Here is a 144,179-nt window from a genome sequence, read left to right on the forward strand (position 1 = left end):
CAGGGAAATTGCTTATGCAAGAAGGTAAACAAACAACTCAAAATAGCTTAAGGAAGTCCCTGAAACTGACCAGATTTGCTCAGCTCCACCCTCTACCCTAAACAATAAAAATAGTCTACCTCCGACTGAAGAAAGCTGAGCTGCAACAAAGACTCAGGTGAGCCCAGCTGCCTGGAAGAGTTACTGTTAAGACCAGCTGAGTACTTGAAAGAGACTTCAGTCTGTCAAGCTGTGTTCAGGCTGTGGAGGGCGTTCCAGGTTCCCAATGCTGCCACCCATGCTGGGGTAAAACTCAGTGATGGAGCTGTCTTTGAGTCACTTCTGTGCTTGTAAGCAACTCCTCACTCATATGTCTGTAAGTGACCCCAATAAAACTAATTGGTTCACCAGGTTGGACTTGGTAGACTCTGCACTTGGGTCTGCGGTGGGTTCCCTGTCTGGAGTGAGAAGACCTGTGTGGTGCATCTCCCCAGGAGAAATGCTATCACACAACAACCCTATACTAGATAAATGGTCGTAACTGTAGATAAACCTTTAAAACCCCTCCTGAAGCTAGGTCTAATGGTGCATGCCTGTGATAGCGCTCAGGAGGCTGAGGGAGGAGGGTCACAGTTCAAGGCTAGCCTGGGCTGTGTAGTTCGAGTCCTGCCTCAAGACCGTAACAAAAGTGCTTCTGTATTTGTGAATAAGATAGAGAAATTTATATTTTGGGTGATAGTGAAGCATCTTATATTTTAACTTCAGGGTGCTTAGTTTGTGGGGAGCTCTCATGTATATTTTTAGTGTTTCATGTTATGTAACTTAGCTCTTTTATCCACACATTTATGTGTGTATCAGAGTCCTTCCCTTGATCCTCTTGGTTTTGCATTGTTGGCGTGGTGCCATCGCTGCTGGTATAGTTCCACCTTTCCTGAGGCCTTCTGGAGCTCTGCCCACTAGCCTATCGGATAACCTCAACTCTTAGAACCTTCTTCAAAAGACAGTGGTTTATTTTGCCCAACCCTGGCATGTGGAAGTCTGTCGGGCCTTCACTGGAGGTTGTCCAACCCTAATGAGTGCAGCTGTGAGCTCTTCCTGCACGTGTGGACCAGGTCGTATGGTGTGTGAGCTCGCCCTGCATGTGTGATCCCAGTGATACAGTGTGTGAGCTCGCCCTGCATGTGTGATCCCAGTGGTACTGTGTGTGAGCTCCTTGTGCATGTGTGAACCAGGTGGTATGGTGTGTGCACGTTTGAAGGCTGACTTTGGCCTCTGGGGTCCTTCTCTGGTCAGATGTTTCCTCACTTTTCTGAGTATATTTATTATCTAAATATAAACATTTTAGAGGAGAAATTGTGAAATCAGTTATTGGATTTTTAATTTTTTTTTTTTTTACTGTGTATGCATGTGTAAGTTGTTATGCCATGCCGTGCACATGGTGGTTGTAGACCTCTGTGGAGTCGGGTTCTTCCTTCCATTTTTACACAGTGTCTGGGGGTTGAGCTCAGGCTCGGCGAGCTCTTTCACGCAGGGAGCCATCTCATTAAACTCACTTGGTTTTTCTAATATATAAGGTGGAAGGGAAAGAAAAAAGATGCCTAGGGATTTTTTCAAATGGTTTGTACCCACTGAAAGGTTAAAGAATGGAAACAAAGATTCAAATGTCTGAAAGGAAAAATAATACTGACACCAACAGGCTCTACCTCCTGCCTGCAAGTCCTGTAAAAGGTCTTATTCTCTTTGGTGAGGGTTACCGTTTACTATAAACAGGCTCTCACATCAAAGTCACATTAAGATTCTTTTTGTGGAGCTGGAGAGATGGCTCACAGGTTAAGAGCACTGGTTATTCTCCAGAGGTCCTGAGTTCAATTCCCAGCAACCACATGGTGGCTCACAACCATCTGTAATGAGATCTGGCGCCCTCTACTGGCCGGCAGTCATGCATGCAGGCAGAACACTATACATCATCATTATCATAACAATAAAAATAATAAATAATAAAGCTTCTTTTTGTCTTGTGGCTAAAATGAGGATTTTTGCCTTTTAGATGTAGCGAGGGGTATATAATGGTATGCCTGAGTTGCTTAAGGAGAGCTGTAACGTATGTTATAAGCGCTAATACGAAGCCTGAGCTAATGGGCCAATCAGTGTATAACTTACGGAGACCTCTGTGTGATTTTCTTTGGGGCTAAAGAGCTGTGGGACCTGGTGGGAGGACAGAAACCCCAACAAGCAGGCCCTCATGTTACAGAGAGCCCCTTTATTCAGCAGATCTGAGGGACAGTGCTGAGATGTCTGCCTTTAATCCCAGCAGAGGCAGAGGGCCAGGCCAACCAGAGCTATGTAGTGAGACCATGTCTCAGAAAAACAAAACAGGTCTATGAGTAGAAAACCTGGAATTTCAGCTGTGTTTTACTTTCTTTCACTATCTTTAAGATGACCTCTTTTACCTTCGGCACTCTGGAGCAGTGACTGGGGCGGTCAAAGGGCGGTAACAGTGTTGCTTTCTCCCTCCATGTCCTTTGATTTAATTTTTTTTTTTTTTGATTTTTCCGAGACAGGGTTTCTCTGTGGCTTTAGAGCCTGTCCTGGAACTAGCTCTTGTAGACCAGGCTGGCCTCAAACTCACAGAGATCCACCTGCCTCTGCCTCCCGAGTGCTGGGATTAAAGGTGTGCGCCACCACCGCCAGGCTCCTTCGATTTAATTTTGCTTGAATTTTTTTTCCACCAAGAATATAATATTTATTTTGATATCTATATTTACTACACCTAGTAATGAAAAGTTATGCAAATTACTAATATTTGGGGACAAACAAACATTTTTTATTTTCCTTTTACTGAGTTCCTTATTCTGGAATCGGGGACCATGTACATACATGATTGCTGGCAAGTCTCTGGTTTGGATCTGTACTGAGCAGATGATGAATTCATTGTTGTTCATAGCTTAACCTAATTGCTGACAGGACTTGGAAAGATTTTATTATATAACAAGAGCTTAAACGACATCTTTCCTTTCCATCTGTATGATAGGAGCTGGTGTCTGCAACAGCAACTTGTAAAAACCGATTTTCGTCTTGTAGTAGCAGCCATATTTAGATGATGGTATGACCTCATTGCCATCCTCAGAGCCACTGGAACATTATTTCTGTTTAAGAGCAGTCTGTATGTAACATAAAGATTGCTTGCTTTAGCCAGGCAGTGGTGGCGCACACCTTTAATCCCAACACTAGGGAGGCAGAGGCAGGTGAATCTCAGTGAGTTTGAGGCCAGCCTGGTCTACAGAGCTAGTTCTAGGATAGCCAGGACTGTTACACAGAGAAGCCCTGTCTGGAAAAAAACAAAAGCAAAAACAAAAAGCCAAAAAAAAAAAAATTACTTGTTTTTCTTTCTTTTTGAAGGTTGGGAGTAGAAGGCGTACAATCAATCAATCCCTTGGAATTTCATTGAAAATTGTAGTTGCCCCTTAAATGATAAATTTTATACATATCATGTATGTATAAAAATAGTTAAAGAACAAAAGACTGTGGAAGAGAATGGGGGGGTTGGGAGGGAAAGTTGATATATTTTCATATATTTTCATTAACTAAAAAGCAAATTACAGTCGCTGTTGGGAAGACATTTTTGACATCAGTCTCTTGCAGGGGCTATGATTCTGACAAGCCTGAGCATCCAGTGAAGGTCACAGGGGAAGGATGCTTTCTCACCACATATCCTCCAGCTTCTTTCGAGCAGGTGGCTGTGAGTGGACGGCAGCTGTGGCAGGGAACCATGGGAATGAGCGACAGTAACATTCCTCCCAGTGGTGTTGCTTTGGCTGGCTACCGACTGGCAGCACTTGTAACTTGGAAGTATGAAATGGTAAATGGGAGAAATGTCAAATAAATCCTTGAAAATTTTTTCTGTGGAAAGATATTAGTAGTAAAAATATTTAACTGTCTTTTAAAATGAAAAGTGTCCTTGGGTCGTTCAAGTTATTTTCCAAAATGCATTTTTTTTGAAAAAAGTTTAAATAGCAGACAAAATCATTACTATGTAATTAGTGCCTTTAAGGTCAAGTTTGTGTTGAGATTTTTGTTACATATACAGGTACCCCTTTATAGTATATATTTTAATATTTTCTGTTTTAATGCTTGAAGCAAAAGTTTATGTTCTGCCTGAAAATTGTTCATTAAAAAATGATTTAATCAGGGCTGGAGGAAAGGCTGGCAGCTTGAGTTTGATCCCTGGCCCCATGGGCTAGAATGAAAGAACCGACTCTTGGAGGTTGTCTCTTTACACAAGCATGGGCCGAGTGCAGGGTTTCACACACAGAGACCAACTTCAGAAATGCTTAAAAGATGACCTAATGGTATGAATAAATGATACATTCATGAGGATGAAAATTCAAATGCTACAAAATTTCTAAGTGAAAATTCTGCCTCTGTTCCTGCCACCTGGTTTTCATCCTAGTGCTAATAAAGAATCCTGTGTTGCCTTGTAGGGATTATATTTACACACATAAAATGCCACCTACTTAAAGAAGTATCTTAAAGAAGTCTGCATATTACTGTGTTTTTACTTTGATGTGTGTCTTGGAGAATGTCTTACAGAAGCCTGTTTTTATTTTTATTTATTTTTTGTTTTTTTTTTTAAAGCCTTACATTGGGAGGCTGGAGCAGCTGCTCAGCAGTTGAGTGTGTTTACTGTGCCCAGTAGTAGTGGCACACACCTTTAATCTGAGCACTTGGGAGGCAGAGGCAGGCGGATCTCTATGAGTTGGAGGCCAGCCTGGACAACTGGTGTGTTAAGTCCTTCTGTATGTGTGTTGCTTTTATTGGTTAATGAATAATACTGCTTTTGGCCAATGGCTTAACAGAGTAAAGGCAGGTGGGAAATCGAGAGAGAGAGAGAGAGAGAGAGAGAGAGAGAGAGAGAGAGAGAGAGAGAGAGAGAGAGAGAGAGAGGGAGGGAGGAGGACAGAGTCAGGGAGATGCCATGTAGCCACTACAGGAGACAGATGCCTCTGCCAGAGCCCACCAAAACTTGGCTGGTAGGCCATGACGTTGTGGTGATGCACAGATTAATGGATTAGTTTAGGATATAAGAGCTAGCTAGCAATATGCTTAAGCTCTTGGCTAGACAGTATTGTAAATAATATGGTTTCTGAGTGATTATTTAGGGTCTGGACAGCTGGGAACGAACGAGCGGCCTCTGCCAATAGACAGAAGGCGAGTTCCTGGACAGCCAGGGCTGCATAGAGAAACCCTGTCTGGAGAAAGCAAACAAACAAAAAAAGAGTGCTTACTGCTCTTGCAGAGGACTCTGGTTTGGTTCCCAGCACCCAGATAGTGGCTCACAACCATCCTTAACTCCATTTCCGGGAAATTCAAAGTCCTCTTGACCTCCGTGGGCACCAGGCTAGCACGTGGTACACATACATGTTCAAAAAAAAAACACTCATAGGTACAATAAAAATAAATCTTTAAAATACATAACATTATTTGACTTGCTATCATTTATTACAATACCATATTCCTAGTATTCTGTAAAATGGGGTGTGTGTGTGTGTGTGTGTGTGTGACTATAATAACACTGCATGGATAACCTTGCCCCTGAGTGATTTCACATACAAGCAAGTATGTCTCTGGGACATATTTCTGGAATTTGCTAGGTCAACAGTTGTGTACCTTTGAAACTTTGATAGGTGTCACGTAACTTGTCCTTGATGGGAGTTGAACCGGTGAGCACCTGTTTCCTCACGCCTTCGCTATCCTAATCACGAAGCTTCCTGACCTAACAGGAGGACGGTGGCGGCAGCATGAGTTTCTATTTCTCCCAATATGAATGAAGTTTAGTATTGATGTTTAAGAGATACACATTTCCTTTTTCTGTGAGATATCTTTTTCATTGTTTTGGTTGGTTTATTTTTTCCATCATTTTTTCCCCTTGGGGCTTAATCCCATTAATTCATAGGATCGCATCTATAGATTAGGGAAGTCAACTCAGAAAATGAATTGCTACAGTTGTGGTTTTTTTCCTAATTTATCATTATTGCCTTATAGCTGGGCTTGTGGGATTTTTTTTTCTAGGCATTAAGAAATAGATCTATCAGTCTATTTAAATAGACTGATAAATAATAAATGATAAATAATAAATCAGTCTAGATTGTTGTGTCATATAAAAGTTTTTTTTCTTTATTTGCTTTTAGGTCATAAACCCTTTTTGTACATGTGAATCTTTGATATATTGTGATTTTTTTTTTTGGCTGTGTAGAGTGTGAGATATGGATTCAACCGTTTTTGTTGTTTGTTTTTAAATGGCCACTTATCTAGTTGAGAAACTTTCCCGGTGTCATTCTTGGATCCTCCACATCACATGGATCACATTTCTGTTTGCCAAGCCCAGAGATCACAGGGCAGATGCCTGCAGAGACTCAGCAGGTTACATAAAAGGGGGAAGAGTGCCAGATAGGGAGGATAGCCAACTGGAAATGGGTGGCACACTTGGGTAAAGAGGACAGTCTCTCTGCCGCCTGTTGGCTGCTTCTTTGCACAGATGCAGTAGGCCATGGTATTGCCAGATCTTTGTGGAAAGACGCTGGAGATACACTTTTAAAAAGTAAGCTGTTGAAAATGGTAATAGCAGTTTAAAAATTTTAATACTGGCTTGGAAAAAAAAGCATCTCCAGGTCAGATTTGGCCCAGAGGAACCTTCCAATATCCTTTGCCAAGACTAAAACTTCCTACCAATGACTTTCCTATGAGAAAATATAATCGCAGTCTGATAATTTGACAGCCTCGTGTTTCATAGCTGGGGTCTGGAACTGTAGGGAAAATTAAGGACGCTCTATAAAACAGTGTATTCAGTACATGGGAATGTGGACATGGCCATTTATTAGAAGACCTTTAAATTTTTTATTATTATTGTGCATGCGTGTGCGCGCATGAGGTGGGGGCAGGGAGGGGAGCATGCCACATTTCAGACGTAGAGGAGTGGGTTATTTTCTCCTTCATGTGGGTTCCAATAGTGGAACTCAGGTGTCAGCCTTGTACCGGTGCCTTTACATCGATAGCCCAGAGGACATATTTGACACAGTGGATACTCAGATTAAAAAACAACAACAACAAAAATCTACCCTTCTTTGTGGAGACAAAATGGTGTATGTTTGGGAGAACAATGCCGAGCTACTGATTCTGGAACTGAGATTGTGGCACAAGCTGTCTTTTACAGTCCGTTCTTCCGTTCCCTTCCTCGCTGCTGGTGGCTGGGTGCTCCGCAGTTTACAGCCTCTTGGGAACAATTTGTTCAGCAACTTTGGTGGGATGAAATTTGGGCTAATGAAAGTTTCCTGAGTTCCTAGCCTCTTAGACTCAGAAAAAGCTTAGGGTCAGAGGCTCTTTTCTGGCGCTAATTAGTATGGCTGTATCGCAGGATCTAGGTTCTATAGAACCTGAAGAGGAAAAGATTTGAAGGACCTGATTAACAAAAAGACTAGATTTGAAAGTTTTATGAAGCTACCCTTTTTGATACACTTAGGTGAAACGCCTCGAACTGAAGTCATCTGGCCCCGAAACCGCTGGCTAAAACGCCCTCCAGGACCCATGTAGAGCACAGCAGACAAATGTCCTTCTCTCCCCACAACCGTGTACCGCCTCCCAGTGCTGCAGTCGCGGCTGCCCCGGAGCTGCACCGAATCAGGCTTGTCTGGCAGGACTCAGATCGGCGGAGTGTGTCTGGAACAGCCCCCACCCCGCCCGGCGGCGCACATTCCCAGGAGAGCCCGGCTACCCTCCCGGCCCCCGGGCCCCGCACCCGGCGCCTCGGCCCGCTCCGCGGCGCGCATGCTCCGTGCCGGCCTTCTCCCTAGACTCGGGAGTGCGGGCGCCGGGCCGTGGGGCCGGGCCGCGGCTGCTGGGACCCCGGGGCTCGGCGACGGCTAGCGCCGTGCACGCCGGACACGCGCGCCCGCTCGGCCCCGAGGGCCCTCTGGAGGTGACTCGGGCGGGCCCGGCCGGGCGGCGTCGGCTGCGCGGAGGGCGGGGGAGGCGATGAGGACACTGCGGGCCGCCGCTGTCCGCCCGCCGCGGCCGTAGCGGGAGTCGGGGCGGGGGCGAGGCCGCCGGGGCTCCCGGCTGCGCAGCCAGACAAAGGAGGAGGAGCCGTCCGGCCAGCCGCGGGGACAGCGGGGCGCTTCCTCGGGGCTGCGGGGCCGCCAAGCCTCGGTGAACGCCCGCCCGCCCGCCCGCCGGCGCCGCCCCCGAGCGCTCGGCCGGAGCGGCGGCCCGGGCGGGAGGCGGCGGCCCGGGCGAGGCGAGGCGAGGCAGCCCGCGCCCTGCCTGTCAGGCCACCGCGCCGGCCTCCGATGCGGAGGCGCTGCGGCCGGGGCCATGCAGCAGGCGCCGCAGCCCTACGAGTTCTTCAGCGAAGAAAACAGCCCGAAATGGCGGGGACTGCTGGTCCCGGCCCTGCGGAAGGTCAGTGCTGGGGCCGAGGGAGGTGGCGCGCGCGGGCCGGCGGGCTGGCTGGGCCGGCCGCTCGCCCGCAGAACTTGTAACGGGGAGCACGGCTCGCCCGCACCGGGTCCCCGGGCCGAGCTTTCTCTAGCCGGGCGCCGGGTGCTCAGAATTGCCTGTTGCATCCCGAAGGACGTTTGCTCAACTTTTCTTTTCTTCTTTTTGGCCTGGTCCCGGAAGGAAGGTTTTGTTATGATCATAAAACTGGATTTCATGTTGCAGGCATTTCGTCAGGCAACTTCCGCCGTTGACCAATTTGTTGTCCTCAGGCTGGATTCGGGCAAGACAAAGTCCCGCTGGTTTTTTAGTTTCAAAAACAAATGCAGTTTCGCACCGAGGAACTACTTTTAATTAAGTTCTTTGGGGTGGGGGGGGAGGGTGTTCGCCTAGGGAGGTTTGCTTGCCAAGGTTGCCCATTCGCTTGTGAGGTAGTGCTTTTCTTTTCTCTTTTCTTTCTTTTCCTTTTCCCTTTCTTTTTTCTTTTTGGTAGTATGGATGTGTGTTTCACATGTGTGAAGTGTCAGTGAGTCATAGTATTCGTTTTCCAGCTCCCGAGGTGAATCTAAAGCGCCTCTCCACTTCCTGCAGAAGTCTTACCTGAACACAGGGGGCTGCCTCACAAAATTTGGTTAGTTTCTTCACAGCTTTGATAACTTGTAGTCACCTTTCAGGGACAGTTGGGGGCAGCTCAGGCAAATCAGTCTTTTGAAGTTTGTATGCACTGCTAGGATGCACGTCTTGTACTAGTTGGTGTCAGTCTTTTCTGAAGTTAGGTAATTACACAGTGGTTTCTGTTGCTGTCGTTAAGGTTCCGACGTAAGTGTAAGTCGGACACATGGGCTCAGGGTTCGAAGTCTTGCCTCCTGAACAAGGGCTGCTCCTGAGACATTTTTCCTTTTCTGCAAAATCAACAAGAATTAAAATAAAAAATAAAAGAAAACAAGCCAACATCCTAGGCCAGCCGGAGGCTGAGCAGGGGAAGGGTGATGTCCAACAAAACAAGCTTAGTGGCTTTGAGTTTTCATTCTTGGAACCCACATAAAGGTGGTAGGGTAGAACTGGCTCCAAAAAGTTGTCCTGGCCTTCATGCAGGATTCCCATCTCCCTGTGTCTCTCTGTGTCTCCTCTCTTTCGCCCGCACACAATTTAAAGTTATAATAAACTCTAATTAGTTAAAACTCCACACTCCAGGGAGCCTCTAAGATGGCTCAGGGAGTAAAAGTGCTCTTTTGGCAAGCCGGATTACCCGAGTTCATGCCCAAAAGTTGTCCCCCCACACACACACCCACACACCACCACCACCACCAGCAGCAGCAACAGCAACCACACTTGAACAATAACTCACCATGCATTTCGAGGAACGGAAAGACACTTTAATGGTAAAAACATTACCTTGTACTTTCAGAATTTTGAATTTTCCATTAACATAATTCTCAAGAGGAGGAGTTTATTGGTTTCTTTGGGGGTGCACACCAAGTCTTGTCAATTTAAAGAACTTGGTGGAAATGGAAAGCATGTTAGGTAGTGATAATGAACTCTGTCTTGAAATAAAAGCAAAGGGGGAAATACCTAGCTAGTAATTAGCCCTTCTGCCTCACAGAATGGCAGATGCTTTTATCAGCTAGACCCGTGTTGGCATGTGATGCAAGAATATACCCATTAGTACTTTTGACAGCAAAAGGTGTCTTAGACTCTATATAATCCTTGATGCATAAATAACAAATTTAAAATTTCAGATTATGTCAGAAACCAAACCAGAAGTAACACCCAGCTCCAGTCTTCTGCTTTGGTCCCACTACTGTGTACTTATGTGTCCTGTTGGTTTCCCAGGTGCTCTGTAGGCAATACATTACTTCACAGTAATGGAAAGAAACACATCTATGAGAATTTGGTTTTCTCTGGTGAATGTTAAGAACAGTTAATACTGATTTGCTAAGTTAGCATTATGGGATTGAAGTACACACCCATAGAAAACATTTAATTTTTAGAAAAATTTTGTTGATACAGATTCATATTTTATATGGTTTAAAGTATTCTAACTTCATGTGGTCATTTAACATCCATTGAACACAAGTACTTGATACTATGCCAGATTCTAAGACTATAAAATAAATTTATTATTGTTATTATTTACTTTGGTTTTGGAGACAGAGTTTCTTTGTGTAGCCCTGGCTGTCCTAGAACTCACATTGTAGACCAGGCTGACCTTGAATCCGGATCCACCCATCTCTGCCCCCCCACACCTCCAGTGCTGGGACTAAAGGCGTCCACGACACCCAGCTCAGAGGTGAATTTTTAGAAGTAAAGTTGTTCTCTAAAGGTATTTAATATCTAAACCCAAAATTCTGTTTTGAAGGTTTGGGGTTATATAAATGAGAACTTTTGATCATTTTTCTGTAAGGAGTCTCTCTCTCTCTCTCTCTCTCTCTCTCTCTCTCTCTCTCTCTGTGTGTGTGTGTGTGTGTGTGTGTGTGTGTAAGGGGCAGTGTTGGCTCAGTTAGATTAGTCTACTTGTACATTTTGGTGAAGTCACCAAATCATTTCAGAAAGGTGAAATCATGACTGTAATTCAGAATGTAGATGAACACGTGTCAGTAATTTAAACTTATTTTTGAGAGAGGGGTGCACACAGCCTAGGTTGCCCTCAAAATTGCCAGTAGTGGCCGGGCGGTGGTGGCGCACGCCTTTAATCCCAGCACTTGGGAGGCAGAGGCAGGCGGATCTCTGCGAGTTCGAGGCCAGCCTGGTCTACAAGAGCTAGTTCCAGGACAGGCTCTAAAACTACAGTGAAACCCTGTCTCGAAAAACCAAAAAAAAAAAAAAAAAATGCTAGTAGTGGAGGGTGACCTTGAACTTCTGATGCTCCTGCTCCACTACTGGGACAGATTGCAGGGCTTCCCGCATGGTTGGGTAGGCACTTTACCCATATATCCCCAGCCGTCAGTGTTTTTATTTAAAAAGATCTAGTAAGATGTCAAAGCCATTCATATGACCATTTGGGTATTTTTAGGATCCTTACTGAAGGAATATTAAAACCATTGGGTTAGATATAAAATTAGTTAATAATCTAATTAAGAACATAAAAGAGTAAGCTTTGGCTATCCTTTCCATTAGATAGAAATTATTTGCATTTTGACGAGCCAGAATTCTATAAATTCATCCGATAGACTTGCTAAATAAACTGGTTAGTAGATAGTAAGAAAAATTTAAGTACCACACTGAAAAGTGTCTAGCACTGTTTTTGTTTTTGTTTTGGTTTTGCTTATTTACAAGTTTTGAGTAATTAAAAAAAATGAATACTGAGTGTGCACGTTTTTGTGCATATTTAGCAAAATTATCAGTGTCAACTTGAAATGAAAGGCTTGCTCATTTCTGCAGTGCTTACACTAAAATTGGAACAATTACTCTTAAAGTGTAAAAACAAAACACTGGGAGTGGTGGCGCACACCCAGCACTCGGGAGGCAGAGGCAGGAGGATCTCTGTGAGATCGAGGCCAGCCTGCTCTACAGAGCAAGTTTCAGGCCAACAAGAGCTACATAGTGAGACACTATTTCAAACAAACAGACAGACAGATAGTAAAAAAGAAGGGAGGAAGAAGTGGTGATGGTGGAGGTGGTGGTGGAGGCGGTGGCACTGGTTAGGGACATGGCTCAGCAGTTAAGAGTGCTCACTGCTCTTGCAGAGGACTTGAGTTTGGCTCCCTGCACCCACATCAGTGACTCACGTGGGCCTGTGACTCCTGCTCCAGGAGATCTGATAGCCTCTTTTGGCCTCCACAGGTACCTGCACTCATGTGCACATCCCCACCTACACACACATATACATACTTTTTCTAAATGAGAAAAGTAAAACCAACTGGAATACAGAGATTAGCATGACCCCTGTGCAAGGATGACAGCAATTTTATGATGTAGTCTCTTGAAAGAATTATACGAAAATATAAAAGTGCTGACTTCAAAAAAATAACATTGGTGGAAGGAGAGAACCAACACCTCCTGCAAGGTGTCCTCAGACCATGGCACAGACACCCCATATATAGAAAAGTTTTAAAAATGGACAAAATTCCACAGTGTTTTTTAATAAAAGCATCAAGTATTCATTTTACTGTGTAAAACACAGAGGTCAAAAAATGAATTTATAAGAAGTAATTTTGGAAGTAGAAATGAATTTTTGTTTGCTTTTTATTTTAAAAGTTTTCGGTGCTGAGACTTAACCCTTGTTCAACATATATATATATATATATGTATATATATACATATATATATATATACACATACACACACATACATATTCCTCCAGTGATCAACACTCCCAGCCCTGTCTTTACCTTTAGAAAGGAAGCTTCACCTAGGTCATTAAAAGCACACAGTTATAAGCGGACAATATGACTACTAATGGATGATATATGGATTGTTAACATTGCTGCTAAATTATGTATCATTCCTAAAAGAGCTAGGAACTTTATAAATGCCTTTGCCACACTCTCCAAGAACAGCGAAGCTATCATATTACTTGAGGGCAATAGAAGAACATGGTCCACTTGTAAATTCTGTTTATTACCTTGTGTTTAAATGCTCTTGACACTTTGTGCATGTGCTACTCGATAGTTTGTTGAGATAAATCAGCACCTTTTATATAGAAAATTTGCCTTAAGATCACTTAATCAAGGTTTTGAGTCTCTTACATTTCCTTTGATTAATATGTTTCTGTATGATTTTATCAGGCTAGCCATGGGAAAGAAAATGTCTATTGTCTTATCATCTGTGGTTTCCAATATAAGAGGGAGATAGAATTGGTTGAATTCCTGGGTCTAAGTTGATTTGAGTTAAATATTGACCTTCCCACTCTGTGACAGTTTGATCTTAGTGATGTGAGAAAATGTCTGTGTTAATTAATAGTGTGTGGTAAAATAGTATGTGGTAAGGTAAAAGGAGGTTAGGAAATGCATTTGTGGCTTGCAGAGTCTAACGTTTTGCTTCCTGCTGCTGCTTCTTGGAGTTCATTTTTAGAAGACTACACCAGATCCTTTCTCTCCAGAAAACCTGTAGGGTGACTTGAGAAAGTAGAGTTGGTGTCACTGATGTATAACAGTCCAGGAACTATCTTTGAGGGAGCTAAATTCTGGAGATTATAGGCAACTATATTCCTGAGTGCCTTCTATGTGTCAGGTGATAGTTTGATATTGAGGCTCTAGGAAGGGTCTTGCTGTCATAAAGCTTTCATTCTAAGTGGCTGTGATAAGGACATCTGAGAGACGGATTAGCAAGCAGTTATCTGAAAGAGCGTATGAATTAAAATACAGTGGAAGAAAAGATTTGCAGCAAAGGGAAGGGTAGTTAGGGGCTTGTCTTCAGAACCAGGAGAGGTTATATGTAGATCCAGTTAAGGTTTTCACCAGAGAGTAGGAAGTCCTGAAGGGTTATCATTCTTGCAGCAGAGTAATTAGATTAACCTGGCCATAATTGGGCTTTGGAAGGATTACACCTCCAGGTGAGATCCAGAAACTAGAGTCACAGGAGGTGTGAGGTAATGAAAGGGGCAAGTGAGCAAGTGACTGTAGCCCCTGCAGCTCCAGAGCCACAACCTCCACGGTGGCGCCCTGGCTCAGGCCATTCCACCACAGCCCTGTTGAAGCCCCTGAAAGGGCTGAGGAGAAGGACAGAGAGCCCCTCGTTGCTCTTCGTCAAGGCTGGCAGTGATGGAGAAAGCATAGGACACGGCCCCTTTCACAGAGGCTCTTCATGATTCTTTGGTCCAAAAGAGTTGTGTTTAATGTCACAACCATTGACCTAAAAAGGAAGCCCGTGAACCTGCAAAACTTGACTCCAGGGACCCAGCCACCATTACAACTTTTAACAATGAAATCAAGACGGATGTAAATAAGATTGAGGAATTTCTTGAAGAAGTCTTATCATCCCCCCCCTCCACTCCACCCCACCAGGTACTCAAATCTTTCACCAAAACCCTCAGTGTCAAACCCTGCTGGAATGGACATCTTTGCCAAATTCTCTGCTTATAATAAGAACTCAAGGAGAGGCTAATGGAACACTGGAGAGGGGGCTGCGGACATTGGCATAGAAGACTTGAAGCTTCCCTCATGTCCATTTCTGATGTTAGTGGATGTCAACACATCGTGAAGGTGGTGGCCAGCAAGTACCACATTTCTACAGGAATGAATACCGGAGGAATGCCTACGGTGGTGATGAGTTCACCAATACCTGCCCACTGATAAGGCAGTGGAAATTGCCTACAGCCATGTCATAAAAAAGACTTACAAAGTAAACAGCACTTTAGAGAGAGGGGCCACCGATCCCCTAAGAATACGCTGTCCTAACAGACTCTTCTCTCTTCTCTAAGGAACATGCACTTGCTCAAGACTTTGGTTTAGGTCAGACAAAGTATAGTAGTCATCTTCAATTCTCATTCTTAAGCAGTGTTCTGAGATCTTCTACCTGGCCCACCAGCTCTGCCCATCACCTCTCCTCCACTAGCTGCTCACCTGAGAGGCAGTTTGCTGTCACTCTGGAGCCCCGACTGTCACAGCCATTCACTGTGTGTAGATGGCAGTACTTGAGGGACAGTATTCAACATTTAGAATAGCTGCCATGACCTCAGTCCACCCCACACTGGCATATAATGCCTGGTTCAAGGCATATTTATGTATTAGAGGAGAGTTGTAATACTGGGTGAGGAATTTGGAAGGCTTGCTACTGTGTTGGACATACTGTTTCAGTGTATTCCGTCCTGGAGTGTCCAGAAGGGAGTTGCCTTCAGAGAAGACTGCCTTCTGTAGAGACTTGCTGGAGTTTGGTAGATACTTAACTTTGCCTAGAACACATATCCTTCCTATAAATTGTAACATTTGATACTTAACTTTGTCTAAAACATGTATCCTTCTTATAAATTGTAACATCTGATACTATGTAGAAACTGAAAGACAGAAGGCTGGAAAGTCATTCTTCAAATTACAGGAGATGGGTGTATGAGTTTCCCCCAGGGCCATTCATACATTTGCAACAGTGTTACTGCCGTCACCTAACAGACTTCTCTCTTTCCTTGCCCCCTCTTTTTTTCAATTTTCCTATGGCACTTGGGATGGAACTCCAGGCTTTGTTTGTGCAAGTCTGACAAGCTCTATGTCCCTGAGCTGCACCATGATCCACTTCTGTCAGGTGAAGCTCTTTTTGGTGGAGGGTGGTTAGCCATATATCTTCCTGTCTTTGAGCAATGCTATATATGCTGATGTTCAACTATAGCAGTCCATTGTCTTGTATGTAAAATCTACTACAGAAATTAACCCTGGTGGTGCAGCATCTACAATTTAAAAAAGAAGAAATTTAGAAACTAATAGAGATCCTATGATTTAATTTTTTTTCTTTTTTCTTTTTTTTTTTTTTTTTTTTTTTTTTTTTTTTGGTTTTTTCGAAACAGGGTTTCTCTGCAGCTTTTTTAGAGCCTGCCCTGGAACTAGCTCTTGTAGACCAGGCTGGCCTCAAACTCACAGAGATCCGCCTGCCTCTGCCTCCCGAGTTCTGGGATTAAAGGCGTGTGCCACCACTGCCCGGCTAATTTTTTTTTTTTTTAATTTTTAACTTGAAGCCTGTTCTGGATTTTCTGAAGCCACCGACTATAACAATAGACTCCACGGGAATCATTTGGAATTATTCCAAAGTAATAATGACCCAAACTGACCCAAGGGGCTCAGCCAGACTGGATGAGCATTAGGAATGCATTTTAACTTGGTGCATTTAGGTTCCTGTCAGCCATAATTTAGTAACCTTTTTCTGTTATCAGTTTAATTTTAGTATGGTATATTTGGGGCAATAATATTCCATTAAAATGTTTTATGCTGAGTATCCAAAGCATTACCTGTGTTACCACTTGACATAAATCAAATATATGTCTATTATATTAATTATGGCCCTTCTTTCAAGGGAACAGAAGTTTGATTATATCCTCTGTTAGGCTGTATATTTGACTAAGGGAGGAATTTTAATGGAACTAATGGATTTAGTATTTTTTTCATGTAGTCATGTTAAAAATTAACAACCAAGCCGGGCGGTGGTGGCGCACGCCTTTCATCCCAGCTCTCGGGAGGCAGAGGCAGGCGGATCTCTGAGTTCGAGGCCAGCCTGGTCTACAAGAGCTAGTTCCAGGACTGGCTCTAGAAACTACAGGGAAACCCTGTCTTGAAAAACCAAAAAAAAATTAACAACCAAAAATCTTTTCATAAAAATATGTGATAAAAAGTAGAAAGCTTTTTGAAATGTATGAAGTGTTCTATATTTAAAATTCACAGCTTAATGCTTAGAGGTGCAGTAACAAAGTGAGAATAACATCAAGGCAGTTCCAGCTGGTCCATGTCTTCTTTACTCTCCCTCCCTCTCTCCTCCTCTCTCAGCTGTCTGCTATGTATTCGTGGGCACACATAGAAGCCTTTAGTTTCCTTTATTAAATCACTCCTAACAAAACACTTTGTAGTTTTTTTAATCGAGCTATTAGCAGTATTTGGCAGTTGATCTCTTTTGCCTTATAAATTGTTTCAAACAAACAAACAAACAAACAAAGAAATCACTTCCAAAACTTCTAACCCTCCTGGTGTGTTTTCTCTGTCTCTGTCTGTCTGTCTGTCTGTCTTTCTTTCTTTCTTTCTTTCTTTTTTTCTTTCTTTCTTTCTTTCTTTCTTTCTCCGCCTCTCTCCTCTATAGGTCTTCTGTGTTGATATCCTACCTTCTTAACCGCATCGTTTTGACCTCTGCAGCGCCTCATAGATCATCTACATTTGCTGATTCCCAGACTACCGCAGTTTCTTCTGGTTTCATAATTCATTTCCTTGTCATCGCTCTCCTCCCATTGCCTTTTACCTTCTTCTACTTCCCTTTTCTTCCTCTTTGTATTTCAGATCAAACTGAAGTCTTTGTACAAGCTAATGTATCCTAGCCCTACATTAAAGTGTTTTTTGTTGTTGTTGTTTTGTTTTTGTTTGTTTGTTTTTTGTTTTTTGTTTTGCTTTAAGTCCCTCTCCTAAACATCAAACTTCAAAATCTTCCGTGATATTTCCACACAGATTCTGTCCCTGAAGAACTTGTTCCTTCATGTAACAGTTCCAGGTCAATAAATGGATGCTCCATTATTCTAGCCACTCAAACAAAAACTCTTGAGTTATTTTTGAATTCTCTTTTCACACTGCACAACATATGTTAGCAAGCACTTTTAGCACTATTTCAGACTGTAACTGTTTTCAGTCATCAATTCATACTTTCCCTCCTCTTCCACCTGGAGCCACGTCGCAGCTCCTGTGTCTTGGAGTATTGAAGTAGATCCTTGATGGCGCTTTCCTACTCCTAGCCCACTCAGTCTCGACTTTCTCAGTACTATAGAGACGAGATCAGGGCACTCCTGTTTAGAACTACCGTTGCTTCTCAAGAATAAAAGGCCTTGTCACGAGCACTGTAGCTCTGCAGTCTGACCCTGTGCCCCCGCCTCCATTGTCTTGTTCCTCTACCATATAGACATATAGGGTGTGCTCTCAAGACTTTTGTACTAGCTGTGTCTATTTTTAAAGATTATTGTATAAACATGGGTATTTTGTTTGTATGTATGTGTAGACACCATGTGTGCAGTGCCAGAAAGAAGCCAGAAGAGGACATTGTATCCCATGGGATTGGAGTTACAGACATTGTGAGCCACTAGATGGATGCTGAGAATTGAACTGGGTCCTCTGGAAGAGCAGCCAGTGCTCTAACCATGGAACCATCACAGCCCCTTATCTTTTCTTTTCTTTTTTTTTTTTTTTTTTTTTTTTTTTTTGGTTTTTCGAGACAGGGTTTCTCTGTAGCTTTTTTTAGAACCTTATCTTTTCTGTGGACGTCTTTTCCTCAGATAGTTGCATGACTTATCTTTTGAAATTTTATAGTCAGACATCATTTTTTTTTGAGTGAATTTACCCTGCAGTCTGTGTAAAACTGCTGCATTCTCCCTTTTTTTTCTGGACAGTCCCACATAAATGCCTACAGGCACACAGATTTTAGACAGAATTTATTTCCTTGTTAGGCAGAGCATCAGAGCCAAAGTTTCTAAAGGCCATGTCCCATTCCTAGGCACATGCTGTTCATCATAGTAGGTTTGTTTGTTAAAGTTCAACAGGAATTCACTTTGGTATTTTTTCTGTTTTGTACTGGGGATTGAACCCAGGCCTTGTGCACATAAAGCAAACAGCCTTCTACTGAGCTAAACCCCAGTCCTCTGGCTACGTCTCATCCATTTCTACACCCACTTAAGGTCTTTCCACCTGAGGAGGTTGGGCTCACCCACAGTAACCTCCCTTCAGTGGTCACCTTTTTCAGATGTGGTGTAATTTTTTTTAACATTTCTTAACTTGTGTGTGTGTAAATGTATGTCACATGAGGACGAGAGACTGTGGAGGTTGAAAGAGGGCATAGTTGTATGGAGCTGGAGTTACAGGTGGTTGAGAGCTGCCAGGGCAGAGATTCTGGGAACGGAACCATCTCTCTGCTTATAGAAATGCTCTCCCGTTGTATTGGCAGGGCCTGTTGCACTCAAATGTAAGAGACCATACAGAGTATAAATACCAGAAGATAGGGACTTTCAGATCGTCTTAGAATTCTGCTTACCATACTCACTCATTTTATGGAAAATATCTCTATGTAACCTAATTAGTAAGGCCACTGGTCATTGCCAAACCATCCAGCTTTACCATATTATCCTTTGTCAATGTCTGACTTAATATTTTAGTTCAAATGAATGCATTAATACTTGTCATGTCAGCCACCTCCTTGTGAGTGTAAACTGTAAGACAGAAAGATAATGTATGATGAAGTAAGATAATACTGTCTGAAGTATTTCTTAAAGATATCTTTGTTTTCTAAGGCCTAGCATCTCAGGAGGATGTAGTTTTTGATAGTCAAATGAATGGAAGAGAAAAAAAATACTTAAGTGAGAAGTTATCGATGTGTCTTTAATGTTACAGAATGTAAGCACATGTATATGTATTGCACTTAGCAGAGCATATCATACCATGATAGAGGGTGATTAGGAAGGGCTAGCAAAAGTGGCTTTCTTTATCCCTTGTGTGTATGCACGTTGCTTGGGAAAGAGTCCATATAGTAGTTTAGGTAGTGTGCTGATAGGTGTGGGTATTGGGTGATTAGCCTAGAAATTCTTCAACTTTGATGAAATGAAACAAATCTAATAATTACAGTATTTTCTGGTTTCACAGGGAGGAAAAAAGTCGTGTGTGTGTGTGTGTGTGTGTGTGTTGTATAGACGTGTGAAGTGCAAGTACGTGCACCCATGCATGCAGAGACCAGAGAAGGGTATAGAGCACCATTTTCAATCATGCCTCATTTTATTTCTTTGAGACACAGGGTCCCTACTGAACCTGGAGCTATGCTGTTAGTGGGTGAGGCCCTGTGGTCCTCCTATGTCTTTCCACACACTTCTAGGCTTACAGGTATATCCAGCTATGCCTGGGTTAGAACTCAGGTCTTCATTATTGAACAGTAAATGTTCTTACCACTGAGCCATTTTCCCAACCTAATACTATTTAAATTTTTTCTCTTAATTTTTTGTTAGATTTTTTGGTGTTTAATTTATTTGCTAGTGAGATTATGAAATTAATACATAAAAGATATAGAAGTTTTAAAGAGGAAAGAGCTTTTATTTGTCTTTTTATAAAATACCTATAGTTTTTTTTTGTTTTGTTTTGTTTTTCGAGACAGGGTTTCCCTGTAGTTTCTAGAGCCTGTCCTGGAACTAGCTCTTGTAGACCAGGCTGGCCTCAAACTCAGAGATCCACCTGTCTGCCTCCCAAGTGAATACCTATAGTTTTGATTTAAGTTTTATGCTTATTTTCCTTACCTTGCCAATAGTAATGAACTATAAATATCTAAGCATTGTATGTTCTGCAGAAGAACACTTAATTCATGTTCTCTGCTTCCTTGTGCTGTCTTGGCTTTATAGACTAATGGCCTGCCTTTATGGGAAGGTGCTTACAGTTTATATGGCATATACTTCATTTTGGGAATTTTTAATAACAAAAACTTTAGATTCAATTAGTAGCCTTTCTTACATATTTGATTATTTTATGGTAAGCTCTCTCCTATTATAAAACTAAATGGAATCAGATTCCTAGTCTATAATTATGTACATTTTCAATAAACCAATGTATTGAGAGAGTGTCAAGAGGGCACCCAGCTGAGAGACTGACTCTGAGAAATGACTTAATAGACGTGGGAATAGGACATGAGTAGGAAATACCTTTGTGGATGTTGTCATGGGGTAGCAGTCGCCCTGTCTTTCCCATTCCTCCCCCTTATCTCTCCTCTCCCTCTTCACATTACGCTATATATAATGAAGTAAAACCAATTTCTTTTAACCACGTTCTTAGTTTCCCCTCAATGAGTGGAGTCAAGAGTGTTATGAGTCTCTTTAGCATGTGTTTAAGGTTACTATGAAAGGGCTATGACTCTAATGACAGGCTGAGATATGGTATGAGTTTACCTGTATGTTAGGAATAAAAGATTGGGGAAATATAAGCAAACAAAGAACAACAGAGGGATCCTGATTTTATAGTGCATCTTGACTATCTACCTGGATTAGGAGAATGCTCCCTTAAATATTGTATTCTTTAATAGCTATATTGATGACAGTTGATGTATAAAAACTACATGTATTTAAAGAGTATAGTTTGATAAGTTCTTATAATGTATACATATCATTGAAAACACAATATAGTAAACACGAGCTGGGGATGGGAGCACAGACCTCTGTAGTCCTGGCTTTTAAGCTTCTGAAGCAGGAGACTCATGAATTCAAAACTAGCATGGGCCACAAAGCAAGTTCTAGTCTGGGCTAGAAGTGAGGTGAGACCTTGTTCAGGAAAAAATAAAGACAGTGTGTCTTTCAGCTCCACATTTCCTCCTGGCTGTATTTTCACTCCCTTTCCACTGCCCATACCCCAACTGTCACTGATCTGCCATCACTGTGGGCTTCATTTTCTAGAGTTTTATGCTAATGGAATCTTATACTAGAAACTTCTTTTGGAGCGGTAGCTTTACTGTCTTCACTTGGTGCAGTTACTTTGAGAGTTATTTGTGTTGAAATGCTGATAGTTTCTTACTGCTCCGCACCACTCCGGTGTGCAGATGTACTATAGTTTTGTTTATTTACCTATTGTAATTTAGGTTTAAAATCCTGGTTATTACAAATAAAATTACTGTAAGCATTTTGTGTACAAGTCTTGGATAATACCAAAGACTGTACTCTTGACAGATTCCAAGAAACCATCAAGTCACGTGAAGTGTCAATAGGCTTGTAGTCCCAGCTACTCAGGAGACTGAGGCAGGAAGACCATAAATCCGAGGCCTGTCTGGGGTCCAGGCCAGGCTGCATAGCTTAATGAGATGCTACCTTAAAACAGAATGTACAGAAAGGACTTCTGGATATAAACTCAGTGGTAGAAGGCTTGCCTAGCATGCATGAAGGCTTGGGTTCAATTCTTGGTACAATTAACCACAAGCCTGCCCTGCAAAAGAAGAAAATAAATAACTGTTTCCAGAATTTTACCTCCTACTGGCCCTTAATAATTTAGCTTTAGCCCCCAAATGTCTGTGCAGTGGTGTCTTGAGACTTTGGTTTGCATTTCCCTATGATTAGCGGTGTTGTGTATATTTCTTAAGATTTGCTAGCTCTGCAGCTTTCTCTATTATTTGTTCATAATATACCCATTTTGCTTTTCTTAGTGAATTTTGAGAATCTCTGTGTTTGGCTACAAGTCCTTTATCAGATAGGTAAACTACAGAGATTTTCTTCGAGTCTTAAATATTTTCAGTCTCTTAACACCAACTTTTTGTTTTGTTTTGTTTTGAGACAGAATCTTTATATGTAGTCCAGGCTGGTCTGGAAAATCAAGAATTTTATGAAGCATTACATATTCTTTTTTAAGACTATGCTTCTGATATGTCATACCTAAGAAATCATTGCTGAATCCAAACTAGAAAAAATGTTCTCCTCTTTTCTTTGATTTTGGTTTTATGAGGCAGTCACACTGCAGTTTAGACAGGTCTGGAAATTGTTTTGCAGTTTCAAATTTGTGAGGCTCCTGCCTCAGCCTCCTAAATGCTACAATTATTAGTGTGTACGGCCATGCTTGGCTTCTATATTTTTCTTCTAGAAGTTTTGTAGTTTTAGGGTTTGCTATTTAGACAGGTGATCTATTTGAATTAATTTTATAAATAATGCGATAATTTTGTTTACGGTATGTGTTACACATGGACAGATGGTGTCTTCTTTGCTGAAAGTCTTTCCACTTTTATAAAAATGACTTGTACATACGCATATGTGTACTTATCTTGGGTTGTCTGTTCTGTTCCTCTAGTTTTGTTGATTAGGTCAGTGCCACTCAGCTTAGATGGCTATTTATAGACATTCTTGAAATTAGGCCAGGCATGGTGATGCATGCCTGTGATTCCAGCACTCTGGAAGCTGAGGCAGGAGAGTGCTATTTTCAAGCCACCTGTTATTTAATGGAACTCTTGGTTTTGTTTTTGATAGAGTTCTCTGATAGTTTTTGCTCTATATTTCTTTTCTTTCAAAGTTGTTTATTTTATTTGAGGGTCTCTTCTGTGTAAGAACTTTGAAATCTACGTTATCAATTTCTGTTAAAAAGCGTGCTGAGATTTTACATGGAATTTTGTTGAGTTTATAGATCATTTGAAAGAAATTGATATGTTATACCGCTGAGTATTTTGATCCAAAAATAAAGTCTGTATCTTTCTTCTCGGAGGTGTGAGCGCATGCATGTGTGTATGTGTGTGGTGTTTATGTTTGTATATGTGTCTGTGTATATGCAGATGCTCATGTGAGTATGTGGGTAGAGGTCACAGATGGATACAGAGGGTCTTCTTCAGTTGCTCTCTACCTTATTTGTTACTGTTTTTTTAAGACAGGGTCTCACTATTTAGCTCTGGAATTCACTCTGTAGACTAGGCTGTCCTCTAACTCAGAGAGATCTGCCTACCTCTGCCTCCCACATTCTGGAATTAAAGACATGCACCACTATGCCCAGTTTCTACTTTATCTGTAAAGTTAGTGTCCTTTATTGGAGAAGATGGGCGATGGGGGACAGTCCTGGAGATTCGAGAGTGAGTTTAGAGCACATGGGGGCCATTCTGCTGAGAAAGGTTGCCAGTCTGTGAAGAAGTTGTTAGGGAGTGCCGCAAGGGAAGGTGGAGAGAGTTTCCAGGGCATCCTCTGAGGTGGTGGGTCTAGAAGGTGGTAGTCCCAGCGGTGCATCCTCAGCAGAGGAAGCTTGTGGCTGATATGAGACACAGCTTTCCATCCAGCTCTGCTCTGTGTGGGCTGAGACACGGGAGGCCCTGCTGAAGAACCATGTTGACCATCCAGAGAAAAGGCAGGAAGCAAATTCAGCAGGGAACACCAGCGCAGGTCCAGCTTCACCTCGCTGCATGTTTAGGATAGCTGGACTAGAGCTGGCTGCCCTGGGATCTGCTAAGCCTCCAGTAGCCACTTCAGTTCATCGGTTCTGGTCAGATGAACTCGGGGACCCCTCGCACTCTGCCTCCCCAGCACTGGGATTACAGGCTCTTGCTGTTGCCTCCAGCTTTTTACATGGGTCTGAATCCAAGTTTAGGTCTTAATACTTGCACGGCAGACACCTTACTGATTAAGCCGTATTTCTGAGTCTTCAGTCTTTCCTATCAACAATATTTCATTAAAGTTTTAATGATCTTTGAAATAAAAAAATTTTATTTAAAAAATAAACCTTAAAATTACATTTATTCATTTCGGACAAAGCAGGTGTACAGCTGCAGTTGATGTGTGGGAGGTCAGAGAAAAACTCCCAGGACCTGGCTCTTTCCTCCCTGCAGATGGGGCCGGGTGGGCAGTCAGGCTTGGCAGGAACTGCTTTACCCACTGAGCCATCTCACCCACCTTATGGTCTTTTCCTTTACGTTGTATTTTAACTCATTCATAATAGAACACTTAGAAGATTTTGTTTTGCTTTTCTTTGTTGTTTTTTAAGACAAGGTCTCCTTTAGACAGGCCTAGAACTTGCTATGTATTCAAGGCTGTCCTTGAGCCCCCATCCTGCCTGCCTTCTGGAATGTTGAAATTACAGACCCCAACACCACAAACCTCCAGGATTTTTTTTTTCTTTCTTTCTTTCTTTTTTTTTTTTTTTTTTTTTTTTTGAAACAGATTCTCACTGTGTAGCTTGGAACTCACTTTATAGATTAGGCTGGTCTTGGACTCATAAAGATCCACCTGCCTTTGCCACATGAGTACCAGATTTCTTACATAAAAAGAGAGGCCCTCAAATAATGTAAACAACTTTGAGATAAAGAAATATAGGAGAGCAAACATTATCAAGTAGCTAGCTATTAAAAAACAAAACCAAGAGTTCCATTAAATAACAAGTGGCTTGAAAATACCCCCCCACCCCAGCTTCCAGAATGCTGGGATCATAGGCATCACCACCTTACACAGCCGCTTAAGCTGATGGCTCTGATCTAACCAACAAAACCAGAGGAACAGAACAGACAACCCGGGATAAGTGCATGTATGCGTATGTACAAGTCATTTTTATAAAAGTGTAAAGACTTTTAGCAATAAGATGCCATTCATTAACAGTGATGAGATGCCCAGCTGTCGATGTGCAATAAATACATGCACCATAAACAGAATTATTGCAACTCTTATAAAATTAATTCAAATAGATCACCAGTCTAAATAGTAAACCCTAAAGCTACAAAACTTCTAGAAGAAAAACCACCAGGTCCCACCCCTGGTCTCCATTCAGGATTTAAAGGACATTTGAGCCATTTGTATTTCTGTAGAAATTTTTAATGAAGAATTTGGAATAGATGTCAGAAAGTCAGGTTTATTGCCTATATTTTTTGAAATGCAAATGTTAGTTGATCAAACAAATGCACTAACTTTTTTTGTTTATGAATATGGAAACCTGGAAAAGATAAATAGTAAAATTTCCGTATTTTGTTAAATATAATGTTAGAAATAGGTTTTTAAAAAATATTTATTTATCTATTATGAATACAATATTCTGTCTGTGTGTATGACTGCAGGCCAGAAGAGGGCACCAGACCCCATTACAGATGATTGTGAGCCACCATGTGGTTGCTGGGAATTGAACTCAGGACCTTTGGAAGAGCAGGCAATGCTCTTAACCTCTGAGCCATCTCTCCAGCCCTAGAAATAGGTTTTTAAATAAATACTTAAGTGTGTCTACATGTATGTTATGGTTGCTCTACTCACAGTGTATGGAGAAGGAAATACCTTGTGGCATTGAAAATGTAACTGCAATACAGGTCTTACTTAATATTCTACTGTTAAGAACTGAAAATAATTTTTATCCTTCTTTCTGAAAAATTGATGTTTGTTTGTTCTGATATGGTCATTTTTGTTTATTGTCTCTTAGTTTTTAAGGTAGTAAATAAATCCTATGGAAGTACAAACATAGGTTATCTTCCACTGCATTCTTGATTTTTTTTTTTTGAGAGCATTTAGGACGATTTTAACATTGCATGTTTATTTTTATGACTTCTCTTATTTGAGGAGATCAAGTGTCTTTGGAGTGGTATGGCCATAGACTGTTTTCTTACCTGAAATGAAGACGTTGGCACAAGAAACCAGATGCTTAGTTCTAGAGTTGCTTTGCAGGGTGTTTACCGTATTCATAGTCACAGAGAACATGGACTCCAGCTAGGCTTATCTTAGCCTAGCTTTCCGTGTACCTACAGTCTGGAAAGATGCTCTGGAGTGGCCTTATGGTGTCTACTGCACTAGCCGTGGGAGTGTTTTTGTAGAAATAGGATTTCTTATGGTCACTGAGACGGCGTTTGCTGCCAAGCCTGGTGCTGAGTGCAAACCTTGAACTAATGTGGTGGAAGAAAAGAATTTGATTTTCTCGGGTTGTCCTCTGACCTCCACATATGCCATGGCATGTGTGTGTATGCACACATGCACATATGTACATAAATAAATGGAAAAAAGGGTCTTTATACCAAGAATATAGTGGACATGTACAGTGTAGATGTTACAAGGTTTCCTCTCATCAGGTGAAGGGAGTGTGTAGCACAAATAATAAAAACCCAGAGACAGAAACGGGTTAAAGATGAAGATCAGAGAAGCAGGAGCAGTCAGTCACTATAGAGACCTTTTACCTCTACCAATGCCCAGACTGAAGGGACAATCTCCAGACTGCCTGGACTGTACTGTGTCTCCACCAAACCTCAGACTCCACACTCTAGTGAGTTCCTGTCTCTTCCCCAGTTTATATTCCTCTCTGCACCCAGCCAAATCACTCCTATCTCCACTTCCCTAGTGCTGGGATTAAAGGTGTGTGACTCCCAAACACTGGGATTAAAGAGGTGAGCCAACACCCTGGATCTGTTTCTGGATCGATCTTGTGTAGCCCAAGGTGGCCTTGAACTTGCAGAGATCCATCTGCCTCTGTCTCCTGAGTCCTGGGATTAAAGGTGTGCACCACCATACCTGACCTTTAGTGGCTTAGCTTGGCACTTTGATCTTCAAGCAAGCTTTATTAAAATACAAATAAAATATCACTACGGATGTGTGAGAGGAAATATTTTCCCCCAAACCTCTGCCATGTGTACCTTCCTGCCTTCCTTCCACATGGCTGTATATTGGTTTTGATTGAGTTAATATTCATCCTTATATTATTATGACTCATTGTGTTATTTATATTAAAGCACTTTTTCTTTTTGCTTTTAATGGCACTAATAATTATCTAGTGGCACTAGTAATTATCTTGATTTCTTGTTTGCATAGTTTTCTATGAACTGAATCTCAAGCTCAGGATATCTGCCAGTTGTCTCAAGATTCTCCAGAAATTTTAGTTCCGCTAAGTATGCTCTTGATGTCATCTGTTGAGACAGTTCTTCAGAGTCTTTTGACATGCTTCTGTCTGCACTGGTGACCCTGATACCTATTGTATGACTCTGTCATATAATTTAATTTAATCCTGAGCACCCTTTTAGCCTTTCTTCTATATTGATTTTTTTACCCATGGTTTTCTCATTCTTGATTTTAGTTTTGTCTTAATGTTGTATACATCAAAGTCTTAATGAGGAGTGGTATGTGGGATATCTGTATATATACATACATATATACACATACATACGAACATACATACATACTTATACACACATACATACATATATACATATATCCTTGTTATGTCATGTCTCAGGATGCCTTTATTTTTACCATCATATTTGATTGATAACTTGTTGGGCTTAGATACAAAAGCATTGCTGTCAAGCTTCTGATCTTAACTGTCTGGAACTAGTAAAAATGCTTCATGTACATAATCCACTCCCTCTCAATTGTGCAATCTATTCTCTGTCTCCAATATTCTATCATTTAAATTTTATTCATTGAATTGGATACTAGGGATATTAATTAAAAATATTTTAGTGGTAATTTATCTCCTTGATTTATCTCAGTTAAATCATCTCAGCTTGCCAGATGATTCTTTTAACTTTGACACAAACTGGAAAGCACATAAAGGATGAGCACACCAATTAGAGAACGTGGGTATTTAATTGCCACTCAGGTAGTGGCACATTGCCATCATTTGTATGAATAAAATACTCCAGAAGATACTGCCTCTTAGTAGTCTTCCCTTTCCCATGTGTTCCTAAGTAGTGGTTTAGCTTTGTCTTTTTACTCTTTAATGTAATACCTTTATTTAATGAGACAGGATCTCACTATGAAGTCCTTTGTACATGCTACATATAGAACTCCCTATGTATGTAGTGAGGAGGCAAGCAGGCCTGCTTTTCATCCCGTCCGGATCCCACACGGCTAGCTTTACACCCGAAATAACAACACACAAATTGTATTCATTTAAACACTGCCTGGCCTATTAGTTTCAGCCTCTTACTGGCTAATTCTCACATCTTGCTTTAACCCATATCTAGTAATCTGCGTAGCACCATGAAGTGGTGGCTTACCAGGAAAGATTCAGCATGTCTGACTTGGTGGCTGGCTTCATGGCATCTGTCTCACTGCCTTCTCCCTCCCAGCATTCTGTTCTGTCTTCCCCGCCTACGTTCTGACCTATCAGGCCAAGCAGTTTCCTTTATTAATTAACCAATGAAAGCAACAGCTAGATAGAAGACCCACCTACATCATTTCCCCTTTTTCTGTTTAAACAAAAAAGAAAGGCTTTCACTTTAACATAGTAAAATTACATATAACAAAACAGTTATCAGGCAAGAATTACAGTTACAATATTTATATCTACTTTATCTTTTATCATAACTAAGGAAAACTGTATCTATTTATTCTTCAACTCCATCAAAGACTCCAGAAGGACACAATATTACCTAGGTGAACAAGAAGTAAGCAACTTCCAAAACTCTAGAAATGACTGAGACATCTCGCTACTTGGACAGTCACCCAAAGTTCCTCTGTACTGTTGGGGCATCCATAGTATCCAGCAGTGATGGAGGACTCTCATTGGTTAATAAAGAAACTGCCGTGGCTTTTTGATAGGGCAGGATTTAGGTGGGTGGAGTAGACAGAACAGGATGCTGGGAGTGAGGCAGATGCCTCGGGCGATCGCCATGCCTCTCCTCAGTGAGACAGATGCGATGAAACTCCGGCCCAAGATGGACGTACGCTAGAATCTTCCCGGTAAGGTCCCATGCACAGCAGTAGATGGCCAACACAAACGAACTCAGTGACATTTCTGGAGAGAAATGGCTGGGTAGAGAGAGGAATATAAGGTGGAAGGAGACAAGATTCAGTCTGAAGATTCATAGAGCCAGCATTCAGTCTGAGGATTTGTGGAGACAGGATCGTGCTTTTGGTCTGAGGTAGAGGTAAGAGGTAGTAGCTGGCTGTTCTGCTTCTCCGATCTTCAGCATTAACCCCTATATCTGAGTCTGAGTTTTTATTATTAAGACCAATTAGAATTTGTGCTACAAACTATGATTTTACTATATAGTATTCCTATAGATGTCTTTTTACAAATAAAAATTTTCCATTAAATTAAGGAAACACTTTGAAAAGTTTTATCATGAATGCGTGCTGGGTTTGTTTTCAGATGCTTTTTCTACATCTGTTGGCATGGATACAAGTTTTCTGTTAATATGTTAACATGATGAATTATATTACTTGATTATTCCAGCATTAAACCAACTTTTGTTACCTAGGAGAAACCAAACTTGTTTGTAGTGTTGGGTACCTCTGTGCTTGTGTGTGTGTAGTGGAATTTAACTGGCTGATATTTTATTTTGATTTTCTGAGTTTTTGGGTGAAAATGGCATATGGCATATCATTTTGGTCTTTTGTTTATATCTAAGCTAATCTTAAAATAGGTCTGTCAGTCTTTTTCTGTTTACTGAGTGAGTTTGCTTAAGATAGTTGTATTTCTTCTTTGTCAGTGATGCCAACTATAGTGGACTATAGTCTCAACAAATTTTAAAACCTGAGGTCATCGAGATTTTGTGTTGTGTTCTTTTATGCTTCTTGATATCAAACTGAGAGCCTTTACTGTACCAGGCAAGCACTCTGTCAATGAGCTAGAACCGCAGACCTAACAAATATGTTAGACCCAATGCAGGACATCTTTACAGCGCATGTGTAACCCAGGACTGACAGTACACCTCTGCAGATCCTGGCATGGAGGAGGCAAGCCACTCTAGGCTACATGGGAATACTTAGCCTAAAAAATCCCTTATGTTTATGAATTCTGGATTCTAAAGTATATTAGAAATTAGTGATTACTTTGATTATGAAAATTTATTAAAAGTCTTAGTTTTCACAAAGGTAGATTTTTATAGACAGTGTGTATGTGAGAGAAGATGAGAAACAGCGACGAGGGGGCTGTCTCAGGAAACCAGCACAGCAGAGCACAGCTGAAGTGCAGAATCCAGATATGGGAGAAACAGGAAGTCAGGAGTTGGTCCTTGACAAGATTAGTAAAGTCAGTAGCTCTCTGAGATATTGATCAAAGATGAAGACACAAATATTAATGTAGGAGTGAAAGAAGGAGCTTCACCGCCAATCCCACAGACTTAGAGGGTAGGAGAGGAAAAAATACATTGTTTTATGCCTTGATAATTTTCAGGAGTGGTATACTCTGTGTAAGGGAAAATTTCATGCTAAACTTTGATAACCAAATTATCTCATTCTGATTTCTTTGTGGAAAGGCTTTCCAGTTACTGAACCAGTTTTCAGAAATAATTGTGAGGCTATTTAAGGTTTTTGTTATGTTCCGTGTGTCGATAGTACTGACATCCTTTTTAGTGCTTGGCATAAAAAGTGAGAGCACTGCTCAGTGCTTCTCAACAGCTGTGTGCAGTATTCAGGTGTAACTGTTACTGTGCTTCTTATATCCAGTCACACTGGAGTATTAGGGTAAATTACCAGGTTCTAGCTTTAGAAAAAAAAATTGTAAGAGCTCAAAGAAATTGTAACTGAGTAGTGGCAGTTAGGGGCACATGAATACTGAGCATGCCCTACTTCAGACTGTCTCTAGTAGGGGTTTTCAGAAGTATCTCTGTCTATTACTGGGACTCAGGACCTAGTTTTCACAATCTTCTAGTAGATATTTTAGGTAGATTAAAGATAGCTATGATTCCTATAAAATATTATGTATAATATTTTTATTAGCTTTTTGGGATCCTAGTCTGTTTGGATGCACACCTTCCTAGGCCTGGATGGAGGGGGGAGGGCCTTAGACGTCCCACAGGGCAGGGTACCCTGTTCTCTCTTAGGACTGGAGAAGGAGAGGGGAGGGGAAGTGAGGAAGTAGGAGGGAAATGGGAAGAGGTGGAAATTTTGAATGGTATTATTTATAAAGCAAAAAAATGGTTAAGATAAAAAAGAAACATAAAAAATATTTTAGGGAGTATGCTTTGTCATGTGTGTGTGGGGGGATGTTTGAGTGACTGCATGAGTATGTATATTTTTGTGGGTGCATGTATTGGTGTGGGTATGTCTTGGGTGCATGTGTGTGCATGTGGAGGCCAGAGGTCAGCCTTAGGCATCAATCCTCACCTTGCTTTTTGAGGCAGGATCTCTCTCTGGTCTGACACTCACCACGTAGACTAGGCTGATTGGCCAGCTCAAGTGACCTAAGCAGTGTCACCTACCCCGTGCTGTGATTACAGGCATGTACCATCATGCCCAGCTTTTACTTGGGTTGTGGGGATGGAACTTACTGTCTTATATATGCAAGATAAGCACTTGGTTGACAGCTGTCTTCCCAGCATTGAAAACATTTCTTTTTGGATAGTGGGAAGTAGAGGGTCCATTGACTTTTTATAGATTCTCAGAATTTAAAAATGTTTAAAAAAACAGTTAAGAAAAAGGAGCACAGACCAACAAATAGTGTTTTTTATTTAAATTTTTTAAAAAAAATTTATGTGTATCATGCTTGCAGTGCCCACGGAGGTCAGATGAGGACATATGGGTCCCCTGAGTCTGGAGTTATAGGCAGTTGTGAGTGGCCATGCGGGTGCTGGGAATCTACTGTTGTCTTCTGCTAGAGCAGCAGGTAGTCTTCATTGCTCAGCCATCTCTCAAGCTACCCTTACATTTTTGGCATTAAAAATATTTATGTTGGTATATAACCATTTTAGTAAAGTAGTAACTACATGTAGGTTTCTCATTGAATTTGCTTATTTCATATTAATTTGCCAGTGCCTTAACTGAGAATTTCTCTTTTCAAGGTTCAGGAACAAGTACATCCCACCCTCTCAGCTAATGAAGAGTCCCTTTATTATATTGAAGAACTGATTTTTCAGCTGCTTAATAAGTTATGCATGGCTCAACCAAGGACTGTTCAAGATGTAGAGGTAAAATTATGTCATTTCATAAAGAACCCATGAAATTAATTTCTGCATCTTTGTCATTCTAAATTTCTGTGGAAACTAAAATCACTGAAATTACATGTGATATATGCTCAGTTCATTTCAAGAAATATAAAGGAAAGTTGCTAGGTGGAGGGTGGCACACACCTTTAATCCCAGCACTTGGGAGGCAAAGGCAGGCAGATCTTTGTGAGTTCAAAGCCAGTGTAGTCTACAAAGTGAATTCCAGGCTAGCCAGGGCTACACAGAGAAACCCTGTTCCGTTCCCCTGTCCCCCCACAAAAAAAATTTTTGAAAGAAAATATGTGTGGATAAATGGAGGGGAAAACCTTGCAACTCGTCTCTTATGACAGGCAAAAATTAACTAAAGAGGTCATAACCTCACACATAAAAATAAATTATGAAGTTTGTAGGAGAAAATGCTAAAAAATAGTATCATAATTTGCAGTTAAGCAAATACTGTTTTAGCAATGACTGAAAACACAGTGACAAAGATTAAAGTTAAGAAAATAAAAAGGTATTAACCAGGTTGCCTATAATCTCAACACTCACAGGCTGGGAGCAGAGAATCTCTAATTTGAGGTTAGCCTGAACTTTACATACAAAATGTTACAAGTCACAGACTAGGGGAAAAAAAACCCCTATCTTTAATCCCAGTACTCAGGAGGTAGAGGTAGGCAGATCTCTGTGAGTTACAGGACAGCCAGGGCTACAAAGAGAAACTCTGTCTCAAAAAAACCAAACCAAAACAACAACAACAAAAAAACCTATCTTCCTCCCCAGATTTGCAAAATTCTTGAATAGAAACTCAAAAAGAAAAATATTCTAATTGTCTATAAGCACTCAAAAAATTGCTAAAGCTCAGAGGTCACCTAAAAATAGGAATTCAAATCATAATGAACTTTAACAGTCACCAAAAGTCAAAAACTAAGAAGGGGGCTGTTATACTACATACAGGCAAATATGAAAACTACCTAGAATTTTATGTTACAAGTGGGAGTATAAATGCTATAACAACTATGCAAAATTGTGTGGCAGTTTCTACCAAAGTTACTTCTAACATATGGCCCAGTAGTTGTACCCTTAGCTATGGAGAATAAAGGTACATCTTCATAAATGATACACACACAGCCAAGCAGTTTGATTTAAACAAGCAGTAATAGCTAACAGTTACAAAGAGCTCAACTTCCTATCCATAATAAAATGTGTGCATTGGCTACTTTTTCATAACTATCATCAGAATACCTGTGAGAGGATAGCTTAAAGGACGAAAGATTTATTTCAGCTCACAGTTTCAGACGATTCAGTACATAACTGTTTGGGACCTTGTGTTGGAGCGGGTCATGGTAGTGGGAATGGAGCAGGGAAAAAGAAGTCTTCCCTCCTCACAGTAGACAGACAGAGTATGGGGTGACTGGGGAACCAGGGATAAGCTTCGAAAGCATATGTCCAGTTTTTGACCTACTTTCTCCAGCTTGCCCTACTTTCTAGAGCTCACAGATCCTCCCAAAATAACAACAACCATTTCAACACACGAGTATATAAAGCATATTTCATGTTCAAACCATAACTTTCCCCCTGGCCCAAAGGTTCATTGCCATCTCATAATATAAAATGCTTCTTGTCTCTCCAGAGGTTCCAAGGTTCTTAACAGTTCTAACATTGTTTGTAAGCTTAAATTCAAAGTTTTCAGTAAGATCAAAGAAATTTTAGTTGTGACCCTCAGTAAAATCAAAAAGAAAATTACTTCCAATATGCAGTGGCACAGGGTGAACAGGCCCATTCCAAAGGGGGAAGAGGGGTGCAGAAAAGCATGATAGGACCAAAGTAAGACTGAATCAGCAGTAGCTATGCTTAGTACATGTCCGGCTTCCAGAGTGTGGTAAGTACATGTGAGGTCCAACAGGCTTGGGGCAGCTCCACTCCTGTGGCCTTGCCATTTATAGCTGATGAGACTTTTTCTCTGAAGCCTACCTCAGTCTATATTCCACATACCTGGTATCTTCAACATCCTGGTATCTCCATTGCAACTTAGACTTTCTTACAGCTTCACACATAGCCTTCTCAGGGGCCTCCTGCAGGAATCCTAACCCTATCACACATTGCTTACTTTGAAATCTGGGTGGAAGCCTGTATGACCCTCATCACTTTTGTATTTGCATGCCTGCAAAGCCAGTACTGTGTGTACAAGACCATGGTCTGCCACAGGCTTGAGCTATAGCCAGGTTGTGTAAGGGCACAGCAGCAGCAGCCTGTGGGTGTCTGAGCAACTGAAGCTGAAAAGCACTTTCCCAGATGACTGTGTAGGGCACCTGGTGGCTCAAAGCCAAGTCTTTTAAATGAGTGAAAACCTCTCTACCCTGATCCTGCAGTGGGGAGCTTCTGGCCAGGTCCCTACATGCCTTTATGACATCTTTCCCATTACTCTGGTGCAAAGGACTTGGTTTCTTTTCTTTCTTTCTTTTTTAATTTATTCGATTTTTAAAAAAATACCAATCCAAGTTCCCACTCCCTCCCCTCCTCTCATTCCCTCTATACACCCTCCCATCCCACCCCCCATCCAGTTCTCAGAGAGGCTAAGGCACATTGCCTTGTAGAAGGTCCAAGGCCCTCCCTACTTATCTGGGCTGAGCAAGGTATGCATCCAAAGAGAATGGGATCCCAAAAAGCCAGTACATGCAGTAGGGATAAATCCTGATGTCACTGCTAGTGGCTCCTCAGTCTGCCCCAGCCATGCAACTGTCAATCCCATTCAGAGGAACTAGTTTGGTCCTATGCTTGTTCCTTCCCAGTCTGACTAGAGTTGGTGAGCTCCCGTTAGCTCAGGTAGACAGTCTCATTGGGTGAACCCAGCATGGTCTTGACCATCTTGCTCATATTTACACTCCTCCCACTCTTCAACTGGACTTTGGGAGCTCAGTCCAGTGCTCATATGTGGGTCTCTGCTCTGCCTCTGCCTCTATCAGTTGCTGAATGAAGGCTCTATGGTGATATTTAAGATAATCATCAGTCTGACTACAGGGCAAATCAAGATTGGGCTCCCTCTCCTCTATTGCTCAGAGTCCTAGGTGGGGTCATCCTTTTGGATTCCTGGGAATTTCTCTAGAGACAGGTTTCTGCTAACCCTGTAATGGCTCCCTCAATCAAGATCCTTGCTCTCATCTCTGTCCTTCCTCCATCTCAACCATCCCATTCCCTCAAGTTCTCCTCTCCCCTCCCTCCTCCCCTCCTCCTTCTCCTACCTTACCCTCTCCCCCCACCCCCAGGCAGTCTGTTCATATGTTACACAGACAGTCTGTTCACATGCTACACAGTGTTCACATGCTACACAGTCTGTTCACATGCTACACAGACAGTCTGTTCACATGCTACACAGTCTGTTCACATGCTATACAGACAGTCTGTTCACATGCTACACAGTCTGTTCACATGTTATACAGTCTGTTTACATGCTACACAGTCTATTGAACTATTCTGTCCACTGCTTGCATGATAAACTTAAAAAATTCATGTGACAAAATTATATGATAGAATCTCGATTTTCCTGTTGACAATCTTTATTTTGTTACAGGGTCTCACTGTGTAACTTGGACTGGCCTCAACTGACTGTGCAACCCAGGCTCGCTTTGAACTCGTAGTCTTCCTGTCTCTACCTTCTCAGTGCTGGGATTATAGGTTTTCCACCATGGCTAGGGACTTTTTTAAAAAAAATATTTATTATATATACAATATTCTCTCTGTGTGTATGTCTGCAGGCCAGAAGAGGGCACCAGACCTCATTCAGATGGTTGTGAGCCACCATGTGGTTGCTAGGAATTGAACTCAGGACCTTTGGAAGAGCAGGCAATGCTCTTAACCACTGAGCCATCTCTCCAGCTCGGCTAGGGACTTTTTTTAAAAAACAAAAAGGGTTTTCTTCTTTTCAGGGAGCAGAAGATACTAACTATACCCTGCTGTCTTCTGTATTAAAGAGACTGATCGATTGAGTTTTATATGAGTTTCCTATTTATAAACACTAATGCTGATTCTGAATGTCCCCTGTGTAATCCGAACAGGAACGAGTCCAAAAGACTTTTCCTCACCCTATTGATAAATGGGCGATTGCTGATGCACAGTCTGCCATCGAGAAACGTAAACGAAGAAATCCTCTTTTACTACCTGTGGACAAAATACATCCTTCCTTGAAGGTAATAAAAGTTTAGACATTGGGGGAATTCTTCATAATAAATAATATTTTAAATTATATGTATATAAAACACATATATAATATATATTAATAATCTGTATATGTATTATATACATCATAATATGTGTATAAAATAAAAACAGGGAGTAGGGGTGTATATAAGTGATATGCTTTGCGTGAGTGATACCCTGGGTTGAATCTCTAGCATGCTGTCCACCCACCCCCAAAGAGAAGAATGAAATAAAAATAAATGTACCCTAATGAAATCCATGGCTCATATTTCCTCCCCCACACACAGTTAATAGTAATAATACATTGTGGCATTTTGTGGTATCTTCCAGTGACCACTACACTACTACCTCCTGTTAATTCCAGTGTAGTAGACCTTGATTCTCAAAGTGTTGTAATAACAAAAGGGTCTGAGTGTTTTTAAATTGTCCTGTATACTTTGGAAAAGGACACTAGAGAATAATCTATAGAATATGCTTGGTGTATGTAGATTTGAAGACTTTTTAGTAGAAGTTTCAATAACCCCTCATTCTAGTTTGTTTTCTCTTACTGTGATAAACACCACAACCAAAAACAACTTGAGGAGAAAAGAATTTATTTCAGATTATGCTTTATAGTCCATCGCTGAAGGAAGCCAAGGCAGAGCTTCAAACAGAAGCTGTGGCAGAATGCTGTACTGGCCTTTTCTCCACAGCTCCCTCAACTTGCGTTTGTTGTTGTTTTACTGTAACCCAGGGTCACTCATTAGTCAAGAAAATGCTCCAGCGCCATTGTCCTTTTGGGAGGACCTTGGTCTTAACATAGAGTAGGGAACCCCGATGGCTCCTTGGCCTGGAGAGAGAGGGAGGGGGGGTATTGGTGGAGGGGAGGGGAGGGAAGGGGGAGGAAGAAGGGAGGAGATGTAAATTTCTAAATATAAAAAAATAAACCATTAAAAAAAGAGAAAATGCTCCATAGAGCTGCCTGCAGGTAGAGGTGACACCTCCCTCCCTGACAATGACACTCTCCTGGAAGAGGCTACAGTGATTAAAATATAATGTTTTTGATGGTTTTAAAGCAGAGTTCTTACAGAAAGATGTTATTTGTCACAGGGGTTTCAATCAGCTGTTAAGAAGCTGTCAGTAAAATTTAGCTAAACATTTTTTATTTTTCTGGTCTTTTGTTTGTATAGTATGTTTTCTGATTTTGTATTTTTATGTTTTTTTGTGCATTTCATGCCTTTAAAGTTCTGTTTTTAAAATTTGTTTTGTTTTATTTTACTGTTTGTTTTCTAAACAGAAAGAGAAAGGAGACTTGGTGTTAGATGGGTTGTTAGGACCTGGGAGGAGATGAGGGAGAGGAAACAATGATCAGAATATATTCTATGAAAAAAAATTCAGTTAAAAAATATAGGTCAAGATTTGCTATTAGAATCACCTGCTATTGTTTGATGAAATATAAGACTTGTTAGATTATATATATTTTGACAAGATCTATAATACTAGGATCACCTGTTAATTTTATATTCTATAGCAGCATTTATCAACCTTCCTAATACTGTAACCTTTAATACAGTTTGTCATGTTGGTGACCGCCAACCATAAAATTATTTCATTGTTAGTGCATAACTGTAATTTTACTAGTTATGAATCATAATGTAAGTCTATGTTTTCCATTGATCTTAGGAGACCCCAAAGGGGTCACAACTGCAGATTGAGAACCACTGTTCTATGGTACCCAGATACTGAGATATTCTGCTTTTAAAATTTTGTTTATGGACTGGGTGGTGGTGGTACAGGCTTTATCCCAGCACTCAGGAGGCAGAGGCAGGCAGATCTCTGAGTTTGAGACCAACCTGATCTACAGCGTGAGTTCCAGAACAGCCAGGGCAACACCAGGAAACCGTGTCTCAAAAAATGGTTTATGAGCAAAAGTGATAGATAGGAATTTTTTTTCTTTCAGTGCTAAAGCTTAAATTCAGGGCCTTGCCCTTCACCAACAAGCCACGCAGCTCTGAAGTAGGAGTGTTAAGTATTTAACTGATACTTGGCAGGGCTTTTGTTTTGGAACTGAATTATTTTTTTTTAACAGGAAGTTTTGGGGTACAAAGTGGACTACCATGTGTCCCTCTACATTGTGGCTGTATTGGAGTATATCTCAGCAGATATTTTGAAATTGGCTGGTAATTATGTTTTTAATATCCGGCATTATGAAATATCTCAGCAAGACATTAAAGTCTCAATGTGTGCAGATAAGGTAAGTGTTAAAGAGTATTAAAGCTTAAAGTGAATACTAATAACTATATGACATTTGCTTTACTCTTGTTAAATTAATTTTAATGAAGTTTCTTTTTTAAGTTTATGAAGACATGTTAAATTCACACATTTAAGCTGGCATATCAAATATAAGCTGATAATAGGAATACTTCTTCCTGCAGTACAAATAGTCTCTTTCATAGTAGGAGGGGTCAGAACCAGCGTTCTGCACATTGCCTAATGGATGCTTTGCCACCGAGCTGCACCTTCCGTATCTGTACCTTTATTCATTTCATTTATTCAGGATGCTTTTTTAAGAACAGAGATTGTTTTTACATTTATTTGTCTCTCCCTGTGAGTATGTGTATGTGCACGCACATGTGCATACATGTGGAGATTGGTGGACAACTTTCAGGTATCCTGCCTCTCCTTCTACCATGGGGCTTGGGGATTGAATTTAGGTTTTCAGGTACATGCTTTTACCTGCTCAGTCATCTCACTAGCCCTGCTTGTTTTGGAGACAGGATTTCACTAAGTAGCCTGGTCTGGCCTTGAACTCACTCTGTAGCTCAGACAAGCTTTAAATTCATGATCCTCCTGATTATACTCTGAAGTGCTAGGGTTATCAGCATGTCTAACCACATTGGGGTTCAGATTTTTTGTTTGTGATGGGATTAGGTTTTTGTTTTTTGTTTTAAAACCATAGTCTCAGAAAAATATAGAGCTCAATAAAAACCAATAAAAAGAAAAACCCTCGTCTTACTATGTAACCCCAGCTGGCCTAAAACTTGCTTCGTAGACCAGGCTGACCTTGAATTCCTAGATGTTTTCTTGCCTCTGCCTCCCAAGTATTGGGATTAAAGGGGTGTGCCTTCATACCAGGTAATATATTAATACATTTTATATTTCCTGATACTGGAAAACAGAAAATATTAGCTTTGCAAAGCATGGTATTTCCAGAGTTCAGCATCTGTGGCAAGGGAGTGAGTTCTCTTCTTCCATCAAGAATCTTTACATACAGGGAGGGACAAAATCCACCCAAATCAGTTGAAGAAAATTAGTTTTAGATAGTGTTTATTTTATTAAGTTTTTTTTCATTGCCTTATAATAACAGGGTTTTGCTGTGTAACTCAGGCTGGCCTTGAACTTGCCTAGAATGGAGATGCTCCTGCCCCTTGTGTGCTGGAATTCTAGGCATGAGCCACCACACACTCCTGAGATTTGAATTTTTAAAAGGAGAGTAGACAGAGTTGTTTCTAGTATATTAAATGTAAGTAATTGTGAAGAACATGGTTTGGTATCTCAGGGCAGATACTGAAGAAACAACTTATGAGAAGTTACTGCCCTCTGGTCGTTCCTTTCTGGATCATAGTTCCTTTCTTCTTGTTCATAGGTACCACTTGAGGGAAAATTCAGTCTCCCGTTTCCTCCTTTCCTCCCTTTTTTCTTTTTTCTTTTTTTATATTTCTCACCTCTAATTCAGCATTGCTTGAAGGACCTGTCCTGAACACAGAATGTACGAATTATGAATAAGATAGCAATCCTGTATTAAAAGGAACATGTGTTAGTGTGAAATGAAAATATTATAAACAAATAACTGAATACAATGTGATTTAAATATTATACCAGTAAATCAGTGTGTGGTGGAGAAAGCAATCAGCTGTGTCAGAGTCTAGGAGGACTTAACAGAGACGATTGTTGAAGCTGGCGCCTCTGGCCTAGTGCGTGCAGTGGTCGTCAGCTTTGACTGACAGTAGAAACTCTAGGAAGTTTTAGCGCATATTGGTGTTTGCAGAGGTTTAACTGGCCTAAGTTAGACTTCCAAACCACATAATTTTTTGACAATACTACTTCTTTAAGCTGTAGTTGAGATCTGTTATTCTGTAATCTAATTTAAAAACTGATTTTTCACTTGCATTTCATTTTGTCATTTTTATTTTGATTTCTAAAATCATAATTAGATACTTTTTGTTTCTCTGAAAGTGACTTAAAGCAGATAGAAAAGCTGGGAGTACAGTGTCTGGGAGTACAGGGCTCCATTGCATCCCGAGTCATCTGAGAGTCAGCCACCCGCATAGGATGCTCTACCAACAAGAACAGTAGTAAGACGGTCGGAATCCAGCTCCAGTATTGGCACGCCCACGCAGCGTGCTGTCGTTCCTGTGGTGTCCTTGCAGCAAGATGATTTAGTCCAGAGCCGTACGTTATTTTTGTAGTTATCATTGCTCTTTTCTTGACCTTTTATGACTGTGGCTCTGGAGAACTACGAGTCAGTTGTCACTCACTCGTCCTTAGTTTAGAGCTTTTGCCTAGAATCCAGATATAGTCTTCAGTAGGAGCTCATAGAAGCACACCATGTTCTCATTGACACACAACAGTTTCGGCGCGATTCATTAGTGATGCTGTTGTCTACCAATCTTCTCTTTCAGTCACTGTTTTTCTTTTTGTAATTAACAAATGTTTTGTGAAATATTTTGAGACTCTCTTATTCCTTATCACTCTTTAAGTTTGTTCGTTCATTTAAATGTGGATTTCCAGGTTCTTACTTTACTCAGTGGGTCATAATTAGTTATTTAGATGTTCGAATTATACAACATTTGATCAGGTCAGGTGGAAGCTCCAACTTGACTTTATTTCTGTCATTTTTTGGAACAATTTCTTTGTTTATTTTTAAGTATAAATTGACAGTTGTGAGTTTACACTGCAAGAGTTACCTTGTGGCTGTGATTTATAAATACAGTGTGGAATAAACTTATATATTATCTATCAGCTCAAATATATATATATATATATATATATATATATATATATATTTGTGGTGAGAACTTTGAAATTTATTCTCTTAGCAACTTCAAAATCTACAGTAATTGTTATTTAATGTAATGCCTGCATTAGATATAATCTTTTTCTTCTGTCTAACTGAGACTTTCTATCTTTTGGCCCTCATCTCTCATTTCTCTCCTCAGGTTCTGAACCAACATTCTGTCTTTGCTTCTGTAAACATGATTATTTTAAATATGTAATTGTTGTCTTTCAGGAGTACTCTGCTTCAGCAGTAGGCAGTCTAGGTTCATCTTGTTCAATATGACTCTTTCCAAGCCTACAATTAGTTGTTTCTCCAAACAAAAGTAATAACAACAGCCAAAACTTTAGGTCCTTTGTAGTAGAGAATGGTATTTATAAACCCAAGATGTGGCTAGAGGAGCTCATTGCTGTTGGAGGCACAACGTCTCTCTCATGGTGCCACCACCATCCCCGTCTCTCAGTCTGTAATCCAGTCGTTAAGATGGCACTTTAGCCTTCCCTTTTCATATTTGTCATTGAAGAATCTGGCTCTGTTTTTCTTAATGTATCTTCTCGCGTGTTATCAGTCCCTCCTCTCCCTCTACTCTACTCTACTCTACTCTACTCTACTCTACTCTACTCTACTCTACTCTACTCTCCCTCTACTCTACTCTACTCTACTCTCCCTCTACTCTACTCTACTCTACTCTACTCTACTCTCCCTCTACTCTCCCTCTACTCTACTCTACTCTACTCTACTCTACTCTACTCTCCCTCTACTCTACTCTACTCTACTCTACTCTCCCTCTACTCTACTCTACTCTACTCTACTCTACTCTACTCTCCCTCTACTCTACTCTCCCTCTACTCTACTCTACTCTACTCTCCCTCTACTCTACTCTACTCTACTCTACTCTACTCTACTCTACTCTCCCTCTACTCTACTCTCCCTCTACTCTACTCTACTCTACTCTCCCTCTCCTCTCCTCTACTCTACTCTACTCTACTCTACTCTACTCTCCCCTACTCTACTCTACTCTACTCTACTCTACTCTCCCTCTACTCTACTCTACTCTACTCTCCCTCTACTCTACTCTACTCTGCTCTGCTCTGCTCTGCTCCGCTCTACTCTACTCTACTCTACTCTACTCTACTCTACTCTCCCTCTACTCTACTCTACTCTACTCTACTCTACTCTACTCTACTCTACTCTCCCTCTACTCTACTCTCCCTCTACTCTACTCTACTCTCCCTCTACTCTACTCTACTCTACTCTACTCTACTCTGCTCTGCTCTGCTCCGCTCTACTCCACTCTACTCTACTCTCCCTCTACTCTACTCTACTCTACTCTACTCTACTCTACTCTACTCTCCCTCTACTCTACTCTACTCTACTCTACTCTACTCTCCCTCTACTCTACTCTACTCTACTCTACTCTACTCTACTCTACTCTACTCTCCCTCTACTCTATTCTACTCTACTCTACTCTACTCTACTCTACTCTACTCTGCTCTACTCTGCTCTACTCCGCTCTACTCCACTCTACTCTACTCTCCCTCTACTCTACTCTACTCTACTCTACTCTGCTCTGCTCTACTCCGCTCTACTCTACTCTACTCTACTCTCCCTCTACTCTACTCTACTCTGCTCTACTCCGCTCTACTCTACTCTACTCTACTCTACTCTACTCTACTCTACTCTACTCTACTCCGCTCTTCTCTACTCTGCTCTGCTCTACTCTGCTCTACTCTACTCTACTCTCCCTCTACTCTGCTCTACTCTACTCTCCCTCTACTCTACTCTACTCTACCCTACTCTACTCTACTCTACTCTACTCTACTCTCCCTCTACTCTACTCTACTCTGCTCTGCTCTGCTCTGCTCTGCTCGGCTCTACTCTTCTCTACTCTTCTCTACTCTACCCTACTCTACTCTACTCTCCCTCTACTCTCTCGGTCACGTTCTCCAGCAGCAGGCTGTTGCCTTACCCACCCACCTGCCTTGTACCTTCTTTTTTTTCTTAAGATTTATAAACTAATTGTATTTATGTGTACATGTGAGTTTATGAGCACCAAGTGCATGTAGTGTCCATAGAGGCCAGGTGGCATTGGATCCTCTGGAACTAGAGTTACAGCCTGTTGTGAACTCCCTGATGTGAGTGCTGGGAACTCCGCCTCCACCCATTCTTAGAGTGCTCTGGGCTCAGCATCCTGAACTGAACCACCCAAAGCTTTTCACCCTCTAGCTTGTAGGGATTCCTGTTGGAGGAGACCATTTACCAGGATAGTCACATGGGGATTAGAAGATTAAGTAAAGAGAACAAAGACGCAAGTGAAAATAATAAAACAGAAAACATGGATAGTATCTGGAGGGAGTTCCAGTGAATACTGAAAGTGCCTGCATTTAATTTATATTTGCTTAAGTACCTGAACCCCCAAAGGCAGGAATAAGATAAAAAACTGCGTTTACATGATATAAGGAAATGAACAGAGCAGTTGAAGGATTGCAGGCCAGTTAAACATTCTGTTGCCAAAACAAGACAAGTAGCTCTCACACCCTAGACTAAAACATTCTGTAGGCAAACCTCTCCCTGGGTTGAATCCATAGTTTTCTCCTTATGGGAATAGGAACCTAGTTGGATCCCTTTGTTTGATGTAGAAACAGATCTACTTCTTAATACCTGAAATACCAGCTCTGGATATTAGCCATACCTGTTATTTGAACTGTTGACAATAACCTTGAAGGAACAGAAGTTTGTCCCAACTCTCTGACCTTTACTCAAGGTGGAATGGACCCACACCTGTGGATCCTGTCAGATTCCTACTTTATTGTCTTGTGAGGTCTGTCCTTTTCAGTGGCTTTGCTCTAGGACAGTGATCTTATACTCTGTAAAGATTTGTCACTCATATTAGTTTAATAAAATGCTGATTGGCCAGTACCCAGGCTGGAAGTATAAGTGGAGCAAACCAGACGGAGAATTCTGGGAAGAGGAAAGGCAGAGAGTCTGTCACTGTCCAGACACAGAAGTAAGGTGAGAATGTCTTACTGAGAAAAAGTACCAAGCCATATGATTAAACATAGATAAGAATTATGGGTTAATTTAAGTTGTTATAATAATAATAATAATAATAATAATAATAATAACCTTGAGCTAATAGGCCAAACAGTTCATAATTAATATAAGCTTCTGTGGGTTTCTTTGGGACTGAATGGCTGTGGGACCAGAAACTTCTGTCAACAGACCTTAGAAAGACTATGCAAGATACTGTGACTCTTGACCCTGAGTCTTCTCTTCAGCTCCTGTACTGACTTTTAAAATAAAGACAATTATCTAGAGTTGGCTCGACCAACACTGACTGTAATGGAATGGCCATTTCATTCTTTTTAAGTGTCCCTGTCACCCTGTTCCTTACTGAGTTTGCAGACATCTGAGCCACTGAGGACGTTTGTAACTGAGGCACTCTTCTGCTTTTGATTTCTTCAACTCATACTATAGATTTCAAAAATTGTAATTGTAAGCTTAATTCAAATTTAACTGCAGAAAATTTCATATTGGTTTTGAAGTTATCACCCATCAAGATATTTTAAAAACCTAATCCTGTCATTCATTTTAGATACCTTTTGGTAGTACATATAAGTTTGAGAAACTTTGTTTTAGTTGAAATTGCTCAATAAAAGTATCTTAAAAGAGCAATATAAGAAATAAAATTTTAAACAAATTGGAGACCTCCTTCTAGGTTAAAATGCCCCACTTTTCTTCTGCTTACCTCTTATCCAATTCAGCATCAACAAATATGTAAAGAGCTAGCCCCAAACTGGTCATAGTTGCTATATACCTGTAATCTTAGCACTTAGCGGGCGTAGGCAGGAGGATTGCTGCAAGTGTGAGGACAGCCTGGTGTCCATAGTGAACTCTCAGCTGATTCCAGGTTGCACACTGACACTGTTTCAGAACGACAAAGCAGCAGCAATCTCCCCAGAACCCACAGAAGCTAGATGATAACTATTGCAGCCTCTCCTGCAGCCGCTGTTTCACCTGGCAGCATACAGAAACAGCCTTACACAAACGGGCATGGACTACGTTCCAGTAAAACTGCAGGAAAATAGACAGTGGGCAGGATTTGGCATGTGTACTGTAGTTTGCTGATCCTTAATTCAGACTTCCTTTTCACAGTCTCCTGTTTGTCACAAGAGACAGTCATGTGCTCAGCTAAAATGCAGATGACTGTGTTCATGGTTCCAGTTATGAGTGAGTTAATGAGCGTGTGTGACATGGTGTGCTCTTCATAAATCTAAACTTGTTTCTAGAAATCCCTGTTTCAGGAGCTCATATATCATGTTTAATAACTATTTGAGAAACTAATTTCTAGAGATGTTTAATTTTCTAGACAAAAACACAAAAACATTTTTATATTTAAAAATAAAAGCAATATTTGACCATTACAAAGTGTGCTCACACATCACAGATTACTGAGAACAATCACATCACAGTGAAGAACTCAGCTTCAATCATATCTGTGACTACTGAGCAAAGTAGTATTTAAACATATGCCAAAGGAGATTGCAGTTTAAGGTGGGGGAGAAGGAGGGCAGAGTGCTTTTCTGAAGAAGTTTAATTTGTCAGGCCTATTCTTGATAGGAATAGGGTGCCTTATTCTTGCATGGTAATATCTCATTTGTTTCCAAACCTATCTCTGTCTACCTGTCTATCTATCACCAGTTGGTCTATCCTTTGTCTATGTATTTATCTACTATTTGTTTGTTTATTGGCACACACTAAGGAAGTTCTGTAGCATTGGGTCACATCCCTGACCCTTTTCACTTTATTTTGATACAAGGTCTTACGGAAATTCCCAAGTTACCTTCAAGTTTGCAGTCCCCTGCCTCAGCCTTCTGAGTAGCTGAGTTTGTCATCACACTGAGCTTGGCTCTGTTTGCTTATCCTTGGTTTGAACACAGCCCCCAGAATGTTTGTACTGTGCTGTTGTTCAGTTCCCTCAGTCATTTAGCGCTTCAGAATCCTTTCCCACTCCAGCGTGTAACCATTCATATATGGACAAACCCTTTAAGCAGATGCTATTTTTGTGCATGGTTTTCAATCCTTAGACAGTTCTGTCTATAAAGAAAACATGAACAGAAATTTCAGTATAAATTGGGCAATTCTGTGGAGAAGATAGGAGATTAGTAGTAGACAGTGGGGAGTCAGAATCTGGAGAGCTGTGTAAAGTTTTCATTTGCATTAAGTGATGGAAAGATGGGTGGGGGTTTGTAGCAGGCTTTCTTAGACTGTGAGCCCCCAAATCATGACACGGAGACTTCTTATTAGTTATGAGCACTCAGCTGTGGCTATGCTTGTTTATAGCTAGCTCCTATAACTTAATTTAACCCGTTTCTCATTATCTACATTCTGCCTCAGGGCTTTGCCTTTGTTTTATTCTGTATGTCCTGTTTTTCCTGCTTCTTCCATGTCTGTCTGTCTGGCAGCTGCCTGGCTGGCTGGTCTCGGGCATCGCTCTCTTTTTCTTTCTTTTTCCTCGAGACTAGAGTCCTTCTCTTACTTGTTCTCTCTGCCTGCCATTCCTGCCTATTTCTTCTCTGCCTAGCTCTCGACTCTTCAGCTTTTTATTAAACCAGTCAGGTGCCTTAGGCAGGCAAAGCAACACATCTTTACATCCTTAAACAAATGTAACACACCTGTACATAGTTAAAGTAATATTCTGTAACATAAACAAATGCAACACATCTCTGCATAGTTAAAGTAATATTCCACAACAGGGATTGAATATTAGAGAAAGGGAGTCTAGACAGAAATACAGGGCACTGACTGGAAAAAGAAGGGTTTCTGAGTTGAGAGGGTTTGAGGAGTGATACAGGATATGTTGGCATGGTGATAGGTTGAGGGCACTTAGACATTTTACAGATCTAAAAATCTCACATAAAAATCTAGATTCCAGACTTTGTTCATAAAGAAAATACCTGTTATTGAGCAGTCTACTTTTATTTTAGGTGTATATATCTTGCAGTTTGCCCTGATTTTTATCATTTCTTATATATCACTACGCATGCTGGACCCCTTTAGCATTTGAATTTAGGAGTTTGGTATTGTACTAGCTTAGTCTTTCTCTCACTTTCTGGTGGCCAGGACACAGAGGAAGGTGTGGAGTCCAGTTCCCACTTCTGCCACGTTATACCAGTGATTTTATTCCCACAAGACGCCACCTTGCAAAGGTCCCATACTTCCCAAAAGTTTCATGGCTTTTGGGGGTTTTTGATGTGTATGAATGTTTAGCCTGCAAGTATATAAGTGCATGTAGTGTCCACAAGGCCAGAACAGAGGCCAGCACCCTTGAACTGGTGTTCAAGTAGCAAGCTGCTACATGGGTACTGGGAACCAAACCTGGGTACTCTACAGAAGTAAGCCTTTATCACTGAGCCATCTCCTCCCAGGCAGAGGAAGTTGTTGTTTGTTTTATTTCATTTTATTTTTTGAGACAGGGTTTCTCTGTGTAACAGCCTTAGCTATCCTGGAATTCACTTTGTAGACCAGGCTGGCCTTGAATTTAAAGCCTGCCTCTGCCTCCCAAGTGCTGGCTGTAAAGGCATAAAGGTAGAGAATGATCAGCTGTTCTGAACTAGTGAAACTGGACATGGATATTCATGCTTTTAATCCCAGAACTTAGGAATTTGAGGTAAAACAATCTCAAGTTTGAGGGTAACCTGGGCTAGGTATCAATACTTTATCTCACTTTATCTCAGAAAAACACACCAAAAAAGTATTAGAACAAACAAGAATAAAGGCTTATCACTAGATCTGAGAGAGTAGGAAGGAACTGGTGAGCTTGCTAATGAATGAATTAGAGGTAATGAGCACAGGTCATACTGGAAAGATTGCTTGTGGAGAAGGGAGTTTGCTCTCTCTCTCTTTCTCTCTCTCTCTCTCTCTCTCTCTCTCTCTCTCTCTCTCTCTCTCTCTCTCTCTCTCTCTCTCTCTCTCTGGAAAGTAGTGTTATTTAATGGCGAGCGCGTAGGTTTCATAGAACCAGGAATGACAAGAACGATTATGAGGTTAGGAGAGCAGGTCGTGGTTAAATTGTGATTTGGCCTTATCCTAAAGAAATTGAGATCTTATGCAGAAGACAGCAAATCCAATATCATCTCTATATAAGGCATGAAATAAGTTTATTTTAGGAATGTAATTTTTTTAAAATATTTTTATTTATTTATTTATTATGTATACAATATTCTGTCTGTGTGTATGTCTGCAGGCCAGAAGAGGGCACCAGACCCCTTTACAGATGGTTGTGAGCCACCATGTGGTTGCTGGGAATTGAACTCAGGACCTTTGGAAGAGCAGGCAATGCTCTTAACCTCTGAGCCATCTCTCCAGCCCAGGAATGTAATTTTTTAAAAGACTTGTGGTGGACACCTTAAATTGTGAGACTTGTATGCCATTATAAGATATGGTGACTGTTTATTTAAACCATAGAAGTGACTGACCATAGTGACTTACGCCTGCCATCGCAAAACTTAGGAAACTGAGACACAAGTTCAAGGCCAGTCTTGGCTCCATAGTGAGTTCCAGGTCAACCTGAACTACCATGTAGTCCTTGTCTAAAAACAAAAAGAAAATGCCAGGCATAGTGGTACACACCTTTAGTCCCAGCTCTTAGAATCAGAGGCAGGCAAATCTCTTTGAGTCTGTGGCCAGCCCGGTCTACAGCAGGGAAAGAAAATAATCAAAAAAGAAAAAAGAAAAGAAAGAAAGAAAAAGAGAAAGAAACCTACAGTTTTTAGCTGGAGTTCCTAGAACTGCCCTGGGTTTTGTTGTTTACTGTGAGGCAGTAATTCACTGTGTAACCTAGATGAGCCTGCAACTCCTGATCCTCCTGCCTCTGTATCCTGAATTCCCTGGAACTGGAATGCATCTTGATCATTTGCACCTCCAACTCCCCAAAGGAACCCCGACTCCTCCCTCCCATTCCTTCAGGCATCCCCAGTGTGTCCTCCTCTCCTACTCACATCTTTCCTAAACTCTTTTTTTTAAAATTAATTGTGTGTGTGTGTGTGTGTGTGTGTGCACGCACACACCTCCATCAGTCCGTGTGCACCACCTATGTACAGGTACCCACAGAGGCTCAAGGGCATCGGATCCTCTGGAGCTGCTATTACAGGTGGTATGAGCTGCTTGATGTTCTTGATGGGAAATCTACTAAGACTTCTGCAGAAACAGTAGACATTTTTAACCATTGAGCCATTTTACGGCCTTTCCTTAACTATTTTTTTTTTGTTTGTTTTGTTTTCAAGAAAAAGAGTTTCTGTGTGTAACAGCCTTGGCTGTCCTGAAACTCATGCTGTAGACCAGACTGGCCTCAAACTCAGAAACCCACCTGCCTCTGCCTTCTGAGTACTAGGTTTAAGGGCGTGCACCACCCACCTGTGCCTGGTTTCCTGAACTCTTTAACAGTTTTGAACATATAATTAACTAGGTCCAAATTAAAAAACAGTATTAAAATATATAGTCATCTTATACCCATTGCTTTTGATTTATGAATAGTTCTTGCCTTTTGGCTGACACTTGCACACTAAGTACACAAATGTACATACAAATACACATACACAAAGCAATAATGACAAGAAAATGTTTGTTTAGTACAGATATGATTTTCATAGAAAAATCTTTCTGATGCAAAGTTGCATGAGAGCACTGTGCTTTAGAAAGCTTCATACTGCCATAGGTCACCCGCCTTTACACTGGCACTTCATTTTTCCTTCAGTTCTGCCCAGGTGCATGCTGCCATTCATTGCAGCATGGATGCTGGGTACCAGTTACTTGCTAGACATCATCTCTCCTTCTATTCGTTGTGTTTTACATATAAAGAATATGACTTTCTTAAGAAAAATACTTATCTATAATTATAGTTGTCTAGGTAGCGGAACTGTGATTTTTTTTTCCTAAAAGCACCCTCTTTTTGCTCTTATATATGACTGTGTATATATGGATATGTATATGATGTATGTACATATCACATACATGTGTATTCCAGAAGCATTAATTTTACTTTATCCAGCTTAGCATCATCTCATCTGACTTTCCCCTAAATTTTCTAATGTAAATTTGTGTGTGTAAGATACAGTTCTTACTGCTTAATAGCGTTTTAATTTCTATACTTTGAAACAGTTTTACAAAAGGAAAGTAACTGTACATTCCTGATTTGTGCTTCCCAGGTTTTGATGGACATGTTTGATCAGGATGATGATATAGGTTTGATTTCTCTCTGTGAAGATGAACCTAGTTCTTCCGGCGAGCTAAACTACTATGACCTTGTCAGAACTGAAATTGCAGAAGAGAGGCAGTACCTCCGGGAGCTGAATATGATCATCAAAGTGTTCCGGGAAGCCTTCCTTTCTGACCGGAAGCTGTTCAGGCCTTCTGTAAGTACTCTGGTGCACACCCGCAGCAAATAGCCATTGTTAGTATCTTATTCACCTCACTAGAATAGAAGTGTTTTTCTCATAGTTCTGAGTTTAAAACCATCTGAATTGTTATATTGGTGTAAGTGCAGTGATAGCAGAGTCAGGTGGAGGGATTTTCATTGGAACGATGACATTTTCTGCTGCACAGTAACAGACTTAGCCAGCTGTCCTAAGAATAGTGGAGAATGGTCCAGATGTGCGCTCCTTCCCTTGTGATGAGCGCGGTAGGGCTACAGCTTCAACAGTGGACATGGTGAATCACTGTCTCAAAGTTGTTGTTGTTCTTTTTTGACACAGGTTCTCATTATGTAACTCTGGCTGGCCTGTGACTCACAGAGATCCACCTACCTCTGCCTCAAAAGTGCTGGGATCAAAGGTGCGCGCCGCCGAGCGCAGCTGATAGTGGGAGTTTTGTTTTATTTTAAGTTTAAAAATTATTTGTGTGTGAGTGTTTTGTCTGCATGTGTGTCTGTGCACACATGTATGCCTGGTGACAATGGAGGAAAAAAAGAGGACATTGGATCTGCTGGAACTGCAGTTACGTACGGTTGTGTACAGTTGTGAGCCACCCTGTGAGTGCTGGGGTTGAACCTGGTCCTCCAGAAGAGCAGTTGGTGCTCCTAATCCCTGGGCCGTCTGTCCAGCCCCAGCAGCAGGAAGTTTAAAAGAGAACATTTTATAAGAATCCCAAGTAAAGAATCAAAAACAGTGGTATCGCCAGGCAGTGGTGGCGCACGCCTTTCATCACAGCACTCAGCAGGCAGAGGCAGGTGGATCTCTATGAGTTCTAGGCCAGCCTGGTCTACAAGAGCTAGTTCCAGGACAGACTCCAAAGCTACAGAGAAACTCTGTCTCACCCCCCCCCCCCAAAAAAAAACCAGTGGTATCCTGATTGCATACAGGACGAGGATGGGTCGAGGGCCTGCCTGGTTCAGAGTGACTTGGGCCTCTTCTCTCTCTATAGCATAAAGTCAGTCTTTCAGGTGAACCTCATGCCATAGCCCAGAATTCAGGATACAGAGGCAGGAGGATCAGGAGTTGCAGGCTCATCTAGGTTACACAGTGAATTGCTGCCTCAAGTAAACAACAAAACCCAGGGCAGTTCAGGAACTCCAGCTAAAAACTGTAGGTTTCTTTCTCTTTTTCTTTCTTTCTTTTTTTAAATTTTCTTTCCTTTAGCAATGGTGCATTTTTCTCTAAGTATGTTTGACCTATATTTTAAAAAAGTATTTAATCTTAAGCTTCCCTATCATATGCCTCCTGTTCCCCACTGCAATAACTTCTAAAAACAAACAGGTACAGTGCTCAGGTCTGGCTCTCTGAATGCTTCAGAACTGATAGCTTTTATTCTTTCCTCGAAGAATGATCAAATGATAATTCAAAGTGTTTTAATTGACCTTGACTTGTTTCTTTTGCATACATTTTTAGTTTAATAATGTTGCTAATCCTTTCTGGATATGCTGGAATGTATTCAGGATTTTTTTTAAATTCAGTTTTGTTTGATCATCTCAGAAGTAACATATATAGAGCAGACATCACTGTTTCTACTTTCCTGGTGTAAAATAGTTATGAATTAGTCAAATCCAATACAGCCGTCGGGCTTGGATTTGAGTTCTTTTCTACTACATTATAAACTGGTTTTCCGTGACAATATTAGGAATAAAAGCAGCAAACACTATTGGTTAATGTTCTCTTCTGTGTCGTTCCTGTGCCCCACCAGTGTTCACTCCTGAGGAATTAACTTGTCTCTTTTCACTGAATTAATGTAGATTCGATAGGCAATCTCTGTTATACTGAAGGTTGGTTAGAAGTAAGGATTCCTTTTATCCCTCCCTCTCGTTTCTGCTGTAAATGTTTTTCCCATGTAGACTACACTCTAAAGTTTTGAGTTAAAGACCATCAAAGAATTTCTTGGCAAATTTTAGAAAAGTAATAAATGAATCAAGGTTGATTCCAGTTACAAGATGTGTGGCCATGAGCAAATTCCCTGACTCGTTGGTGCTTCTGTTCTCATTTGTGAGACAGGGATGCTGTGGGTGCCAGTCTGATAAGGCCGCATGAAGCTGGGAGTGCAGACCAATGCTAAGAACACTGCCTTGTGGTCCTTAGCAGCACCTAATCAGCAAATAAATAGATTTTAAGAGCAAGCCCATGTCAAAGGCTTACGATGTTGTGTGAAACATACTCAGTGTCAGAGCTTAGTTGTCATTTGCATCTTAGGCCATGGCCTTTCATCTTGCGTGTTATAAAAGAAAAAACTGATTTTGTTCTTTAACCTTTAATCTCTCACTCATAAACCTTTATGATATGCATGTCTCCTCTGACCCTCTTACACACGAAGTAGTTCTTCAATGGATAACCTCAAACCTGATGTTACCTTGCTAGACATGGTGTCACAGCTGAAGGATTCAGCTATATTATATATATTATACCCAACAGGCTATAATAACTGAAGTTCCTAAGGCTCCCTCCTTGAGTTTGGTTAATTTGCTGGGGTGGCTCATAGGACTATTTAAGTTAACCAGTTTATTATAAGGAATATTACATGGGATACAAAGTATACAGCAATGAGGGAAAGAAAGGGTCAAGTCTGAGGGTCACGGCTTCCGTGCTCTACCTGGGAAGCCATGCTCCGTGTGTCCACAACTCAGAAGCTCATCGGCCTTGTTCACAAGTCTTTGTAGAGCTTGGACTCCATTCTCCTCCCCTACTCCAGAAAAGTCAGTGAGCAGAGGGAACATGCCCTCCCTCCAATCCTCACCCTTGTTATCACAGACTCAGGAGTGAGCAGACACTCAGGGAAGTCCACTGTTTTATGAGTTGCATCAGAAGAACCAGGACAAAAGCCAAACATTCGCATTATGTAACACAAGTAGTAGAGCCAGGATTCAGCGTGCAGGTGGATAATGTTCCGTAGCCGATTATATTCCCATTGCAAGATACTAGGATAGTCGTTCTGTAGCCTGGATGGTAAATAATGTTATCTGTTTGTGTCTCCAGTGCTCATGATTTAATCTAAATATGACAATAATTCAAGCATGGCCGTTTAATGACATCTTTAGTTCCTTCTAAAATTTGAAACATGACCAATAAATTGAACAATTAAATTGCATCTTCATTAAGAATCATTTTTCATCCTGATCCTAGCTGTTGTCCTTAGCTTGCTCTTTAAGACCTTCATTCTTTCAGCATCTTAACGAATTTCAACTTATAGTGATGTCTATGAGATTTGAGGATTATAAATTCAAGCTATCTAGAATTTATATATTCTGATATATCTACTGTCTCCAATCTAAGAGATTCTTAAAATTTCCTTTGCATTCATGATTGATTTTTACAGTCTTAGAATATACTTTAATGAATTAGGTGAAAATACATCTTTAACATTTATCTTGTGTGTGTGTGTGTGTCTGTCTGTGTGTGTGTGTGTGCACGCGCGCGCGCGCACTCACAGATGGAGGTCAGAAGACAGCCTGTGGAAATAGAGTTTCTTTCCTTCACTGTGTATGTCCTGGGAATGAATCTCAGGTGATTATGCTCAATGGCAATCACCAGCCGAGCCATCTTACTACCCCCTTCCTTTTGAGACAGTTTCTCTCAGAGAACCTGGAGCTCATTTATTCTGCTGGGTTGGCTGGCCGGCCAGTGAGTGACCAGCACACCTGGCTTTCAAGTGGTGCCAGGATCTGAACTCGGGTCTACATACACTCACCAGCTCAGCCATCTCTTCGGTCCATTTTTGTTTCATATAGTAGTGTGTAGCATGATTCTCAGCCTTATATGCCTTAACCTTTTTTTTTTATTTTTTAGGAAATTGAAAAGATTTTCAGTAACATTTCAGATATACATGAATTGACTGTGAAACTTTTAGGTTTAATTGAAGATACAGTAGAAATGACAGATGAAAGTAGTCCTCATCCATTAGCTGGTAGCTGTTTTGAAGATTTAGCAGAGGTAAGTCTACAAAACCACTTCAGACTATCATTTAAGTCCTAGAAACTATGTTAAGAGAAGGCCCTTCAGACTTATATAAGATACTCAAGATTCAGTTGTGTTGCTTAAAGCTTTAGCAGGTCTTCTTGTTTGCAGCTTTGAACTCATCTCTTGGGTGGCTAGGGTGCAGGAGTGTGCCCATGCCCAGCTACTGAGGCTTCCTTTAATATATGTACTATTGTTGACATTTATTGTGAAAACTTACATACTTAAGGAATGACATGTAGGAATACTGTATACTAAGAATAGTTTTGAGGTGAAGGAAATAACCTGTTGATAATCATTCTTTAACTTTTGCGGGTTTTAGACTTAATTTTCAAAAAAAATCAAAGGGGTTGTATTATTTTTTCCAAAGTCAAACTCGTTTTGTTCTTTTAAATGATTTTAAAATAATGTCTTTTTGTAAAAGTGTAAATATAGAGATGGCCACTATAACTTATAACATTTATCCTTTTAAAATTATTTTATGTGTATGGGTGTTTTATCTGCATGTATGTCTGTGCACCAGATGCATGCATGCAGTACTCAAGGAGGCCAGAAGAGGGCATTGGGTCCCCTGGAACTAGAGTTACAGACAGTTGTAAACTGCCATGTGGGTGCTGAGACTTGAACCCAGGTATTCTGGAAGAGCAATCAATGTTCTTAACTACAAGCCATCTCTCCAACCCTTTACATTTATCCTAATATAAATATTCTTTGTGTTTTATAAAGCTATGTGTATATTTACAAGAATAACATTCTCCCATTTTATGTTTTTTCATTCTATCATATTTTCCATGTTAGTAAATATCCTCAATCATATATTTTAAGTATAAAAATATAAATATATAAGACTGGCAATATGGCTAAGCAGGCTGAGGTGCTTGCCACCAAGCCTGACCACCTGTTCAATTCCTCAGACCAACCTTGTGGGGAGAAAGAACTGTTTTTTGCATGTTTTCTTGTGGCCTCCACATGCTCACAGAGACACACAGAGAAATGACATTTTACATAGTATAAATGTATTATTATTTGTATATTGCTATACATGAGTGTATATATACTGTTCTTATATTTCCTCTTTTAAAAATATGTGGGTATCTGCATACTCACTGGCCTGTGAGTCTTCAAAAGTGTTGCTTTCAGATTCCATGTACAAAAATCACCTACTTCCAGCCGGGTGGTGGTGGCGCACGCCTTTAATCCCAGCACTTGGGAGGCAGAGGCAGGCAGATCTCTGAGTTCGAGGCCAGCCTGGTCTACAAGAGCTAGTTCCAGGACAGGCTCTAGAAACTACAGGGAAACCCTGTCTCAAAAAAAAAAAAAAATCACCTACTTCCATGAACTCTACCTTATCTTCTGAAAATAGTTACTTTTCTTAGGTCCGTTTTGTTACTAAGCATCAGTTTGTATTTGTTTCTGTTTTGGGGATACAGAATCCTGCTGTATATCCCATTCTAGCCTCGAACTTTCAGTCTTCCTGGGTAAGCCTGATACAGGCCTGAGCTGGAGGTCCTAGCTCAACCTTTGTTCTTAGTAAAATATATTAATTTTGATACTAATTTATGGTTTCCTTAACTTTCCACACCCTTAAAGGTACTTTGCTTCTAAAATGCTTTCTTGTTCTTATTTTTAAATTTGAATATACAAGAAAACAACATTTGACATTTTCACAACTTCTTAATTACATTTATTTATTTGTATGCATGTGTGTTTGTGCATGTGTGCATACATGTATGTGTGTATGCATGTGGAGGTCAGAGAACAATTTGCAAGAGTTGGTTCTCTCTTTTCTATCCTATGGGTCCCAGGAATCAGTTAAGTCATTATACTTGGTGACAAGTGCTTTTGCCTGCTGAGCCATCCCACCAGCCCATTTTAATTATTTTTAAATGTGTAATTCAGTAATTAGTATAGTGCGTATAACTCAATTTTTACTATTATTTGATCATAACTACTGTATAGTTCCAAAACTAATTTATCATCCCAAATAGAAACTACCCAATAATCAATAATAACATCCTCTGCCCTTACTTCCTACACCTAACTCTTGGTAACCACTCATCTCCTTCCATCTCTGTAGATTTGCCTATATTTATAAGTGAGTTCATATATTTGTCTTTTTCTGGCTGATTATTTTACTTAGCATAATACCATGAAGTTCATCTGTGCTAGTGAATAGTTGAGTGGTGTTTTGACACAGCTCCACCTAGTTAGAACATCACTCACCTGCAGACCTGAAGTCAGTATATCCTGAAATCCATCACTTGGAGCCTGTACTAATTAACTTGGATTTTAAGAACATTTAGGATTTTTAGACTAGAAATGCTTAACTAGTAAAGTCTATGTAAATATTCCAAAACCCAAAAACCTCTAAAATCTGAAACACTTCTGTATTTTAGGCATTTTTGAGAAGGAATGCACAGCCTGTATCATGTTCTGTTTGCCCACTCATTTGCTGATGGACGTTTGGAGAATTCTGTCCAGTGCTATGGTGTAGAATTCTGTCCAGTGCTATTGTGTAGAATTCTGTCCAGTGCTATGGTGTAGAATTCTGTCCAGTGCTATGGTGTAGAATTCTGTCCAGTGCTATGATGTAGAATACTGTCCAGTGCTATGGTGTAGAATTCTGTCCAGTGCTATGGTGTAGAATTCTGTCCAGTGCTATGGTGTAGAATACTGTCCAGTGCTGTGGTGTAGAATACTGTCCAGTGCTGTGGTGTAGAATACTGTCCAGTGCTATGGTGTAGAATACTATCCAGTGCTGTGGTGTAGAATACTGTCCAGTGCTATGAAGTAGAATACTGTCCAGTGCTATGGCATTTTCTGTTACTGGGATGAGATACTGAAGTATGAGAATACTGGATCATGTGGTAAATATGTTTTAATTTTTAAAGACAAATTGATTTTCATGGGCTGTGCTATTTTAACATTCCTCGCAGTGGACAGTTCTGCTTTCTTAGCATTTACCTAGCTAAACAAAAATCCTTATTGCTTTTCTTTCTTTAAAACATACATTTATTATGTCTGTGTGTGAGCACCTGCATGTGTGTCAGTGCACCACATGTCAGGGACCAGCCTCTTGGCAGGGTAGGGGCTTGGTGATCTAGAATACGAAGATGCAGAAACATAATAAAACAGAAACCAGAGAATAGTACTGGAGGGAGTTCCAGTGAATACTGAAATCACCCACGTTTAATTTTCCGTACACTTTTATACCCCAATGCCACAGCGGGGAAGACAAAAGACTTCTCTAGCAGGACACAGAGGACAACTAGGACAGTTGTTTGCTTCAACACTTTGTCATTAGCATTCTGTGGTTTAGGTGGTGAACCCACCCTAGATCAAGTATTCTGAAGGCAGCCACTCCCAAGATCAAATCTCCTATTTCAAAAGAAGGAGCAGAAGTTGCTTGAATTCTCTGACCTTTGATCAGGGTGGAGTAGATCTAGCTGTACTGGCCATCTTAATGTCAAAAGAACCAAGTAACCACATCCTTATTCAGGATGTGTAGTCCTCATCTTCATTAACAATTGAGAGACTTCAAACTCTCTGACCTTCAGACAAGGTGGAAATAGGCTCACATTTTTGGGCTTCTACAACCACATGTGTACCTCAGGAGTCCTGAAGAGGGTGTACGATCCCTTGAAACTGGAGTTACAGACGGTTGTAAGCTGCCTTGTCGGTGCAAAGAACTGAACTCTGGTCCTCTGGAAGAGCAGCCAGTGCTCTTAACCACTGAGTTGTCTCTCCAGTCCCATATTTTGTATTCTGAAGGTACAAAAGGGAAATAAATCTGAATTACCAATCATCCTCAGATAACTGGAATTTTTATAAATATGAAATTAGTTTAGGCAATTTCTGTGTTTACTATATATTTGCTCTTCTAATTTTGGGAACTTGAGTAGGTAAAACAAAGGTATTGATTTTGCTTTCTTTAAGAGTATCATTTAGTAAATTCATTTCAACCTAGGTAAGTTTGCATTTATAGTTTTCTTATACAAAGAAATGTACTTTAAATTTTGTAGGGATAAAATATACGTCTTAGAAGTTGGATGCCATAAAGCCAGCCGTTTAGTTTAAGGCCTGTTGCTGTACAGCTGCTGTCTAAGGGCCGTATCCCTTGTGACCATAACTATTGTTTTCCCTGAAAGTGGAGAACCAAAGGTGATAAGACGTAGTTAGAAACATGAATGAAATATTGTTGTTAGATAATACAATATGTTCCATATTAGCATAAATATATATTTTCCTTAAACTTAACACTTAGCATTATTTTTAAATATAGGAGCAAGCGTTTGATCCCTATGAAACGTTATCACAGGACATTCTTTCGCCAGAGTTTAATGACCTCTTCAGTAAGTTGATGGCCAGACCTGCAGTTGTTCTACATTTTCAGGTAAACTTGAATTCAGTGTTGTTACTATTTTATCATCTTTCTAAAGAAAGTGGAAAAATCTCTCATTAGTCCTTCTAATCCATTTTGTGTGTGTGTGTGTGTGTGTGTGTGTGTGTGTGTGTGTGAACACAACTTCAGTTATTGTTCTTAGGTTCTGTCCACCTTTTTATTTGAGACAACCTCCTACTGGCCTGGAATATGTCAAGTAGTTTAGGTTGATTGTCCAGCAAATCTAAGGATCTGCCTTTCCACCCTCCATCCCCAAGCACTGACACCACCTTCAGTACAGTCTCCCCTCAGCACTGGGACACCCCAGCATGGGGGCTGTAGGCACAGGCCACTCTGCACAGCTTTTTCACACGAGTGCCGGTGGTCTAAGTCCTGCTGCTTCCAAGAACAGCGGCTGTGTTGAATTATTTCATTCAGCTCCTAATGTGCATCATGCTTGCTTAGTTACCATGGGCTCTGGAGGTTCTACATCAGGGAGGTAGAGATGAATCTGGAAAGCTATTTTGGTATCTCTAAGAGAAATATTTGGGGAAATCAATAACTCAGAATAATTTCATATATAACAATACTTATTTATTTTATCAGTTGTACAGTTTAAAGGAAGTTAAAGAGATGGCTCAGCCTCAAGAGTGCTTGCTGCTCTTGGAGAAAACTGGAGTTCACTTACAGGCACCACATCAGGTGACTCAGAACTGCTGGTAACTCCAGCTCCAGGGGATTTGACAGTCCCTCTTCTGGACTCTGGGAACCCCCACACATGTGCACACACACATATGCACACAAACACACACATATGTGCATACACACATGTACACACACATATACACACAGAAAAATCTTTTTTTTTGAGACAAAGTTCTCTGTAGCCCTGGCTGCCCTTGCTCTATAGAACAGGCTGCCCTCAAACTCAGATCCAACTACCTCTGCCTCCCAAGTGCTGGGAATAAAGATGTGGGCCACCACCACCTGGCTAAAGATTTTTTTTTAGATAAATACCTTAAAAAGGGTATAAATATTTCTTAGGTAAAATAAAAATACATAGACTGAGATAGAATTACACCTTTATTCTGTCAACATTTACAACAAAAATTTGCTGGTATTGATGGTGTTTGACTGCTTATTAGTTATGGCCTGTCTGCTAGGTAAATACTCTGCTGCTAAGCTTAGTCCATAGTCTTTTCTGTTCCTGTGTTTGAGACAGGGTATTACTGCATTGCACAGCACAGGCTGGTCTCAGATTTGTGTTCTTTCTGTCTTGATCTCCTGAGAGCCAGGGTTACAGGTGTATACAACCACACCTGGCTCAAATCTAACATTTAAAACTGAATGTACTATCTTCTCCCTGCATATTTAATGTGAATTCTCTTCCTGAACTTATAGTGCACAACTCTCAGAAATATGTCAATATAGAATACAAATTTCATTTAATTCTCAAAAGTTTGCTTCAAAGTGGGATTTTTTTTTTAAAAAAATTGTTGCTCATATAAACAAACAAAAAAAAAACCCTGAAGAACATTGATTGGTTAGCCTGCATCTAAGAACTTGGCATAATAATTACACACACTAAGAACATAGTTTTGGGTTTGTTTTTTGTTTTTTGTTTTTTTAGGAAGCCTGAGCTGTGTTTGTAGCTTGGTGGTAGAGCACTTAACATGACATGGGAAAGCCCCGATTCAATTCCCAGGCCAAACAAAAGAAAGAACCAATAAAAAGGCGGGTGCTGGGATTGAGACTCAGAGGCTTCTTTTCAGGTGGAAGAACAGCAACCTTTATTTTGTCCTGAGCTAAAGCCTTTTATACCTCTACTGCTTCTGTGGAAAACCACCAGCCAGAAAGAACACAAACATCCTTGTCAATTACAGACCACAAGGAAGTTCTGCTGTCGGTCAGGGGGAGTAAGGGCAGCTAGATCACAACAAAAAATCAGGAATTCTTTTCTGTGAGATTAGAACCTATAGACTCTGGGGGTGGGGCGAGGGCACCAGGGGTCACACCCAGTGCCTGTGCACACTAAGAACCTATAGACTCTGGGGGTGGGGCGAGGGCACCAGGGGTCAAACCCAGTGCCTGTGCACATTAAGCAAACATTCTACATCCTAGTCCCTGGGATCTGATTTTGTAAGCTATTTCTCCAGCTATCCATGAAGTAAAAGAGTTGGATAAGATCATTTTTAGACAAAAGTCACTTGTATTATATTAACTTTAAAGTACCATTCAGTGAAGTAATGCATCATTAAAAAGAAAACAAAATCCATCTATCTTTAGAAACTGTACAGTGAAAAGTCAGGTTTGGTGATTAAAATGCCTGTTTTCTCAGCACATAGGAGGCTGAGGCAGGAGGATTGATAAAAGTTTTTGACCAATGTGGGCTACATAATGAGGCCTTGTCTTTAAAACAGCAGAAAACAAAAAGCAACTGAGAACTACAGTGTAATTTAAGAAAGTGACCTCAGGGCTGGGGATGTAGCTCAGTGGCAGAACAGTTACATCAGGTGCAGGCCCTGGATTCAATTAGCACACACACACAAAAGAACTTTTAAAAAAGAGCTTTGGAGTTAGAACTTATGTTTTGGGTCAACTAATAATTGTGTTACCTATCTCTGATGGTCAGTTTGCTGATCTTTACAGGGGAGATAAAAATAATGTGCACAGCCGGGCTTGGTGGCACATACCTTTAGTCCCAGCAGAGAAAGAGAGATCTCAGTGAGTTCAAGGCCAGGCTAGTCTATAGAGTGAGTTTCAGGATAGCCAGAACTATATAGAAAGACCCTGTATCAAAGAAAAAAAAGGTACACACCTTCTGATTATGAAGCAAACTAAGAGATGTGAAATGGCTCGGTGGGTAAAGGCTCTTGCTGCAATCCTGGCAACCCGAGTATAATCCCCTGGACCCACGGGGTGGAAAGAGAGAGCTCTCTCCCTCACGTTGTCCTTTCACCTCGACATGCATGCTATGGCAAGTGCAGCATACACATAAACATAATGGATGAGAATCTATGTAGAGCACTATAGTGTTTAGCACATTACACATTCAGCAAGTGTTAGCTTATGTTACTATTAGTCAGATCCTCCTACTGAGCATTAGCAGTCCAGAGTTTTAGGATGCACTTAAGTAGTCACTGCACTGCAAATTAATAAACTAGACGGTCTTTGTAGACTAGCTTTAAAGTGGTGCATTGGTTCTAGCAAGAACTTCTAAGCTGACTAATTCAGATCAGTAAGTAGCTTGATGCTGTGCTAGTCTGTCATGCAACTGTAACAGAAAATATCAACTGGGCAGCTAAACAGATGGAGCTGGGCTTCCAGACTCACGATGTTGGCGGATTCATGGTCTGATGAGGGTTTCTCCTTTGTTTGTGGGGAGGCCCATCTCACTAGCTGTGTTTCAGATGGTGGAAGGGGCCAGCACACTGCTTAGGCCTTATCAGGTTATCAGCCCCCTTCTTGAAGGTGTGTCCCTACATCCTAACTGCAAACCTAGTGCATGGGTTAGGTTTCTGCCTGAGGCTCTGGAGTGCAGGAACACCCAGACCACCCAGCAAATGCTAGAACTTACTCTCCTCAGGCTCCCTGACAACACTCTTGATACAGCTGTCCATTTTGTAAGCAGAACTAGCTTTGCCAGTTGACTTAGACACCAAATATTCTTCACAAATAAGCTAAACCTGAAATTTATTTATTCACTGGGGAATTTTTAAAAAAACATTTGTAGTGTACAACTTCCTTAAAAACATTCTTTGTAACTATTTGAGCTTACTTCCTTTTCCTAGTGAATGGCTGTTGTTTCTTTTTAAAGATAGGTTCTAGATCTGTAGCCCAGAATGCGTGTACTGTGCAGCCATTCTTCCTTGGCCTCTCACCGCGACTAGCCTGTCTTAGAGTTTAAATATCTAGGAAGTGATGGTGTGCGCCTTTAATCCCAACACTTGGGAGGCAGAGGCAGGCCTCTCTGAGTTTAAGGCCAGCCTGGGCTGCAGAATGAATTCCAAGACAGGCAGGGCTACACCATGAAACTCTGTCTTTAAAGAAAAGAAAAAAGAAGAGTTTAAATAAATTTAAAATTTTTCTTTATGGTATGTGGGAAACCTGGATCTTGAGGAAAAGCTGTAGACAACATTACAAAGTCCCTTCACCATCTAACATGAAGAAATGTGTGTACTTATCAGTAATGTGCTGGGGGATAGGCTGTCTCCCTTAGGCACAGCTGCTGTGTCCCTGGTCTCAGAGCTACGCTGTGTCTTTTTACTTTCAGTCCATTGCTGATGGCTTTAAGGAGGCTGTTCGTTACGTCCTGCCACGTCTTATGCTGGTGCCAGTGTATCATTGTTGGCATTACTTCGAGTTATTAAAGGTAAGACAAAAGCTTCCTCTAACAAAGTCATTAGATTTATAAATCCTAAAACCAAAATTTCTATCTGATTATATTAATCCTAATATTTTTTTCTCATAAAAATGTAGTATCCTAGGGCTAGGGATGGAATTCAGTGGTAGAATCCTTGCCCATCATGTGAAGCCCTGGGCTGATCCCTAACCAGCCAGCAATCACAAGAACCCAGAAGGATACATGCTAACATTTCCAACTTCTGTCCCAAGGTCTTGGAAAAAACCATGGATTTACTCCTCGTCACACTTTCTTCATGTGTAGACAGATAAAAGAAGTCTATTCTTGTGTCAGTTTGTAACATGGACTCTCAAAATATCAGCCTTAATGGAAGAGTGTTTGCTTTTTAAAACTAATTTTTGGAGATACACTCACTGTACCAATCTTTGAAAAAAACTTAGTTTTAATTTTAGAATTATTACAGAATATCTTTTATTATATGACTATTTCTTATATTTAAACAATGTACCTTGATTAAATTCATACATCCTCCTCCTCCCATCCCCCCAGGCACTCCCAGCACTTCCCTCTCCCCTTTTCATGTCCTCTCTTTTGTTTTGAGCACACAGAGTACAGTTATTTCTGCCTGTTGGAATGCTGACCTATCTTATAGAAGCGATAACTTTATCTATAACATTGTTCAAAGTTTTCATCTAGTTTTAACTTATTTTTATTTTTATTTTCTCTGTATAAGTGGGGTTTTTGCATGTATGTATATATGCCACATGTGTGTTTAGTGCCTGGGAGACTAGAAGAGGGCATAAGATCCCTGGGACTGGAGTTCCAGATGGTCATGTGGGAACTGGCTAGGAACTGAACCTAGGTCTTCTACAAGCAAATGCTCTTAATGTCTGAGCCATCTCTCTAGCCTGAGAAAATCACTTTGAAGTCCTCATGGAGATGATGTTCTTCATCTCTTAGTATATATACCAAGCACGCACAATTGTGTATGTGCATGCATCAGAAAGAGATGGAGGGAGAGGATAAATGAAAGCATGAGCAAATTGGTTTTCTTTTTGTTATAGACAAGATTTCATGTAGCCCAGCCTGGCCTTGAACTCATTGTGTAGCTGAGGATATCCTTGAAGTCCTGATCTTTCTGCCTTAACCACCAAAGGGCTGAGATTCCCAGCATGTTCTGTCTATATACATAGCATAAATAACTCTCTGTTTTAATTTTCTGACTAGCCCCTAATTTTGGTCACATTGGCTAAGGGGACTTTAGTGATGAAGTGACTTTCAGGTGAGCCGAGCTGTCACAATCCAAGTCATCTTGTCTTAGGTGCACAGTGGTAATGAAGGCAGCCCTGCGGTCATCCAGCCAGGCTGGAGAGGAGGGCGTTAAAATGTCAGCAGCCATGGAGGACAGCTGTGAAGTAATGATAGGACTGCTGAAGTTTCACCTCTTGGTTTGGTGGGTTTTTTTTTGTTTGTTTTGTTTTTGTTTTTTGAGACAAGGTTTCTCTGTGTAACAGCCCTGGCTGTCCTGGAACTCGCTGTGTAGACCATGCTGGCCTTGGGCTCAGAGAGATCCACCTGCCTCTGCTTCCCAAGTACTTTATGTATCAATTAGTCTCCAAGGATGAAACTAATGTCATCTATTTGTGCACAAAAAATGATGAAATCACTTAGTGGATAATGAGATACCATAAAAATGTATTCTTGATGTACATGTTCACTAGAAATTATCAAGTAAATTCTTGGATAGATGTCTAAAAGACACTGTAGAGTTAGTCTAACTATTATCCCGGTATTATTAACTGTGGGGTCAATGGACAAACTAAACAAGCAATTGCCCCAATAGTAGAGGATCCTAAAGGCAGGCATAGAGCAATCAAGCAGAAAGCTGATTCACTTGAAGAGCAATAAAGAAAAATTAGGAAAGAAAATTTTATTGAGTAAGTTACGTTGGGATATATTTGCAAAAGGAAAACAGTGGAAATAGGCAGAAATGCTTACGTGCTGTCTGGAGTTGGGGGAATCGGTAGCACCAAGGGAGAGAATGAGAATTGCCAGCCAAGCTCCATCTTTCTCTCTGCTGTCTGAGGCCCTGACATGAGCAGAAAGCTCTTCATGGTGAGGGCTCTAAAGCTTCAGGAATGACAACATGCAGGAACCACTGTCTATTGATGAAGCTACCAGCTCAGGGTCTTTAGTTTTAATTAACCCACAACAGCAGTCAGAACAAATAGGAACATGGAATGGAAAGTCAGTCACCAAAAGGGGATGCTTCAAACCACAAAAGGTCTAAATGACTCACAAAAAAAGGTTCTTCAAAGGCCAGTAACTGTACTTTCAAGTTCATTAGTAATCAGGAAACGCAAAAAACCTACAATCATAATCTGTGCATCAGATGACCTATTTGAAAGCCTGAAAACAAGCAGAAAAGGCAAAATGAGATAATATATATTCTGGTAGTAGTGTAAACTATACAGCCAGCTTTGGAAAGTAGTGTGGCATCACTAAATTTGAAGATGTGTACACTAAGACAGTTTACCTATGAGTACATACTTGGTGGTTCTCAACCTATGGGTCTCACCCCCTTGGGGTCACATATCAGATATTTACACTATGATTCATAACAGTAGAAAAATTATGAGGTACAATGGAATGTACAATTTTATGGTTGGGGTCACCTCAGCATGTGAAACTGTATTAAGGTGTTGCACAGTTGGGAAGGTTGAGAACAGTGCATGCAGACACATACCGAGAGCTGTGTGAAGGGGAAGGTGTGCCATTAACCTGACAACCGGAGTTTGGTCCCAGGACCCAATGGAGACGGAAAGAGCTGACTCCTACAAGTTGCCTTTGCCCTCCACACGTATGTGGCACTCCCACATCCATATGTGCACACAGAATAAGTAAACATCTGTCATCTGTGATTTCAGGCAGCAAAACACTGCCAACCAGGAAAGGATAAACTGCAGAATATTAGTAACAGCAGAGGAAACCCTGTGGCACACTGTCAGTGACGCCTAGGAACACAGCCGTGAGAGATGATAGGATTACTGTACATACCAGCTCTAAATCCAGTTTCCAGTAGACACTCATCTTTGGTTACTGTGGATTTTCCTAAGGATTATATAGACTGACTATTTTCCATGTTATCGTTAGTCATTTCTGCACCTTCTTTAGAAAAAAAATGTCTATTTACATCCTTTGTTCATTTTTTAGTCAGGTTGTTTTTGTGGTAAGAGTTCTGTATATATTACCAACCCCCAAACAGATCTGTTTTCAAACATTTTCTATCAGTGTGTGTGTGACATTTTTATGATATTATTTTAACTCAGCTCTATTTCCTGATAAGCTCCACTGCATTTTAAGCTTGCTTCTCAAGAACCCTAAGGACGCAGGGGAGATTGTCGATTCAAGAGTGTTGCATGCTTTTAGGGGCAGGAAGCAGTCTGAGAGAAGCATCTGTTTCATGATATACCCAGACTAGTGAACATAATAGAAATATTATCTTCAATTTATTTTCAAAATTAGGTTTATGATAAAGCCGAGGTGGAAAACTACATAATGATAAATTACAGCATGCCATCTGTGGTTCTCTATCTTCAACACGTTGGGGGCATTACCAAACCACTTGTTTTGCAGAGATAAATTTTAGTGTAGTGTGGAGCTGCAGGCGGCTTCCCACCGCCCAGCTCCCAGCCACAAATTGTATTCTTTTTTTTTTTTTTTTTTTTTTTTTGCTTTTTCGAGACAGGGTTTCCCTGTAGTTTCTAGAGCCTGTCCTGGAGCTAGCTCTTGTAGACCAGGCTGGCCTCGAACTCAGAGATCCGCCTGCCTCTGCCTCCCGAGTGCTGGGATTAAAGGCGTGCGCCACCACCGCCCGGCGAAATTGTATTCTTTTAAACACTGCCTGGCCCATTATTTTCAGCCTCTTATTCACATAATGACTAACCCATATCTAATAATATATGTAACACCATGAGCGGTGTCTTACCGGGAAGTTTCTAGCGTATGTCCATCTTGGGCTGGAGCTTCATCGCATCTCTCTCCCTGAGGAGAGGCATGGTGGTCTATCTCACTTAGGAGAGGCGTGGCATCTGACTGAGCCATCTACCTCACTTCCTTCTTCCTGTTCTGTCTACTCCACCCACCTAAGGGCTGGCCAAGGCAGTTTCTTTATTAAAGCAGAAGACCTTCCCATATCATTTCTCCTTTTTCTGTTTAAACAAAAAAGGCTTTAACTTTAACAGCAGAATTACATATAACAAAACAGTTATCAAGTAAGAATTACAGTTACAATATTTATATCTATTTTATCTTTTATCATAACAAAGGAAAACAACTATAACTATCTATTCTTCAACTCTATCAAAGACTCCAGACGGATATAATATTACCTAGGTGAATAAGAAGTAAGCTACTTCCAAAACTCTAGAAATCACAGAGACATCTTGCTACCTGGACAGTCACCCAAAGTTCTTTTGTGCTGTTGGGGCATCCATCTTCGGCCTTCAGGCCCAAAGTACCCAGCAGACTTTTCCATGAAGCAGGAAATTTCAAAGGCAGTTCAGTCACTATCTGCTGTGTCCTGTAGAATGTCTCACAGACTCTTTCTTGAATCAGGAACCCCGAAAGATCATCTCATCTCCAGGCAAGTTCAGCGGTCCTCTCTTTGAGGGTTCTCTGTGTCCAGTTTATGTAATAGTCCAGGCAAGAGCAGTTTCTTGCCCAAATGGCTATCAAACTCCATAAGGAGCCTCTTCAATGCCCATCTTCCTCTTGAAGTAGATTGGTGCTGCCAGGAGCAGACATGTCTCATTGTCATGAAAAATCTAAGTTATTAAAACATTTAAAATGCAATATTCTGTAGTCTTTGGAAGATATGAAGAATGCCTATTTAACTTAAATATATCTATATATATCTAGAAAATCTAACTAACATGACTATAAGCTTTACTATTATCAATGACTATCCATTAACAACCTATATTTCTTAATTATACATTACATTTTTTAAATGAACTACACAATCACAATACCTTAATCAGTATCAAAAATACATATACATATAACAAAATTGACCTTAAATCTCTATCAATAAAGCAAAATCTATACCAATGCAAATTATTCATATCTATATCATATCCCCCTTTAAATGTAAAAGAACATTTATAAACAATATTTGGGAACATGGGCGCAGTTATTTCTCTCCAAACTGCTTCCTGCTGAATGGGGGCGCTGTTAATCAGATCTTTCATGGTGTAACCTGTGTGCCAGGTTCATCTCAGTCATCAGCTGAGCGAAGTAATTTTTTGAGGGTGTTCATAGCAACCTTTCAGGAGGGCGTGGTCTATCATACCATATTGGGATAGAAGCAATCCACAGTGTCTCATTTTCTGTAAAAACAAAAGAAGAATCTCTTTTCCAAAGTATTATATCCTTAGATCCAAATTCTGAAGTCAAGGTATTTTCAAAATATCTATCTTGGATTAGTTCAGCAGCATTTATAAACAAATATCTTTTAGCATCTGTTGCTTCTTCCTCAGCATTCAGACAATTCAAAGAGAGCATAATAGCATACAATATCAAGATTCTCTGTATATTTTCCATCTTTGTGCGGCTTTATTTTAACCTCTACTTCTTTTATTTTTACTTTTACTTTTTGAGACAGGTTCTCTGTATATCTTTGTCCTGGAATAACTCTGTAAAACAGGCTGTCCTTGAACTCAGAGGTCTACTTGCCTCAACCTCCCCAGTGCTGGGATTAAAGGTGTATGCTACAACACCTTGAACTCACAGAGATCTCTGCCCGTCTCTGCCTCCCGGACATTGGGATTAAAGGTGTGTGCTACCACACCTTGAAGTCACAGAGGTCAATCTACCTCTGCCTCCCAAGTGTTGGGATTAAAGGTGTGTACCACTACAACAAACTACTTCCTTTTTTTATTTTTATTTTTATATTTTTTACTTTTAAAAACTTTAACCTTTAGCCTGCATATATTTTTAACACATTGTAAACCATTTAGACGTTTTCTTCAACTTTGAGTCTTTCTTTTACTGTATATCTCTCTTTTTCTTTTTCTGACCATATGAACCTTTAAATTACTGAGCAATATGGGTAGGATTCAAGCCGCAGCTTTGCCAGCTAGATCCATCCCATTCCTTAGGTTTCCAGCCTCATGACAGAGGTACTTGCTAGAGCCATTTTTATTACCACAACTTTGTGGTGTTTCAAGGTCCCTGCCAGCAAGCAAGCTGCAACAGTGTTAAACAACAATCAGAAGCTCCATAGTCAGGACCGCCTGCTTGAAAGAGTCAGAGCGTTTACCCTGGCAGGATGACCCAGAAAGCCAGCATTTTAAAACAGCACAACTTTTTTCCTGCTACAGCTGAAAACTGAAAAGCTTTTCATCAACACCATTTAAGTGTTTTGTGGCAGGACCTCTTAATGAGCTGCAGGGTTTTGCAGCTGAAGCTGAGTCAGGAAGCCTCTCTTAGATGAGAGCGCTTGCTCAGACCCGAGAAATTGCTGTTATCAAGAAAACATGCTTTACTCTAGTCTTTCCCAAGCTTTCTCAGGCTTTCTGTGGATTCAGTTATCCACGTCTGTAGTGTGGAGCTGCGGGCGGCTTCCCACCGCCCGGCTCCCAGCCACCGGCTAGCTTTACCCGAAATAACAATACACAAATTGTATTCTTTCAAACACTGCCTGGCCCATTATTTTCAGCCTCTTATTCACATCTTGACTAACCCATATCTAATAATATATGTAACACCATGAGCGGTGTCTTACCGGGAAGTTTCTAGTGTACGTCCATCTTGGGCTGGAGCTTCATCGCATCTCTCTCCCTGAGGAGAGGCATGGCAGTCTGTCTAACTCAGGAGAGGAGTGGCATCTGACTGAGCCATCTACCTCACTTCCTTCTTCCTGTTCTGTCTACTCCACCCACCTAAGGGCTGGCCAAGGCAGTTTCTTTATTAAAGCAGAAGACCCTCCCATATCATTTTAGGGTTTTTAACTTTTATTTTTTGAATATAGGTGCTTTTGCCTGTGTCTATGTCTGTGTACCATGAGTTTGCCTTGTGCCCACAGGTACCATAAGAAGCTGTTGGATCCCCTGGGGCTGAGTTACAGACAGTTGTGACCTGCCACATGTGGGTGCTGGGAATTGAGCCTGAGGCCTATGGAAGAGCAGTTAGTGCTCTCAATGGCTGAGCCATCTCTCCAGCCCCAATTTTAGGTACTTTTAGTAGTTTTTTTAAGACTATGTTTTAGATTTTTTTCTTAAGATATACTTCAGTCTTTATGCAAAAGTTCACTTCTCAATTTATAAACAACTTTATAATTACTATAGTCAAATAAAAATTTATGTATGCCCTTTTTTTAAAAAAAAATTTGGGTTTTCAAGACAGGGTTTCTCTTTGTATCCCTGACTGTCCTGAAACTCAGTCTGTAGAACATTCTGTCCTCAAACTCAGACATCTGCCTGCCTCTGCCTCCCAAGTGCTGGGGTTCAGGTGTGCACCAGAACGCTGGCATATATGTCCTTTATTATAGGTGATACTTAGTTATGTTTCTGTGTGATAAGACACTGATCAAAAACACCTTGGGAAGGAAGGGGTTTGTTTTATTCTGCATTTCCAAGTAGCAGTTCCACAACTAAGGGAATCAGGCAGGTACTTAAGGCAGAAACTGAAGTAGAGGCCATGGAGGAACACTGCTTACTCGATTATCCCCGTGGCTTGCTCAGTCTGCTTTCTTATAGCACCCAGGATTACCTGCTCAGACACGCACCACACACAGTGAGATGGTCTGGGCCCTGCCATGTCAGTCATTAATCAAGAAAATGTCCCGCAGACTTGCCTACAGGTCCAATCTGAAGGAGGCATCTTCTCAGTTTAAGTTCCCTCTTCCCAGATAACTCATTTCAGATACGATATTTTTGATTGTTTGTTGGGTTTTTTTGAAACAGAGTGTGTGTGTGTGTGTGTGTGTGTGTGTGTGTGTGTGTGTGTGTGTGTGTGTGTAGCCCTGTAGACCAGACTTGCCTTGAACTCAGAGATTCTCCTGAGTGCTGGAATTAAAGGTGTGTACTATCACTGCCTGACTCCTTTCAGATATGATTTATTCAAAGTCAAATAACAGTCTTTTAGTCCTTGAACATTTCCTTGAAATTTATCAGCAGAATAAAAATTCTCTTCAAGAGGTCTATAAAGTTTAATATTAAGATACATTATTAATAACTTAGTGAGAGTCATTAAGAAAGGTTAGCCAGTATTGAGTTTCTTTAGGAAATAATTTTTACCTTTCACCCTAGAACCCAGATGAACTCCTTCCACTTGGATTCAGTAGTTACCATGGCGTGCAGCCTTTGCTGAGCTGCAGCTGTGCAGGTGTCTGCATTTGTGGGACGAGGAGCAGAGCTGGAGATCAGAGACTGGCCCTTGCTAGGCGAATGCTCGATCCTGAGCTGTATCCCAGTCACTCACTGTGTGTGTTCAGTGAAAGGAGTTTTGTTTGTTTTTTAACTGATCACCAAATTTAGGCACAGAGCAGTGTTTTGCACAGCTCAGTCTGCTCTCATTGTAGAGAGGCAGAGGGCACTTGAGGTGAGAGCTCCTGGTTTTAGCTTTGCTGCTCATATAGACAAATGACCTAACTTTTCTGCACATACCTTGTCTGACCTATGTACATATGTTATGATACTTCATATCTCGTTGAGTTGTAATAAAGACTAAATAAACAAAGGTCATGCACAGAGAACTAAAAAGTATTCAGTTATTTGTGTATAAACACAAAAGATTTGAGTATTACACACACACAATCCTGATTACTTTTGACAACTGCCTGTTGGGTACTAACCATATTATACTAAAAATGGACAAAAAGGTGTATCTCTATTGTTTAAGGGCTTTATTATAATTTAATAAAGAATTTGGGTATCAAAGAAGTAATTAGAATAAATGTTTAATAATCCATTCATATGTTGATAAGCATAAAGAATATAATACATATATATTTACACAATGAATTTTTACTCAGCTATGAATAAAAATTAAATCATGACATTTGCAGGAAAATAGAATTGGAAATTAATTATTATCTCAAGTGAAATAGCCCAGACTTGTACCATGTTCTCTCTCACATGTCAGTGTTGGATTTTAATTTTTATATATGTAGGAACAAGGCATGGGTGTAAGTCATAAAAGTGGCTCCTGAAAAGGGAAGAAGGTCTTAACGTAGGGAGAACAGAAGGAGAAATAGATGGCAAAGAATGCATGTGGCATGAAAGCAGAAGGCAGCGACTTGACTAGGAAGGAGACTGGCAGGAGGGAAGCACAGGCACAGGGGGGCAGTGAGCGAAGAGGAAGAGCAAGAGCAAAGTGTGTGTGAAAATGCCATACTGGAACTTAGCACTTTGATTCTACTTTAAAACTAAGAACAAACTTTCCAAAATGCAGTAGGCATGTAGGATAACTGGTATAGAAGTAACCAGCTTTGCCTGGGAAGTCAGAAAAATTCTTAGAGGGTTGGCTGTATAGGAGCTTATCTATCTGGTCTGTTATTACATGGAAGAATCATGTAAACCAATACCGAGGAACTCTGCAGATGAAGAGGAACAATAAACTTGACAACTTAACGCAGCACTTACTAGATCCTGTAATAGAGAAAACGTTCCTCAAAGGACATTGCTGAGACAGTTTGTAAAACAGCTGTATTCTAGATGAATAGAGCCTTTTGTTGTTTGTTTGTTGAGACTGGGTCCCATGTAGTCCAGGCTGGTCTGCTGTGTAGATGAAAATGACCGTGAACTCCCAGTCCTTCTACCCCCACTTCCCAAGTGCTAGGATTACAGGTGTGTGCTACCACACGGTTAATGCTGTGCTGGGCCATGGTACATGCTAGACAAGCACTCTACCAATGAGCTATATCCATAATCTAGGATCATAGAGCTTTATTGTTATAAAATTTTGTGAATTTGATCTGAACTATGTTCTGATTCCACAAAAGAACATTCTTAATCTGAGATGTACTGCTGAAATACTAACAGTGTGAAGGACACCGCTTTGGTCTACAAGAGCTAGCTCCAGGACAGGCTCTAAAGCTGCAGAGAAACCCTGTCTCGAAAAAACCAAAAAAAAAAAAATCTTTCAATTTCCCAAGATTGAATGATTATTTTAGAAATATACACATTCTATAGAAATAAACGCTTATCTCATACCCATAGTTCTGTGCATTTGAGACTAGAGAAGTGTTATTGTCCTACCCCACAAATTGACAGCCTTAGGTCATAGCAGTCAGGCTTCCCAAAGGGGACCTTCCAGAAAGATAAGATGTTTTCTCAGCTCTTATTTCCCACTTTTTGTAGCATGAACCAGTAGTCTATCTAAGAGGTGTGTGTGTGTGTGTGTGTGTGTACACATATGTATGTACAAATACATACATGTTAGAGAGTTAGGAAGCAATCTGCCATCAAGCTCACAGTTGTTGACAGTCATATGATTAGCTACAAGAATAACAATTTGTCAACATTACTGACAAAAAAATCCTTGTGACTACTTACGTGAGTAACATTTTATTCCATTTATGGTGGACACCCCACTGTAGGTATTGACAAGGTAAATCAGTGAGTTACAGAGCCACAAAGAAATCATCTAGGATTGAGGAATTAGACCATGGTGGAAGAAGAGAACTGACTCCCACGGTTGTCCTCCACTTTGAGAGTGATTTGCGATATAAGGATATTCCGGAAATACTTCAAAGCCATTCAGCAGTGGTTTCCCCTTCTCTGTGAGGAGAGGCATGGGTAGGGTTGGGGGATGGTACGCACCCAAAAGAATATGGATGGGGCAAAATGTTAGAATTAGAAACTTGAGTATTCAGAAATTTTTTGTTATTTTTGCAGCTGTTCTATACATTTAACATTGCTTGCAAATTAACAATAAAAGAGGGAAGGTATTATTTGAAAAGCAACTTCAACATTAAGAAGCATTTTGTGGTGTATTGGAGGCCAAGTTCACTGGTTGGGTGAGGAGGCCAGGGCGCAGCACAGAAAGCTACAGAAACATGGAAGAGTTTGACACATATGCAGCTGGTTCACCACAGTGGTTTCTGTGCCTACTCAACAGGTGTGGAATGCATCCTTTCAAATCCTATAGAGAAGCAGCGTGGACCTCCATCAATCTGACACTTAGGTCTCACTCTTAGCTATGCATGTGCCTCAGTAGTCAAAGACTTACCTAGACATGCAAAGCTCTGGGTTCCATCCCCAATGCCACAGACAGTCTCTCCGTTTATCTTAGTGCTGAAAATCAAAGAAATAGTTAGCAAGTTATTGAACTGAGATTGTATCATGTAACCAGGAAACTCTAACTCTCCTGACTTTTTTTTTGTCTGCTTGACAAACTTGTAATTATTGTATGACTGTTTAAAGACAACATGTGAATTTGCTTGAATAGAATTAAAGAGAGGGGAAATTTAGTAGTTTTATAACTGAATTTAGGGTAGTTCCAAGTTTGGTAGAATTTCACAGCTGCTGATAATTGAAGAATTTAATAAAAATAAAAAACCTATAGTAGACATTTCATGCCATCAACGTTCTTATTTAAGATAAATATATATGAGAGAGGGGGGTGGGAATCTCACTATGCAGGCCAGGCTGGTCTTGAACTCACAGCAATCTGCCTGTGTTTGCCTCCCGCATGCGGGGATTAAAGGTAGGTACCACTACACCAGCTACTAAGATATTTTAATGTAGAGCTTATAGGACTCTTTTTATAAGAAATCTTTTTAAATTTTCACTTATTATGTATGTGTTTTGCCTCTATATATGTCTGTGTACCATGTAAGTATATTGTCTACAAAACAAAAAGAAGGTGTTGAGTCCCCTGGAACTGGAGTTACAGATGGTTGTGAGCTGCCATTGGGTTCTAGGAACCAAACCTCGGTCCTCCAGCGAGTGCTCTTAACCACTGGGCCCTCTCCTCTCCTAAGCCTGAGAAGTCTTTTATGTAGACAAAGTAAATAACTTTTATTATGTGGTTACTTAAAATTCAGAATAACAAAACCCGATCCTTTTTCAAACTTTAGGTTGTGTATTTTATTTTGCTCATTATCTTTTCGGTGTTGATTTAGTAATCTAGAGACTAGGACACTACTTCTAATATCGTAATTTAAACTACTTTCATTGTTAATCTTTTGGTGGCAAGATTTTTTTTAGATACCATTGGGAAAATCCGATGTCTGTATTCCAAGTAGGGGATAGTTTATAGGACACAATTGAAAGGTTTGGGGCCAGATCTATAGCAACATTCAAATAGTTACCTTTGAACTCCTTGAAATACGAGGAGAGCCTTTCTTGAAATAGGAAAAGACTTTCTGGTTAAGATTGTGAAATAAATTTGAGTGTGAAAATTTCTTTGAAGTCCTAATTTTCTCATAGTTGTTACTTAAATATATATTTATATACTTTCCATATATAATATCTATGTAATACTTGGATCTCTATCAAAAAAGTTTAAAATATTGGCATATAATCTAATATAACTTTATTATAAAGTATTTTTTCTTTTTGAGAGAAAGTTTTTTCTTCTGAGTGAAATATAAAAAAATTTTCAGCAGATGAAATAACACCAAAATTTGAAGAATTAAAAAATAACTTGTAAAACTTTAATTCTAAGGATAATTAAAATTTAAAATATTAACTTTAGTGATTTCTTGATACTAGAGTGGTTGACTTTAATGTTATAAAAATATCCTCTTGCGGATGATCTGGTTTCAGTTGCCAGTACCCATGTGATGGCTCACGTCCATCTGTGGCTTCAGTTCCAGGGCACCTGATGTCCCCTTCTGGTCTCTGTGGGCACCAGGCACACATGGTGTGTAGATATACATATAAACAAAACAGCCATGTACATAAAATAATTTAAAAATTAAAGTGTATCAATAAAACCTTTGTTTGCTTACATGAAACTTAATATACATTAAAGTGTTAAAATTTATCTTTCTTTGTATAACAAGTATATGTAAACTTTTTGAAATTACCAGAACATAAGTATTTAACTGTTAAAGAGCATGTAATAATTTTAGGAGTTGATCTTATTTTCTGCCTTCATATTAGTAAATTAAAGTAGCTTTCAATGTTTTTAAATCATGGGTATATAGTGTTGAGTTAGGGTGTGGGCGCCATGGAGCATATGCAGAAAACAAGCTTCATAGAGTTGGTTCCCTCCTTCCCCTTTACGTGGGTTCTGGAGACTGAGCTCATCTTCTGGTTTGTGCAACAAGCACTTTAAACACAGAACCATCTTGCTGACCCTGAAAATAACTTAAGCATCACGCTTTACACACTTTAAATCGTGTTGTGTGCTGGAAGTATGATGGTGTATGTAATTATACAAAGTTACAGCTGTCTTTATTAAGCACTTTAGTCTTCTTACTGTGTCCAAATATCTGACAAGGAGCAGCGTGGGTGAGGAATGGGTTACTCTGGCTTACAGTTGAAGGACACAGCATCCTCAATCCTTCTGTGGGTCAACAGCCTTTCCCAAACTGCGCTGCCAACTTGAACTTAGTGTCCAAACATTAACCTGTGGGAGACATTGCATATTCAAGCTAGTGCATTAATACATTTAAGTTTTAAATACGTGTTGCTGCTTTAACTACAATGACGTTGAGAATAAAACCAAGCAATGTAATTTTATCTTTTTCCTCCTTAGCAGTTGAAAGCATGTAGTGAAGAACAGGAAGACAGAGAGTGTTTGAATCAGGCTATCACTGCTCTCATGAATCTCCAGGGCAGCATGGACAGAATTTACAAGCAGCATTCACCTAGACGCCGACCAGGGTAATCTGAGATTATTCCAAATATGAATGTTTATGTTTCCCTCATTGTGTGTGGCGCTCACTTTCCCCAAGTATGGTTTAACTGCATTTTTTAAAGATTTGTTTGTTTATTTGTTTGTGCGTGCATGCATGCAGTATCCTGCCTGTAGGCCAGAAGAGAGCACCAGATCTCAGTACAGATGGTTGTGAGCCACCACGTGGTTGCTGGGAATTGAACCCAGGACCTCTGGAAGAGCAGTCAGTGCTCTTAACCGCTGAGCCATCTCTCCAGCCCCTTAACTGCATTTTTAAGTTATGTTTGTCCTTTTTTGGTTTGTTTTAGTCAGGAAATTGCAAGATTACCATTGTTATACTGTAGGACATATTTGTTCATTGAAATATATGTTTAATGAAATTTTATGTTGCTTTTTGCAAGCAGTGTGGAATTTTTTCCCCTATAATTTTGGTTCTTATGGCTCTAGAAATGTAGTACTTTGACAGTAGTGAACTTGGATCATTTGGTATTCAGGGGCAGGGCTAGAAGAAAATAATTGTTAGCAATATAGTTTAATATTTGGTTATTTAAGCTTTTTTATGCTGGGTATTCAGACTCAGGGCTTTTTAATGCCAAGCATGTACTCAGTCATTTAACTAGACCCTCAACTCAGCGTAATACTTTTGTTATTTGATTTGGTATTACATAATTATTGTAATTTAATAAGCCAAATTTATCGTTATTATTATTTTTTAGGGACCCTGTTTGCCTTTTTTACAATCGTCAATTAAGAAGCAAGCATCTGGCTATTAAAAAAATGAATGAAATTCAGAAAAACATAGATGGGTGGGAAGGCAAAGATATTGGACAGTGCTGTAATGAATTCATAATGGAGGGGCCATTGACCAGAATTGGTGCTAAACATGAAAGACATATTTTCCTCTTTGATGGCTTGATGATCAGCTGTAAACCTAATCATTGCCAGACCCGACTTCCCGGCTGTAGTAATGCAGAATACAGGTTAAAAGAGAAGTTTGTCATGAGGAAAATTCAAATCTGTGATAAAGAAGATACTTGTGAATGCAAACATGCTTTTGAATTAGTTTCCAAAGATGAAAACAGTGTAATATTTGCTGCTAAGTCAGCAGAAGAGAAGAATAATTGGATGGCAGCCCTCATCTCCCTCCACTACCGAAGTACTCTGGACAGAATGCTGGACTCTGTGCTGCTGAAGGAGGAGAACGAGCAGCCGCTAAGGCTGCCAAGTCCAGACGTGTATCGCTTTGTGGTAAAGGACTCTGAGGAAAACATTGTTTTTGAAGACAACTTGCAAAGTAGAAGTGGAATCCCCATTATTAAAGGAGGAACTGTGGTGAAATTAATTGAAAGATTAACATATCATATGTATGCAGGTATGTGAGACTAGGTTAACATATATGTATGCAGGTGTGTGAGACTAGATTAACATATCATATGTATGCAGGTATGTGAGACTAGGTTAACATATGCAGGTATGTGAGACTAAGTTAACATCATATGTGTGCAGGTATGTGAGACTAGGTTAACATATCATGTGTGCAGGTATGTGAGACTAGGTTAACATATCATGTGTGCAGGTATGTGAGACTAGGTTAACATACATGTATGCAGGTATGTGAGACTAAGTTAACATATGTGTGCAGGTATGTGAGACTAGGTTAACATATATGTATGCAGGTGTGTGAGACTAGATTAACATATCATATGTATGCAGGTATGTGAGACTAGGTTAACGTATGCAGGTATGTGAGACTAAGTTAACATCATATGTGTGCAGGTATGTGAGACTAGGTTAACATGTGTGCAGGTATGTGAGACTAGGTTAACATATCATGTGTGCAGGTATGTGAGACTAGGTTAACATACATGTATGCAGTTATGTGAGACTAAGTTAACATATGTGTGCAGGTATGTGAGACTAGGCTAACATATCATGTGTGCAGGTGAGACTAGGTTAATATATCATATGTGTGCAGGTATGTGAGACTAGGTTACCATACATGTATGTAGGTATGTGAGATTAAGTTAACATATCATATGTGTGCAGGTGAGACTAGGCTAACATATCATATGTGTGCAGGTGAGACTAGGCTAACATATCATATGTGTGCAGGTGAGACTAGGCTAACATATCATATGTGTGCAGGCATGTGAGACTAGCAAGTGCTTGCCTAGAGTCTGGGACCTGAGACAGAAAAACACATCAGAGTTGATGGATGGGAGTGGAGTGCCCTCCCAAATAAATAAAGAAAAATCAAAAGGACTAAATAATTCATTAAATGTTTCTAAAATGTGTCCTTAATTTCAGTGACAATAAGTGCTCATAAAATGTTTATTTGTGAAATTAAAATTGGAAACAGTTCTTATTCTCATTTATCAAGAAATGGTTTAGGCCCAGTCACTTGGGAAGTAGAGTGGAGACAGAAAGATAAGGCATTCGAGGTCATCCTTGGCTACACAGCAGTTTTTGAAGCCAGCCTGGGTTACAAGAGACCGTGTCTTTATAAGGAGGAAGGAGGGAGGGAAGGTGAGAGAGAGAAATATTGCATCTGTCAGGAAAAAAGTGGAAACAAAAAGGAAAGAAAGAAAACTGTGGTACTTAGAGTTAATTAAAGTGGATAAATTAAACATGAAATCTATTCTTTGCTCTGCTTTTTCAGATCCCAATTTCGTTCGTACTTTTCTTACTACATATCGTTCATTTTGTAAACCACAGGAATTGCTAAGTTTGCTGATAGAACGGTAAGAAAGACATATCTCACACACGTTAACGTTTTGTACTTTGCAGAGGTCCTAGCAACACCCTGTAGTTCTTGAACGCAGCTTGTGTTGTACCAGCAACACTGCTGTTCTCTTCAGCAGGCGTCCTGCGCCTCGCCAGGGAGGCGCTCCAGCGAGCAAGGGGGTTTTAAGTGGGAGACAGAAAAAACAAGCTTCAGCGCTGAAAATTGTATTTCAGTAAAGTTAATTTTGTTTCTTACAGATGTTTATTTACCTTTTACTTTTGCAATAGACTTGTTATAAAAAATATATACAAGGTTAAATAGAAGAGTATAAGCCCTTTTATCCATCATTTAACTTCAGTAATCATTGACATACCTCATTATTTCCTACAGATTTAGCCATCCTACCCCCAGGATTATTTTGAAGTAGATTCTAGACCAAGATTTTATCTAAATATTTCTATATGTATCTCTAAAAGATAATGATTATTATTTTTAAAAATCATGTATTATTGAGCCTAAAAATCAACAGATCCTACATTGCTAGTATCTAAATATTAAGATTTAGGCTGAAATTTTTACTGTATTTTTAAATTGCATTTTAAATGCTTTGTAGTTGAAAATATAAAATGTTGACCTTTTCTGTGCTTATCAGTGCTACCTATAACACTTTTTTAAAAATAAGAATAAAAATACAGGGACAGGAAAGACGGCTCAGTGGTTAAGAGCAGTAGCTGCTTTTCCTGAGGATCCTTGTTTGGTTCCCAGCACCCGCATGACCTATATAACTCCAACTCCGATGGCTCTGGTCTCCATGGGCACCTGCGCACGAGCGCGCGCACACACACACACACACTCCCTTATGCACACGGTTATGAACACACACAGAGGTATGTACAAATAGTAATAATAAAAATAAATTCTTACAAAAAGAATACAAACCTTGGTACCAAACAGCGAAAGATTTCTTATGTGCAGGCTTCCCTTGGGGTGAGTGATGCAGTAATTGTGCTTCCTACATAATGATGGAAGAAGGATTGCTTAGCCAAAACCTCTTCCTGATGTATCCAAGTCTCTCTCATTTATATATGAACACATTTTTCTTCTTTTGATTTTATTCTTAGGTTTGAAATTCCGGAACCAGAACCTACTGAGGCAGACAAATTGGCACTAGAGAAAGGCGAGCAACCCATCAGTGCAGATCTGAAAAGATTTCGCAAGGAATACGTCCAACCTGTGCAACTCAGGTTTGACCTGAATATTACAGCTTTAAAATACTTTATTATATAGTTCATACACAACAAGTTCTTAGCTCTTAGTTCAAATCCTTCTGTCCTTAACTTATTTCAGCCAGGTTTCCCTCTTTCTCTTTAAAGGTAATTTTTTAAATAACCCAATGTAGTTTAATTATTTAAATATATTGCACTGTTTATATCATGTGTATGTCCTTGACAGGACATATGTTTATACACTGAGATGCCTATATGCTCTTTTTATTTTTTGTCTGTACTGTGGTGTGCATGCATGTGTGTATGCATGTTCACATGTGTATGGCACACATATGTATACAGGTTCATGTGCATACAGAGCCCCAAAGCCAACATCCAGTGTGTCTTTCTTGATTACTATCTGCTTTATTTATTGAGACAAGCTAGTGTAGCTAGCTAACTTTCCCAGGTCTTCTCCAATGTCTTCACGACAGAAGAATCTGTTGTGGCTGTAGGTAGCCCCATATAAACTTATCTACTCTAGCCTTTTTCCCGGTTTTTTCTTCCACATCCCACTATGCTAGTGTAGTGATTGTGTTTGCTTTCACAGCTGTACCTCCTTCCCTCCTCAAAATATATAGACATTGGATACTTTAAGAAATCCTTGTAGGAGTGAATGTATATTTACTATACATTGCTAGGTACTTACTGTATGCCAGCCATTACCCATTAGTGCTTTATCTTTTCTATATTATTTTTGCAACACCATTTTTGTAGTGCTAGGGATGTATATAATTTTATGCATACTTCATATATAAGAAAATTAAAACTGAGCAAGATAAAGTAATTTGAAATAGATTTTATAAAGAGAGTGGCAAGATAGGGTTAAAATCCATACCTGACTTCCTTAGCCAGCATATTTTTTTTCTACTAAGCATTGAAAATTTGAAATTCATTTGACTAGTCCCAATAGCCCAAATGAGAACCAAAGTAACTACTTCTTTCCATTGCAAACCCTTTATTGTACGGATAGAAGACCTCTTCTCTGTGACCACCATGTTCTTGGATGCTGTTGATCAGTAGATTGCAGCTTCAGAACTGAGTTTGTTGATTATTTATTTTACACAGTAATTGCCACAAATAAATGCAGTCTCAGGTAATGGCAATGCCAATGGCTGTCTGATCCTAACATGGCTTTCCTTATAGAAGTTGAACTTATTTACCAATCAAAAATAGAGAAGTAATTAAATTTTCTCTAAGAGCTTTAATACATTTGGTCTAATCTACAGTCAAATTAAGTCTTCTTATATGAGGCATACATTTATGAAATTGTTATTTGGAGGAAGAAAATGATCTTAGACTCAGTCATGTTGATTTATTGTGTTCTGGCTTTATATTTATACAGTATTACAAGTATAAAAATAACTGACTGCTATAATCTTATGGTACCACAATACTGTAATTCCGCTGGTAAAAAGGGATATATGGAAGTTATATGTTACTCTACTTAGGATGTTTCAGTGGCTTACAAAATACACACCTTTTTAATAATTTCAGGAGTAGCAGGGCCAGATATCACAGGTGCTCAGAAAGCTGAGTCAGGGAGATCAAGGTTGGTCTGGGATACAGAGCAAGTTCAAGACCAATCTAAGAAATTAGGTAAGACCCCTTCTCAAATAAAGCATAAAGACATGGCTGGGGACAATGTGTAGTGGTAGGTTACTTGCCTAACATGCTTAAGGCCTTGGTCCAATCTCAATAAATATTCAGGAATAGTAGAGATTAGATTGGAGTAGTTAAGGAAGACATCTTAAGCGAGGTAAAATTTAAGATTCCCCTGGAAGAATGTGTCAGATTTAGCTACACAGAAACATGGTTGTGCATACTAAGGAATATGGGAAATCGTGCAAAGGCAAACTTGAGACTGATGTGCAGAAGAAATAGCCATGGGAATTGGTGTCAGAGGACAAAGAGAGTGGAGTGAGATCAAGTGTGAGTCAAGAGGCCTGACATACACCAGCTGCTGAGCCTGTGAGGATTTTGGTAAAATGAAAGGTGGTTTTTCAACATTTTCCTTTTTTTTAATGGTTTTTTGAGATGGGTTTCTCTGTCTAACAGTCCTGCTGTCCTAGAACTCACTCTGTAGACCAGACTGGCCTCAAACTCAGAGAGATCTGCCTGCCTCCCCAGTGCTGGGATTAAAGGCGTGCGCCACAAGCCAAGCAAGATGCAGGCATATTTTTACCGCGCCTCAGAAAGATGCTCTGCGCCCTTCTAATAGAGCTGTGTCCATGCCCAAAGGCACTATTCTGATTCCCCCCTCCATAAACTAGTTTTATCTTTTAATTACATTTAAGTAGGTCTTTATTATTTTCATTTCAGTCCTCTTAATTAAAATGCTTTTGAGAATGATCCATGTTGTTTCTATCAGTAGTTTTAAAAATTATTGCTATGACCTTATTATGAATTGTAACTCTTTGACTTAGTGCAAACAAATGGCTCAGCATGACTAGATGGAAACATAGGTATATGTTCAGCTATAAAGGAAACGGCCAGAACTTTTCTGACATAGGAAGATTGTTGTGAGTTCCAGTGTCCATACCCCCACCGTGTTTGTGGAGGGCCTGTTTTACGCCTCAACTGTATTTCTGAGTATATAGTTTCCCACTGTGCTTTGTTTCCCTTCGTGATTTATTATAAGAACTTTTGCTTCTTTCTGGTTATTCATACTCGTAGTACAGAATCTGTTTAGAACGTCTCGTCTGTTTTACTAAGTTGTCAATCTTTTATTTTTTTAATGGAGGTATAGGGGTGAACTGAGAAGGTTGCAGTCTCTACTATATTTTTTCAGGAAAAAATATTTTGTAAAAGGGGGGAGGAGGAGGGAAGGAGATGGAAATTTTTAAATATAAAAAAAAATAAACCATGAAAAAAAAAATATTTTCTTCCACTTAATGGCTAGCCCATTAGTTTTCTTACTGATGTTTTGATAAGCTGAAACTTTTAGTTTTGATAAGATCAGATGGTGAGACGTTCTTTCCTCTAACAGCTTCAGAACTGTAACGCTGTTGGAGGAAATGGAGCTGCTTGAATTGATCTAAGCTTATGCTTAGATCCAGCAGTTATTGATCTAAGCTTATGCTAGGAGCCAGCAGTTGTGTGATCTCTTGATGCACCCCTGAGCTGCTGCACTGACCAGCCCTCAGTAATGTGAAGTTGTTCCATACAAACAGCATGACACGAGGACTGGAGAGATGGCTCAGTGGTTAAGAGCATTGCCTGCTCTTCCAAAGGTCCTGAGTTCAATTCCTAACAACCACATGGTGGCTCACAGCCATCTGTAATGAGGTCTGGTGCCCTCTTCTGGCCTGCAGGCAGACACGCAGACAGAATATTGTGTATATAATTAATAAATAAATATTTAAAAAAACAACAAAAAAACACAGCATGACACACGCTGAGAGTAGCCCATCCTGTTGTGAGGGAAGTAAAGGGCCTACCTAGAAATGATCATTTTTGAAGTAATGAAATAAAAAATTGCTAATGCAATTAATTTATATTACAGTATATCTGTGGTAGTGAGTGGAAATTGCATCTGTATAGAGTATTAAATCTGTATACTTGCAATATCGTAAGTAAATGTATTGTGATATTACAAAACAAATGTTCTCTCCAAAGTAGTATTTTTGTCTTTGGAAATCAACAACGAGGTTACAGACTTATTTGTAGCTTACAAAGAAATGATAGCGGTTGAATTTAAAATCAAACATAGTAAGTGATAAGTTTTCCATTCTATGTGAAAATGCATCAAAATTTATATTTCAAAAATGATTTTCAGGGGCCTGGGAAAGGGTTAAGTCCACAAAGTGCTCGCCATGCAAGCATGAGGGCCTGAGTCCAATCTCCAGCACCCAGGTTAAGATCTGAGTATGATGGTGTGAGCCTGCAATTGTAGCCCTGACAGGGGTGGGGACAGTAGGGGCTTGGAAACATGCCAGCCAGCTTAACTTATTGGTGAGCCCCGGGTCCAGTGAGAGAGCCTGTCTCTGATGACGACAACAATAATGACCATGACATAAAGGAGTGATTGAAAAAGACACATGATGTTGACTTCTCTCTCACACACACACACACAAATGCTTTTTCTGTTTAAGAACTTAATATATCTTGTACTATGGAGCATGATTCTTTTATATATGAATAAAGAAAATGTTCTTTTTTTTAATAGGAATGGGTAATAAAGAACAGAAATGAGGTTTTATACTTTACAGCATCTTTAAAGTATCAGTTTACTGCACAGTCTGAAAACTGCCCTTTCTTATATTTTTGAATATTGAGTATATATTGGAGGTTTGTTTATGTCTTTGCATATGGAATTCACTTCATAATAGAGAAATGAAAGAAGCTTAACTGAGCACTTAGTTTCACTAAATGTTTCTTTCCATTTTATCAGGATCTTAAATGTCTTTCGCCACTGGGTTGAACATCATTTTTATGACTTTGAAAGAGACCTGGAATTGCTTGAAAGACTAGAATCCTTCATTTCAAGTGTAAGAGGTATATTATTGAAAGGCTTGATTGAATCTTGTGTCGTACATGAGTGTACTTTAGAAATAAACTACTTATCACATTTAGAAAACTGAAATCATCCTGCTGTCTCCTCTGAAAAATCTGATGTTTTCAGCGTCATCTGAAATCATAGAACCTTGTCTTCTCAAGTGTCTGTTGTCTTCTGGTTCTGCCCTGTCAATGTTGGAGACGGAGCACAAGCCCTGCTGAATACATTCACTAGGCCAGTCCTTGCCCTACACTCAGCAATCTCCTCAGCTGCCTTGGCAACATTTTGAGGATACTTCTTGTAGAGAAGTCAAAGACCTTTAAAATAAATTTAGTATATTTAGGGGCTAACTTACTGTTGTTTCAGAGGACTCAAGTGCTGTCCTCACCACCCCATCATGCTGCCTATGGTCGCCTAAACTCCAGCTCCAGGCTGTCTGTCAGATGTCCTCTTCCGGCCTCTGAACACTCATGGTGTATATATTCTCTCTCTCTCTCTCTCTCTCTCTCTCTCTCTCTCTCTCTCTCTCTCTCTCTCTCTCTCTCTCTCTCTCTCTCTCATACTCATAAAAATTATCTTAAATAATTGAACATTTTATGTCACCTCAAGGTTCCATCCCTTCAACTAAATAAAATATGATTAAATTTTTCTCCTATTCTTCTTAATCTTGTTCTTTAATTTGGACCATTAACGTTGAAAAATAGTATTTATTTCTGGAAAAGTATTACAGGAAATCCCTCTGCACTAGAAAGATAAGTGTTTCCTACTTGAAGTTACAGAATCACAACCTATCATATGAAACTCTGGGACTTGATAATTAAACATATAGATGTTACCAAAATGTGGATTATTAAATAAAGCACAAATTTGTTTTAACTAACAGTATACGGCATTGCCTAAAAATAACATAGCAAGCCTAACTTTCTCCATGTCCTGTTTGTTGTTCCTTTCAAAAAAGCGGGAAGCCAGTGTTCTCACCCACAGCTTCAAAGGTTTCAGTCTGTGCTTGGCTGGCTCCATGGTTTGGGGTTGTGATTTGAAGCAGAGGCTGTAATAATGAAGCTATTCGCCTCATAGCAGCTAGAAAGCTAAGAGCTTACTTGTTCTTTAAGGAAAATTTTATTTAAAATAGAGATTGTATTCCTTTGTCCAACTGTGAGATAGCAAAAGTAGTTTTATTGTGTGTTTGTCTCTTAAAATTGTTCTTAATACTAGATTAAGTTTAAATTTTATTTGTATTAATTTATTTGTTTAATTTTATGTGTATGAATGACTTTGCCTGCATGTGTGTCTGAGCACATTCATTCCTGATACCTGTGGTCATCAGAAGAGTGCATTGGACCCCTGAAACTGAACTTATGATCATGATCTGCCATGTGGGGCTGAGAACCAGGCCTGTATCCTCTGCAAGAGCAACCAGTGCTCCTAACTGCCCAGCCATCTCTCCAGACCTTCATTTTATATTTTTGAGAAAGGGTCTCGTGGATCCCAGGCTAGATTTGAACTCATTAATGTAGGAAAGCATGATTTTGGACTCTTGTTCCTCTTCCACCTTCTGCTTGCTGGGGATAAATTATATCAAAGCTATTAATGGAAACAGTAAATTTTTCATAATCTAAACTTTAAAATGTATATATTAGATTTATTTATTTAGAGAGAGTATGTGTGTGTAAATGTCATACATTCTTTCCTGTACAAATTATATTTCAGAATAACCAAATGTTTCATGAGGGATAGTTGAGTTTTGAATAGAAGTAGTTTGCCTAATAATTGAAGACATAATGTTATATCACCTTCTACAGTGCTAGTAAAATAATAAATCTATAGGAGAGAGCGATGGCTCAGTGACTAAGAGTGCTTATTGCTCTTGCAAAGGACCCTCACACGGGCTCCTAACTGCGTGCAACCAGCTCAAGGGGAAGCAGACATCCTCTTGTCTCCAAGGGCACCTGTGCATACACACACACACACACACACACACACACACACTCATATTAAAAATTTTTAAATGGATTAGTGATTTAGAATTAGTAAATATCTCAAAAAGAGAAAAAAAGCAGACACCTTACGTTGGAATTAGATTAGTGTCTATATCTCAGGGATAGATAAGCATGGCAAATGATGCCAGAGGTATGAAATTGCAAAAATATAAACTTGGAAAAATCCCACAGAATAAATGGCATAGGATAAATAATTTAGTTTCTTCAGCAAATAAATTGTAAGTATTTTGAGTAATAAAAGGGGAACCTGTGTATTAAGGAAAATTATATATGTATTGACTAAATGTCATGTTTGTATCCTTTGTAAATTTTAATTTTATTTATTTATGTACATGGATGTTTTGCCTACATAAAATGTATGTGTATCATGGAGGCAAGAAGAGGGCATTGGATCCCCTAGAACTGCAGTTACAGCCTGTTGTAGGTGCTTGGTACTGAGCTCGGCCACTGGAAGGTCAGCTGGTGCTCTTAACCGTTGAGCCTTATCTCCAGCCCCTTATGTCGTTTTAAAAACAAGTCAACTATATGAAAACATTTGGGCGGTGGTGCATGCCTTTAATCCCAGCACTCGGGATGCAGAGGCAGGCAGATCTCCATGAGTTCGAGGCCAGCCTGGTCTACAAGATAGTTCCAGGATAGGCACCAAAAATTCTAGAGAAACCCTGTCTCGAAAATCAAAAAAAAAAAAAAAAAAAGAAAGAAAGAAAGAAAGAAAGAAAGAAAAAGAAAAGAAAACATTTGAGAGTTAAATTTGAATACTAGCAAAATATTTGAAGATATCCAGCTATTGCTTTGCTGGGTGTGGTGGCAATATCAGCGTTTAGGAAATGGAAGCCCAGGGGGTGAGAGTCTGCGGCCTCTGTTTAGACTACACAGTGGGAGTCTGTCTGAAGAAAGGTTCTGGGGACCAGTGTTTCTATGTAGCAGTGGTGCTGTGATTACTGTGAAGTTTCTACGGTCACACGCTTGAAAACAAGTGAAGTGCTGACTGTCTGTCGGTGTTGAAGCCAGGTGGTCACGTCAAGGGCGTTTCTCTTGTTTTCCCAGGGAAGGCTATGAAGAAATGGGTAGAGTCCATTGCTAAAATAATCAAGAGGAAAAAGCAAGCTCAGGCAAATGGAATAAGCCATAATATTACCTTTGAAAGTCCACCTCCACCAATCGAATGGCATATAAGTAGACCAGGCCAGTTTGAGACATTTGACCTTATGACACTTCATCCAATAGAAATTGCACGGCAGTTGACACTTTTGGAGTCTGATCTCTACAGGTAGGTAATGTTAATTTCTTGCTTTATTTCAAGAACTTCAGGTATGCGTCTTACCTGTTTACAGAATATTTTGCTAATTATACATGAGTATTTAAGAGTGGGCCAGCAGAGTGAGAAGAGAAAACTGGTCCCTCCAAGTTGTCTTCTGACCTCCACACACGTGTTTGTGCACACGCACCCCCACACACCCTAAATAATTGTTAAAAAAAAAAAAAAGAAAGAAGAAGAATTCTTCTGTTTTTGTTTTGAGACAGGCTTTTACAATGTAGTACTGACTAAGCCTCGATTAGAGGTTGCAGTCCCTAATGACAAGGTGATGACTAACTCCACAGAACAGTGGCTGCTTCCGAGGCAGCCCCACTCCTGATGTGCCCTAGAATGCTTTAGTCCGAGACAGCGCCGTCAGTCAGTGTGGGTGTTAGGTTGTTGGCTGACCAGTGAGTGGATAGTGTGTTGTGACGCAAGCCTTTCTTTACAACCCAGGCTCCAGCGACTGCCTAGACTGTGTAGGAACCTACCATGCTCACGTCATAGCCTTTTGGGTCCAGAAGCCCCTCATTTGTATCCAGCTGGGTGTGGTGGTATAAGCCTGTCAGCTTAGCAGTCACGAGGTAGACAGCAGGAGGATCCAGAGTTCAAAGCCAGCTTTAGCATATAGCAAGTTTAGGGCCAACCTGAGCTACATGAAGCCTTGTCTGAAAAAATAGAGTAAACAAAACAATACAAAAATTCTGGAGAAGTTATTCTTCCTCATCAGGAGATTTTTTTATTAATAATTAATTAATTAATATTTTGTAATGGGTAGTTTGTGTGGATGTCTGCATCAAGTTGCATTGCCTAGTGTTTCCGGGTATTGGATCCGCTGGGACTCAAGTTACAGACACTTGTGAGTCACCATGTGGGTGCTGGGAATGGAACCCTGGTCTTCTGGAAAAATAGCCCGTGCTTTTAGCAGCCTTTTTTTTTAATGGATTGCACTGGGAAAAAGCAAGGCTATAAATGTTACTACTCTGGAGACTGTAGGAAAGAACAAGAGATAAACTGTCTTCATTAGAATTGGTGTCTGTGCTTTGTGCTGGTTGTGGCATTCAGAATCTTACCTCTAACATGCCACCAAGTGTTTATAAACATCTGACTAAGAATACTATGCTATATTTTAAGTAATGTGGAATTCGATTAGTGTTCAAAATAGTTTTGTATTGTGATTTGTGACAGGTAAATATAAACTTGTTACTTTAGGCAGCAAAGCAAATAGTACTGAATAAAATTTTTCCTCATGATTGAGTGTGAGATCAGTTTTAAAAATGATATGGATATCATTGTTTTAAAGTATGTAACTCCTTGTAGACATGCATGTGGCTATTTTGTGGAATAGAAATGCTAAGTGGTCTGTGATCTGTTTGATAGAAGAAAGGTAACATACAGACATTGATACTGTGGGTAAATTTCTGGTGAATAAAGTTCTGAGTAAGAAAAGTTATTCTGAAAAAACCAGATATGTTGGCAGATGCCTACAATCCCAGCACTTGGAAGACTGGAAGGAGAAAAGGCAAAAGTTCAAGGCTTTGTTCTAATACAGAGAGAATCCAAGGCTATCCTTGACTATATGAGTCTTTGTCTCAAGAAAGCAATAAATACACTCCAAAAACTGTTAGCAGGTACCCGTTTATCTTCAAGTCTACTGACCAAAAGTTTTTAAATATTGAAAATTAGAGGACATTGATGGCAATGACATTGGCCAGTTTTTAAATTATACAGTTCTGACTCATTAATGGTTATGTCTTCTCTTCTAGTTTTTATTAGTTATTTCAAGCATTCCAAAAATATAGATAATAATGAATGTTCATGGACAATAAAATTATTATTTTAGATAAGATTGAAATTCTTTTAATATTTATTTATTTATTATATATACAATATTCTGTCTGTGTGTATGCCTGCTGGCCAGAAGAGGGCACCAGACCTTATTACAGATGGTTGTGAGCCACCATGTGGTTGCTAGGAATTGAACTCAGGACCTTTGGAAGAGCAGGCAATGCTCTTATCCTCTGAGCCATCTCTCCAGCTCCCAAGATTGAAATTCTTACAATTTTCCCTAATTACACTATTCTCCTTTCCTTCCAAAATATTATTATTACCCAGGACTTGATATTTATTCTCCCTGTTTGTCTTTATAGTTTGGGTGTCTGTGTGATAGCCCTAAGTAATACGTAGCATTATCTTGCATATCTTAAGCCACATATATTTATAATACCACTCTGTGCCAAGTTGTTTTATTTAGATTATTTTTGATATTTGTTCAAGTTGATATTGAGTTCAATTTACTTACTTTAGCCACTGTGTAATATTTCATTATGACTATTCTCTGGTTTCTCTAGTTCTTGATAGGGAGCTTCTAGGCAGGTTGGGGGTTTTCACTTTTATAAACAATGTCACTGAGCATTCTTGTAAATGCATTCCCACTACTGTGTAAGTTTATCCTAGAGGCTGAGTTGCTTTCTCAGTGTGTGTGTCTTCAGTGCTGTGAGATGTTACCAAGTTGTCAAGTGGTTGGTGAACCACCTTCACCTCCGTACCAGCACTGGAGGCGTTCTGCTTTCTACTTCACCTCTGGTGTTCTCATCAGACTCCTATTAGTTTGACAGGTATAAAATGGGATTTTATTGTAGGTTTAGGACCCCTCCCCGCCCCAAGTGATAAAGCATTTTTTCGTGTTTATGACTGAGTCTATTTCTTTGTGACTTGACTTGCACATACATTTCTCAGTTTATGCTGTGGAAACATTTAGATAACCTGACGCTAGTCTTTTGTAGGGTGAGTTGTGTTGATTTTTGATGTTTTACAGGAAAGTCCAACCATCTGAACTTGTAGGGAGTGTCTGGACCAAAGAAGATAAAGAAATAAACTCTCCAAATTTATTAAAAATGATTCGCCATACAACAAACCTCACTCTCTGGTTTGAAAAGTAAGTTTTTATTTACTCTGTCTTATTGCACCTTAGTAGTCATAATTTTAAGACATTTAAGATAAAACTCTGGCTTTACAAAGAAGTTTCTTGTTTTCCAACTGAGGTGAAAAAATTTTTCTAAGGCACAAATATTTTGTTGTTGTTAGATGCATTGTGGAAGCAGAAAATTTTGAAGAGCGGGTGGCAGTGCTCAGTAGAATAATAGAAATTCTGCAAGTGTTTCAAGATTTGAATAATTTCAATGGCGTGTTGGAAATAGTCAGTGCAGTCAATTCGGTATCAGTATACAGGCTAGACCACACGTTTGAGGTAAGTTTTAACTTGAATGTATTATCTTTTGGATAAGGCAGGTAATTTTAATGTAAGAGAATACTTCTACCTATTTCTAAGCAAATATTTTTAAAAATCTGCCCTTTCCCTGTAACTACAGAGGTAGAATTATTAAAGTATGTATCAGCATATACTGACAAGTATGGACTCTTTTTCAGTGGCACATTGGTAGTCTCATAAATGGCAAAAAAATTTAAGTATATATTCACTATGCAAATACTTCTTAGTTACTTTTAATGTATAGTCAAAAAACTGAAAACCCTTTCTGAAACCTAAGATTGTTTTATTTTAAATTATGAAGTAATGTTTAATTTTTTAGAAAGTTAGGGAGGTACGGAAGTATATGGATATTTTGTGTCTTTTAATTTAAAAATGAGCATCATATTCTATGTACAAATTTATGACATGCGTCTTATTTTTGTAAATGTTCTGTTTATTAGTTTGTTTCTCAAAACAGTGTTTTTTTAGTGACTAAATAGTTATTCTTGCGAATGAATTATAATTTAGTCTGTCATTCTATTTGGAAACAACTAAGTTATTTCTGATTTTCATTTTTTGGATATATAATTTATCATGGACTGTTCATTCATTCATTCACATGTCTCTGTGAAGCCCTGATTCTTTCTGTAGAATCAGTTTGTAGAAGTCCTGGGTCATCTTCAGACTTTTGGTACTTTTGCTAATGAATTTGCTATCAAGAAATGATATACACCCTGGACATTACTATATTAAACTCTTACAGATTTCATGAGCCAAAAATAAAAGTTCTAATCTTTTTGCATTTTAATATTGTGAGGTTAATATTGTTAATGTATTTATTAACCACCTTCATTTTTTCTTTATGATCTATCTGGTCATGTCCTCTCATTTTTCCATGTGGGTATTGTATTTTACTTATCTCTGTGAACTTTCTTTATGTTAAATACATTTAAACAGACTATCTATAGGCCCCTAGTTTCTGTATTAAAATCTCCTCACTGGGGGTTCTTCCTTTGTTTTTGTGTCTACAAAGGTTTCTCCCAAATGAGGTGAAGAAGGTAGGAGCTCAAGGGTTTTTATCATGATGTTGCCTTTAGAAACATGGGTTCTTAGCATCACTCTGGAAATCAGTCTAGCATTGTGTGTTAAAACTAAAAACAGTCATACTTTTAGATTAGAGCCATAGAGAACAAATGCAGTTCTCAGGTACTTCAGACCATCACGTCCCCCGGATATAGATACAGTGACGCTAGCGTTGCTCCCTGAGCGCCCGTCAGCTGCGGCATGACCAGATGTGTTGTCCTGCACCTGTAGGAGGGACTGCTGGTGGCTCAGCTGAAGGTTGACAGTGAATAGGGTCTTTGCATATTCCCCTGGGAGAATATTTGTGTTATTTTTGAGAAAAAATAAGAAAACTTCAGAATGACTATAATTCTACTTTAATATAACAAATCTAAACCTCTAAGTAGATTTGTGCAAATATTGAGAACATTGTGGTTGTCAGGGATATGGATGAGTAGTGGAGCACTTGCTCAGCCTCTGTAAGATCCTGGGTTTGAGCCGTAAGAAAGGGAGAGAGAGATTCATTTGAATTCCTAACATTGGTCCTTTTAGTAGAAAGGGAAAAAAATACTTAGTTTTTTTTCAATTGATGTGTTTTCAACTTAAATGTGTTTATCTGCTAATGATAGTAACCCAACCCAGTCCACATACATTAATGATTTTAATTCTGGGGGGCTGGCGAGATGACGCAATGGGTAAGAACACTAACTGCTCTTCCACAGGACTTGCTTTGATTCCTAGTACCCACATGGAGGACCTTAACCGTCTGTAACTCTAGCCCTAGGATGTCTGAAACTCTCTTCTGACCTGGTGCACAGGTCATGTGCAAAAAATAAGAACATCTGGTGCACAGATGTGTGCAAAAATTAAGAACAAATAAATCTTTAAAAAAAATAGTGAAAAAATAGTGTTTTAATCCTGATTTTGTAAAACTGAAATTGTGTTCATTTTAGAGGTTAAATATTAAGGGTTTAATATTAGGCAACAATATTATAAAAGCATATATAATATATAAGGAATAACAGCATCAGACATCTGTGTACCTGACACCCAGACTCATTAGTGTTTGGGGTGCCCAGACCATAGCTTACATGTGGAGGTGAGAGAATTTGGGGATCAGTTCTCTCTACCATGTGGGCCCCAGGAATCAAACTCAGGTCAGAAGTCTTGGTAACACACACCTTGACCCACTGAGCCATGGCTCTAGCATACTTAGCATGTCATCTGCTTTCTTTCTCCTTTAGAGCAGTGTCTTAGGCAGGGTTTCTGTTGCTGTGAAGAGACATAACCATGGTAACTCTTACAAAGGAAAACGTGTCCTTGCTTCTAGTTCTGAGGTACAGTCCGTTATCAGCATGGGAGGAAGCAAGACAGCTTGCAGGCAGATGTGGTGCTGGGACTGAGAGTCCTTGCATCTTGATCCAAAGGAAGTGAACTGAAACACTGGCTGTGGCTTGAATATACATGGGACCTCATAACACACTTCTTCCAACAAGACCACACCTACTCCAAGGCCACACCTCCTACTAGTACCACTCACCTTGAGGGCCATTTTCTTTCAAACCACATTCCACTCCCTGCCCACAAAGTCTTGTACCCAATCTCATAATTTAAAAAAATCATCCAGTCCAACTTCAAAAGTTCCCATAGTCTCTAACAGTCTCAAACTTATTTTGAGTTTAAAGTTCAAAATCTCATCTGATATTCATGCAGTCTTTAACTATAATCCCCTACAAAATCAAAATCAAAAAGCAGATTACATACTTTCAACATATAATGGCACAGGATATACATTACCATCCCAAAATGCAGGAAAGGGGGCATAGCAAGGAAATACTGAACAAAAGCAAGACCAAAACCCAATTGGGCAAACTCCAAATTCTGCAGCTCCCTGTGTCTGATATCAAAATGTTCTTCACATCTCCAGCTCCTTTCAACTCTGTTGACTGCAACACACTTTCTCTTGGGCTGGTATCACCCGCTGTCAGCAGCTCTCCTCAGCAGGAATCCCACGACTCTGGCATCTCCAACGTCTTGGGGTCTCCAAGGCGATCCAGGCTTCACCTTCACAGCTTCACACAATGGCCCCCCTAGGCCTCCGTTCAGGGACACCCTGACACATACGTGGCCCCAGCAGCTTTATTCTGTAACTCTTTTTTTCTGTCCTTACCTCTAAAGCCAGAAGCACATGGCTGCATTTTGTGATGTTTGGCTTAGCAGATTCTGAGGCCCTAGTGTAGTGTTTTGTCTCCTTCATGAAAGGCTTACTGACTGTCGAGGTCTAAAGCAGGAGGACTGAGAGTTAAGGAAAGCACTCACTGTAACGAAACCGCATCTCAAACAAAACAAAGGAAGATCTTTAATTTAGTTGGAATTTTTTTCTAAATATGGGGTGAGGTGAACTCTGATTTTGTTTTTGTTCTATATGACCACTCAGTTGCTCTCACACATTTATTCAAAGTTCATTTTCCTCCACGTTGACCCATTGTGCCTGCTGTGTCATAAATTGACTCTATATGTATGGGTTTGTTTCTACTCCATCTATTTTTTTTTTTTACCTATTTGATTTTTCCTGTGCTGCATGCCTAAAATACCATTACTTTAGATCAACCTAAGTTTCATATTTTTTAAAATTTTGAATTTAGAAGGAGTTGTGTTTAGATCTAAGTCATTGTGAAAGGCTGAGAGTTTTATATTAATGCGCCCTCCTAACCATGAATGTGGTGAACCCCTCCATCTGTTCCCATCTCATGTTGTTTATGATTTCCTGACAGGCACCATCACAATATATATATTTTCTTATATATATTGGAATATTTTTAAAAATTATATTCTCTTTTTGGTGAAAATGGTTATATCTGGAAATACAGTTGAGTTTTGTTTGACTTTTATATACAGCAAGATTGTGAAATTCTCCTATTAATATTCCTATTAACATATACATTTGGGCTGTTTTTCCCCAGAGACAGCCAGCTCTGACTTCTGGGAGGTGGGACTTGGGTTGAGTACTGAATAAGACTATTTATTAAGCAGCCATGTTTGTATTTCCTTAATGTAAAGGAAATAGAGACATGGTTCTCACGTACAATGTTACTGTTTGTCTGTGTTTATGTAAATGTGCTTGCATGCCTTATTGAATTATAAATTATTTTATTTCCAATAAGAAAAATGTAGTAACGAAATAAAAAAGAAATGCCTGCGCTTACTTAATCCACTAGATTTTTCTTCAAGTTTTCTTACCCTTCTGTCGTTTTGTTGCGAAGGTTTGCCCGCAGCCTCAGAAGCCCTTTTAGTCCGAGCGCATTTAGTCCTGAGGATCCTCCTCCTCCTTTCCGTCCCTGCAGTGCGTGCCTGGATGGTGGAAGCCTCGCAGATGAGGCCCGAGGAGAATTGCTATTCCTTAATCTCCTAATGTATTATAGTAGAAAGAACACAAACTCTACAGATAAAACAGGATTATACATTTTAGCAATTTCCAAAGGAATAAGACTCACAATTTTAAAAATCATTTTAAGTATGCAAAATTTTATCAATCCTAAATTCTAAATTCATAAGGGTCTTTATATATGATTGAATTATATGCAAGAATTATATTCAGTGTACATGTTTTAAAGGCATTGCAAGAAAGGAAGAGGAGAATTCTGGATGATGCTGTGGAATTGAGTCAGGACCACTTCAAAAAATACTTAGTAAAACTGAAGTCAATCAATCCACCATGTGTGCCTTTTTTTGGTAAGTTACTAAATATAGATACTGTATTGTAAAGATGAATGCATTGTAAGCAAAAGGGGTGGGGTCATTCTAGATAGGTTGTCTTCATACATATGAATTTATTATTTATCTGTATCGGTAAATAAAAGATGAAAATCTCCATTTCCTTGTCTGTATAATGAAAATCAAAATAATTGCCTTTTAAAGTTGTTACAGTTTTCCTGTACTTCTTCGCACAGCCTGTGAAGACTTCTCAGGTGCAGCTGCTGTTCTTGTTTGTGTCACATCTGCAGTGTTTTCTGTAATTATTATAAAAGTGCTTTTACAGAGTCTTTATTTAAAAAAACTTTTGGGGGGTTCAAAACAGGGCTTCTCTGTAGCTTTGGAGCCTGTCCTGTAGACCAGGCTGGGTCCAAACTCACGGAGATCCACTTGTCTTTGTTTCCCAAGTGTTGGGATTAAAGGTGTGTGCCACCACTGCCTATAAAAAAAAACTTTTTAACTCATTACAACATAACTAATATAAATTACATTGGGCAGAGCTTTATAATGTGAACTTTTCTTAAATATAATTATATAAATATAATGTGTAGCTGTAAATACACATTCTGAGAAAAGATTTATTGGGCAGGTTTTGTGGAACTATCATAGAATACACTTACACACACCTAAGTGGTACAAGTCAGTCATTTGATATGACCTCTTTGGGGTTGTTTCCTTTGTTGTTGTTTGTTCTAGATGTCAGGTTAGTCTCATAGTCCTGGACTTAAACAGTTCTGTCTCAGCCTCCCGAATGAGTCCCATTGTGCCTTGAACGTGGGCTTGGGACACAGTGAGACTGGTGCCAGCATAACACAGCACACTGTCTTACAGTAAACTTTTCCTTATAAGTAAAATTACACTCAAAATAATGATAAAACTCTAGCATAGTAATGCATAATTCAACAACCTAGCCATTTGTTATGATTACAAAATATTATCCACCTGGCATAGTTATAGTGCCATAGGTTTATGTGATGGGTCAGCAGCAGTCTGTTTATACCAGAGTCGCCAGAAACACCCGAGTCATGCATTGTGCTGTAAGATTACAGCAACTGCAACAATTTCTTCAGCTTCCTTTTATTTGTGGGGTGGGGAAATCTGGTCATTAAACATATACTATACTTATGAGCTGCACTCCAGCCATTTATTGTAATTTCATGGTACCATTATTGTATATATTGTCCATGGTTTAAGCATAATTATGTGGCATGTGACTGACTTCACTGTTGGAGTTAGATGATTTATTTAAACCAAAAACTGTAGCACTATTGATTGAAGTTAAGAGGAAAACATTGTTGTGAAGGGTTATCAATTGCATTGTAGGGTGTTAAGCAGCTCCTGTTTACTAGAGAACAGTAGTATTCCAAACTTGTAATTACCAGAAATATTTAAACACATTCCCAACTATTTCCTGCAGGACAAAATTGACTTTAGCTAAGAACCACTAATTTAAATGAGTCAGTAATTATATATAAAAAGGGATTAGAACCTTTTTTTACTATATAAGTGATAGGCTCCAAGAAGCAGTTTGTTCTACTGTTCTTAAACAAAATTGCTTATTTTGTTGATAGTCACTTAAAGAGCATTGATATTAAATATTTTTAAATCAAATATTAAAATATTTGATTAGACAAAGTTTTAACCCACAGGGTTTGGATATGCTTAGTCTGCGATTTCTTAGAACAGAAACCTTTAATTTTAGTGAAGCACGGTCTTCTTTTTCTTTTTATTTAAGCTCTGTGTTACAAATTAATAGAAAGTCACTTCTGGGTCTGGGAGTTTTGCCTTTTTGCCTCTTCAGAAGTGGAACTGCTGAGTTCTGTGTCTTTCAGTCTTCCCAAATGACTGATTAAATGAGACAAGTCATAAAATAACTTTAAATGTTTTTTAACTAGGAATATATTTAACAAATATTCTGAAGACTGAGGAAGGGAACAATGATTTTCTAAAGAAGAAAGGGAAAGATCTAATCAATTTCAGTAAGAGGAGGAAAGTGGCTGAGATTACTGGAGAGATTCAGCAGTATCAAAACCAGCCTTACTGCTTACGGACGGAACCAGAAATAAGGGTAAATATTTCCTTATTTATCTTTGAGAGTGATGGCAATAAGTCCTATGTAATTGCTAAGAAATGTCACAGTGATGCACTATGCTCCATTCGCTATTGGGAGTAAGTTAACCTTCGCCTAGCAATATAAACATAGGAGTCTACACCGTCAGCACTCGCTATGTCAAGTACTTTCTCTGAGTGTTGCTTCTTTGTGCATTGGTTCAAGAAGCTCTTCTAAGAAATGACAAAGGGAATGGAACATCCACACAGTGGAATAAAAACCCACTGCTGCTCAGTGATAGCCATTTTAGATAGTCCGCATGTACCAATAGAACATTGAATGATTCATCCCTTCATTAGATCACTGTGAAGGATTTGGAGAATACTAGGTATATATGCATCAAAGGGTTTTTTTTAGCATTCTGTTAGTGTTTTATTTTGAGTAATATTTAATATAGATTATACAATACCACAAAATATGGGATTAATTCTAAATGAGAGTAAATTATAATACCATGTTTATATAGATGAGTTTTATGGTATCATACTTGCTTGAGATTGTAACTTTCAATCGCTAGTCATGTAACAATCATTTGCTGGTTACATTGTAACTATCAGTTGGTATTTACAATGTAACTATCAATCACTATTCATTTTGTGACTGTCAATCACTATTCACTTTGTAATTATCAGTCACTCCTGGCATTAAAAATTATACTAAGCTTCAGACTGAAGCAGACAACTAAAAAAATGCAGACTTGGGGGGGGTGCTCACGCCTTTAATACCAATACTTGGGAGGTAGAGGCAGGCGGATCTCTGAGAGTTCGAGGTCAGCCTGGTCTACAAGAGCTAATTCCAGGACAGGCTCCAAAGCTACAGAGAAACCCTGTTTCTAAAAACCAAAAAAAAAAAAAAAAAAAAAAAGCAGAACTTCTTTAAGCCCAGCTCAGAGTCTGCAGTGCATTTCCCATAGAAATAATGTACTAATGTAGGTAGTTGAGTACATTTGAAATACTCTTTTCTCATTCATGTCTCAAGTGTTTGCTAGTATGTTTCTGTGATTGTTTCTGGGCTTCTTACCATCATTCAGAGCAAATCTGCCTTCCTTAGAATTGAGTCAAAGTAAATTTAAAATTAAACAGACCGAGGCATGATGCCTTATACACATGATCCTAACTTTTGAGAGTTAGCAGCTGGCGGTCAGGAATTCATAGAGGCAGCCTAGGCAACATAAGACCCTGTCTCTAGATAAATAAATAACGTAGCCATTCACTTTTCCAGTCATAGTCAGCCAGGTTAACTAGTACTGAAAAATAAAGCAAAGGTTGGGAAAATCAGTAGTGCATCTGTTACAGTTTTATCGAGGATGAAATTACTGTTGCCTGATAGCAACTTAATTTAGCCAACTTGAATTCAAGAAGCAATAAAGCAATAGTGTTTCTGACACTTGTAGAATGGAAAGGATTTTATATAGACAATTTAAGGCTCATTTTACCTACTGCTAAAGTTAAAACCCAGTGCTCCTAACCATATAAAATTAAATAAAGCTAGCCAGCTGGGCATAGTGGCACATGCCTGTGATCCCTGCACTTGGGAGACTGAGGCAGGAGGATCACAAGTTCAAAGCAGCCTGGGCTGGTGGTTGGTGTTTTGTTTGTTTGTTTGTTTGTTTGTTTTGAGACCTTGTCTCAAAAAACTTTAAATCTAAATCCAAAGATTAGATTCCAGTGTTTATTTTATTTTATCATCGCATAGATGATAAAGACCATTAGATACTCTAGTACTAAAGTAAAAGCAGTGAAGTCTCTGGTTAGTGAAATATCTGCTTCTTTTTCCTCTTTTTTCTTTCCCATTTGAGCCACATCTCAAGCCCAAGTGTAACTCAGATCATTTCATCATTTTGTAGTTTAAAATCTGAGCTACAGGCTAGGGAGATGGCTCAGCATTTTAGAGTATGTACTGTACTTTACGAGATTCAGAAGTCAGTCCCCGTCCCGTCCTGCCCCCCCACACACACACACACCAAGCAGCTGACATCTTCCTTAACTTCAGCTCCAGGGATCCACAGGCACCTGTGCTTATGTGTGCACACACACACTCGCATGCACACACACACACACACACACACACACATTGTTTTTTGGCATTTTACTAAATCATCTGAATTTTCTACTTAAAACTCAAATTTAAGCTTAGAATATATATTTATAGTAAATATTTTTGGACAAACTGTTTTCACCTTAAAGGGTAACACAGGAAAATTTAAAGCTATAATTACCTTTAAAATTACTTTTGAATGTGCCTTAATCCAGTTATCTCCACATTTTTCCTGCTTCTCCTGCAATTTTCAATCATGATCTCCATTGTAAATTCTGTTGGTAGACGAGTGGTGGTAATCTGGTTGTTACAGTGAGAAGGGAGAAGGGACGTAAGAAGCAATGACTAAGCCGAGAATCTGTTCATATTAATAAACTGTGAGGCTAGGATGTGTCATCCTCAATTGTAAGTAGAGAGTAGAATGAGTACTTTTTAGCAATGTCTCAAACACTGTGATGTTTTCATTTGCTTTAGTGTTAACATTAATAGGCTCTTATTTTAGTAAGACCAAAGTATATACATATATTTATGTGTTTAATTCTAGAGATTCTTTGAAAACCTTAACCCCATGGGAATTTTATCTGAAAAAGAGTTTACAGATTATTTGTTCAACAAATCGCAAGAAATTGAACCCCGAAACTGCAAACAACCGCCTCGATTTGTAAGTCCGTTGTGATTATGGAAATTTTTTTTCTGTTTTTAAAATAACAACCTGCTCTCTTAAAATGGTTATATAATCAATAGCTGCTTTGTTGCTTTACTTTACAGTACTACTCTATTTCTAAAATTAGTATACAGGGTGGGGATGGGACTCAGATGACTGCTTGCCTAGCATACATGAGACCCTTTTGATAGAAACTTGTTTTTTTTTTCTTTTTAAAATAGTACTGGATGTAGAAACTAGGTCCACACACATGCAAAGAAGCCTTCCTTTTAATATCATTTATCTATCCAATTTTTAACCTCCTGATTCTAAGAGGAAAGTTATAAGTGAGCCCCCCCAAAAAAAAGAAAAGAAAAGAAAGGAAAGGAAGGGAGAGAGAGAGAGAGAGAGAGAGAGAGAGAGAGAGAGAGAGAGAGAGAGAGACCCAAATGCAAGTAGCTGGATAGGATAAATGAAAAGGCCAGGGAAGGCAGCAGATAGTGGTGGTGGTGCACACCTTTAATCCTAGCACTCAGGAGGCAGAGGCAGGGGTCTCTGATAGTTCAAGGCCAGGCTGGTCTGTAGGTTGAGTTTCAGGACAGCCAGGGCTACACAGTGAAACCCTGTTCAGGAGAAAAAAGAAAAAAGAAGAAGAAAAAGAAGAAAGAAGGAAGGCCAGCCAGCGGGTAACAGATATATCATGATGCCTAAACATGACTGTGGTTCCAGCCATTATGGTCCTGTGGTTACACTAGAGTACTTTCTTTTACTAGAATTCACAGATGCTCTAGAGATTTGCATTGATAACAGCAAGAGTAGAAAAAGCCAATTCTCAGTAGGCAAAAGTAAAACAAGGTGTGGAAGGAAATAAAAGCAATCAGAACAGTGTTTCTCAACCTTCCTGATGCTGGCGACCCCCAAACATAAAATTGTTTTCATTGCTACTTCATAACTGCAATTTTGCTACTGTTAAGAATCATAATGTAAATATCTGTGTTTTCTGATGGTCTTAGGTGACCCCTGTGAAAGGTTTTGAGCCCCCTCGAGGGGTTGCAACCCACAGGTTGAGAACAACCGTTGTAAAACCTTATCGGATTCCCTTAGTGTAAGAAGAACCAGGTATCCTCAGCCATGTGCACAGGTCCTCTTTTATTTACTGAGTACCCAGAAGGTTCTCAGAAAAGCTCAGGACAAAGCACTGGGAAGGTAAAACCTCTGTGCTCTGGGGATACAGGCAGAAGCTGGGGCTCAGGGCTGCCTTGGGCCTCTTCAGACTCTCACTTTCCTGTTGCAGTTTGCGACACCTGCAGTCTCCACAGGCACCTGCACACACACACACAATATGATAAAAATGAATTGTTTTTAAAAACTCATGCTCAGTAAGGTTTTTAGGGCCACATGGTAAGTAGTTGACACAGCTGAGATTTTACTCAATTTTTCTGACTAGGTCACCACTGTCAGGGTTTCAGAAGCAAGCAGGTTGGAGTAGGAACAGTGATAATACACTTTCCTGAAGTGGTGAAAGTTCTGGTGTAGGGATTGACTGTTCATTAGCTTAAGATCAGAAGGAAAAATTATCTTCTTTTAAAAAAACTGGAGCACACTAGGGGCTGGATAGATCACTCAGTAGTTAATGCCACTGTTTGCTCATGCAGAGGACCTGAGTTCAATTCCCAGCACCTACATGGCAGCTCACAACTGCCTGTAACTTCAGTTTCAGAGAATCTGATGCCTTCTTCTGGCCTCCACAGGCACCAGGCATGTACATGTTACACATACATACATACATGCAGGCAAAACGCCCATTCATATAAAATAAAAATTGAAAAATGAAGTACATATAGCATATTATGTCACATAAATTATGTTACCTGATAAATGTTTGTGAAATTTACATATAGATGGTGTGAAAGAGAAATTTAGGATCAAGTATTTAGGAGCAAAAAAGTTGTTTGACAATTTTCAAGAATTTTATCTCTAAAATTATGTTTTAAAAAGGTCTGCTGGGCTGGAAAGATGGCTCAGAGGTTAAGAGCACTGACTCTTCTTCCAGAGGTCCTGAGTTCAATTCCCAGCAACCACATGGTGGCTCAGAGCCATCTGCAATGAGATCTGGTGCCCTCTTCTGGCAAGCGTACAGACAGACAGAACACTATATACATAATAAATAAATCTTTTTTTTTTTTCGAGACAGGGTTTCCCTGTAGTTTCTAGAGCCTGTCCTGGAACTAGCTCTTGTAGACCAGGCTGGCCTCAAACTCAGAGATCCACCTGCCTCTGCCTCCCGAGTGCTGGGATTAAAGGCGTGTGCCACCACCGCCCAGGTTAAATAAATCTTTAAAAAAAAAAAAAGGAAAAAAATCTGCTTATGGAGCCCATGATAAACAATTGAATCAAGTCTGGAAAATACTATAAAAATACCATGAGCTACCCTTGAATATTGTGGCTTTTATCATATCCTTTAAAGAGTATGCTTCACCACAAGGTAGCTGTAAGTATAAATAATGGCATGCAAGTGAGTGCTATTTTAACTGTACTTACTTCTCTTAGCCTAGGAAATCAACCTTTTCCTTAAAATCTCCTGGAATCAGGCCTAACACAGGCCGACATGGCTCTACCTCAGGCACATTACGAGGTCACCCAACGCCTTTGGAAAGAGAACCATACAAGATAAGCTTTAGTAGGATCGCTGAGACTGAGCTCGAATCTACAGTGTCAGCGCCCACCTCTCCAAACACACCGTCCACTCCACCCGTGTCTGCTTCTTCAGACCACAGCGTGTTTCTAGACGTTGATCTCAATAGTTCCTGTGGTGAGTGTCTAACACAAACCTCTTGGCAAGAGGAGGACTTTGTGTCTTAAGTCGGTCATTTCTTCTTTCCAACTTGGGAGCTGTAGAAGCCACGGTACCCATGTGTGCTGGTTGGTTTTAATTGTCACCGTGATGCAACAGAGTCACCTGGAAAATTTTCCTGAGGGAGTGTCTGCATAACGCGTTCCATGGCTTCCAGGGCTCCACTGAGATATGCTGTCTCCTAGAGAAATGTGAAAGGGAGTTGAACCCAAGCTGCATGTAATCACTGCTCTCTGTTCCTGACGGTGGACGGTAGCTGAGCTGTACACTAACATAAGCCCTTCTCCTCAGAGTTGCTTCTGTCAGGGTGTGTGTCACACTGACAGGAAATAAACAAAGATCCCGTGTTGATATGAAAAGTGGCATCTAGTGTAGAAACGGTGCTCAGTATGGGAGCAGAGCTCCATTGTGCAGTGTGTGTGGGGTTCTAATTCAGTAGTTAACAAAAATTTTTTAAAATTTTTTGGAGTAATGGATGATAAAATAAGGACATAAGTTCTGTAAAAGAAATTAAAAAGGTTTATGATAGAGAATTCACTTAGTCTGCAAAAGGGAAACCATTCCAGGCACGAGTATTAAGTCCATGTTACAAACTGGCATGATAGAAGATGCTGACAGAGTCTTGTGTTAACTCGTACAGTGCATTTTACCTTTGTTTTGGAATGATGGTATTATGACAGGGTGTTTGTACACAGCCCTGGCTGTCCTCGCTGTGTAGACCAGGCTGGCTTTATACTCACAGAGATCCACCTGTTTCTGTGTCCCAAGTGCTGGGATTAAAGGCATGAACTCATGCATTTTTTAAATGAAAACATCTAAAAAGAAGATTATCCATGTTAGCTTTCTATTAAAACGGACTTTTCTCTTTCTACTAGGCAGCAATACCATCTTTGCTCCCGTCCTCTTGCCGCAATCAAGTAAGTAAGATGGGCTGGGTACGGTGAAATGGTTATATCTGGTTGACTGAAGATGTGCTTCCATATTTGGGGGTTAGCAACATTTAAAGAATAAAGAAAGAAATGTTTTTCTTTCATCCTTCCCTCTGCCCTCCCCACCCCTCCTCAGGCTTCACAGATGCTAGGGCAACTATAGTACTGAGCTACATCCCAGACCTAAGAAAATCTTATAAGCAGTCTGAATTACTTACAACTTTGTGCCATTAAATTTCATTAATTTTGTTTTAATCATTTTCACCTATGTTTTAGAGACTATCTGAACTTTAACAAATTACTCTCCACCTTTAGACTTCTTAGGAATAAAATTAAGTAACTACAGAGAACACCGACCATGTTTCTTGGCCTGAGATGTAGAGTAAGTCCACCTCAGTTACCTGACCTCTGCCACTTCTAATTCTGCCCCAGAGAAAAGTCCATTGTCAGTTCTTCTTGTCTGTAGGTTACCTCTCTGCAGCCAGCCAACCACAGAAGAGTACGTGTAGTATCCTAAGGGTTTTGCTGCATATATTTTTGAACATTTATCAAAATGATATATGAGAAGAATGTCAGAGGCAGATAGTGCCACCAGGCACTTAAAATGACCCTTACAGCAGTTCCCTGCCTCTTGTCCTCCTACCTCGTTTTTGGGTGACACGCACGTTCATGATGTTGTTCTCTCTTTGGGACCCTTACTTTTAGAGTTAGGCAATGAGAGGTATCCTCTCCCTTGTCTGTGTCATATTTGGGCCACCGCTAAGTCATGTGTAGCGTGCTTGATTACACTGCCTTTGTGGTCACCTGTTTCCAGGAGCTAATGATTGGCTCGTTCCCCGTTGTGCTGTTCTTCAGCAGCGATTGCTTACATCCTCCCATGTCCAGTCATAGCAGTTTTCCGTGAAGTCGGGCCCCTTAGGAAACTGATCTGGACATTTACAGTGCTTTCTCTCTAACCTGAAAATGTGTTCCTGGTGTCCTTGGTGTCCCTGAGGCAGTGAGTACATTACAGGCTCCATCACTAACTGAGGCTTCAACTCCACACAGTTCCTGGCTTTATTGAAGCTTGTTTAGGTTTCTCTTACTCTGTGTATTAGCTGCAAACGTATAGCACTGGCCCTAGCTCTGCCATGTTGGTCCCAGAGCCAGCTGACTTTCCAGAGAAAAAACTCCAGGTCACGTGCGCAGTGACGCTGCTGCATGTGGCAGTGAAGAGAAGAGTCTCCTAACAGCCTGTCTTCAAGGCTAGAAATGTTTCTCAGCGTTCAGTGCAAATAGACAAAGCCCAGTAAAAGCCCCATAACTTTCTAAATCAGAGAGAAATATCAATACGTTTCTATTGCATCTTACTCATTTTTAATTGTTCTAAAGCTTTGGCATTGCTCTATTTGTGTTTATTCATTATTTATAGCTGTGATAGTTTAATTTTTTAAATAATCCATCAGATGTGCACATCTGCTTACTGTGGTTGCTTGAAATATAGTGGAGTACATTAGTAGTATTTACATTACAAACTGTAATTTAGGATTGCTTGCTTATGCATAATACCTAGATCTCTTTTGCATTGGAAATGGTTTTTGCTTAGAATGGAATTCCTCTGGAAGCTAGTGCACCACCACGTGTGCACACTTTCTCAGGTGGTTTGTTGTTGTTGTTTTGTTTTACTGGTTGAGACAGGATTTCTCTATGTAACACCCCTGGTTGTCCTGGAACAACTTCTGTAGTCCACGCTGGCCTCAAACTCACAGAGATCCATCTGCCTCTGTCTCCCCAGTGCTGAGATTAAATGTGTACACCACCACTGCCTGACTTTTGTTTTGAATTTTTAAGAGGCTTTTAGAGAAGGCCTTCTGTTTTGTTTTAAAGGTGCTGATCGCCAAACCTCAGGCCTCATGCATGCTAGGCAAGCATTCTACCCCTGAGCTGTATCCTCAACTTTTTTTTTCTTTTAATATACTTTTTTATTTTAAAACAGTCACTGAATTGCCTAGGCTGGCCTTGAACTTCAATGACCCTGCTCCCTTAGTACTTCATGTAGCTGTGATTACAGGCCTGCACCACCATGACCAGTTTAGAATTTCATTATTAATCTTAATAATGTGCCTTCATCTTAGTATTACATGCCAGGCACTACGGTAGATGCTAGGGTTACAAACACATGCACGTGGTGTCCTCCAGTGCTTAGAATTCAGTGGGAGATGGATGAACAAACGGCTGCGTGAGAATAACCCACTGGCAAACGCGGTAGCTGAGTGGAAATTTGTCCTCCTGTCCCCAGAGACCTTCTTCAGCTCATGTGGAAGCTTACACAAGCTGAGTGAAGAGCCACTGATTCCTCCTCCGCTTCCTCCTCGGAAAAAGGTTGATCATGATGCTTCAAATTCCAAGGTAGTCATCCAAACCTGGGTTTGCCTCAACTTACGTAGAGTTGTCGATCTCCAGAACCGCTTGTTTTTAGAGTATTTTTACAGCATGTCAATCATAATTTAAGCACACTCTACAGAGTTTCAACATTTAGATTGTCATAGTTGAAAAATAGCTTAAGTAATTCTTTAATAAAATTTTTAAAAACTTTTTAAAAGTGTGAAAATTCAGATAATCAGAAGTGCATTGTCTTCCTTGTACAGATGGGGGTGGTGTTGGAATTCCTATTTTAAAGAACCGGAGAACGTTAGACCAGTGCTTCTCAAATGCACAGGCATGTCAGAATCACCTGGAAAACTTGTTACAAGTAGTTCTTGAGCTCCAGGCTGTACGGCTGCAGCTGGGCCTGGGAATGGGCTGGGCTAAGCCAGCCCTTACTGGGACTGATGCTGTTGGTCCCTGGGTACCACTCTGAGATCTACTGCTTTAAGTGCCATGGGGAAAATTAAAAGTAAATGCTCATTGAGTAGAAGCTACATATTAAAGGCTGGTGATGCCATGTCCTTTCATGCCTATAAAACTGTATTATTTTTATTGGCCTATTGCCATAAATAAGCTTTATAAATTTCTAAAATGTTGGACACAAAGCAAGATGATATGGGGCTCTGTGTTTTCAGGTTTCAGTGAAAACATCTTATATCCAAATGTTAAACTGAGCCCAGAATTAAACTGAAAGGAATGTGATAATTAAACCACATTCATTTAATTTGGCCCTCTAGATTTAACATGACACAGAAAATTTTTTCAGTCTTTTAAAATTATATATTTTTCGAGAGACTAGACATGTGCCTTTTTGTTTTGTTTAGGGAACTATGAAATCTGATGATGACCCCCCTGCTATTCCACCAAGACAGCCGCCCCCTCCAAAGGTAAAGCCAAGAGTTCCTGTTCCCGCAGCTGCTTTTGATGGGCCTGTGCACAGTCCGCCTCCACCCCCTCCGAGAGAGCCTCTTCCTGATACCCCCCCACCAGTTCCTCTTCGGCCGCCAGAACACTTTATAAACTGCCCGTTTAATCTTCAGCCACCTCCGCTGGGACATCCTCACAGAGACCCAGACTGGCTCAGAGACGTTGGTTCGAGTCCGAGCTCACCAAGCACTCCTCCCAGCACGCCCTCGCCGCGAGTGCCACGCAGAAGCCATTTGCTCAGTTCCAGTCACAGCGCTCTCGCGCATCCTCCAGCTCCTCCTGTCCCACCACGGCAGAACTCGAGCCCTCACCTACCAAAACTGCCACCAAAGACGTACAAGCGGGAGCTTTCACACCCACCGTTGTACAGACTGCCTTTGCTCGAAAATGCAGAAACTCCTCAATGACCTTAGCTGTGTGTAGTCATTGACACTGGAATAGTATTTGTAAAGGTTTTAATTTATTCAGAAGAGGCATAGTATTTTAGTACTTTCTACAAATAAAGCTCTTACAAAATGCTACTGATCAAATAAGCTTCTAAGAATTAGAAAAATCGTCAGGCATGGTGGCACACACCATTAATCCCAGCACTCTTGAAGCAGAGGCAGATGGATTTCTGAGTTTAAGGCCAGCCTGGTCTATAGAGCGAGTACCAAGACAGTCATGGCTACACATAGAAACCCTGTCTCAAGAAAGCAAAACCAAGAAAAGAATTCTAAAGATTAAAATGCAAAAGCCCTTCACCGTAACCCTCAGGTGATCAGTAGCATTGCCTCGTCTCAGCTCCTCAGTGCTGCCCAAAGGCCAGTATAATGAATTTCTATTTGCACTGTAGACTCCGCTAACATATGGCTTAAATGATACTGCACTGAAAGGGGGTAGTGTTCTCGAGGAGTTCCTCACATCGGAGTAATGGGAGCCTTTTTAAAGGCAATGAATTTCCACAGATACAGAGATGTACTATGATGTTACTGGGTTTTCAGCCCTCTTTGACTATCTTCAAGGTTTTAACTTGGTTTTTTACATCTAGTGAATAACACCTACTGTTCTTAAACTCTTGATGCCATGTCTTAATGCCAGTATTTGCTGCTGAAGACAAAAATGGAAACTAGAATGGAAACAATAGAATGCACTGTTTATTATTTTGTTAAAATTACAAACAATTCTACATAACCCAATTATAGAAGAAAAGGGGCATGTATCTCATTAAGATGCACCTTTAATTTTGCAGTGTATGGTGTCTTTAGCTGATGATTTGCCTCTTGTTTGGGAAAACAAAGTTAATATGCCATGTATGTACAGTTTATTTATATTGTATATATTTAAAGATAATGCTAATAACCTATATAAATTTAAGTGACTTGAGGCCTATAATACAATCTGCTATTTTACTAATTTGTAAGTCAAGAACAAAAGTTTCTTATGGCATAGGAACCAACTGTCAACTGCCTTGTCTTCAAAACCTAATAACTTTCTTTAATCTTGTGTTAATTGAAATTTTTTAAAAGTTTTTCCAGATTGGTAATATTTAAACATAAAATACTTAAAGCTTTATTAAAATTTTTAATCAGACAGAGGTTAAAGCTTTTGTCATCTGGACGCCCTCGTTCAGCGTGCTCAAAGCACGTTGCGCTGAGAGCGCAGTAGCAGCAATGTAAAATAGCCAAAAGCCACGCTCTTTATCCACCGGTCTGTGGCCTTTTACTGTGCTTTGTATCAGAGTTCTTAACAAGATTAATAAATCACCTCAGTCTTAATTTTTAAAAGATCTGCGATATTGTTTTTCATCACAAAGAACAAAAGGAAGCTGGGTACAGAGGCGCACACCTGTAATCCCAGTATTTGAGAGGTTGAGACCAAAGGATTTCCATTTCAAGGCAGACTCAACTACATAATGAGTTTGAAGCCTACTTGGGATTCAGGAGACCAACCTCAAAACAAAACCCACAAAGCTGAAAAAAGAAAGTCTAGAAGAATCTCTCATCTGCCTGCTTGCCTACCTATTTATCACATGTGTGTATCTGTGTAGTGTGCATACCACAGATCCAGTGTGAAAGTCAGGCCAACCTGCCAGGGGTGGTTCTTTACTATGTGAGTCCTGGAACTCAGGTCCTTGGTCTTGCCGCCCATCTTTTGGCCCCAGGGGGATGTAAATATTAGAGGGTAAGTTTTCTTTACTATTGAAAGCAAGTAGCAAGTTCCCAGGCAATCTTTTTTATGCATTCAATATGAAAAAAAGTAGATGTACAGTAGGAAACTTCTTGAACAGAACAATTTTTGATAGGACCTGGGAAGCTGCCTAGATCTATAGCCTACAGCTTTGTGTGAGCCATTCCCCAGCCAAGAAAAAGCACCGGCATTTGCTTTGTTTCTCTAAGTGCTGATCTCAGTCACAACGAGCCAGGCCACTCCCAGGTAGGTTCTGCAGGTTCCTGCTGCTTCCGGGCTTTGAGACCCACGCAGGCGCAATGAAACAGCCTGCCGCTCTGCCGCTGGCGGCGCGGACCTTGCGTGGGCGTGACGTCACCGCGTGCCGCAGCCGCTGGTGGCAGCAATGGCGGCCGCCGTGGACCCGGAGGTGGTGGACCCGCTGTGGAGCTTTGTGCGGGTTCTGGAGAAGCGGGACGGGACGGTGCTTCGACTGCAGCAGTACGGGTCGGGAGGCGTAGGTTGCGTTGTGTGGGACGCCGCCATCGTCCTTTCCAAATACCTGGAGACGCCGGGGTTCTCTGGCGACGGGGCCCACGCGCTGAGTCGCCGCTCGGTGCTGGAGCTGGGCTCGGGCACCGGGGCCGTGGGGCTCATGGCCGCGACCCTCGGGTAAGAACTGGCGGGAAGGCGCCGGACAGCCGGCGTCAGGTCAGCGGCGCGCAGCCTTGCGACTGTACCCAATCGAGGTTGTTTTTCAGGGCAGATGTTGTAGTCACTGATCTTGCGGAGCTGCAGGACCTGCTGAAAATGAATATTAACATGAACAAGCATCTGGTGACCGGGTCTGTTCAAGCCAAGGTACTGAAATGGTTTGTATGGCCTTTCAGCTTGTTTTAAGATAACCGCTTTCATTTGCTTTCCATTGCATTTTGCTCAACTCCTTGTTAATATGAGGGAAACTTTCTGCTTCTCGCTTCTGAAATGAATACCGTAAATTGTTAAAGCATCGGTTAAAGACATACGTTTGACGTTTTTAAGGGGGGAAGAACTAGAAGACGTGACTTCGCCGGATTACATATTGATGGCTGACTGCATATACTATGAAGAGGTGAGTGCTGAGTGCGCTGGCGACTTCGTGTGTCCCGAAGCCTGCATTCCTTCCCATTGTAACGTCTCTGCGTGTGGGATGTTTGCAGTAAAGACAGTCATCAGGCTCCACATGTATGTACAATTCAGGATAAACATACAGGCCTGTGAATAGTGCTGGAGAAAACTTACATGCTTTCTATTCTAATTTTAAAAGGGTTTTCCCATTTGGATATATCTTGTAAAATTGAAATTCCTCCCTCCCTTCTCTCTTTCCTTTCCTTTTCTCACATTATTAACCATGATGTTGAAAATTAATACGCAAGTCAGACATGATGGCTCACACCTGGGATCCCAGAACCTGGGCGGCCCAGGCCGGATGACTGCCATGCCCGCTAGTCCAGCATAGACCACAGAGTGAGGACCCCTCCAAAAAAATTAATTAGTTAATTTTCAGTGACAAGAGTTATTACAGTTGTAGAGTGAGTTTTCTTTACATAACAATTTATACGATGTTGAGAAATATTTATTTTTAAATTAATGACTGTTGAGCCAACTGATTGGGTTCAAATTAGGTCAGAAGGCTGAAGAGATGGCTCAACAGTTAAGAGTACATACTGTTATCCCAGAGGATCCCAGTTCAATTCCCAGCACCCACGTCAGGCCGTGTAACTCCCAACTCCAGGGGGAATCCCATTCCTCTGGCTTCTGCAGGCACTAACACTCGTGCGCATGCCCATACACAGAAACATACATACACATAGTTAAAATGATAAAAATAAATCTTAAACCGTTAGGATCAGGCTTGTTTTTTTGTAGAATATATTGTTGATTGTTTAAATACCCTAACTTCGGTTAAATGAAATTAGACTTTTAAGATTTGCGTCTACCCAGGCATGGTGATACATAACTCCTGTAGTGCTGGCGCTTGAGAGGTTGGAAGAGGGGTCACTGCCAATTCAGTTCCAGGCTAGTCTATATAACACACCCCAGTTCAAGACAGACAAAAGAGACAAAGGCAGGTCTGCTTGTGTTCCTGTGGAAACAAGATCTAGACCTTGGATTTTCTATCTATCCATCTATCTTTCTGTCTGTCTGTCTGTCTGTATCTATCTATCTATCTATCTATATATATATATATATATATATATACATATTGTTGGAGGGGATGGAACTCAGTATGACCAGTCTAGTTGTAGAGTGCTGCTTTGTTGTATTGACTCAGAATGGTTTGGTTATAGGGCAGTTGACCTCTTCACCTCCTGACCCCTTTGTATAATAGGAAATTCTTTTTTACAGTCCTTGGAACCATTGCTGAAAACACTAAAAGATCTCAGTGGATCTGAAACTTGTATTATATGTTGTTACGAACAACGTACAATGGGGAAAAATCCAGAAATTGAGAAAAAATACTTTGAGGTGAGTACTGTGTGTGGCAGTCACCCTGCAGGGGAGCTGTATTTGGTTGCTCTGGCGAGTTCACTGGGCAAAGCTTTCTCAGTAAGAACCCAAGGAGAAGATCCTCCACAGCCCTCCTGCGCAGCGCCCACCGTTCCCTGACCTTCCCAGTCCTGAGTTTTTCTTTCTGATCTCACTAGTCCATATGTTCCACAGAGCAGTGTCAGGGACCGGTGATTACAAACTTGTCTTTTCTGAGGCAGCTTTCAGCACCGGCGGCATTGCAGGCTCCTTGATGATGCGTTTTAAAGAACACGTGATAGAAATGCGTGGGTGGCGAATCTTCTGTGTTCTCTCCTATGTTCTTATTACACATTTTACCTCGTTAATGACTTTCAGGGTTTTGCTGTTATTTTTAAAGTTTTAAGAGGCGTGCCTGTCTTGCCCATATCTCTCCTTCACCCTCCCCCAATAGTGACCTAGACCCTTTCAAATTCAACTTTTTAAAAACTGGCTCGTTTTGAAGCTCTCTGTATCATCCTGGAATTTTGCCTAGCGAAAGAACTGCTTTGGCTTAATGACAAAGCAAATATGTGAGTCCCTCAGATAACATATGCTAAAATGAGGTCCATGTTTTGCGTGAATATAAGAAAATGTTACTGAACTTTTGAAATTATGTATAATTAATTTGTGTTTGATTAAAACATATCCAATGCACGTATGTCAAGTTCTCAGCTCATGCATTTTCATCCAAATAACTGGTCCACCATAAAGATACAGAACGTTTCCAGACTTGAGAAGGTTTCAGCCATTCTCCAGAGGTGACTGGAATCTAATTTAATTATCATAAGGCTGTCCAGATTACTGGGTGTAACATTTGTGTCCTTGAAATTTACAGCTCCTTCAATTAGACTTTGACTTTGAGGAAGTTCCTTTGGACAAACACGATGAGGAATACCGAAGTGAAGACATTCATATTATATACATCAAAAAGAAGCAACCGGTACATGCGTTTACAGTTGTTGATGCCTGTCTGTGGGCTAAGGTGTTGTCACGTTCTTTACCTCCACACAGTGGATAGCAGTGGTGTCTGACTGGCTCCAGGCACTGACACAGGATTTCCATCCCTTACCTATCTTGCCTTGGGTTCTTGGTCAGAACCCAGAACTCAGGAAGTGGAAGGCTGTGCAGTTGAAGGCCAGGCTGGGCTGCATAATGGGACCCGACTTCAAAAACACATGTAAGGCCAGCATTGTTTCTGCTATGCCCTCGGTGACAGGCAAGCTGTCTGCCACTGATAAATCCCCAGCTTGGTGGGCTCTTTAAAGTCCTTTTCAGCTATAAATTAAATGGCTGTGTCCATCAGCGGTTACTTTAAAACAATGAAATACCGAGAAGTTTATCCTGACCCATTTCAGCCATGGGTTTGATTGACCTTATCTGTTGGCCTGTGAGCAAGCTGCAGGCCATGGCGAGAGAGTGACAAAGGAGACCTGTTCACCTCTGGCTGAGGGGGGGGGCGGGCAGGGGAGCAGGTCCAGAGAGCATCCTCAAGGGCTTGCCCGAAGACCTGGCCTCGTAACATTTCTCCAGGTGCCTCGTGCTGGGGCCAAGCCTTTGACACACAGGCTTTTGGGGGGCATTTTCCCAAACTGGCACTAAACATAACCTCAGACAGAATCAGCTCTCTGTAGCTTCCTCTTGTCTCCAACTTTAAAAGGCTAGTTGTAACTTTTAAGCTTCAGCCATCTTCCTTTTCCTTTCGGCAAATGGGTGGATTGATTTGTGCAAGTATCCCCAACTAAGTGGGACTTCATATATGTTCCCGTTTTGGCCTTTCTCCTGCCTCTGTTTACCTGCCAGCCAAGCCTGTCCAGGGGAGAATGGTGGTGTCTCCGCCTTTATGCCGGTTTGTAGCTGTGATTGCCCTAAGGCAGAGACCTCAGTTTGGCTGATGAGGCTAAAATTTAGTAAACTGCACTTCTGATGAATTTGCAATGGATGAATTTGTTCACCATGTTTTCTTAGGGTAAGGATTCTAGCCATAGAATTTTAGGGACCAGAAATGGGTGTTAAAACTCAGTCTAAGGATGCAGAGAAACCCTGTCTCGAAAAACCAAAAAAAAAAAAAAAAAAAAAAAAAAAACTCAGTCTAAGGAAAGGAAGGTAAGAGGGTTATAATTCAGATTGGTTGGTGTTGATGTGAAATGTGTTAAAAAGGCATAGGAAATACACTTTGTGCCTTAAGGGTTTACAGTATTTGCTAAAGCTGCTGTACTGGTTTAAAAGTAGACTTTTTTTTGAGGCATAAATATTTTGATGTTTCTGAATAAAAAGAGTTGTTTTGATTTTGCAAAGACCTATTTCCCTTTCAAATTGATATTAATTCTCATTTCATACATTTACCCTTTTCAAAGCGTACATCGTGGTGTTTTCAGTATGTTCAGGGTTGTGTAAGCACCGCTTTCTATTTTTAAGTGTTTTCATCGCACAGAAAGAAATGCCGCTAGCCCTCCCTCCATGCTGATCATCGTGTGTGCTTCTGTGTCTGGCTCCCTTCATTCAGCAAAGTGTGTTTCTCGGTGTGCCCTGCTCTGGCTTAGACACCTTCTGTGTCTGGTCACATCCTTGTGTGTGATTCTGGTCATCTGATCCACCGTTCATTCATCGGCTTTGCCTCTTACCTGTGAGGAGGAATGCAGCTGGGAACACTCTTGTGTGTGTGTGTGTATTTCAGAGCCCTGGGTCTGTGTGAATCTAGAGGCTGCATAGGTGTGAAGAGTGACCAGACGCTTCCAAAGCGGCTCTTCTGTCTTTATGTTTCCACCATTGCTGTGCACAGGCTCCCCCACCGCCATATCCTCACCAGCCCTTGCTCCTGCCTATCATGTGACTGTAGCCATTGAAGATGTGGAATAGGAACTCATGCAGTTTTATTTCCTTTCTCTTAATGATCAGTGATATTCAGTACCTTCTGTGTCACTAGAAAAGTATTTGCCCATTTTCAAAGTGAGTTGTCTTAAATATTTTAAGTCTCCTTTGCCTATTGATACCAGATGTATGATTTGAAAATAATTTTTCCTATTGTGTGGGTGTCTGAAATTTTTTGGTAGTGTAGTTTTTGCAGCAGAAAGCTTTTTTTAATTTTTTTTTAAATTTTTATTGAGCTCTACATTTTTCTCTGCTCCCCTCCCTGCTTCTCCCCTCCCCCTTTCAGCCCTCCCCCAAAGTCCCTATGCTTCCAATTTACCCAGGAGATCTTGTCTTTTAGCAGAAAGGTTTTTAATTTTAATAGCATTTCTACATCTGCTTTCTGTTGATTGCTTTAGATAACAACAAAGAACCATCTCGGGGCTGGAGAGATGGCTCAGTGGTTTAGAGCATTGCCTGCTCTTCCAAAGGTCCTGAGTTCAATTCCCGGCAACCACATGGTGGCTCACAACCATCTATAATGAGGTCTGGTGCTCTCTTCTGGCCTGCAGACACACAGACAGAATATTGTATACATAATAAATAAATAAATATTAAAAAAAAAAACAAAGAACCATCTCTAAACATTGTACATGAATGCAGTTCACTTGAATTGCACTTAGCCACTTCTGGTGTATCATAGAGTATAAAATACCTAATAAATAGTTGGTGATGTGAAATTAATGTTTAACACCCCCCCCCCCTTTTCCTTATAGAAACTGCCGTCATGAAACCCTTTTCCGTCTTAGCCACGCCCCTGACATCCTGGGTGAGGTCCAGATGTGGATGGAGCATGTGCATACAGCATGGGAAGATTGCATTTACAGTTTCTCCAGCATGTCCTTAGAGCTCTGGTTCTTGGATGAGGACCGCTGCAGACTGCCCACAGTGTGAAACGCCTGCCTGCCCATGGCTTGAAATCCAGCTTAGGTTACTTAGCTCAGCACCAAGGTCTGCTTAAAAGAAACAGTGGGATCACTCAAATAAAAATAAATCTGAGGTTAGCCTCAAGCATGGTTGATTCGGTACATTTTCAAGAAACTAGAGATAAGTCGCTGCAGTTCCTAATGATACCTGCTACTCTATAGCAGTGTTCCGAGGGCTGGTCATGGTGGCGCACGCCTTTAATCCTAGCACTGGGGAGGCAGAGGCAGGTAGAATTCCAGACCAGCCTGGTATACAGAGCCAGTTTCAAGCATAATGAGACCCTGTGTCAAGAAAGAAAGAAACTAGAGATAAGTCAACCCAATTAGTAATCATAATTGTAATCATCTCTTACTGTATAATCAGTAAATTTCAATTTGTGTTTGAAGTAAATCCCAAAGACAGTCACACTTTACATAGTTGTGCAGTAATGGTTTTTTTTTCTTCTGTCTTTAATACTTACATGTTCTTTTAAAAGAAACTGCAAAAATTATCTTGCTTCTTTACTGGCTAGCGTTTTCTTTTCCTCCGTCACAGGTAGGTGAGTGGTTTTGAGAGTTAAGGGCGCTGCAGTGAGTCTAAGACAGATGCTGTCTCCGAAGGAAGGCATGAGCAGAGAGCCGGTGCAGGCCTCCGTGCTCACGTGGTTCAGCAGTCTCATATATACCATCCAAGAAAATCAGATTTGAAAATACCAATATTAAGACATCATGTTTATACGAAATGATTTTTTTTTTTTTTTTAGTAACTAAACCTTAGTTCATTGCACATTTATCAAATGCTTTCTGCTGGTTGTCTCGTTTTTGTTCCAGTCTGCTCACATAGACTAATCTGTCAATGACTTGAACAACACCACCAGTTCCAAAAAGTAGTAACCAGATGGAATTCTGGAATTTTCAGTCGTTGGTGCTAGATGGCACATTTTATGTGTTGAAATAAACATCATTTTTGAAACCTTGTGACTCTGAATGCTTCCAAAATGGCTTTGAAGAGATGAACATTTACAGCGAACAACTGTAACAGCCTTCCAGAAAGCAATAGCAGCTCCGTTTAGAGACATTGAGACAAGAATCAGCTCAGAACAGTGCTTTATTTGGGAACTTTCTTAGGTTTATAAAGCTTGCTTGCCGTACAGTTTCAAAACACTGTGTCCATATGTGCCACCTCTTGAAGCAGTTTGCCCCAGGCAGTTAGAAAGGCTGAATGTGTGATACCTTGGAGGTAACAGCTTACACTTTGCAGCTTGCTCCATAACATGGAACTCATACCTGAGCATTGACCTAAGACGCCCTCGGATTCTGACGCCCCTTCCCACCCTGCTCCACTTTCTGTTTCTTCTCCTTGGAACTCTATTTTCTGTATGTAGTCCAGCTGGCTAGCACACAAGGCGCAATTTAGTGCCAATTTTTTGGAAACCACACCCTTTTTGCCTGCGCTCCCTGCTAGCTAGACCCACTCCCTAACCAGTCCTCCGGGATCACTGCCTCTGGGGACCTGACCTAAGGGAGTGATGAACTGGAGTTGAGTAATTTGTAACAGAATGAAATGAGAACTTAAACTCCCCTGTTCTGGAATGAGGCCAACCCTGACTGAGGTCTACTGCAGGACTTCACTGAACACCTAGCACCAACTACATTCCACACACAAGCCTGGGAGCCCCCCTTCCCCCCCCCTCCCCCCCGCCGCCCGTCCTGGAAGAGCTCAGGATTTGCACATTGGGGCCTGTTGATGGAGCTGTGCCCTGTTCTTGGGAACCACCAGAAGATGGGCACCGTGTCGCTGGGGTCTGCTGAAGGCGAAGGGGAGGCCAGCTCCTCTGTGCTCAGGCTTGTGTTGCCCTGAAAGAGTGACTTGGCTGTTTCAGACCAGAGCTTGGGGCAGAACTGGACTGCTGTGAGCACTGTGAAGCAGGAGGCAGGCGGACCCTGCCGGCCTGGGAATTGATCTGTGGGGTGGGGGCTGGAAGATTGAGCAATGTGTATTCCAGCAAGGGCTGCCCAGTGCAGACCTGGAACCCCAACACTTGGAAGGTGAAGACAGTGGGATCGTGGGTTCAGGGTCATTCTAGGTCACATAATAAGACCATACCTCAAAAATAATGGCAGGTGCAACAGATGGCAGAGGTGATGCCACTAGCTGGGCATCAGCCAGAGTGTACCAACTGTCCAGGTGATTGCTGTTACCTAAGGAAACATGAGTTCAGGGTTCTCTTGAACAAGTAGGGTCTGCTGCTATACACAGTGGGGTCCATAAACCACTTCCAGAATGCAGGCAGAAGTCAACTGGGAAGGTCTTGCAGCCCTGCAGACAATGTTCTGTAAACCATCCTACATGGTGAGGTCACCTGAGAACATGGAAGTAAATCAAAGTCAAGCTATGCTATGCTCAAGCTTCATTTGAGCCCAATTAAACAAGAAGCGTGATGCTGTTACTGGAGGACTCCAGATAACTTTAATGTTGATCCTAAATCTGCTTCCCAAGAGGGCGGTCAGAGAGAAGGGAGAATGGAAATAAAGGAAATAGTCTGTGATTAGTGTGGCCTGACCCGCACAGTGAGAGCTCAGTCTAAAACCTATGGAACAACTTTAGAAACTATAACCGCTGTCAGTGCCTGAAAATGTGAAAATTTTTGAGAACATGGGGAAGAGCGGTTCCACAGTTCAGAGAGGCAGATTTCAGATTTCTCACCAATGACCCGAGTCTCCTCCATGTTCTGCAGAACTTTAGAAGCTGCAAAGGTTGCATAACTGCATCTCTCCTGCTCCCATTTATAGCTAGCTGTGTGTCTGGATAGTATTTGATGAAATTAGGTTGTTTTTAGTAACTTTAGGAAGTATAATCCAAAACAGCGGTGGATCTTTTTATATGACTTTCTCACCCTTTCCTTGAGCGTTCTGATTTTTGAATGTTAATTCCGAGATGGAGAAGGACTGTGGTTCTGAAGGTCCCCTGTAGGTGGCGTTGCGCGTCTTGTCTTTAAACAGCTTCTTCTAACAAGGCGGCTGTAAAAATGGGATTTTTAATTGCTGTTGCCCTCAGATTTTAAAATTGAACTAAGTGTGATTTTCAGAACAAGCCTGCTCATTAGGAGTTCGTGGCTGAGGAAAACATGGCAGGAGCAAATGAGATCGTCTTCCTAGGAAGTGGTATTTGATGTCGCTTTCTGTTTCATTCTTTCCAACCTTGGTCATTCATGAAGCTGCACACACCGCAATTCATAAGTTGCTTTCTCTGCTGTCGATCCCATCTGTACAAGGAAGAGAGACCTTTAAGAATCTTAACTGGTTCTAATTAGTGCAGAACTTCTGAAAATGAAGTTCACCGTGAGCTCCACTGAGCTTCGTTTTCTATCTGAAGTGCCTCAGAGTACTGAAAGTTTCCAATTAGTCTTAATTGGTTCTCCACGCCTGCATTCCTTTGTCATTAGAGGAGCAGGCCTCATATCAAAGACTGACGCTGTCTGTCGGTGGCTCTCCCGCCCTCCTGTAATCTTAGGGTGAACACACTTTCACTGAAAAATGATAGGAAAGCCAAGTTAATCATTTTTCATAATTCCGACTGGGAAAGCAGTGAGGTCTCAGGGCTGTTTTCAGGTGGATCTCTGCAGGACAGAGCACAGAACACTCAGCCACACCTACAGCGCTAAGACGCTCACCTTTAACAACAAGATGCAGTTTGTATATGGTATAGAGCAATATGCTAGAAGCAATCCTTTGTATGATGATAGTTCCTTTGTGTGCATCCGGAATAAAGTGTGTCAGAACATAACCCAGGGACCACATGATCCAGATTTGATCCCAAAGTCTGTCGTCTGCTGTCTTTGTGAGCCTGAGGGGAGTTCCTTAGACTCTGTGCCTTGCTGGCCTCGTGAGGATCATTTTATTATGGACCTTGGAGGTTCCCATGGGAATGAACGTCGTTTGCTATGTGCAGTGCACCTGGGTGCTTGGCAAAGAGCGAGTGCTCAACCAGCATCATTGCAGCAGAAGTGAAATGACAGGTGGGGACTTGGGAAGCTTGCACAAGGCCAGCTGATTTTATCTGTCGCCTTGGGAAATCCAGACATCTTGTTGAGAGTGTAGAATGCATGTCAGCATCCCTGCCCTGTCATGGAGTAATGGTGGCTGAGAACACTGGTCCACAGTGGTGGTAGTTGAACGAGTCAGTCATTTTAGGAAGGTGGATATGGTGGTGTGTGTGTGGCGGGGAGGTGGGACCATTGCCGTTCACTTGTAAAGACGGGTATGTGTGATGTATGTATATATCTATAGCGTTTTCCATACTGGGCTTTGAACTTCTAGCCTAATGTATACTGGGCAAGTGCCTTATCACTGAGCTATGTCCCCAGCTCTCTCTTTACTTTTAAATCTGGGGAGCAGGTCTTGTTAGGTCTCAGACTGGGAATACTCACTGTGTTTTCTGGGCAGGCCTTGTATTTGCCATCCTCCTGCCTCACCCTCCCAAGTAGCTGGGATCACAGTCCTAGGCCTTCAGGCCTAGCTCATTTCTTTGGTCTTAAAGTAAGCACCGTGAATGTTAAAATGCCAATGGGGATGGAGGAAATCCTTGTTTCTAAATATGGGAACCTAAATGTGCTTGAGTGTGCACAGTCATTGTCTGGACCCTCACCCAAGTCTCCCGTTCTATGCTTTTCCTCTGTGTTAAACCTAGGAGCAGTTAGGTAGCGGTTACCGTGGACCAAGCCCAGGTGATTCTAACAGTTTCCAAGCATGGAAACCCACACCTGAGACAGGGAGACTAGTGAGAATTTGAAGCCAGCGTGGGCTATGTAATTCCAGGCTGTAAATCTGTCATTTCCGTAGACTGGAACTTAGTCTGTCTTCCAAAGCATTTTCAGAACTGAAGTGTGTTCGTTCATTCTCTTTAAAGCTCGTGACCGTTCACAGATGAATCCTTGTTTTCTTCTGTTTGTTTTTTGTTTTGTTTTTCAAGATAGGGAGGGTTTTTCCGTGTAGTCTTGGTTATCCTGGAACTCACTCTGTTGACCAGGCTGGTCTCGAACTCACAGAGATCTACCTGCCTCTGCCTCCTGAGTGCTGCGATTTAAGGTGTGCGCCACCACCGCCATCAATAAATGCTTTTTTACTGTGTAATAATGTGTGTGCTGAGATACAGATGCTTAACCAGGTCCTCAGATCACCTGACCATATCTGTCAAGAAGTGAAGAAAACTGTAACTTTTAATTTATTTTCCCTTGGCGGAGAACTGTGCTTAATTTATAGACCAGGCACCAACATCAGAAGCTCAGCTGCCCTCCACCTTACCATTGGTTTTAAGCTTTTATTTTTTGGTATATATATATATATATATATATATATATATATATATATATATGTGTGTGTGTGTGTGTGTGTGTGTGTGTGTGTTATTTTTTTGGTTTTTTTTCGAGACAGGGTTTCTCTGTGGTTTTGGAGCCTATCCTGGAACTAGTTCTTGTAGACCAGGCTGGTCTCAAACTCACAGAGATCTGCCTGCCTCTGCCTCCCGAGTGCTGGGATTAAAGGCGTGCGCCACCACCGCCGGCTATATATGTTATTTTTTAGTTACGTGTATGTTCTGGTGTGAGTATGCACACATGCCTGCAGGTGCCTGAGGAGGCCTCTGGCCCCAGGACACTGGAGTTACAGGCAGTTGTGAGTGCTGGGAACTGAACCCTAATCCTCTGTAATAGCAAGTGCTCTGAGCTGCTAGGCCATCTGGCCCCTCTAATTTAATTTTGAGACAGTGTCTCTCAGTGAACTTGGATCTCGATGGTGGCCAGAGTAGCTGGCCAGCAGAGGTTCTTCCTCCTCTTCCTCTTCTGCACTGAGTTTGTAGACACACACTGCTGGGCCTGGTTCCCCTCCCACCCTTTTGTGGGTGTTGGTTATCCGAAGGCTGGTCCTCGTGCCGGTAGGGCCAATACTTGTTTGTATTTCCCAGCCTTTTGAGTTACTTCTGCTTGTTCATCAGCTAGTGTAAGGGACACACAGACTTTAACTATATCACGTTAGAGATATGTTCATGTGTGTGTGTGTGTGTGTGTACGTATGTACAGGCCAAAAACAAACAAGGGCCTTGCACATGTTAGGCAATCACTATACTACTACGCTACATCTTAGTCTCTGCTCATTTGAAATAAATCTCTGGCCAGGCGGTGGTGGTACACGCCTTTAATCCCAGCACTCGGGAGGCAGAGGCAGGTGGATCTCTGTGAGTTCAAGGCCAACCTGGGCTACAAGAGCTAGTTCCGGGACAGTCTCCAAAAGCTACAGAAGAAACCCTGTCTTGAAAAACAAAAAAAAAAAAAAAAAAAAAAAAAAGAAGTCTCTGCTTGTTTCACTGTGTAGCCCAGGCTGGTCTCAAACTCACTGGAAATCATCCTGCGTCTGCCCTCTGAGTGCTGGAATTAAAGGCATGAGCCACCATGTCTGTATTTTTGAAGGACTTTTCAATTAACTGATGAAAAGATTGTTGTAAAACACTAAATAACTCTTGATTTTTGAAATCTTTACTATTTGTGGGGGCTTTTTTGCTGTATGATCAGCTCACATTTTGAATATTCATAGGTTGAAAAGACTGACATTTCTTCCTTACAAAACAAGATGAAGCATTTTGAGGTCAAGCTGGCCTACATGGCAATCTTGAAGGCTTCCTTCAGGCTCTGATGAACCGCCAATCGCAGTCCGTCAAGCTCTACATGGGCTGCTCTGGAGTAAGTTTTAGAGAGTTACCTTTAGTTCAGCTTCTGAATCCCCTGATGCCCAGGCCTTAGCAGGATGGGTTTCAGGTTGTATGCTAGGTCATCACTGCTTTGACATTCATTGCCACACCCGTGTGCATTGTATCAGCAAACGTCTGGAGCAGCGGTCAGCTTACCACCTTGTTCTCCTGAAGACTGCCTTCTGAAAAACCTGCTCAGAACACAAGCACAAAAGAGCCAGCTAGGCCGGGCGGTGGTGGCGCACGCCTTTAATCCCAGCACTCGGGAGCCAGGGGCAGGCGGATCTCTGTGAGTTCGAGGCCAGCCTGGTCTACATTGAGTTAGTTCCAGGAAAAAAAAAGAGCCAGCTGTTGGCGTGCCCTGACTAGACAAGCTGTCCCCAAAGTGTCTTAGTCAGGGTTTCCGCTGCTGTGATGACACACTATGACCATATCCAATCTTTTATCCACATCACAGTCCGTCATCAAACACAGTCAGGGCAGGAACCTGGAGGCAGGAGCTGATGCAGAGGAGTGCTGCTTACTGCCTTGCTCCTCAGGGCTTTGCTCAGCCCGCTTCCTTTTAGCACACCCAGACCATCAGCCCAGGGTGGCCCCGCCCTCGGTGAGCTTGGATTCTCCCCTTCAATCACTAATTAAGGAAATGCCCAACAGGGTTGCCTGGAGCCAGATCTGAAGGAGGCAGTCGTTGAGGCTCCCTCCGCTCAGGTGACTCCAGCTCTCCTCAAGTTGAGATGAAAGAGCCAGCAGGCAGGTGTTCGAAAGAACCATCTCAGAGCTCGGGGCTTACCCAGAATGTAGGGGACTGCTTTCTAAAAACTGTAAAACAAGAAAAGCAAGTTTGACAGCCCTCAGTAGGAAAAGTTGAAGCAGAGAATGCTTTTGGATGTCAATGGCACTTACAGAGATAAATGCAATATATTTTTTAGATAGCTGTTTTATACCTATAATCCCAGCACTTGGGAGATAGAGGCAGGAGTCTCAGGTCAGGGTCATCTTCAGCTATATGGTAGGTTTGAAGCCAGCTTGGCCAACCTTGCTTCTCTCTCTCTCTCTCTCTCTCTCTCTCTCACACACACACACACACACACACACACACACACAAAATAGCTATCGTTCTAAATATTTCTAAAAAAAATTTTAATTCTGTTCTTCACCAGGCATGGTGGTGCACAACTTTAATTCCAGCATTCAGAAGGCAGAGGCAGACAGCTCTCTGTCAGTTCAAGGCCAGCCTGGTCTACCTGTGAGTCAAAGACAGCCAGGGCTATGCAGAGAGACCCTGTCTGAAAAAACCCAAACCAGAGTGTTCAACAGTTCTTTTCACCCTTGAAGCGCATGTTAGACACCCACACCCGGTCTGCTGTGTGATGTGAGCCCGAGTGACAGCAGGGAAGGCCTACGACAGTCTGCCTGGAGTTCCCTGTGAGCTTTGTGTGATAGCCTTGTTGAGTTTTGCTTATATGCTTCCTTATTTTTTGAGGCAGAGTCTTACTCTTTGGGTCAGGTGAGCCTAGAACTAGCTGTGTAGTCCAGCCTGGCTTTGAACTGGTAATGACCCCCCCCCAACCTTCAACCTCTGAGATGACAGGTCTGAACCACTACCCTGGCTCCCAGGTCAGTTCTAAGTCACCTTCCCACAGAACCCACATTTGAATAGTCTGTTTTTCTCTTAAGGAGGAAACAACACAAATCTTTGGGCGATCTTGAAACGATCTAGATTGTATTGCAAGGGGGCAGACCCACCCTAAATGTGGGTGGTGCCATTCGATGGAGTCCAGGAAATCCATTACACTCTGCTTCCTAATTGCCAGCGTGCGCCTCCCACTCCAGCTGCTGTGGTGTCCCCGCTGTAGTGGACTGTACCCACAAACTGAGCTGAACCGAGCCCTTCCTGTAGGGTTCTGTTTTGTTTTCTAGAGGGTTTTGTCACCGGCACTGACTGACTGGCACTGTGTCAATGAGCAGGCTAAGGTGCATAAGCAAGGGAAGGGAAGAGGCAGGCTCCCCAGCCTTTCCAGACGTTCCTTCTAAGTCAGACTGCGGTAACTGACCCCAAAAGAGACAAAAGGCCACAGTGGTCAATCCCACTGCTGAATGACAGACACAGTTAGCAGTGTGTCTGTCATTCACATTTATATTCACCCCGGACTTCATCACCCCGTCTTGTAACTCCTCCTTCAACATAGGAGAGTATGGAGTCATGGAGCAAGAGAGGAGAGGTTGCTCTTGTTTAAAAAGAAGAATCCTGTATGGCAAGGCTTGGGGCATTAGTAGTAGAGTGTGGTACTTTTGTAAAACAGAGAAAACACAGCAGTCCCTGGGACTAAAGGAGATTAAAGACTAAAGGGACAGCAGACTAAAGGAGGCTGTGGAAGACAGAGCTTAGCGGAGAAGTTTCTGGAGACCCACTACCAACTGTAATACCCATGACCCACAACAATGATCACAATAGCACAGCATCCCTAAAGGGGGCAACGTGGCACTGATATCTTGGGCGTAGTAACAGCTTCTAATTGGACTTAAGGCCCACTCATCAGGAGGGAAACCATGCCTAGTACTGGAAATCTAGAAAACTGTCCCAGGCTAACGAGGTCATGGATCTTGAAAAGAAAACCTACTATGGCCACTTAACTAAACCAGCAGAATTCCTAGCTGCACTGTAAATAGTTATCCTTGTACCCAAAGATAAACATAACTCACACCCTTCATCAAAGAAACTAATCTTTACAGCAGACAGAGATCATCCCAGAAAACCGTAGCTGGTGGGAAACGCAGAGAACCGGTGGCCTTGTGGCTCCAGCCGACACAACTGCCCGTAGACCAGGGAGCATCTCAGGAGAGGGTGTGGAAAGATCATAAGATCCGGGGGACCAGCTCTACTGTGAGAATGTGTCTCCTGGGAATGACAGTAGCTCGACCGTGGGGCTGCCTAAGCAAGCATGCTAACGTGGAAGTGGGGGATCTCGCGGGGTCCCACTCCCACGTACAGAACTATGGACAGCTAAGGAACGCTGAGAGCAGGGAGAGAGAGTACTCTTCCCTAACTGGTTACTCAGTACCAAGTCTTCAGCCCTGAAATCATATGCACACAAGTCTAGATGGACTGAGCAGATTGTATTTGTGCATTCAAGCTTCTACAGTATGTGTGTGAGAGAATGTGTGAGTGTGAGTGTGTGTAACAATATTAGTTAAGAAGAGGCCATAATTTCAAGAGGGAACAAGGAGTAGAGGGGACATGGAAGCATTAGAGAGAGGAAAGGGAAAGGGAAAATAATACAATAATATTTTAATTTTAAAAACATGATGCCAATGGACAGACCCTCAGTACATCTCCGATCCCGTCCCGCTAGCCAGTGAGTCTTGGGCTTCTCTGAAACACAGGACACAATTTTCAGTCAGATGGGTCAGGCGCTGTGCTAGGTTTCAAGAAGACACAGCCTTACTTTTGTTAGGTTCCAGGGGGAAATAACTCAGCAGGGGGGCTGGGGAGATGGCTCCGCCCTTAAGCACAGGACTTCTCTCAGGAGGACTTGAGTTGGATCCCCAGTGTCCGCTCTGGGCAGCCAACAACCTCTTGTAACTCCAGCTCCAGGGGTTCCCAAGGCCTCTGCCCCCGCTCACTCCATTAATGAGCACACAGAGAGAATTTAAAAATTAAAAACAAATCTTTGAGCCGGGCGGTGGTGGCGCATGCCTTTAATCCCAGCATTCGGGAGGTAGAGACAGGCGGATCTCTGAGTTCGAGGCCAGCCTGGTCTACAAGAGCTAGTTCCAGGACAGGCTCTAGAAACTACAAGGAAACCCTGTCTCGAACCCCCCCCCCCCCCAAAAAAAAAACCAAATCTTTAAAATGAATCAGTGAGGTGCATGCCATCCCCAGAGCTACCCTCTCATCCATAAGAAAGGCACAGACAAAGAACAATGCAGTTCTGGGAAAAATTCAAGACACACGTGAAAACTAGCTCCAGCTGCCAGGAACTGGACAGTTCTATCTGAGCTACCAGGAAAGGGTGAACGAGGAGATCATGGAGTGGACTTTAAAAAAAAAAAAGGCAAACATCTGATCTGCTCAGTGAATTTGTATTATGGAATAAAGTATTTTTTATTCTTTTTTTTTTTTAAGGTTGCCCAGAACAATTTTTTTTAAATATTTATTTTTTTTTTATTATGTATACAATATTCTGTCTGTGTATGTGCCTGCAGGCCAGAAGAGGGCACCAGACCCCATTACAGATGGTTGTGAGCCACCATGTGGTTGCTGGGAATTGAACTCAGGACCTTTGGAAGAGCAAGCAGTGCTCTTAACCTCTGAGCCATCTCTCCAGCCCCAGTATTTTTTATTCTTGAGAATAATTTTGTACATGAAATATGATCCCAGAAAGCCCACTAAGTGATGGCCCCTCCCCCAAAGATGCTCAAGACCACTCCCACAGGGTGTTTATACTGTCCCCTAGAAAACAGACATGTGGCTTTCCAGTCTTCCATCCCCGTCTCCCACCTGGGGGGCTGGAAAATCATCCAGGAGCCTTTTAGTCATTAAACCTGGGCTTTTTCTAATTCGGTTTGCTTTGGTCTGATTAGGAGTACTGCGTTGGTGGAGAGGCTTATCGGGGTTTCGCTGCAGAAACTTTTCAGCAGCGACTTCGAGCATCTGAAGACGTTCCAGACACACTCTATCATGAGTTAGTTATCAAACATAGATAAAGCAGAACTCTGCCCTTGTTGTGGGCTTCTGTGCGCCCCCGTCAGTCATACGCTGACACCCTAGTCATCAGCACCTCCAGGTGTAACTAATGAGAAGCTAGCCGCTCTCAAGCATAATTAAGTACAACAGGGTCATTAGAGTGGATCTTAATCCAGTGTGACTGTGTCCTTATGAAAGGTTAGGGCACAGACTCCCAGAGGAGAGACCATGGGACGTCGGGCCATTCAATAGCAAGATCCCAACAGATCTGAGATCTGGGAGGGTCCTGATTTTCAGGTGGGACCTTCTCCTTGTGTCCTGACACAGGAGAAGGTAAAGAAACAGACTCTTGCGTGCTTTGCTAAGGGCATTGGTGCCGTTTATAAGAGTCCGCCGCCCCCATTGGGAGCCATGCAGCCTAGTTTTGGACCAGCAAATGAGTTCTTGTTCAATGGGTCTCCAGATGAGGCCAAAGCCCACGGGGACAGTCTCACATGGCGAGGACCAGTGGACTTAGGGACAGCACAGAATCCTGCTGGGACTGCATGCGCTGTGTGCTCTCTTCTCTCTTGTAATATTGATTTGGCATCTTCTTGTCAATCATTCATGGGACAGATATGGTCATTCCTGGAAACCCCATTTTTTTTCTCAAACATCCTCCTCTAAAAGTCTTTGGAAGCTGCTGCTTCTTAGGTTTCTTGTCTGGGGTGCCAGCAGCCACTCCAGACCCTGTTGTTCTAACTCAGTGCTGACAGGATTGGAGGCAAGTCACCCTAGTTCTGTAAATGTGTTTTGAACAATGGTGTTCTTGAAAATGTGTGCCTATGTCAATTACCTTTTGGTTTTGTGAAGACAGGATGTACCTGGCTTGGAATTTAGCCAAGCTAACAAAATGATAAGTGTTGATTTAGGTTTAAAGATGTCTTGATGTAAAAGCTGGGGGTGGTGTTGGGGGGGAAACATATTCGACATATTTGTCTTTGCTGGAGGTTAATGTTAGAGGATGGGAAAACGTGTTTGTTAGTATGGGAAAACATGCTTGTTATCGATGTATAGATAAAGGCAGTTGGAGCTACTCGGGACCGGCTGCTTGTGTGAAACTCATTTGGTGGTGAAACACTTCATTTCTTCACCTTCCCCCAACTCAGGACCTGAACCCAGGCTGTGGCTGGACCTGGGCATCCCCCATCCTTGTGACCTCCTCACCTCTGTAAGGCTCCATCACACCCTGTCTCAGGGGATTGGATTAACACACGCAGTTCACAGCAGGCTCTGTGTTAGAGCTCTTCTCTCACCCAGTGAGTACACAGCAGGCTAGACACCGCCCGAATGTCATGCCCTGAGTTCTCACTACCAGTGAGCAGGACATAGGTATCCTGCGGTGCATATGAAGCTGAAAGCAGCGGACTCCCTTGGGGTGCAGCCTCGTCATCAGGGTGTGCCCATGTTCCGGCAGACCCGGGGAATCTGCCATATCCCAGCCACACACCCAGGTGAATGGCTGTGATGGAGGATTCCCATTGGCTAATAAAGAAACTGCCTGGCCCATTTGATTGGCCAGCCCTTAGGTGGGTGGAGTATACAGAACAGAAAGAAGGAAGTGAGGTAGATGGCTCAGTCAGATGCTACGCCTCTCCTAAGTTAGACAGACCGCCGTGCCTCTCCTCAGAGAGATGCCAGATGCGATGAAGCTCCAGCCCAAGATGGACACACGCTAGAATCTACCTGGTAAGGCACCACTTTGTGGTGTTACACAGATTATTAGATATGGGTTAGTCAAGATGTGAGTAAGAGGCTGAAAATAATGGGCCAGGCAGTATTTAAAAGAATACAGTTTCTGTGTAATTATTTTGGGGCACAAGCTAGCCCGGCGATCAGGAGCAGGGCTGCAGGAAAGCAGCCCACAGCCCCGCACTACAGAATGGCGCCCAAGGTGGATAACTGAATCCACAGAAAGCTTGGGAAAGACTAGAGTAAAGCATGTTTTCTCGGTAGCAGCAATTTCTCAGGTTTGGCTTTGTTTGCTAGAGACAAGCAAGCACTCTCATCTAAGAGAGGCTTCCTGACTCAGCTTTAGCTGCAAAACCCTGCAGCCCTTTTAAGAGGTCCTGCCACAAAACACTTAAAGAGTGTTGATGAAACGCTGAATGTGTGCTTTTCGGTTTTCAGCCACAGCAGGAAAAAAGTTGTGCTGTTTTAACATGCTGGTTTTCTGGGCCATTCGGCTAGGGCAAACTCTGACTCTTTCAAGCAGGCGGTCCTGACTATGGAGCTTTTGATTGTTGTTTAACACTGTTGCAGCTTGCTTGCTGGCAGGGACCTTGAAACACCACAGAGTTGTGGTAATAAAAATGGCTCTAGCAAGTACCTCTGCCATTAGGCTGGAAAGCTAAGGAATGGGCTGGATCCAGCCGCCAAAATCACGGCTTTAGTCCTACTGATATTGTTTGGTAAAGTAAAGACTCATGTAGTCAGAAAGAGAGATATACAGTAAAAGAAAAATTCAAAGTCGAAGAAAATGTCTAAGTGGTTTACACTGTGTTAAAAATATATGCAGGCTAAAGGTTAAAGTTCTTAAAAGTGAAAAAAAGAAAAAGAAAAAAAGGAAGTAGTTTGTTGTGGTGGTACACACCTTTAATCCCAACACGTGGGAGACAGAGGTAGATTGACCTCTGTGACTTCAAGGTGTGGCAGCACACACCTTTAATCCCAATGCCTGGGAGGCAGAGACAGACAGATCTCTGTGGGTTCTAGGTGTGGTAGTATACGCCTTTAATCCCAGTATTTGGGATGCAAAGGCAAGTGGATCTCTGAGAGTTCAAGGACTGCCTGGTCTGCAGAGTTATTCCAGGACAAAGATATACAGAGAACTTGTCAAAAAATAAAAAAATAAAAGTAAAAATAAATGAAATAGAGGTTAAAATAAAGCCATACAAAGATGGAAAATACACAAAGAATCTTGATGCTGTATACTATTATGCTCTCTTTGAATTGTTTGAATGCTGAGGAAGGAGCAACAGCTGCTAAAAGATATTTGTTTATAAATGATGCTGAACTAATCCAAGATAGATATTTTGAAAATACCTTGACTTCAGAATTTGGATCTAAGGATATGATACTTTGGAAAAGAGATTCTTCTTTTATTTTTACAGAAAATGAGACCCTATGGATTGCTTCTATCCCAATATGGTATGATAGACCACGCCCTCCTGAAAGGTTGCTGTGAACACCTTCAGAAAATTACTTCACCCAACTGATGACTGAGATGAACCTGGCACACAGGTTACACCATGAAAGACCTAATTAACAGCGTCCCCATTCAGCAGGAAGCAGTTTGGAGAGAAATAACTACGTCCATGTTCCCAAATATTGTTTATAATTGTTCTTTTACATTTAAAGGGGGATATGATATAGATATGAATAATTTGCATTGATATGGATTTTGCTTTAGTGATTTAAATTTAAGGTCAATTTTGTTATATGTATATGTATTTCTGATACTGATTAAAGTATTGTGATTATGTAGTTCCTTTTAAAATGTAATGTATATAGGTTGTTAATGGATAGTCATCAATAATAGTCAAACTTGTAGTCATGTTAGTTAGATTTTCTAGATATACATAGATATATTTCAGATAGGCATTCTTCATATCTTTCAAAGACCACAGAATATCGCATTTTAGATGTTTTAATAACTTAAGGTTTTTCATGACAATGAGACACGTCTGCCTCTGGCAGCACCAGCTACTTCAAGAGGATTATGGGCATCGAAGAGGCTACTTATGGAGTCTGATAGCCATTTTGGCAAGAAACTGCTCTTGCTTGGACTGTTGCATAAACTGGACACAGAGAACCCACAGAGAGGACTGCTGAACTTGCCTAAATGTGAGATGATTCTTTGGGGTTCCTGACTCATGAAAGAGTCTGTGAGACATTCTGCAGGACACAGCAGATACTGATTGAACTGTCTTTGAAATTTCCTGCATCATGGAAATGTCTCTGGATACTATGGGCCTGAAGGTTGAAGATGGATGCCCCAACAGTACAAAAGAACTTTGGGTAACTGTGCAGGCAGCGAGATGTCTCTATCGTTTCTACAGTTTGGAAATTGCATATTTCTTATTTACTTAGGTAATATTGTGTCCTTCTGGAGACTTTGATGGAGATGAAGAAGAATAGTTATAGTTGTTTTCCTTTGTTATGATAAAATATAAAGTAGATATAAGTATTGTAACTGTAATTTTTGCATGATAACTGTTTTGTTATATGTAATTTTACTATGTTAAAGTTAAAGCCTATCTTTTTTGTTTAAACAGAAAAGGGGGAAATGATGGAGGATTCCCATTGGCTAATAAAGAAACTGCCTGGCCCATTTGATTGGCCAGCCCTTAGGTGGGCGGAGTAGACAGAACAGGAAGAAGGAAGTGAGGTAGATGGCTCAGTCAGATGCTACGCCTCTCCTAAGTTAGACAGACCGCCGTGCCTCTCCTCAGAGAGATGCCAGATGCGATGAAGCTCCAGCCCAAGATGGACACACGCTAGAATCTACCTGGTAAGGCACCACTTTGTGGTGTTACACAGATTATTAGATATGGGTTAGTCAAGATGTGAGTAAGAGGCTGAAAATAATGGGCCAGGCAGTATTTAAAAGAATACAGTTTCTGTGTAATCATTTTGGGGCATAAGCTAGTCAGGAGGCCGAAAGCAGGGCGGCGGGAAGCCGGCCCACAGCTCCACACTACATGGCTGCACTTGTCCAGCCCCAGTCTCTTCCTCTGAGCACTGAGAACACACCACATTTCACCTTGTCGTTGGGCAGATAGAAGGAAATGTATCTGCCTGGCACGGAGCCTGGCCTAAAGTCCTAACTGTTAGCTATAGGTATTCATTTAGGAACTATATTAAGTAAAAATACTGGGCATCATAAGGCAATGTTTGTAAAGTGCTTCTAGCTTTTCAGATGAGGAAACTCAGCAAGAGAAGCCGAGCGACTCAGACCTGAAAGTGGGCAATGCCCTTAATGGAAACAAAGCTCCTAGGGAAACCTTCTGTTTTGTCTACATGTGTGCAACTTTACCACGGAGTGGAAAACCAGAACAGACGTGCAGAGGGCCGAGGTTTGAATGTGTGGTGTTGTCTGCTGCTAGAATGATGAATCCGCCAAGGCTGAGCCTAGCGATGGGTGGCTGTTCCCAGCATTCGGGAGGTAGAGGCAGGAAGATCAGGAATTCAAAGTTGTTCCCGGCTACACTGTGAATTTGAGGGTTAGCTTGGGCAATGTAAGACCCTATCTTAAAACAACAATGAGCAAATACCCTTGCAGAAATACCAAGAATAATATATAACCCAGTATCTATATACTTTGGACCAACCACATGCTTTTATCTAGATTTTTTCCCCCAAGGATTTACAGCAAAATCTTACACAAGGCTCTGACTGCCCTGGCCCTCCCCCTGGCATGGGAAAATTGTCTATATTCTGTCAATTATGTTTTAAATAAACGCTAATTGGCCAGTAGCCAGGTAGGAAGGATAGGTGGGACAACCAGACAGGAAGTAGAGGTGGGTCAATGAGAACAGGAGAATTCTGGGAAGGAGGAAGCCCATTCCTCCCCAGTTCTGTCCAGACACCGAGGAAGCAAGATGTGACCTGCCCTGCCGAAAAAAGTACTGAGCCATATGGCTGATGTATACAAGAATAGTGGGCTAATATTAGTTATAAGAGTTAACAAAAAGCCTGAGCTAATGGGTCAATCAGTTTATATCTAATGTAGACTCTCTGTGTGATTTTTATGGCGGCTAAACGGCTGTGGGAACTGGGCAGGACAGAAACCCCAACAAGTAGGCCCACATGTTACATCCCCCTGAACTCCAGCCGCCCTAGAAGGAGGAGAAACCAGGTGTGGGATAAGCTGAGCCCAATACTTTCATCCCTTCTTCTTCAGAAGAAAAAATTCTGGTGGGGGAACAATTGGCTTTGTTTCATTTTAATCTGCTCACTGTGGCATCAGGCTGGCAAGGCTGTAACCCGTGAACATAGCCGTTTCTCTCTTGTCGTTTCTTTTGATATCATTGTGATGTCTTAATTAGATATTAATCACAAGCTTGCATGCAACTTAATGAAATAGGAAAAAGGGTTTACTGCCCTCTTTTTAGTTATGATGCTTGATTGAGGTCAGCTTGAGCACTGCCCTCCTCCCCTCCATTGACACTCCCGAGGTAGAACTGCTTCTTTCAAAACAAGATTAAGCTTCCTGGGGGAGATGGCTCAGTGGGTAAGAGTTCTTGCCATACAAGTGTGAAGGACGTGAGCTTGAACCCCCAGGACCCACGTAAAATAGAAGTCAGTAGTAGCACATCTGTACCCCAGCGCTCCTACAATGAGATGAGATGCTGAGACAGGAGAGTCCCCACAAATTTCCAGGGCCAGCTGGCCTGAGGTACAATAGCAAATGGCCAAAGAAACTGTCCCCAACAAGATGGAGGGCGGGGGCTGACCCTGGAAGCTGCCCTCTGACCTCCACATGAGAGCAGGCGTCTGAGTACCTGTGAGTACGTGTATGCACATGCACACACACACACACACACACACACACACACACACGGGGAGGGGGGACAGAGAAGGACACAGAGACAGGGAAGGAGAGAGAAAGGGAGGAGGAGAGGAGAGCAGATAGGAGGGGAGGGGAGGAGAGGAGAGGCCACTCCCTATCTGTTGATGATATAAAACTAAACCCCAAGTTCTCTGTACAGGGAAATGTGGACATCTTTAATGTCAGAGACACGACACTGGAAGCTGGTACACCACTAGTTGGTGTGCTGAAGTGCTCAGGCAATATTTATCCTCTTAGGTATTAAAACTATGACACAGAAAGCATGAGGCCATATCATTGTGACGTTATTAAGGTTGTCGTGAGTGTCAGGTAGGAGGCTACTGTTAATGTGTAGCAGAAGTTTATCACAAACACCACTGCCACAGGGATCCTCGGCTGGCCAGAGACCTGAAGCCAAATGAAGATTCCAGTCCCACTATCCATTTACCTTCCTCTGGCTCTCTATGATATTTTTACTACTTTTATCTATTTACTTATTTCTTGTGTGTGCGTAACTGTGGGCACGCATGTGCCATAGTGTATGTGTGGAAGTCAAAAGACAGCTTTTGGGAGTTTGTTCTCTCCTTCCGCTATATGGGGGCCAGAGATTGAACTCAGGTTTTCAGGCTTGGCAGCAAGAACCTTTACCTGCTAAATCATCTGGATGGCCCTCTTTAAGGCTTTGATTTGATTCTTAAAGACACAGGACACACAATAACATTTGCCCCATTGAGACTGGGATCCAAGCTTGCCTATCTTCAGTGTCTCAGGGATGAGAGGGTGGGGGGAAGAGAGAGATTGCCATTCCCCACAGAAAAATTAGCTTAGCCGGGCCCAGGAGACCCAGGCTCCAGGTGAGTGAAGATCTAATGACCCAGAGCAAACTACAGCTGTTTTTGTTATCTGGCCCACTTCATGGAAAAACAGCCAGTTCACAGTGGCATCTTGGAGTTGGGAAGTGGCTCTGTTGGTAACATGTTTGTAGAACAAACATGAGGACCCTAGTCGAGCCTCACAACCCATGTTCAAAAAATAAAAGTGGATCGCTGGGTACATGCCTGGAATCCTAACTGGGAAGTAGAGACAGGAAGATTCCCTGGATTTGCGGGTCAGCAAGTCTACCTGAATCCCAAGCTCTACGTGCAGTGAGACACCCTGTCTCAGAAATACAAGGTGGAGAGCAACTGAGGAAGTCTCCTGACCTTGACCTCTCTTCTCTTCAGGCACACCTGTGGACTTGCACATGTGTGTGAAAACACACACACACACACACACACACACAAAACATGTATATTTTGAATATGGATTTGAGCCAAATAACTGTGCAGACTTACCCAGAACCCTTAAAGCCAGAATTAAAAAGGGACAGAGATGAACGGTCACAATTTACAGATGACTACCTTCCTCACCGCCAACAAAGAACTGTCTCCCGAGCCATGAGGGGTGAGTGAAGGGCTGGATGGAGGCTGCTAAGACCGTGATTCTCCTCGTGATGGGACTCACACCCGCAGAGCGGTGGAAGATGAGTCATGTAGATCAACACTTTGTACTGACGTCTTGAGAACCTTGCCAAGAAAGGCCACAAAAGATACTGCTGTCCTTTTCAGGAATTTGCCATTTTCTAGGGAACAGTGAGAATCAGTCTGGGGCTAAATTATAAATAAAAATGATAGTTAAACATGAGTCACGTGGCTTTTGTGGGTTGCAACACCTTTCTGGGACGTCAGAAGAATCGAGAGAAAATGTCAAGTTTGGACCAAGAGGGCACCATTTCATCCGCACCTTGCGTGCTAGGATTGGCACGCCTTGGTTTCTGGGCTGCGTCCTGCCAGTCACCCTGTGAGCTCCCCTAAATCAGATGGGTGGTCCCTACTTTCCAAGACCACAGCTCAGGGACACTGTGGTTGTGTGGATTCCAGCACAGAGTCCACACCCTCCCCATCTGTCACGAGGTGGGGCTACCCTGTCTTTACATAGGGACAGGGAGGCTAATGGAGTCTGTCTGTCTGTCTGTCTGTCTCCTTTCTTCCTGTCTCCCCCCTCCCTCTCTATCTCCCTGTCTCCCTCTCTCCTCCTCTTTCTTCCTCTCTCCCCCTCTCTCCCCTTCCCTCCTCCCTTCCCCCCCAACTTCTCTCCTCCTTCAGGACTTTACACAGATTTCCCAAGAACCCTGTCAATGGATCCAGTGGTGGATACATCACAGATGGTTGTACTTTGAGGAAATACAGCATTTCCTGGGAAACAGAGTAGGTCCATTAGAGGTGAAATTGAAATGTTCAGTTGAAAACCCATGTCTTTTTCTTAGTTCTGGAGATTGACGGCAGCCCCGCCCCAGCGCCAGGCACACATGCAATCACTGAGCTACATGTCCAGTTCTCTGTGGATTTCTGGTTGATTGCCTGTTAGGTGGGCTGACAATCCAGTTTTGCCCTGGACACTGGGCAAATGAACAAACAAATGAAGAACATTTGCCACCCTTCTCTTTATGCCATTAATTTTCATAGGAAAATTCCCGGGAGCCATATTGGATGCTGACAAATCTGTGTGTGTGCATGTTTGTGTGTGCTGTGTATGTGTTTAGTCTTGCATGCATGTGTGTGGAATATACATGGGCGTGTGTGTGTGTGTGTGTGTGTGTGTGTGTGAAAGCCGGAGTCCACAGTCACACTCCTCTTTATTTTTTGGGACAGTGGTCCTCACTGACCTGGAGCTTGCTGATGAAGCTAGGCTGTCTGCAGCTGCCTCCTCCTCCCAGCACTGAGGGCACAGGCACCTGCCACCACACCTGGCTCTCTGGCCTGCTGGTGCTAGCAATTGGAGCTCTGGTCCTCACACTTGTAAGGTCTGTACTTTCTTGGCAGAGCCATCCCCCTCCCCCCCCCCCCCCCCCCCCCCCCCCCCGCTCCCATGTTACAGTTTCTCAGGACAGCACAGGACAGGAGAATTTGCGTGTCATTTCCCTCTACACAGTTTCTACAACCTAAAGCTTTGCTGTTCTGCTAAGATTGTCCTTTTGATTTGTTTGCCTTCATTAATGGTTATTCCTCATTAGCTCGGATCACAGAGGGGGAGAGGGATATAGGAACGGAAAGAGGAATGAGCAAAGCAAGGCATTGGGAACATTTAAATCTTGATTGTAGGGTGAGTACTGCCCTGTGGTGGGAACCTTCAAAATTGAATGTCACGGTAGGTGGCCTCTGAAGTGACTCTTGGAGACACTGGCCTCGGTATTCAGGTTTCCATCTCTTCCCTCTTTCCCAGAATGTGTTTGCCTTGACGGCTTACTTTTGTGCCCTGTGGGATGGACTTCCCCTTCCTCCTTTCCCTTTTATCTCCAGCTCTGAGGAAAGCCCAATGCTAAGCTGTGAGCAGCCCCACCGAGAAGCTCACGTGGGTGAGGAGCTCAGGTCTCATGCGGGTGAACTGCCAAGGTGCTGGGTGAACTTGGAAATCAGTCTCCGGCCCTCGAGAGGTCTGTAGCCTAAACTTCACCTTGATGGCAGCATCGTGGGAGACTATGAGCGAGAATCACAAAACTAAATCAGTCCCGAACTTCTCATTCATAAATACTATATGGTGGGAATCGTGGGAGGTTTTCAGTCGGTGCTGTAATAACAGTTTATTCAGAGGCATAATATCGGAATCGTTCAGATGGGAACTTGATAGCAAGGGCACCGCGGCCCGAGGGGAGTCTGTGATCCGGGAGAGCTGCTGGATAGAATCTAAATGCCTGGTTCTGTTGAAATTTTACACAAAGAGAGTGATTTAGATAGTGATTTGTATTGAGAATGGCCTCTACCCTCCACATTCATGCTTCTGCACACACATCCTCTCTTTCTCTCTCAAAATGAAATATTTGGGACACATTTATATTGAAACAATATCAATTAGCTTTCTGAAGTTCAAAACAACTTGATATTCTATTTCTGTTTGCTGAGTAGCATCTATAGTCCAGCTTCTTAAACTGTGGGTTGTGACCCCTTTTTGGGTCTCAACTGAATGTGGGGGTTGTGAACCATCTGACAACAGTGGAGGGTTTCTGAACATGCAACAACCAAGAATCCTACATCAGATCTGTAAGCTCTCCGGCCTTCACCAGTGTGGAGTGTCACCGAAGCCTTGGCTCTGAGCACACAGCTTGGCACCTGGTGCCAATGAGCACCACGCTAACGCCTCGGGTCAGATCCCAGACAGGTGCACATCAGGAGAGCCGGCACTTCCACGGTGCATACAAAGGTTTCTGCTCTCGGAGAAGCACTGGCCACCACCGTTCTTCGGCAGGACTTTAGTTGGACTGTATTGTGTTAGATGCTTCAACACTGCTGTGGGAGTTGCTGACTTGTGTCTGATTTTTTTAAAAACCTTTAAAGAAAATTTGACTTGGGATTAGGGCAGAATTTCCAGCAATTTCTGGGACGGCTCTGTACTCTGTACTTCTCCATTTATACTCTACATTATGGGCGTATAACACACATTTATATATATTATACATACATTTTACACTATGCATTTATGTGAGGCCGCCCTCCTGGCACTGGCAATTCTAAATCTGAAATTCCCACCACTGAAAGCATTGGCGATGCTGCCGGATCAGATGTTAGCTAAGACTTAATTATCTTTTTAAAAATATTAAATTAAATTAATATTAAATTAAAATATTATAAAATTAAAATTGTGTGTGTGTGCGCCCTGTATTGATGTCATTCATGTGTCATTCAAATGTATATGGTGGCCTGAGATCCATGTCACCCCCCACTTCATGTTTTGAGACAGGGTCTCTCGCTGAACTCAGAGCTCACTGGCTAGGCTGGCTAGCCAGAGAGCCCTGGGGCTAATTCTGTCTGTGCACCCCCAGCTTCATGGTTACACCCATACACTACTGCACCCAGCTTCTTACGTGGGTCCTGAGGATGCAAACACAAGTCCTCCTGCTTTCAAGGCAGGCGCCTTATCAATTGGGTCACCTCCTCAAGCCCTGTGTTTCTTTATTACAGATCAACAAGCAGACCCACTCATTTGGATGCATCCTAGTTTAAAGGATTACTTTAAAAATTCTTTGTGAGGGGACTGGAGATATTGCTAAGCAGTTAAGAGCACTGGCTGCTCGTCCAGAGGACCAGGATTCAATTCCCAGCACCCACATGGCAGCTCACAGCAGTCTGTAATTCCTGTTCCAGGGTATTCAATGCCCTCATAGGACATACCTGCAGGCAAAACACCAATGCACGTAAAATAAAAGCAAAAAGCATTCTTTATGAGCTACTATCAGTAAATATTTTATGTATATTGTCATTCATATACCTATATACCTGGGTCACATGATCTCTTGGGCAAGTGGATACAAAAGGGAAATTTTTAAGAAGCTCTGATTTTGAGAGCGGATGGAGGGAACGCCCAGTAGGATGTTTTTCTAAAAGGCGGTAACTTCCTATCCTGGAGGACAGGATTTTGGTCCTTATGGGATCTTCCTTCCTGTGTGGAGGAATGTTGTTCTGCCTGAGGGCTACAGGCTGCCCTGGTTAGGTCCTGCCCATCCCTCCCAAAAGACGTCACCTCCAACTCCCACACCTCTGAAGTCCTGAACCAGCCCTGTCCTCCTAGTGAGAGGGCCTCAGCCCTGGGAGAGGCTGTGGAGTGGCCTGCCTAGTCGGCCCTGATCTCTGCTCCATGAACTTACTCTTTCCGAGTGGTTAGCACAACCTTTTCCAGAACCGGGTGGATGCCAGTCCTCGCCCACAGCCCACTCGGGGACAGATGCAGCTGCCACCCATAATAAATGCATGTGTCTCTCACGTGCCTGGGATGCAGTCTAACTAGTGCAGCCCACAGGCCGAGGGAGACCTCATTGAATGGAGAGCAGCTGAGAACTCAGTGGTCTACTTCCTGTACTTATGCTTGCTGAGGGCAGAAAATGGCCTTGATGTCAATGTGGTCATTCTGAATAGGAAAATACCTTCTAATAGCAAGCAAGTGTGTGTGTGTGTGTGTGTGTGTGTGTGTGCGTGAGTGTGAGTGTGTGCATGAGTGTGTACATGTGTGAGTGTGTCTGTGTATGAAGTGGGTGCTGGGCAGACTGAATAGCAGCTTCAGCAAGTCAGGAATTAAGGACTGAAGGTTTGAAACCAGGTGCAAACTGAGCTCTGCCCTGAGGCAGTCCTGCCAGCTGCAGCCAGTGCAAGCTGGATACCCACAGGAGGACTCTGTAAGTCCCCTCCCAAGAGAAAAGGGGAGGAGTCTTACTGTTTGGGAGGAAGGGTTTAATCTGGAATCAATTTTTTGACCTGAAGGCTCTTGAGGGCTCCAGAAGTTGAGGGGTGCCACTTTGAAGGATCAGAATGGGCCAAACAAAACAAATTTGAAAGGTAGAAGCCAAGGCTGATGGTTCTACACCTTGCATGTCTGGGGAAATCTGACAGGAGCCCCGAGACCCCACTACAATGTGACTGAGTCAGAAGGCCTGAGAAAGCCGTGGGTCTCCATCTACACAGGAACACAAAGCTAGAAATGGTGTTGGCAATTCAGTCCCATTTCCTCTTTCTAAATAAGAAAGGCCCCGCTTCAGCCGTTAGCCTAACCTCTGTGGACTTCTGAAATGTCAATAGCCACCTCCAAGCTAATTGTGAAGATTAAGTATTGAGATGTATTTATATTTTTGGCCTTGGGCCTATATCCTTTAATGACTGAGCCATCTCTCCAGTCCATTGCGGTGTTTTTAAATGAAAGCTCTCATTTAATAAACAGGAGCTATAACTAACTATCTTTCCTGGGGACACACAACACACACATCTACTCAACCCAGATAGGAATCCCACAACAGACCAAAGGGTGGCTACCATCAAAGCTCAACTTGGAGAACTAATAGGTTTTATTGGGGTTAAGGAATATGGGTGATGGGTGACTTACAGGAATAGAAATGACAAAAGCCAGCTGCATCACCAAAGGCCACCCAGCACCACGGTCTCTTCACAAAAGCTAGGCAACTGGAGCGCACAGCACAACCTACAGGCAGCTCAGTAAGCTGATGATGGTCCTTTCTGAATGACTCAGTCAGAGGTAGGAACCTCTGCCAGGCAGCTCACCAGGCTGGAGCGTGCCCTTTCCCAGTGACTCTGGTCTGAACCCCTTCCAGACAGCCCCGCTGGTTCTTGCTTCTTCCAGGCAGCTGCTCTGGCCTCAACATCTTCTTGGCAGCTCAGCTTGCCTGTGACTCTTTTCTTTGAAGCTTGGCTTCCCTCCTTCTGAGAGACTCTTCAGCTTTTATTGCTTACTCTGGTAGGGAGGAGCCTAGTGATTCTGGTCAGTTTCAGGGACTTCCTGAGGCTATTTTGAGTTGTTTGCCTTCCTGCTTAAGGAGCTTCCCTGAAGAGTGGAAAGTTTCCATCTGGAAGGGAGCTCTTATGCAACATTGCCCATGCCTGATGTTTAAGTAGGTGGTAGGGAGCTACCACCAAGAGAACTGTCTTGCTTGAAAAGAGCCCAGTTTCCTAAAGACACAGTTTGTATCCACTTAGAATCTTTTGGACAATAAAGAGTAAAACAAACGGTTTAACACCTTGGTCTTGGAAACAATGAAGCAGGTTCAGGCAAGAGAAAGGGACTGTAGAGTCCGAACAGCCTGCATCTCTGGAGTCCCACATTCTGCTCACTTGGGCTTCAGGAGAAACCCCACTAAGCCCACTAAGTGTCTGGTTCTGCAGCTCGGAGTTAATACCAGGTCAGTCCAAGTGTTTGAGGAGTGTTTCTGGATGCTGCCACCGCGGTAAGTACCTAAACTCTCAGCAAATGAACAAGAATGAAAGCACTGTACTCCCAGCTCCCGGGGACTCATAATTAAGTACAAAGGCAAGTCTGGGTTTGAAATTAATGACTGTGGGATGAGAAATGATTCTGAGATAAAAATGAGTGGTTTATTTGTGTTGCAGTAAACAGCCCTGCTTAGGGAAAGTGCCTGTAACTTTCACCAGACAATGATCTGTTGGGTTACTTCAATTTAGGCCTTGGGGGATTGAAGAGAGGAGGACGGGGTGTGAAGCTTTTAACTGTACTGTGTGGAAATGTGGCTGTTTTCTTTCTCAAGTAGAGTAGCTTTTAAGTATGTGGTATGTTCAGCGCTGGTTACATGCTTGATTTGTATATTATACCCTTTGTGTAATCTTCATGATAACCTTGGGAGATAGATGCTAAAACCAGTTTTCAAGCATCTTTCTTTCTTTCTTTCTTTCTTTCTTTCTTTCTTTCTTTCTTTCT

General features: G+C 41.3%; 2 protein-coding genes across 5 annotated transcripts; both read left to right on the top strand.

Moving 5' to 3' along the window:
* Positions 1-8,269: 8,269 nt before the first annotated feature.
* Sos2 (SOS Ras/Rho guanine nucleotide exchange factor 2) lies at positions 8,270-111,167 on the top strand. Of its 4 annotated transcripts, none has more exons than XM_038335755.1 (24): positions 8,270-8,433; positions 32,242-32,367; positions 36,438-36,569; positions 38,648-38,812; positions 50,821-51,027; positions 54,880-55,023; positions 59,330-59,440; positions 63,702-63,800; positions 77,505-77,632; positions 78,362-79,017; positions 80,305-80,386; positions 81,492-81,614; positions 86,029-86,132; positions 89,181-89,403; positions 92,249-92,368; positions 92,518-92,680; positions 97,357-97,474; positions 99,391-99,563; positions 102,187-102,303; positions 104,836-105,097; positions 106,015-106,056; positions 108,347-108,456; positions 109,299-109,361; positions 109,515-111,167. In XM_038335755.1, the coding sequence occupies exons 1-24, from the start codon at positions 8,347-8,349 to the stop codon at positions 109,806-109,808; spliced, it is 3,849 nt and encodes a 1,282-aa protein (XP_038191683.1). In that variant the 5' UTR covers positions 8,270-8,346; the 3' UTR covers positions 109,809-111,167. The 4 variants fall into 4 exon arrangements, with proteins under 4 accessions (XP_038191683.1, XP_038191681.1, XP_038191682.1 ...); XM_038335756.1 differs by adding an exon at positions 14,415-14,861 and having other exon boundaries at positions 8,298-8,433; positions 109,299-111,167; XM_038335753.1 differs by having other exon boundaries at positions 109,299-111,167.
* A 741-nt stretch (positions 111,168-111,908) lies between these two features.
* Positions 111,909-118,884, top strand: Vcpkmt (valosin containing protein lysine methyltransferase). The gene is made up of 6 exons (XM_038335757.2): positions 111,909-112,221; positions 112,311-112,421; positions 112,591-112,660; positions 113,938-114,057; positions 114,935-115,039; positions 117,723-118,884. The coding sequence occupies exons 1-6, from the start codon at positions 111,956-111,958 to the stop codon at positions 117,735-117,737; spliced, it is 687 nt and encodes a 228-aa protein (XP_038191685.1). The 5' UTR covers positions 111,909-111,955; the 3' UTR covers positions 117,738-118,884.
* Positions 118,885-144,179: the final 25,295 nt, after the last annotated feature.

Source organism: Arvicola amphibius, chromosome 7 (genome assembly GCF_903992535.2).
Source record: "Arvicola amphibius chromosome 7, mArvAmp1.2, whole genome shotgun sequence".
In the NCBI taxonomy this organism is placed as follows: Eukaryota; Metazoa; Chordata; class Mammalia; order Rodentia; family Cricetidae; genus Arvicola; species Arvicola amphibius.

Bases quoted from the DNA above. Each gene is read 5' to 3' on its own strand.
- Sos2 (XM_038335753.1), top strand. From the start codon at position 8,347: ATGCAGCAGGCGCCGCAGCCCTACGAGTTCTTCAGCGAAGAAAACAGC. The intron at 8,434-32,241 runs GTCAGTGCTGGG...TCTCTTTTCAAG, and splicing joins TGGTCCCGGCCCTGCGGAAG to GTTCAGGAACAAGTACATCC. The intron at 32,368-36,437 runs GTAAAATTATGT...TAATCCGAACAG, and splicing joins GGACTGTTCAAGATGTAGAG to GAACGAGTCCAAAAGACTTT.
- Vcpkmt (XM_038335757.2), top strand. From the start codon at position 111,956: ATGGCGGCCGCCGTGGACCCGGAGGTGGTGGACCCGCTGTGGAGCTTT. The intron at 112,422-112,590 runs GTTTGTATGGCC...GACGTTTTTAAG, and splicing joins CAAGCCAAGGTACTGAAATG to GGGGGAAGAACTAGAAGACG. The intron at 112,661-113,937 runs GTGAGTGCTGAG...TCTTTTTTACAG, and splicing joins ACTGCATATACTATGAAGAG to TCCTTGGAACCATTGCTGAA.